Below are 144,179 nucleotides of genomic sequence, written 5' to 3'. Positions count from 1 at the left end.
ACTATGCCTAGCTATTTTATAGCAGACTACATGAAACTGCTGTACATGATCTGACATGTAAGATTTTTACAGGAGCCACCTTTACACTTACCTGTAAAGTGTTACATAATAGAAGCATTGATTTACTCTGGATTTACAATGACACTGATATGGCATTTTATGCTGAACCTGGCAGAGTTATAATTGGAAAAACAAGGTATTCAATTACTTTATTTCGACTCGTTCTACAATTAAAACTTTTTTTATTCTAAAATGCAGGACTATAAGTAGTTGTACTGCTTACTTTTGAAGTTGTTAAAATCTTCAGAGGGGCCAGGGACTATTCCTATATGGGATGTTACTGTTATCATCACTTGAATAAAGAGGTCTTTCCCAATGTTAGATTATATTTTTGTATTATTTATTTAATAGAAGGGATTTTTTGCAGTGTTGAGTTTTAAATATTTATGAGTAATTAAAAAGCAGACATCTGGACATATTGGATCAAAAGAGACTAACGACTTAAAGGGAACCTGTCGCCACATTTGCACATATACAGCCAGTGACAGTTTCCTATAGAGCTCTAATAATTAACTGACATCCTTCTTTCAGCTAAAAATTGTTTAGCTTACATCCAAATAAATCACCTTTTATCTTATATTACCTGGCATGAGAGGGGGCGTGTCCTGTTCGGCTGGCCCCTCCCATCTAATCCTCCTCATGCCTTATGTCTCCTTACTGGTCAAAGTTCATGTCATTTGACCAGAGTGACATCATCTCAGGTTCTTTATAATAGTCTTAATAATAGCAAAATGTACCCCATCCATGTATCTGACGACATGAAGTCACAGCAGCCTCCATGGACTTCTACTCCTCTCCATCCTCCATCGAGGCTGCTGTGATTTCATGTAATCACATACATGGTGTACAGTTTGCTATTCTTAGAAGGCTGAGAGACCTGCGATGATGTCACTGGTCACATATATTATATTTCCCATCTGTACATAGAGCTTTATATGTCTGTAGTTGAATATTATCAGACAGTCCCAAAGTATAAGGAGGCACAGCAGTGATTTGAAAAGACACAGAGCTGTCAGTAAGAATAATGGGGCATGGTTCACTGCCAGCCTGAGAGAGAGAGAAGAGTCAGAGCCAGGAAACAGAGTCAGAAATGCTAATTTGCATATCGGAAAAATGTCTGTAATTGAAGTACAGTGCCCCACTGGCTGCTAATTTTAGGTGTTATGGGGAGGACTGTAAGCAGGCATTGTTAGTCAGTGGGGTCAAAATCTGGTGACAGGTTTAAGAACGTTGGTTGAAGGGTTGGGATAATTTAAAAAGGACACTTTACTGTAAAGGCTCATTGTGGGTAAAAATGTACTGTGTGTTATTAAATTATGGAACTGGAAACAGGGAGAGGCATTTTATTTTCTTGGCCATCACTGCTGCCCATTTATAATTTAAATTGTATTAGTTCACAAAAAAATATCTACCCATTCTTTCAGTAATGTACATTATTTCCATGTTATCATTCTTAATATATACATTTATAGGAAAGTAATGTAATATTTTGTGTTTTCTTAGCCAAACATTTACAAAAGATGGTATGGAATACCTCAAAACCCTAACCTTTACAAAAGTTATGGAAGAGGACTACAACAGACAATTTTACTGTTACATCTGGCATGTTTCAAATCATATGTTTTATGCTACACTAAAAAAGCCAGGTATGTATTGAGTTTTAATTCTGGTTTGGAAAATGTATTGTTAGACAATGTTATCTCAGTTTAACACCTTAAAGGGGTTAAGGGCTTTTCCCACGAACACAAGTTAGACCCAATCCACGGGATAGGCGTCAGCTCCATAGAGTTTAATGGAGCAGAACAGTCATGCGCGGCCGTCTGCTCAATTAGTCTGACCGAGCCACAAGGGGTCCGACGGAGGTACGCGGGTCCCCATTAAACCCCTCATTTTCATGATCTGTGGGGGGCTCAGCGCTGAGACCTACACTGATCAGCAAGTTAGGCCCTATCCAATGGATAGGGCCTAACTTTTGCTTGAGGGAAAACCCCTTTAAAGGAAATCTATCACTTAGTAATGCAGTGTCTGAACAAAACATACCTGCTGTTTTGCCAGATCATATCTTTTTTAGACATAAAAGCACCTAGTTTCTACAGAAAATGTCTTTATACAATATGCAGATTAGGTTTGGGTGCTGCTGCCTGGTGCTCTGTTCAACTACTAATAATCCCCGTGTGTATCATATTACAGCCACCCGCTTGAGCAGTTGAGCAGAGTGCCGAGCACCCTGTGTGAGAGCTGGGCCAGAGCGCCCATACCTAATCTGCATAGTGATAGATTTCCTTTAAGGATATATATGGTATATACGAGTACTAGTTTACATACAGTACCCACCTAATTTTAAGTTGTGGGTGAGTAGAGGCAACAGGGGCATTATTAGTTTAAGCCATCATAGAATGTAACAGCCTTGCAGCACTAGTATCAGTGATGCTCAGTAATTTGGTAATGGTTTAATTGTGTAAAGGGTGATAATAAGTCAATACCAATTAATATAGTCAATCATTGTTGTGCATTTAAAGACATTTTTCATTTCTAATTGCTCCTGTGTTCTCTATTGTGTTTAAGATCCTAATTTCCAGGGATTCCTAATCGCATTCTTCATGTCAATATTATTGGTTATTATTATAGCTATTGTTACCATAAGAATATATAAAGTTGACATTGTCCTTTGGTATAGAAGTTCCTGGTTTGGAAATACAGATAAAGGTATGTTTTATCAGTTAATATATGAAACAAATCGCTTTTCAGCCTTTTGGCTAAGATCAAGTGTAGTATCTGTTTTTAACAGTTTAATTAAAATATGAAACAAAATTGCCTGAGGAAGGCAACCCCAGTTAAATGCTTGATTAAGACATATATGCATTATTGGTATAAAGTTATAATTTAGCTACAGTGTAGATAAGACATAATGAGAAGCAAATATTTTAATTCAATGTATATTAAATGTATCTTGAGGTTGATGCTAAATATCTCAGAATTACAAGTTTGAGATTTTGTTATTTACTTATTTATATCTCACCAAAACCCACCAAAGTAGCCACAATCAAAAGAGACTAATAAAAGTAAATTCTTGGTAACTGGAAATTAATTTTGCAATCAATTCAAAGGTGTATTAAATTTTTAATATATAGTTCTTACAAAGCTGACTATAATTAACTTTGTGGAACTAACAATAGAAAATATGTGCTGCTATTAGAGGTATGTTCTTCTTTCAGCAATATATAGAATACCATCTACTCTTTTTTTCTATCAACACAGATAAAGATGGGAAAATTTATGATGCATATGTAATATACCCAAAAATATCCAAGGGAACCATCTCTTATGAAATGAACATATTTGCACTGAAGGTACTGCCACAAGTTTTAGAAAGACAATGTGCTTATCGATTATTTATTCCTGGACGAGATGATCTTCCTGGACAAGGCAAGTATATCAAACTATTTTTCTATGCCTAGAAGTAATTTAACAGGTAATGAGTTTTGAAACAACTGTGTCCCCTGTCCAGTTTGACTTTAGGTTACTACAAAGGGTGTTATCCCAAAATATGTTTTTTACCCTTTAACCCATTTGGAAGGATGTGGAATTGGCTGCAAGAGGGCCACTAACCCCTGAAATGGTCCCAGTTTAGGACTAAAAACTTGTAAACAATTTGTTTTCAGCAAGTTATTTTTACAACTTGACATGAAGAGTATTTTCAAGATTTTCTTCCAATGTGTTGACAGACAGTTGAGTAAATCAAGATACCGTCAAAGAGAGCCATGACACAGACATTTAGCAGATTTCAGAAGATGTTGCTTACAAATTCTTGAAAAGAGGAGAATAGCACATGGCCAAGGCATAACTAGATATTCATTGTGACCACCCACATGTTAAAGGGAGTCTTTTATTACTTTCCCAAATGCCAGTGAAGTTTCAACCACCTAAAAAGTCAATCCAGGAAATACCTTGACACCATACATCCTTTTGAAAAGTTGAAAAGGATAAGAAGCTGGGGGGATTCATTTTGAATGATTATTTCATTCATTCCACTTTAGGAAGAATCCCACTGGAGGAAATCTGGATGAACTCGTCCTCAGGTTTTCCCTAATATATTCAGACATGACCAGGGGCGTAACTAGCAGAGGCTGGGCCCCATAGCAGACCATTGAATGGGGCCCCATTCCCTAATATATATATATATATATATACACACACACATATATACACACACATATACAGCATATAAGCACACACACAGATATACAGCATATATACACACGCATCCAGTATATACAGCATACACACAGATATACAGCATATATACACACGCATCCAGTATATACAGGTTACACACAGATGCAGCATATATACACATGCATCCAGTATATACACAACATACACACAGATATACAGCATACACACACATCCAGTATATACAGCATACATACACACACATCCAGTATATACAGCATACACACACATATACAGCATATACACACGCATCCAGTATATACAGCATACACACAGATATAAAGTATATATACACATATATCCGGTATATAAAGTAAACACACAGATATACAGCATATATACACACATCCAGTATATACACAACATACACACAGATATACAGCATATATATACACACATCCAGTATACACAGGATACATACACATATACAGCATATATACACATGCATCCAGTATATACAGCATACACACAGATATACAGCATACATACATTAACACATCCAGTCTATACTCAACATACACACACATACACACAGATATACACATATACACACACACATGCAGTAATTTTACTTACCCACCTTCAGCTCAGCTCGGATGTCACTCGGTGGGTTTCAGGGGTGTACCTAGACTGTCTGCTGACTAAGGCGAGCCATAGAGAGACGCCCCCCCCCCCCGCCCATGCATACAGCGTCCTGCCATGTAATATAAAATGCATACAGTGTATCGCCATGTAGTATAACATGCATACAGTTTACCGCCATGTAATTTAAAATGCATTTAGCATACCGCCATGTAGTATAACATGCATACAGCGTATCGCCATGTAGTATAAAATGCATACAGCGTATCGCCATGTAGTATAACATGCATACAGCGTATCGCCATGTAGTATAAAATGCATACAGCGTATCGCCATGTAGTATAAAATGCATACAGCGTATCGCCATGTAGTATAAAATGCATACAGCGTATCGCCATGTAGCGTAAAATGCATACAGCGTACCACCATGTAGTGTAAAATGCATACAGCGTACCGCCATGTGGTATAAAATGCATACAGTGTACCGCCATGTGGTATAAAATGCATACAGTGTACCGCCATGTGGTATAAAATGCATACAGTGTACCGCCATGTGGTATAAAATGCATAGAGAGACGCCCCCTCGCATACAGCGTCCTGCCATGTAATATAAAATGCATACAGTGTATCGCCATGTAGTATAACATGCATACAATTTACCGCCATGTAATTTAAAATGCATATAGCGTAACGTCAGGTAGTATAACATGCATACAGCGTAACGTCAGGTAGTATAACATGCATACAGCGTAACGTCAGGTATTATAAAATGCATACAGCATAGCACCATGTAGTATAAAATGCATACAGAATACCGCCATGAGGTACAAAATAGAAGCCCTGATAAATATCACAAATGTTGCATATACATACAGCATAAACACACACACATATACATATATACATATATAATAATAATTATTATTTATTTATATAGCGCAAAGCATGTAAAAAATTGGTCCAGATACACACACACATATATATATATATGAAGATAAAGTAACCTTACCTCTCTCTCGGCGCCTTGTCCTGCAGCGGTGGGGGAGCCGGGAGCGGGAAGACTTGATAGCCGGTGAGGGGGGGATATGGAGCCTGGAGCTTGAGCGGGGGCGGTTGGGGCCGGGAGCCGAGGGGGAAGGGGGACACAGGAGCGGAGCAGGATTGAAATGGGAGCAGAGCGGAGTTGACATGGGAGGGAGCCGGGAGCGGAAAGACTTGATACCGGTAGCCGGTGAGGGGGGGGGATATGGAGCTTGAGCGGGGGCGGTCGGGGCCGGGAGCCGAGGGGGAAGGGGGAGACAGGAGCGGAGCAGGATTGAAATGGGAGGAGAGCGGGGTTGACACGGGAGCGCAAGGAGAACCGGGAGCGGAAATATGCGGGGAGTGGAGGGCGGGAGCACATTGACGGGCGGGAGCACAGTGCCCGGCTGGAAAGTGGTGCTGGCCGGTCGGCATGCGGGAGTTTGATGCAGGCCGGCAGGGGAGCCAAAGCTCAGTGCCGCCTGCGGGGGACGGACGCAAGGTGCCGGCAGCACGTGAGGCGAGCGCGCGGGCCAGCAGGAATTATACCTTGCTAATGATGTGCCCGCCTGGGCCCGTCCCACTACCTCTCCGCCCACCTGGTATGAGGCCTGGAGTCAGGGGAAGTAGTGGGACGGACCCGGAGACATATCATTAGCAAAGTATAATTCTGCCGGCTGTCAATACCAGCGCTCTGGCTTCCTGGAAAGTTTACTTTCCCCGTCCTTCGCGGGCCCCCCTGCGCCCGGGCCCCGTAGCACTCGCTACGGCTGCTACGGTGGTTGTTACGCCACTGGACATGACTTGAGTTTTAGGCAGAGAAACCCTTCAGCAAAGAGGAGTTATTCCATTAGATGAGCACTTTCTGGCAGTCATACACAAAATCTGATAACAGAGCATCAGTAGAAATGTGAATGGCCCCTACTTTCAGTGAATCTACAGTAGTAGGGGCTACTGTGATGACTGTTGGGCTTGTACCACAGCATGTTTTTGCACTTTTTTGGGGGCAAAAAAGGACAGTGCAAACTTACTTTGACATAGACCCTGCTTCAAATTCATTATTTGCATAGACTGATTGTTGATGCAACCCCCACCCTAGTCTATGTTGCAACTTTTGTTGGGATTCTTTGCAACTTTTCATGCGACTGTCACAAACTAACCACACAGCGAAAAACACTGCCTGCAGTTTTATCAAGGGCCAAAGCCACTTTAATGAATCTGACTGCAGCAGAACTCCAAAGACAGACATAGAACTGTCATCAGAGCCACTCTAATGAAAAATGACTCCCATTTAGTCTAATTTACATTAAAATTGAGGTAGCCTGGTTTATCTGTCTTGTTAAAATAATGGATTTAGACGGGTCATATTTTTTATTTTCCTTTTTTTGTTTTCTGTAAAATATGTCAATGTTAAAAAATTATTGTTATAAATGTAAATTATCTTAATGTTTTTTCAGCTCTCATGGACCTCGTAGATGAGACCATTTCACAAAGCAGAAGGGTGATTATTGTCCTAGGAAACATGTTCTGTGAAACACATGAGGATGAGTATGAGTTTGAACAGAAAAAAGCCATGTATGATGTCCTGATTCAGAATAAAATCAAAGTAATTTTGATTGAAATAGAGAAGATAACAGACTATACAAACGTACCTGAATCCATAAAGTACATCAAACAGAAGCAAGGGGTTGTGCGATGGAAAGGAGAATTTACAGAAGATGCCCTTTCACCTAACACAAGATTCTGGAAAAATATCCGATATCAGATGCCTTCAGCCAAGCATCAGTCTAACAATGAACTGAGATATATATGTTCAGAAGACTGACATGCATAAATAAATATTGGATACTTTACTTTCCTTTGCCTTTAACAAACCATGTGAGACTAGGACCTTGGTTATAGCTGTTCAAATGGACAAAAAGCCAAGTACACCATGCTGTTATTCTCCATACCAAATTGCGTTTGTGAACACCCTGACCATTCCTTTGGTAGCTTTGTCTAGTTTGTCTTCCGCGTTGAAAACTTGGGTCTTTCTAGTTGTCAACAAGAGACATCAGCCCTTAAGACCTTAAGACACTTACAGTGTATGTACAGACTTTTCTTTTGATATCATATACAATTAATTGACTTTTCTGTACATGGTTGACTCAATTGTTTACTGTATTTACTGTGTTAACATAATTGGGGCTTTACTATACATTTTAGATACATTACAGGAGATGTGTGTCTATACCTACAATTAGAACCCCAAAGGGTATTTCTGACTCAAACTTCTTGGCAGGGTTTCAGGAAAATAGACTTTTATTTAGTCAGACATTTTTTTTAGTATTGTCAGGGTTTCACATAAATAGACATTTTTTTCAGTCAAGAAAAATAAGTATGCAGAGATATGAGTATCAGAGCACAGGCATGGAATAGGGGTACAAACTCTGAACAGGATGCAGGTTTTGAAACAGGTTTCCGAGTACAGGTTTGGGATTCCTGATCAGGTCAGGATACAGGCATCCAGGATACACAGGTTTAGATACAGGTTACAGTTCACACTGGGATTTAGGGTACCATCTCAGGGTGGATAAAGGCTCAGATACAGTCTCCAGTTCAGACTGTGATTTAGGGTACTGTGTCAGGCTCGATATAGGCTTGGATACAATTCTGCTGGCAGGATACAGGTTTCCAGTGCTGCTTATAGGAGTACCACAGGTCCCATAACCAGACCAGGCCGAGGCCCACAGAGTCTGGTCCTAGGAGATACAGATTTGCACTTTATCTAGTTGCTGGATGCCACATCCAGCTGCTGATTGGCTGGCCTTTGCATCACTCAACCCAGGTGGAGAACCTCTACCCCTGATGAAGCCAGATAAGTCTGGCTAAACATGTCGGGACGGTTAAGTACAGTATCTAACATTTTAGCAGCACTTCGTCAGAATATTGTGGGACTGCAGACCTATTATTAGTTTCAGTGTGTCAGCAAGCCAGCATGCTGAAGAAGCATAGTGTGTGAATATAGCTTTACTTTCAGCCTAACTAGAAATTGAAGCAAGTGTAAAGAATATGTGAACAATGAGTGAATGAGATATTTAGGAAAGGCAGACTGAAGTTAAGTCACACTCAGTGCAATAAATTACCAACAAATAGACTACAAATAAGCAATTATGAGATAGGAAATTGAAAAAGTCTCCTGATCACTGAAACGAAGTACTCTGAGTAGTGTTTTTAACAATAAAGAAATAACAATCCAAGGCAAAATTGTCATTTTTTATTATCTTATAAATTCAAGTTTTAATCAGAACTGTGAAACTTAAAGCTGTCTTTGGCTTGCGATTTACATCATGGGTAAGCGAGGCCCGTGGCTAAAAAAAAGAGGAGGAGGAGGAAGGCTGGGTGGATGAGGAGGTGATAGTTGATGGATTAGATTAGAATGGATTAGTGGACTTTTGAATTAGAATTAGGAAAGGTGAAGTTTGATTTCACAAAAGAAAAAACCTATTTCAGTTCACGATAAGCCCGGACAAATGTGCGGGTGGCCTCACTCGGTCTGGAGAGATGCATGCAACAGAGAAAAAAATTGTGCCGTTTCGCACCAAGAGTAGGCTAAAATCTTCTGTTTTTGTTTACTAGTTCAATTCCATAAAATAACAGTTACACATCTTGACAAAAGGTGAAAAAGCCCCCTACACATTTCAGGAGTATGTTTACTGTACAGTACAAACAATCCCTAATACATCTCTGTAAATGGAAAATGTAAAAAGTTACAGCTTTTGAAAAGAGAGGACCAAACAATGGAAATCCAAAAACAGATAAGGGGTTAAGGACTTGGGACCCAACTTTTAACTTTGCCCACAAATTTCTCTAAATGCAGTTCAGGCTGTCATAAGAGTACTGCAACAGAGCATTCTAAATAAACTTATAATGTCTTGGTTGAATGACTTCTCATCAGATATTATGATAATACTTTTTTGCCCGCTAAGCATTCTTTTATAAGTTCACATCTCTGTTAGGTATTCAGACAAGCAGGAGTGGTCAAACACACAGAACAGGTACAGGTCTTTCCAGTGACTATTAAGAGATATTGGGGCACATTAAATCACCCGTCCCGTTGCGATCCCCGAGGTGCCTTGTCCGATGAGGATTTGGAGCTTCCTGCGATTCACTAAGATCGTGCGTCCAATTTTCTGCATGTGTCGCTTCCCCACTGAGGTCTGCGGGAGTTCACCTTCTTATTCCTGGTGCATGTAAGTGCATGGCTTGCGACACAATTTTGAATGTTAAATCCCGCACGTTGTCCTAATCCGTCAGAAGGTCCGACGGCCCGCCCCCAGATTTGTGTTGCGTAAAAGCCGGCGCCGTTGCGGCAAAATCCGATTACGTGCAACAAAAAGCCTTTATAAATGTGGCGCACATTCGTCCGACGATAGTGCGGTCCACGGATCCTTAGTAAATGAGCCCCAATGTATGATGGAAAAACTTGCACCTGCTCTGTGTGTTCTACCTCACCTAGTTTTGGATCAAAATAACTGAAGAAAATAAGAAGACCTAACAGAGATGTGAACTATCTCTAAGCTGTACAGCTACCGTTCTGAAGTTCTGTTGGATCATCCATTTGTCAAATGTGATGTTGCTTTATACATATAACCATACCATACACTATATATTTGTAAGCTCTATACATGATTTGAAACTAACAGTACATTTGCTGTCTAAATGATTCTTTAAGTTGTCAAATAACCAACATTGCACATGGGCATACAGGAACTCCATAGCTATGAATAACAGTACTAATTATTGTCTGCTTGGGAGATGATCAGAGATAAGCTAGTATACTCGTCCGAGTATACTGCTCGGTCGACTATTAGCATACTCGGACCGGTTCGTTACTCGGACGAGTATTTCCCCTGCTCGCGATCGAGCATTAAATTAAGTGAAGAACAGTGAAGAACAGTGTTTTTATTGTTTAATAAAATATTACAGATGTTTCCTGATGTTTTGCTTGTAAGAACACATTGAAATAACACTATTCTTCACATTGCAGGTGTTCACGCGTGTCTCCCGCTAGGTTCGGAGATGTTCGGAACATCTGGAATGTGAAGAATATTATTCTTTCCATGTGTTCTGCACTTGAATGATCCTGTATTCACTGTTTTTAATGTTTTAATTCTATTCTTCACTTTGCAGATGTGCGCGCGTATCTCCGAACCTATCGGAAGACGCGAGCGAACACCTGCAATGTACATTGACTTCAATGGGGCTCGTTATTCGAGACGAGCACTCGAGCATCTGGAAAAGTTCGTCTCGAATAACGAGCACCCAAGCATTTTAGTGCTCGCACATCTCTAGAGATGATTATAAGTTTTAATTTACTCTCCAAATTTTTTCAGTTCAGTTTCAAACAACAAAATGTTAACTTAACATTTTTGTGTCCTTCCTTTAAATTAAATCATATGACAAAAAGCATGTAGACATCTTTCACAAGTCAAGTTACTAATTCCTCTTTTTACTAACTTGAGTGCTGTCAGTTACTGTCCTGTGAGACATTGAAGAATCACTTCTGAATGTTTACTGCACTCAACTGATTCTCCTCCAACACACAGCAGTGAGTTTTCATGTATTTTAGTGTACCATTTACATGTTCATTTTTAATTATAACTATCACATTATTGTTACTTTTTATTTTTACATTTGTGTTCTGCCTTAAAGTAGGCAAAATAAGAAGAAGTATTCTTGAGGATCAGTATAGGCATATATTTGAAGAATGAAGCCATGCATTTCCATTTCCATTATACTGTTACAATAACATTACAAAAATGTTTGTTGATATCTTGTTTGTAATGAATATATAATTATAGTGCTCCTTATTATTATGTATTTTAATATTTATTTATGTATGTATATATATGTATATACATATATATATGTATATATTGTGGGGAATTGCTCTGGTAGTTGACAGGTAGCAGTGCAGGAAGCAGTGACACACGCAGGTTTAAAAGTCCAACTTAAGTGTTTATTCACACTTGCAAAACAGAACACAAATTCAGCCTTGGCTTAGGCACATGCAAAAACATTATAAAAGTAATTCCTGCCCGGCTAGGCGCTGTCTAATACATTTTGAGGACCCTAGCTATCCGGGTACCAGGCTGCCTGGCACACGCTCTTGGCCAGCAGCAAGACAGGAGACCCCCAGTTACCTTTGCTGTGAGAATGCAATCTCGCTTTCAGCTCTCCAGGTAGGGCCTCCCCTCTGCTTCCGCTTCCCAGACTCAGCACGTGACCCGCACCTGTGGGCTATACAAAAGCCCAGGACCGAAGCCCGGGTGGAGTAGGAGTCCCACTACCAGCCTACCCCTACTCCATAATAAGCAGGCCCAGTACGGACATTACAAATGTGTCTGTGTTAGCTAGGCCAACACAGACAAAACAGACTATTCCTGCTTATCATGTCTGCATTAACCCTTGGGTTACTGCAGACAAACCCAGGGCTTTTACCACCAGCATTTCATCTGCCTGTAAGACAGATAGCGGTTTTCCTACACAACACCTCTCACTTTCTCACAATATATTATAATATATCATATATTATTATAGTGCTTATCAGTACAGTATAGTGCTTATCAGTACAGTAATACTCTACAAAAGTCGTGTCAAACTCATTTACATATAATATATATTATAATATATTATACATTATTATAGTGCTTATGAGTGCAGTAATACTCTACTAATTTACACCGGGAGCCAGCCTTGTGGTTGCCTAAAGGAACAAATGTAATTTGCAATGCAGCAAAATGGCTGCTATTGAACATTAAAGATATTAATTACAAGTTAAAAGATATAAAGTACAAGTTATATTTATTCTTTCAGCTCCTCACTATTCTTCCAAGGACATACGGATGTCATATCACAATGGAAAGCTTACAAAACTCTCTTTAATATGATCCCGACTGTCTCCTTTCACAGTTTCACCTGCTCCTAGACCAGTGGTGGCGAACCTATGGCAAGGGTGCCAGAGGTGGCACTCAGAGCCATTTCTGTGGGCACTCAGGCCATCACAGGACAGAGGTCACCAGACAGGAACAAATCCACCTAATCTTCCTGCAGTTCCAGGCAACTTAAGAGATGCTGCTTTTAGTGCTATTTTAAAGCGACACTTCATTGGCTGTTTGGAATGGTGGGAAAAGTGAGAAGGTGTGGACAAGGCTGCATTATCTTTGAAAGTCATCCTGCTGGACCCACCATTCTTCTTCTAGAGACCATGGAGAGAAGCTGCAATGATAATCAGAATTTGCCCTCCTTCTTTCAACTGTATTGGTGGCCTCAGGGGCTGATACAATTGAAAGATATGGAAGAACATGTAGCAATAAGTTACCGCTTAAAATACTATGTTGGCACTTCGTGAAATATAAGTGGGTTTTTTTGTATTGGTTTGGGCACTCGGTCTGTAAAAGGTTCGCCATCACTGTCCTAGACTAATCGTGGGAGCAGGAGTTGCGATCATCAGACACAACGAGAGACCATAGGGAAAAGCCATTGTTCACTGCATAGCGCCGAAGAAGTATTCTTCAGTGAATGCAGGAGCCGGTGGTGCTGCTGTCTCTATAAACCTGATGGGCAATTGCAAGGTCTCCAGGTGTTAATCAGAGCTGCAGTGTCAGCTATTATGAGATATCATCCCTAATAGGGTGTTGTTTCCTTCTGTAACTTATAATGACCTAGTTACCAGTAACACTAGCAAAGTAAAAAAGTAAAGATACACACAAAATATTATTAAATATTTAGTAATAAACATTAATATTTCCCAATAAAATAAAAAAAAGTTACACTATAATAAACTTTAAAAAACATTAATTTCAGAAAACTGAAAAAATATATTCTATACATTACAAAAAAATCTTTTTCTCCAGTTTGCGAAACTTTAACCCCCAAAAATCTAAAAATGAAAAAAAAGGTCCTCTAACATTTTTTATATTTTTAACTATCTCTATGTGTCATGAAAAAATACTTCTAAAATGGCTACATTAATCAGCAAGATTCTATTTTAATTGGTTTGTCTTTCATGGGCCTTTTTATAACCATTATTTTAATAAAATTATTTTAAAAAATTAATAAATCAGCCAGGCAGCAAAGATCTAATTTGAAAACCTGTCGATCTGGAAACCCTGCTCACAATTGATCAAAAGAACAAATCAGAACATTTTCTTTAATTCTTTCAATAATCATGAAAATATAAGCTAATTACAGATTCTTTTTTATATTTTATAGGGCAGAGAAATGAAACTGATACTTTTAATGAGCATTTTATGTGACATTCTTTTAAATTTAACAGAGACAGGTAAATCTGTTTTTACACTTTTACAGTATAAATGTGTTTTAATTTGCTGTATATTGGGTCAATTGTGCACAATGATTTTGAATAATGTATGACATTTTGTGTATAAAAGAATTGTATAGTGGGGAAAATAAGTATGTGAAACAATGCGATTGTGCAAGTTTTCCCACCTACAAAGAATGGAGAGGTCTGTAATTTTTATCCTAGGTTCACTACAACTCTGGGAGACAGAAAAATCATTAAGTCAAATGGAACTATTTTTAAATACTTAATTAACATTTTATTGCATAAATATTGCACAAATAAATAGTTGATATAATAGAAAACCAGAATGTAATATTTGATACAGAATTACCATAAACACTTGAATATAAGCCTAGCTTTTCAGCACAAAAAATGTGCTGAAAACCCAAACTCGGCTTATACTCAAGTTAAAAAAATATATCAAAACTCACCTTTCCGGCTTTCCCCGCTGCTGGCTATATACCGGGGCAGGTGGCTGGCTATATACTGGGGGATATGGGTTGGCAGGCTATATACTGGGGGGCAGGTGCTGGCTATATACTATGGGGCAGGGTCCAGCATGCTATATAAATGAGGAAGCTGTGACCAATGCATTTCCCACCCTCGGCTTATACTTGAGTCAATAGATTTTCCCAGGTTTTTGTGGTAAAATTAGGGGGCTCGGCTTATACTTGGGTCGGCTTATACTCGAGTATATATGGTAATTGTTTGCAACAATGAAGGTTAGACACTTCCTGTAGTTCTTGACCAGATTTTAACACACCACAGCAGGGATTTTGGCCCAGTCCTCCATACAGATCTTCTCTAGATCTTTAATACAGGTAATGAGTGCAAGAAAAGAGTTACTTGAAAAAAAAACTAACAGCACTAAGAGAGACAGAATTCTTGCCAGGTGATAAAATACTTACTTCTTGCAATAAAATGTAAATTAATTATTTAAAAATAATACAATGTGCTTTTCTAGATTTTTTGGTTTAGATTTTTCATCACACAGTTGAATTCTGTCTACAATAAATATTATAGACCTCTCCATTCTTTGTAGATTAAAAAACATTCAAAATAGTCAGTGTTATGAATACTGATTTCTCCCACTGTATGCATTAATATGTATTTATCCTACTTTATACCTTTTATTTTTGGCCTTATTTTCACCAAACACAGAACTCTTTTGTCCTGGTTCTTAGACAAGTCTTTGGTATTGGCGATGGTTTAGATACATTCATTACATGTAACTTTTTTTTATAGCCACAAATATTGAAAGTGTATGCAATATGAATAATGCAGTGAAATAGAACATTGTCAAGCAAATAGTACAGCAAGATGTATTTCACTAGCATCAGACTTATGAAGAGAAAGAAGTAAAAGAGTTTCAACTGAGTATACACACTGATTTTAACCCTATTATTAACTCTTTGTATTGTATTTGCAAACTTCCGGTATCCAGTAGACTATGTTAAACAAGAATTTTTTCTAAATAAAATAGTACAAGAGGGCTGTGTGGGGGTAGGGTTTTTTTTTTTTTTTTAATCCTATATTTTTTAACTATTTACCTCTACCGCACATCTTTTTTTGACCGTTTTATTCAAAATAAAAACATGTGATACAAGTGTAGGCTGGGAATGGACTTTATGTTAAAAATATGGAAAAAATCATGTGAGGTCCCCTTATGTTATTATAATCAGCCAAAGCACAAACTGCAGGAATGGACCATCAAACTCTTATTGACACATCCCTCTTATTTTATTCAAATTAATCTGATGAGATCTGTCAGATCTAATTAAACTACACAGAGTTATAATCTGGAGAGATCAAACATAAATCAAAGGATTAGCAGGTCTAACATCAGTTTGTATACTCATCGAAATAGGCCTTCTTTATTCTGCTTCTGAATGTGGTTTATGAGGGTTTTCTCTATCTTTTGTGTCAACAGATTTCTAAAAATTATACCAATATTCATGTCCAACTTTATGTATATTTGTTGAATTTTCAGAATGTAAAGAAAAGAAAGACAGTTATTAGACATAAATGAGCTAAATTCACCAAACCACTGGTGCCATTTTCAATAATTTTATACCGATTTTTAGTGTAGATTACTGGACATTAAGCTTTGCCACTGTTTTTATAATAAATGTGGTGCATGATATGTTAGGCACTCTTAGGAAATCTTAGGCTATGTTATTCAGAAAAAATAAAACATTAAATAAGCACAGTATGTTATTAAAGGTGAGTTTAAAAAATACATTTATCTAAAATATTATTTTTTGTATTCTCTTGTTTTTATTATCTGTTGTTTGGTTTACTTTTGTTTTATCCTTACGTTTCTAGCCAGCAAAAACATTGCTCCTAGGATCACAGAACCACTTAACAATTATAACATACAAGTGAAAGCAGGTATGATCATTATTTAGTTTCATTTATGACCAAATAATGGGTAAAATAACATTACAAGTAGCCAGTACTAAGCTGCTAGATCTGGGAATAGACTAGAAGGGTAGACAAAGACAGTGGGCCCTGACAATAGACCCACTAATTGCATTGCAAACACTAGCAGTAAGGGACAACTAGAAGATATTGCCATCTTCCCACCTGCTTGACAATATACTGGTAGTTGGTTATTAGGTCAATTGCTGATGACACGTTCGCTTTAAAGGGGTATTCCCACAAAGACACAATTGTTAAATTTACTCAGGATAACAATATAACACATACTCTAATTCACTGTTATTAACAAAAAATACATCATTTGACAGATATAATTCCAACCTGTCTCTATCAGTCCTGGTGTATACAATTTTGGTTTCCTCAGGATCCAACCATTATTCTTCTGACTATGGTTGGCCACGGCGGATTCTTCTCCTGTCTGCACACTGCAGTGAACAATGCATTCTGCCCCTTTCCCTTCCATTACTCTACAAGCTACAGATCAGATAAGGTCTTTATCCAGGGGAGAGAGGCACTCTCTGTGTGTTATAGCTGAGATGTAGCAGAGCTGACAGTGTGTAATTTTTGTGTTATATCCATCTTATGGATCTCATCATTTCTCATCACTCTGATCTATCATCTCTCTATTTTAGCGTGGCAGATACTAGTAGAGTGTTCAAAAGCTAAATAAAAATGTAGATAAACCCTGGACCCTGACAATCTAAGTACTTTGTCAGCACACATCTCACATCACTAGAGGGATCATGAAGAGAGATGGGCAAATTTGTCAAAATTCGATTTGAAGAAGGTTCGCCAAATTTTTCGAAAAAATTTGATTCGACCCGTATCAAATCATGACGAATCACATTAAAAAACAGATATTTCCTGGCTGCAAAGAGCTTGTAGGGTGTTGTAGAACGTTGTGTCATTCTTAAATATGAATAGGTAGCGTGGTTTGGTCTTCCAACAATGCTATGTTTTAGTACATGACAGCCGCCGCTGTCACGTATAAGCGCTTCACTCTTCAATTCTATGGGCACTTACAGGGGCCAACTTGACCAAATAAGTGAAGCGGGCACGCAGCCTGGCAAGGTAATGTCTGTGCCAGCTTGAAAGGACTGAGCTGAGGGCCAAGATCCCACAATAACATCAAAGAGTGCACTTTTTTTACACTGACATCAGATGATTCCATAGATTACGACAGAACCTGTTCTGTTAAACGCTGATACGCATCTCCACTGTATACTGCATGGTGCTTCAGGGTTATCTGACTTATCTTCTACCTCCTCCGGATGCTCCTGCTCCTCCTCTCCTGTCACCTGAGTAGAAAAACCACTAATTTCACCAGACTCTGCTTGTGCTCCAATGTCCTCCTCCTCCTCCAGTTCAGCCCCCAGCGGACTCATGTGGCCATGAGATGTAGTCACCACTTCTCCATTGCACTGACCAGACAGATTTTGCAGCATCAGTTCCAGGACATGAAGCAGTGGAATGATGTTATTCATCCTGCAGTCTTGGCGACTGACAAATAACGTGGCCTCTTCAAAGGGCCTGAACAAATGGCAGGTGTCACACATGAGCTGCCAGTGGCTGACATCAAAGTTACACAGGGGAGTACTCTTGTCCGCTTGTATCAACAAAAAATCATTAATGGCTTTTCTCTGTTCATACAGGCGGTCTAACATATGGAGGCTGGAATTCCAACGGGTGGAAACATCGCATATAAGACTATGCTGGGGGAGGCCGTTCTGCTGCTGCAACTCGAGGAGGGTGTGCTTGGCTTGTTAAGAATGGCTGAAAGTGCATGCACATTTTTTCTGGCCATTTTTAGGATGTCTTGCAGATGGGTGAAAGACTTCAGGAACCTGTTGACAACAAGATTTAACTTGTGCACCATGCAGGGTGCATGGACCATCCCTCCTCGGTGCAGCGCGGACACCATGTTCCTCCCATTGTCTGTCACCATGGTTCCACCTTGCAGTTGTCGCAGAGAAAGCCACAGATTGATTTCTGTTTGCATGACACAGAGAAGTTCCTCCCCTGTGTGACTTTGTTTGCCCAGGCAAACCAGGTGTAGAACTGCCTCACACGGCTGTGCCCTGCAAGTGTGGTATGCTGGAACAGCACTTGTGGAGGCTGAGGTGGTGGTGGAGAAGGAGGCGGACATTGGCGCAGGAGCAGCAGTTTGACAACGTGGAGGAAAAAGCGGCGTCTCCTGTTCAAGTTGATGGTGTGGCTGGGCGGGAAGCACATTCGCCCAGTGGGCCGTAAAGGTCATGCACTGGCCCTGACCGTAGTTACAGCTCCACGCGTCCACGCTGCCATGCACCTTGGAAGAAACCGATAAGCTCAAGGATTGGCCCACCTACTGTCAGTCAGGAGGGACTGCAGTACCAACAACTTGGACAGGAGCACGGTCAAAGACAAACAGCTCCCTTTGGCAGAGGTGCTGGAGCCCTGACTGACTGAAATGGCATGCTGCTGCTGTTGCTGCGACAGCAGGATGGACCACCACACCGGAGCCACGTTTCTCCCAGGCCATTGGATGGTGATGCTGTATGTGTTGACACAAGCCGTGGTGCCAACGTTAGCTCCCTGGCCACACACATGCTCGGCTACTCTGGTGTCTTAACAGAAAACTGCCACACCGCTGAGTTGGTGATTTTACCGCCAAACACTCTGCACTGATTGACTACTAATGCTGCTGCCTCTCTGAGCCCCTGTGCCACTGCTTACTTGGACCTGCCAAGTGGGTTCTGTACCCCGCAGCCGTTTGGTTCCCGTCCTTGCACTGCTGCCACCCTGCTGACTCACAGTAGTGACTTGCTGCCTGCTTCGCTGCTGTGCGCAAGCTGACACCCTCTTCTCCCAACAATGGTGATGAATCCCTTGCTTCACCCAGCTCCCAAGTGCGATTGGCTACATCATCATCATGCTATTCTCCTCAACGGTCTCAGTATGCACAGCCTGACTACTTGCAAGTGCAACATAACCTCCCGTGCCACTCTCCACATCTCTACTTTCCCGCCTACTGCAGGAAGCAGCTGATGTCTGCCCCACCTCTTCACTGCCAAGCAGCTGCTGACTATCCTCAGAGACTTCGTCCTCGCTTTTTAGTGGTCCTGAGCCCAGGCCACCTAGTAGATCTCTGGCTAAGGGAAATAAACAGGACAGAGGCTGGTTGAGGACAGATGAGGGCCGCTGAACTGCTCCTGGGTCATGCCAACTAATTGTTGTATCTGACGAAACCATGGACTCCAGGCTGGGGTTGTCAGATGTTATTTGGAAGGAAGTGGATGACCTAGTCAACCAATCGTCAACCTTTGGGTTGTGGATCAACACACTGCCGCTAGATGACAACCGCAGTTCTGGCCTCACAGAGTGACCCCTGCTGCGACGTCCCCTTATTGTCCTGCTACCTCTGCCTGCTCCACTTGCCACCTTTCTATCTGACATAGTGGTTAATCAACTATGTGGATTTGACACGTATTTCTTGCTCTCAACTTAAGCAACAAGAAACTATTGAAATTTGCGTTATACAGATACCCCAAAATGGACACCCTGGAATTGGAGCAAAAATCACTGCAGCAACTACATGGATTTGACACAGCATTCTTGTTAGTAACTTCAGAAACAAAGAAGAACTGAAATTTGGGGTATACAGATTCCCTGAAACGAACACTTTGGGATTGGAGCAGAAATCGCGACAGCACAGTAGAGTACAAACAGCTAGACACTACAGATTGCACATGGAGTGTGAAATGCCGACATTGGAAATTGCCTGTTTTTATAGGGGTGGGACATCACATACGCCTGATGGTCGCTGATTGGCTTACAGGTCTGCAAATGTCATCGAGGGTGTTCTTTTCTCCTTCCCAGAGTTCTCTGCCTCATGTAACATATTGTGCTCACGCCCATTTTGCTATTAATGGGGAAAAAAGCTTTGTTCCAATGAATTACCATAAATATGTAAAATTGGTATCAGAAAATGGTAAGACTAAGAATTTATTTTGTACAAAAGGTTTTTATTTTCTTTTTAGTATTAAAAAATAACAAACCTATACAAATGTATAGGAAAAGCTCAGGAAAAAATGTATCAACAAAGGCCGTAGGAAAATGGTACAACTTTTTTTTTTTTAATTTTTTTAAATTCTACCACATTTGGAATTTTTTTTTTCAGCTTCCCTGTTCAATTAACAAAATAGAAAATTGTGCCACTAGTAAGCACAATTAGTCCCACAAATAGCAAGCCCTCTTATGTCTCTGGAAAACGGAAAAATTATATGGTTTGTGGAAAGAGGGGCATAAAAAATGGAAACACAAAATGGAAAAGGGTACGGAACGGGTTAAATTGTAATACTATTATTGTTATTATCACTATTATTATATGCTTGTTTGTAGGTTCAACAATTGATCTAAGCTGCTCTGCACTCATTGAATCTGAAAGTTTTTTAAATGCTACAATGATTTATTGGCTGATTAATGGAACATTCTCTGAATTCTACCATAATGTTAAGGAAGGTCATCAAAGGTAATGGTTTGTAAAACACATGGACCCACCTGCATGGATACAGGCACATATACACAGCCATCTCTTTACTTTGAGTGGTCACATGGTAGGGATTTAGGGAACACTATCACCAAGCTAGGTGCAAGTAAGTGAAAAACTATGCAATTTCTGATCTATTTTTTCTGTGTTTTCACATGCATATAATGTAAAAGTGCATGTCTGACAAACCCATCGAACACAATGGTTTAGTGTTTAATGCAAGTGAAAAAATGCTTAAGAGAAAGGGGAACTGTCTTGAAACAGAGAACAGTCAGCACTAATGTGGATTAGTCAGCTAAAATGTGGCACATAAGTAGATGGTATTTTCAGTGTAAACCTGCTAGAGTTTAGATCTGGGTGCTGGAAAACTCTATAATTCATGGATTTACCTATATAGCCTTATAGGCTATTGGGACTGGAGAATCTGAATGTAGAACAAATTGTTAAGTAATATTGTTGTTCCATTATATGTCTTCATACAGGTTATCTAAGAAAGGAAACCAATATTATAGTAACATTGTCCTTTATATTGATGGTGTTGCCCAAGAACTGTACAATATTCCTATCACCTGCATAGCAAGCAGCCCATGGGGAGGTGACAATGCAACACTTTATCTGAGAGCCTACAAAACAGGTCTGTATATGTTAAATGTATATTGAAGATATGGAAATATTATGGAAGTCATGTCTAGTAATATATAGACCATGTCACACGATATGGATATAGGTTAGGGATGACTAAATCTTGTCATAGGTGCACGGATTTTTTACGACATCTTTTCTGTTTCGTTTCAATCAAATCTTGTAAAATACGGCTGTCAAGAGCTTTTATATCCTGCATTTTGAACTCTGTTATTAACTTCTATTGCTTAAAATAATAACTGAAGTTTGACGGATCTGTTAAAATGTCCATTGAATTCAATTAAAGGAAATCTACCTTAAAAATCCATCATGATAAACCAGGGACACTTACTCATAGATGCAGACACTAAGACTGTAGTAATCCTCTTATAACTTTGAAATTTATGCTAATAACTTTAGGGGGAGCACTTAGCCCACCCACCGTGTCCTGAAACTTTCTCTGCTGCAGTGAAATTTCATCAGGCAGTGGGATGGGGAAAGTGCTGAGGAAGCAAGGGGGAGAGTGAGACAGTATAAAAGCTTGTTAAGCTGCAACACGGATGGGCTTTGCTAACACCCCTAGAGCCCCCCACGCTCATTAGTATAATTATAAGTGTTGATTTTAGATGTAAGAAGGCCATAGATTACCACAGTCAAGGTGCCTGAATCTACAATAGGCTGCTGGAGTGTGGAGTAGCCTTAGCTCCCGGTGCCCGGCCAGGCTAGTACACATCCCAGTAGACTCTGCAGTTAATTAACATATTAATGAAATAAAGTTTTTTACAAGTTAGGTTAGGTTCTAGGATTATTAAATTACAAATTAGGGCAGAGGCGGGCAGGAGGAAACTGCAATCAGATATACTCATGATGGTAGATTCCTCATGATAGGTTTCCTTTAAATTGCTATTCAGGGAATATGAATGTCTGAAACAAAAAAAACCCTGATGCTATAAATAAATGAAAATAACAAAATTCAATGTCATTTGTCATAAAGTGGAGCTTAAAAAGTTTGATTTTATGATTCACAAAATTTTATGGCCTCTCTAAAGTATGCAGAGTTATCACCAAGATGGCTGCCATATACAACTACAAGTTCCATGATCCTTTAGTTTTCAGTCACTCCTCCTCCCTGTCATGCTCCCTGCTCCCAGTGATGATGTTATAGACTGTCCTACTCTGTTACCATAGTAATGATGTGTAACTGCCATCACAGCACATTGCCTCACTGAGGTGACATCTCACCACAACACTGGCCATACTGGATGCACTGCAACCAGCCCACTACAGCCAAACATAGTGGTGATCACATGACCTGCCCAGGCATGTGCAGAACATGTGATGTGGACATGTGACCAGCGGCCATCTTTTGTCCTGAGTCTGCTCCGCACAGAAGAAATCAACGGACTGATTAAAGGGTCTGTAGTATTTAATTATTCATTACATTGTATGTGCACAGCATTTTTCTGCTAAGGGGAGCAAATATTATTTTTTATATTTATTTATTTTTTAAATTATTTTAAATAGAATCTAATTACAAATTAGCTTATATTTTATGGACCCATTTCTATATGAATTATGCTGATTCCTGGAATACCACTTTAACTATTTTTGACTCTTTCCCACTTACATTGTTTGTACATACATTGTTAGTCTGGGAGAAAATTACCAATAGTCCTTAGTCCAAAGTGCTTAAAAAGGTAACCCAGGTCAAGAAAAGATAGAGGCCTGGGATATAGAAAGATACCAAAGAATCCCATTAAACAAAAAAAAAATACCCAAGGCATGACGGTAATGAATCTAGACCAACTGTATGTTCATTCTGTAAATTTCATAAAACTGTGAGCTAAAATAAAATGTCCTCTATATCAGTAGTATAATTGGAGCAGATCTTTTTTTATTATACAAAGTTAAAGGGGTTTTCCCTTGAAACAAGTTAAGCCCTATCCAAAGGAGGTACAGAGGTTCTCCACCCGTTCTCATGATCTGTGGGGATCTCTTTGGATAGGGCCTAACTTGTCTTTTGGAAAACCTGTTTAAGCAAAGTTAGACATTTGATATTTTCATTTTTATATACAAATATGCCCTCAATGAGTGATGATATTTATTCAAAAATTCTTTTTTTTTTCAGGGAACTACATGTGGGCAGTTACCATTCCCCTGTGTATTGTTATTTTGGTTTTGCTGGTGGCATGCGCATATCATTTTATTTAATGAACAATGACTTGTGTAACACGTTGATCAGACACACCATAAATTGAGTGGGAATCCATTTATCCATTTATGTATCCCACTTAGCTTCAAAATCTGGAGAATGATCTTTAGAAATTTCAACAATAGTACCAAGGAGTACTGGCTTGAGTCAATTAACCAACATTTACTGTAAAGGTAAAAAATGCGTTGATGGACATGTAAGCAAATTTTGGGGTATGTGAAATCATATCATGTAGCCCTCCAGATGCATAAAGGCTGCAATGGCATTCAAGGGACAATTTCAATGGATTTTAAACTTTCAAAAGATTTGCTTGACAAAAAAATTAAACTACAGTTCATATATTTTTTGTTAAATGATAACTTACTATTCATCGAAATCAAACTTCCAGATACTGCGAGGAGTTGTATTATACACAGCTCTTACTAGTGCCACAGAAATCTCAAATGCCTACTTGGAGACTTTTTCTTTTCACTTGAGACTTTTTTGTCTCAACTGAGACACACATGTCTCAATTGAGATGAAAAAGTCTCAAAATATAGTAGAACAAATCAAAGTGGTGATAAATCCCCCCAATTGTCATGGTGGAGGGGGAGAGATAAACACCCACCTCATCATAACACATGAGTGGGAAGTAGCAGGAGGTTTATGTGTCACATAGTTGAGTTAGTTGAGAATGCTGTTAACAGTGTCCATCTCAGTGTTTAAAAAAATCTATAGTACAGGTAGATACAAATAAAAATTTGAATATATTTCTTTATATTGCTTCTTTTCCACTTATTTTGCTCCATTCATATTTCATTCCATCCTGTTATAATGGATTCCTATGAATTCTGCTAACTTTAATTTTGTTAACCGTCAAAGGCTCACTGAAATGAGTCAGATAACAAGTTTAATGAGAAAAGAGTAGGCATGTAGTTAGGTCTCTAGCCACCACCTCAGAGGTAACTTCAGATAGACCGCAAGCAGAACCACCAGAAAATGCTGAAAATTAGTCACATAAGCCAGAAACAATGTTATACCCTATTTACTAACCTTGGACTACTGAGTCATCCCAAGTTGCCTGTACAGCAAGTTGCCATCACTAATGGGTGAATAAAGGAATAAAGTTGGCATTCATTCATGTATATGGTAAGTGCTCATTATTAACGGTGAAAGCAGAGAAAGTGCTTGTTGCGCAAATCGGCACATGCTCTCCCCTGCTTGTTTGACACCCATTTAATAAGGATACAATCGACTTCATCGGTGAGTGCTGTTTTCTATGTTTGAATTAAAACAGAGTCCACAAGTAAATGAATAAGTCAATAGAGAAGGTTTGGATTTCTGAAGGTGGAAATTGTACATTGGAAAAAAATTAAATGAAAAAGAGCTGATGTGTCAAATAATCAATTCTAACTGTAATACTTGATACACTGTAATAATTGATCATGTCTTTATATGGGTCAGTCATTCTCTGCACAGAATAGTTTTATTGAATGGGGCAGATTCATCTAGAGGCAATTAACTGTGCTGTGATCCTTCCGCTGAAGAAGAGGAAGCAACAGTTTCAGTTTCAGATAAGTGATATTTATTATTTTATTACCAGACGGTTATGGGGGGACTTTAATAACCTTATTTTTAACATTTACATATGTTTATACAATCACACACTATAAAAGCACATTTATATACACACCTACTTACATAATTACACACATACATGTACACTCATATTCACATACACTCATATTCACTTATACACATTCTTGTTTTCATATATACATTTATGCAATCATACATACTGTATTTACACATACTTACATATGGTATATACAGTACACATCCATAGACTTATTCACATACATATAGTACATACGCATTGTATACACCCACACACACATACAGTATATACACATCTTACAAGCATCATATAAACACAGATACAGCATATCCACAGCATATACACAAACATACAGTATATAAACCCGGCATATACACAAACATACATAGAAAATAAACCAAGGTTGGACAAACTAAGGTTGCTTTGGGGATTTCCAGTTCTGGCTCTGGGGGTTCCCCTCATTTGCTGCCTGATCTGAGGGGTTATCCAGCATTTTTTTTATCTGGGGGTCTCCTGCATAAGCTATTTGCTTTGGGAATCTCTGGTACTAGCCAAATTCTCTGGGTGTCTCCAGTTTTTGCTGTCTCCTGTGGGGTTCTCCAGTATTTGCCATCTCCCCTGGGGTCTCCAGTATTATAAGTCTGATGTGAGGTCTCCAGTACTAGCCATCTGCTCTGGGCGTCTCTAGTATTATTTGTCTGATGTGGGATCAACAAGTATTATTATTCGCCTGCTCTGGTGTCTCTTTTTATCTTGTGTGTATTATTATTTATTGCCTGGTCTGGGGTCTGTGTTATTGATTGTTGCCTGTTCAGGGGTTTTTATTAGTCATTTATTGCTGTACTGGGGTATTTGTCAATTCTGAGTTGACGTTTTGTGCTGTAATGTAGTTGTTGTTGCACCTTTGGTACTGGTGAAGCTGAGCAGTATAACACCGAGCCCTTGGACCAATAAGAGTTGTGCATTCCTGGTATACTTACACCACATACACAGCATACAAACACAATGGGGCAGATTTATAAAAAGTGTCCGAAGGTTAGACAGTTCAGAGATAGACTATACAGTCTTATTCTGCATCAGATTTATAAAAGTGCTAAATGATGAATCTGTCCTAGTATAAGACTGTCTAGTCTACTCTACACCTCCTATTAGTTGGCTTACTTTTCAGTTTTTTAGTGAAAAATACAACAGAATTCTGTCGTCGACAGATTAATAAATCTCTCCCAATAGATATACACATACAATATATACACAGCATTTACGCCAAATGCACATCATACATACACACATACATCATACATATAATATACAATGCATCCCATACACACACATACTGTATACCATATACACATATATACTGTATATACACACCATATACAACATACTGTATATAGAACATATAAAAATTATATATACACATTAACAGTATATACACAGCATATACATATAGCATATATACATCACATATACACACAGGCCCGGCGCCACCACCCAGCTAACCTGGGCAAGTGCCGGGGCCCCCGGGGTACTGGAGGGGCCCACTCGGGCCCTCGGGTCAGCAGGACATCCTCCGGACACAGATCATGATGAGAGCATTTGCAGTCACTGCTTTCCCCGGAGGCTGAAGGCTGAAGGACCTTTGATGACGTCATGGTCACATGACCTGCCGGGGAAAGCAGTGACCACACAGAGAGAGCTGCATCAGGTAAGGGGGAGAACATGGGGGGCTGTGTGTATACAGGAGGTGGTGGGGCAGTGTGTATACAGGAGGTGGAGGGGGGGCAGTGTGTATACAGGAGGTGGAGGGGGGGGCAGTGTGTATACAGGAAATGGAGGGGGGGCTGTGTGTATACAGGAGGGGGGCAGTGTGTATACAGGAGGGGGGGGCAGTGTGTATACAGGAGGGGGGGCAGTGTGTATACAAGGGGGGCAGTGTGTATACAGGAGGGGGTGGGCAGTGTGTATAAAGGGGGCAGTGTGTATACAGGTGTCGGGGGCAGTGTGTATACAGGGGTAGGGGGTGGCAGTGTGTCCACGTGGGGGAGGGGGGGGCAGTGTAACTACTGGAGGGCGGCCCATAAAGGGGCCCACTAGGGCTCTGTCGACAGGGGCCCACTAAAACCTGGAGCCGGCCCTGTATACACACATATGGCATATGCACACCATGTACACATCATACATACACACATACAGTATATACACACATCTACACACGTATGCAACATCATATGTACAGACATACAGAACATATATACACACATACAGCATGTACACATCATATACATACAGCGCATACACAGGTTTGAATGCCTGCAATCTGGTGTACAAGTGTTGAAATAGTTCTTATTACTGGCCCAGCCCCCTTTTGCAACTCCACATCCATTTGCTTGGGAATGGGATTGGGCAGCTGGGAGTAGTGTAGGCATAAGCTATAGCCTACGCCCATTCAGCAGCAGTGCTGCCACCCAGTGAATTTATTTTTTTGGACTTTTCTTTGTGCCGTAACAGAAAGGATCTTTCATAAAAAGTGCAGACAGATTTCAAAGTATATACCGTATATTCCGGCGTATAAGACGACTTTTGAAGACAGAAAAATCTTCTGTCTTCTCTGGGGTCGTCTTATACGCCGGTAATCCCGACCGCCCGCCGTGTATTCACGGCGGCGGTCGGGTCGCGCTGCATGGAGAGGGCTCATGGGCTGAGCCCTCTCCATAGCCGGTAAGTCTTTGCTGCATATTGCAGCAAAGGCTTACCGGTAACAACCGCGATCGGTGCTAGCTGGGTGTTGGCTGCCGGCAGCCTCAAACAGTGGCGTACCGATCGCGGTACCGAGGCCCGCACCTGACCCCTGTGCTGCGCTGATAACTCGGCGCAGCACAGCGGGCAGATGTTTTAAATTGTGAGAGCCGCGGGCCTTTCCCTTACAGCGCATGGGCTGTTCTGCATCTGGTCCGTGCGCTGGATCAGGAGGGCCTGGAGCTGTCACAATTGAAAATCCGCCCACCTTCCCACCCACCTCATCCATCGACGCCGGCACAGGCTTAATGACGCGCCTGCCTGCGCCGGGTCTGCTGAGGTCTATGACCCGGCACCTGACCTGGCAGACGCGTCATCAGCCGTCGCCTGCGCCGATCTTTAGAAGAGAGAGCGGAATACCTAGGTAAGAGTTTTATTTTTCATTTTGTTAAATCTATGGGGCCCTGTTTCTATTTGGGGGTGGAGGCATAGGGGAAAGTTAGGAAATGGCTATTTGGGGGGGATATTACCTATGGGGGACATTAATCACGGCTACTGCTGGAGGGACATTGATTATGGCTAATGGTGGGGGGGACATTAATCATGGCTACTGCTAGGGGGGACATTAATCACGGCTACTGCTGGGGGTGGGGACATTCATTATAGCTACTGCTGGGGGTGGGGACATTAATCATGGCTACTGCTGGGGTGGACATTGATTATGGCTACTGCTGGGGTGGACATTGATTATGGCTACTGGTGAGGGGGGGGCATTAATCATGGCTACTGTTGAGCGGGGGACATTAATCATGGCTACTGGTGGGGGGGACATTAATTATGGCTACTGGTGAGGGGGGGACATTAATTATGGCTACTGGTGAGGGGGGGACATTAATTATGGCTACTGGTGGGTGGGGGCATTAATTATGGCTACTGGTAGATGGGGGACATTAATTATGGCTACTGGTGAAGAGGGACATTAATTATAGCTACTGGTGGATGGTGTTCAATGTTTTTATGCATACCGGCGGGGGAGCCCTGTCGGGAATTTTGCCCTGGGGCCCAGAGGACTCTAGTTACGCCACTGCTCAAAAAGATCTTACCTGGGATCGCCGCTCCCCGTTCACCAAAGTATAAAGAAGTTGGCAAAATCAAAAAAAAATTTTTTGTACAGGAGGTTTTCATTTTTGTATATGTATGATAACATTCAAAAACCTATACAAATTTGGTATCCCCTTAATCGTACCGACCCAAAGAATAAAGTAGACATTTCATTTGGGGCGCTCAGTGAAAGACGTAATATCCAAGCCCACAAGAAAATGGCGCAAATGTGTTTTTTCCGCTTCTGAGTACATGGCATGGAATATTTAATAAAATAAAAATTTAAGGTACTGTATGGTAACATTTACAGTAAAATGGACGATGGTAATGTTGTTGTTGTATGCCTTATGTTTATGAGCGACAGTTTTCCTGCTATATACCTGCATGTCATAAGAATTTAAATTAAAAAAAGGACCATGTTAAATTCAAATCTGTTTTTTTTTAAATTTTTACCGGTGTTTTGTATGTGTTGGAAAAGGGGTAGTCTTATACGGCGAATATATCTTAAATAGAGATGAGCGAACATGCTCGTCCGAGCTTGATGCTCGGTCGAGCATTAGGGTACTCGAAACTGCTCGTTACTCGGACGAATACTTCGCCCGCTCGAGAAAATGGCAGCTCCCGCCGTTTTGCTTTTTGGCGGCCAGAAACAGAGCCAATCACAAGCCAGGAGACTCTGCACTCCACCCAGCATGACGTGGTACCCTTACACGTCGATAGCAGTGGTTGGCTGGCCAGATCAGGTGACCCTGGGATAGACTAGCCGCTGGCCGCGCTGCTCGGATCATTCTGTCTCTGGATGCCGCTAGGGAGAGAGGTGCTGCTGGTCAGGGAAAGCGTTAGGGTGTTCTATTAGCTTACTGTTAGGCAGGAGTGATTCTCAAAGAACCCAACAGCCCTTCTTAGGGCTACAATAACGTTCTACTTTTTTTATTTTAATTTGCATCTTTTACCATTTTGTGAGGAATTAGCAGGGGGACTTGCTACCGTTGTGTTTAGCTCTTAGTGGCACACATATCCATAGCAAAGACCGAAGTGGGAAAATTCAGTAGGGGTTGGATTTCTATTAGGCAATAACTCAGTGTCATCTCATCTGGCATAGTACTGTGCTTCCTTTGATACTTGGCTAGAAAATAGCCATAGGAGAATACAAACAGCTTCTTGAAGCCTACAGTAGCGTTCTATATATTTGATTTCTGGTTGATCTGCTGGTGGCTGTAGTTTCTGCAGTGCATGTACTTGCCAATTCTGAGCAATATGTAGTGAGACTTGCGACCGCTGTGTTCTGCGCTTAGTGGCGCACATATCCATAGCAAAGGCCGAAGTGGCAAAATTCAGTAGGGGTTGGATTTCTATTAGGCAATAACTCAGTGTCATCTCATCTGGCATAGTAGTGTGCTTCCTTTGATACTTGGCTAGAAAATAGCCATAGGAGAATACAAACAGCTTCTTGAAGCCTACAGTAGCGTTCTATATATTTGATTTCTGGTTGATCTGCTGGTGGCTGTAGTTTCTGCAGTGCATGTACTTGCCAATTCTGAGCAATTTGTAGTGAGACTTGCGACCGCTGTGTTCTGCGCTTAGTGGCGCACATATCCATAGCAAAGGCCGAAGTGGCAAAATTCAGTAGGGGTTGGATTTCTATTAGGCAATAACTCAGTGTCATCTCATCTGGCATAGTAGTGTGCTTCCTTTGATACTTGGCTAGAAAATAGCCAGAGGAGAATACAAACAGCTTCTTGAAGCCTACAGTAGCGTTCTATATATTTGATTTCTGGTTGATCTGCTGGTGGCTGTAGTTTCTGCAGTGCATGTACTTGCCAATTCTGAGCAATTTGTAGTGAGACTTGCGACCGCTGTGTTCTGCGCTTAGTGGCGCACATATCCATAGCAAAGGCCGAAGTGGCAAAATTCAGTAGGGGTTGGATTTCTATTAGGCAATAACTCAGTGTCATCTCATCTGGCATAGTAGTGTGCTTCCTTTGATACTTGGCTAGAAAATAGCCAGAGGAGAATACAAACAGCTTCTTGAAGCCTACAGTAGCATTCTATATATTTGATTTCTGGTTGATCTGCTGGTGGCTGTAGTTTCTGCAGTGCATGTACTTGCCAATTCTGAGCAATTTGTAGTGAGACTTGCGACCGCTGTGTTCTGCGCTTAGTGGCGCACATATCCATAGCAAAGGCCGAAGTGGCAAAATTCAGTAGGGGTTGGATTTCTATTAGGCAATAACTCAGTGTCATCTCATCTGGCATAGTAGTGTGCTTCCTTTGATACTTGGCTAGAAAATAGCCATAGCAATAGGATAGGATTGCTTGGTTTTAAAAACTCAAAAAAAAACAAAAAACACAAAAAAAAAAAAAAAACACAAAAAAACACCAAAAAAAACAAAAAGAAGTAAAAAAAAAAAAAAAGTTATAACTCTCATTTTAAAAATGTTTAACCCGAGGGCTAGGGGTAGAGGACGAGGGCGGGGACGTGGGCGTCCAACTACTGCAGGGGTCAGAGGCCGTGGTCCTGGGCGGGGTGAGACACCACCTGCTGATGAGGGAGCAGGGGAACGCCGCAGAGCTACACTCCCTAGGTTCATGTCTGAAGTTACTGGGACTCGTGGTAGAGCACTGTTGAGGCCAGAACAGTGCGAACAGGTGATGTCGTGGATTGCTGACAATGCTTCGAGCAATTTGTCCACCACCAGTCAGTCTTCCACGCAGTCCACCCATGTCACCGAAATCCCCACTCCTCCAGCTCCTGCACCTCAGCCTCCTCCCCCCCAGTCTGCCCCCTCCCAGGAAAATTTGGCATTTGAACCGGCATACTCTGAGGAACTGTTTTCTGGACCCTTCCCACAGTCACAAACCACTTGTCCGGTTGCTGCTGAGCAATTTTCCGATGCCCAGGTTTTCCACCAGTCACAGTCTGTGGGTGATGATGACCTTCTTGACGTAGTGGAAGTGTGTAAAGAGGTGTCCGACGATGAGGAGACACGGTTGTCAGACAGTGGGGAAGTTGTTGTCAGGGCAGGAAGTCCGAGGGGGGAGCAGACTGAGGGATCGGAGGATGATGAGGTGACAGACCCAAGCTGGGTTGAGAGGCCGGGTGAACACAGTGCTTCTGAGACGGAGGAGAGTCCTCGACCTGAACAGGTTGGAAGAGGCAGTGGTGGGGCCAGACGGAGAGGCAGGGCCAGAGCTGGTGCATCAGCGCCACTGTCAACTAGTGAAGCTCCCGTGGTGAGGGCTCTTGCGGCGAGGGCTAGATCTTCAGAAGTGTGGAGGTTCTTTAAGGAAACACCGGATGACCGACGGACTGTGGTGTGCAACATTTGCCAAACCAGGCTCAGCAGGGGTTCCACCACTACTAGCTTAACTACCACCAGTATGCGCAGGCATATGAATGCTAAGCACCCCACTCAGTGGCAACAAGCCCGTTCACCTCCGGCCGTGCACACCACTGCTCCTTCCCCTGTGTCAGCTGCTAGTCAGCCCCCTGCCCAGGACCCTGGCACAAAAACCCCATCGTCGCCTCCACGATCCTCCACAGCATCCACCAGCGTTCAGCTCTCCATACCCCAGACGCTGGAGCGGAAACGCAAATATAGTGCAACCCACCCGCACGCCCAAGCCCTTAATGTGCACATCTCCAGATTGCTTAGCCTGGAGATGCTGCCCTATAGGCTAGTAGAGACCGAGGCCTTTCGCAACCTCTTGGCGGCGGCCGCCCCTCGGTATTCGGTCCCCAGCCGCCACTACTTTTCCCGATGTGCCGTCCCAGCCCTGCACCAGCACGTGTCAGACAACATCATCCGTGCCCTGACCAACGCCGTTTCTGACAAGGTCCACCTGACCACGGACACGTGGACGAGTGCTGCCGGGCAGGGCCACTATATATCGCTGACGGCACATTGGGTTAACTTGGTGGAGGCTGGGACCGAGTCTGACCCTGGGGCTGCTCATATACTGCCGACGCCGAGGATTGCGGGGCCTACCTCGGTCCAGGTGTTTCAGGCCTACTATGCCTCCTCCTCCTCCCACCCCTCCTCCACCTCCTCCTCCGAACTACCATCCGTGGGCACGGCGCCATCAGTCGGTAGCTCTAGGCACAGCAGCAGTGCCGTCGCTAAGCGACAGCAGGCGGTGCTCAAACTGCTGAGCCTAGGCGACAAAAGGCACACCGCCCAAGAGCTATTACAGGGCATCACGGCGCAGACTGATCTGTGGCTGGCACCGCTGAACCTCAAGCCGGGAATGGTTGTGTGTGACAACGGCCGTAACCTGGTGGCGGCTCTGCAACTCGGCAGACTGACACATGTGCCATGCCTGGCCCATGTGTTAAATCTGATAGTGCAGCGTTTCCTCAAGACATACCCCAATCTGTCTGATTTGCTCACGAAGGTGCGCCGCATCTGTGCGCATTTCAGGAAGTCCAGCCCAGATGCTGCCACTCTCAGGGCAGCGCAGCGCCGCCTCCAACTGCCCGCTCACCGACTGTTGTGCGACGTGCCCACGAGGTGGAATTCAACACTGACCATGTTATCCAGAGTTTACCAGCAGCGCAGAGCGATTGTAGACTGCCAGATGTCAACTTCCACCAGAACTGGTAGTCAGGTCAGTCAGCTTCCTCAAGTCTACAATGAGGAGTGGACGTGGATGTCTGATATCTGTCAGGTGCTGAGTAACTTTGAGGAGTCAACACAGATGGTCAGTGGCGATGCCGCCATCATCAGCCTCACCATCCCGCTGCTTGGCCTGTTGAAAAACTCTCTGGTCAGCATGAAGTCGGAAGCTTTGCGCTCGTCACAAGAGACGGGGGAAGAATATTCCCTTGTTGATAGCCAAAGCACCCTGAGGTCTGTTTCTCAGCGCATATCGGAGGAGGTGGAGGTGGAGGAGGATGAGGAGGAAGAGGAGGAGAATGTTGGCGAGACACAAGAGGGGACCATTGTTGAGTCCTTCACTGTTCAGCGTGTATGGGCAGAAGAAGAGGAGTTGGAGGAGTTGGAGGAGGAGGAAATGGACAGTCAGGCCAGTGAGGGGAGTGAATTCTTACGCGTTGGTACTCTGGCGCATATGGCAGATTTCATGCTAGGCTGCCTATCCCGTGACCCTCGCGTTCAAAGAATTTATTCCAGCACCGATTACTGGGTGTTCACTCTCCTGGACCCACGGTACAAGCAAAATCTTCCCACTCTCATCCCTGGAGAGGAAAGGAGTGTGAGAATGCATGAATACCAGCAGGCCCTGGTGCACAAGCTGAAACAGTATTTCCCTTCTGACAGCGCTAGCGGCAGAGTGCGTAGTTCTGCGGGACAAGTAGCGAGGGAGAGTAGGCGAGCAGGCAGCTTGTCCAGCACTGGCAAGGGTACGCTTTACAAGGCTTTTGCCAGCTTTATGTCACCCCAGCAAGACACTGTCACCTGTCCCCAGTCTCGGCAGAGTAGGGCTGATCTTTACAGAAAGATGGTGAGGGAGTACGTAGCTGACCATACCATCGTCCTAAATGATCACACAGCTCCCTACAACTACTGGGTTTCAAAGCTGGACATGTGGCACGAACTGGCGCTGTACGCCTTGGAGGTTCTTGCCTGCCCTGCCGCTAGCGTCTTGTCCGAGCGGGTTTTCAGTGCAGCTGGTGGCATCATCACCGATAAGCGTACACGCCTGTCGACTGACAGCGCTGACAGGCTGACGCTTATTAAAATGAATAAAGGCTGGATTTCTCAGAATTTCCAATCTCCACCAGGTGAAGGAAGCTCAACCTGAATAATTGATCCACTCCTCCTCCTCCTCCTCATTTTCCTCCTTCTCCTCCTCTTTGTACAGTAAAGCAGAGGAAAATGGCTATTTTTTGACAGGGCCCACTGGCTCTTGCTATAGTACTTCATGCATTTAATTTTTCTGGAGGGCCACCTACCCGGTCCTCTGTTTGAAACAATTTTTGTGAGTGCCACATACAGGCACTCAATCTATTCCATTTTTCTGGAGGGCCACCTACCCGGTCCTCTGTTTTAAAAAATTTTTGGGACTGCCACATACAGGCACTCAATCTATTCCATTTTACTGCAGGGCCACCTACCTGCTCCTCTGGTTTGAACAATTTTTGGGACTGCCACATACAGGCACTCAATCTATTCCATTTTACTGGAGGGCCACCTACCTGCTCCTCTGGTTTGAAACATTTTTGGGACTGCCACATACAGGCACTCAATCTATTCCATTTTACTGCAGGGCCACCTACCTGCTCCTCTGGTTTGAACAATTTTTGGGACTGCCACATACAGGCACTCAATCTATTCCATTTTACTGCAGGGCCACCTACCTGCTCCTCTGGTTTGAAACATTTTTGGGACTGCCACATACAGGCACTCAATCTATTCCATTTTACTGCAGGGCCACCTACCTGCTCCTCTGGTTTGAACAATTTTTGGGACTGCCACATACAGGCACTCAATCTATTCCATTTTACTGCAGGGCCACCTACCTGCTCCTCTGGTTTGAACAATTTTTGGGACTGCCACATACAGGCACTCAATCTATTCCATTTTACTGGAGGGCCACCTACCTGCTCCTCTGGTTTGAAACATTTTTGGGACTGCCACATACAGGCACTCAATCTATCCCATTTTACTGGAGGGCCACCTACCTGCTCCTCTGGTTTGAAAAATGTTTGGGACTGCCACATACAGGCACTATCCAAATTAAATTGTCTCCATAGCAGCCTCCACACGGTGTCTCCATTGCTACCTCCAAAAGTCGTCCATATAGCTGCCTCCATACATCGTCCCTTTATCAAACGAGGTGTGTCAGGCAGAAATTTGGGTTGTTTTCATGGATTCCACATCAAAGTTGTTAACTTTGTCGCCACCCTGCTGTGTTATCCACAAAATATACTGGCAAACTTTTACCATTTAGGGATATTATTTCAGCGCTTCTTGCGCATCTGTTTACATTCCCCTCACCCGGCATATCCTAAACTTATAAGAACGCTACTACACTTGATCTTATACAAAAGGTTCTTAGAAGTGCTGTTTGGGGAGTAGCCTAGAGACAGGGGCTTGGATTGGCGAAAGCTCGCCTGGCAGCGGAACGCCAGCTCCATGCGCATCATGCGCTTCTTGCGCATCTGTTTACATTCCCCTCACCCGCCATATCCCAAACTTATAAGAACGCTACTACACTTAACTTGGTGCAGGCTGGGACCGAGTCTGACCCTGGGGCTGGTCATATACTGCCGACGCAGAGAATTGCGGGGCCTACCTCGGTCCAGGTCTCAAAGGCCTACTATACCTCCTCCCACCCCTCCTCCACCTCCTCCTCCTCCGAATTACCATCCGTGGGCATGGCGCCATCAGTCGGTAGCTCTAGGCACAGCAGCAGTGCCGTCGCTAAGCGACAGCAGGCGGTGCTGAAACTGCTGATCCTAGGCGATAAAAGGCACACCGCCCAAGAGCTATTACAGGGCATTCCACATCAAAGTTGTTAACTTTGTCGCCACCCTGCTGTGTAATCCCCAAAATATACTTGCAAACTTTTACCATTTAGGGATATTATTTCAGCGCTTCTTGCGCATCTGTTTACATTCCCCTCACCCGCCATATCCTAAACTTATAAGAACGCTACTACACTTGATCTTATACAAAAGGTTCTTAGAAGTGCTGTTTGGGGAGTAGCCTATAGACAGGGGCTTGGATTGGCGAAAGCTCGCCTGGCAGCGGAGCGCCAGCTCCATGCCAAGATCCAACTAACATAGTTTTAACTGCAGCACCTTTAATCTACTACTAGTTCACTGCCTCCATACATGGTCCCCTTATCAAACGAGCTGTGTCAGGCAGAATTTTGGGTTGTTTTCATGGCTTCCATGTTAACTTTGTCGCCACCCTGCTGTGTAATCCACAAAATATACTGGCAAACTTTTATCATGTACCGATATTATTTGAGCGCTTCTTGCTCACCTCCTTTGGTTCCTCTCTGCCACCCATTGGTTTGAAGCCTGAGTCCATTTAGGGTATGTCGCCATGACACTCTCTAGCCTGCTGCCGCTGCCTCTGCATGCCGTCCCCTATAGTGTCAGGGTCAATTATTGGATGTTTTAGATGCTATCTAGCTTCATTCTGTCACTCTGTCATGGCCATGCTGTTGCCCATAATTTTGGCATAATGGTGCGATTATGCAGCCTCAGAGGCATCCATGCATGCTGCCCCTGCTGTTTCCTGTCCATTTCCGTGGTGTTTCCATCCTTTTCTGAGGTTCCCAGGTGTTTGGCCAAGCTTCCCTGTGCAGAGCCTTGGTCCCCTTGAAAAATGCTCGAGTCTCCCATTGACTTCAATGGGGTTCGTTATTCGAGACGAGCACTCGAGCATCGGGAAAAGTTCGTCTCGAATAACGAGTACCCGAGCATTTTAGTGTTCGCTCATCTCTAATCTTAAACTCTATATTTTAAACAGGAAAGTAGGGGGGTCGTCTTATACACCAGGTCGTCTTATACGCCGGAATATACGGTAATTGTCTGAAGCATTATGATTTCCCCTATCTGCAACTTAGGGTAATAGGTTTGTGATTCTAAACCTTAGTATAACTGTACAACTCTACCTGGTATCCATTTTGTGACTGAGTTTCTGTGGTTTCTAAAAGTTTCTACTTTTCATAAATACATCCTAAGATGACTGTGGAATATCAAAGAAAGAAATTGAAGGACAACATTTCACAAATTTACTTGCTGAAGAAACCTAGTCTAACTCTGCACTGTCCTGCGCTATGACACTTTTTCAGAAATCTGTCCCACAATTTCCTCCTGAGTTTTGAATCTAATCAACATTACAAGGCGTTTGTGTTTTTGGCAATGAATGTACTGAATATCTTAAAGGGAACCTACCACCACATGGCCCGTGCCTGCGTGGTCACTGCTCCGAACCTGGAGCTGCACGGGCGCGGGCCTGCTGTTCTGCGCATGCGCAGACAGCAGGATCGTCGGATGAGGGCGCGCAGCTTCCTTGTAGCTGCGCGCCGAAGATTGTAAAAAAAATTTACATGTGCGGAATAAAAGTTTCCAAAAAAGTGCGAGGACGTGAGGATTAGTCCTTAAAAGGGCTATCCTCACGTCCTATTGATCCACCTACCACCCGATCTACCTTTATAGGTAGATTTGTGGTGGTAGGTTCCCTTTAACTAAAATTGTGCTCATTCTAAACAGAAACATTGGGGCAGATTTATCAAGCAGTCTGAAAGTCAGAATATTTCCAGTTGCCCATGGCAACCAATCACAGCTCAGCTTTCATTTGACCAGTGCTCATGAATATTTTAAAGGGGAGCTGTGATTGGTTGCCATGGGCAATTGGAAATATTCTGACTTTCAGACATTTGATAAATCTGCCCCATTGTTTCAGACTAGTTCTATAATAAGACTGTTTGTTAATTCTAATACGTAGGAATAACTAGATCAGGTTTGGAAATAAACTAGTGAAAAACAAGGCAAAAGGTTTGTTTTTTATTCATTTAACAATTTATTTTATGTAGAAATATCTTCTTATTACAACAACTGTACAATACACTACTTTTATTTAATTGTACATACAATTATATTCATATAAACCACAACATTGTAAATTGACAAAATATAGAAATAAAAAGTGCATGTTTATATCTTTAATCCTTTTTTCCCACGAAACAGGCAACACAAATCATTTGCAGAAAGTTTCAAATATAATATTATCTCATAATATAATTATATGTCAGACTATCTGGGATCATTTACATCAAGCATATTCAAAGTAAGTAAAAAAAAATGGGAATGAATTTTAGGATCTCTATGTAAAATGCACTTTTGAGGAGAGATTTTAGAGAATCATAGGTGTAGATATGTAGGTTCTTATTAACCCAGAAATTAGTTTATGGTTTTCCTACTGTAGCCTTACAAAAAAGAAGCTGGAGGAAAACATGGAGACTAGAGCTTTTAAAGGGGTTGTCCAAGTGTTGAGAAAAATCTCAGAGCCGAGCTGGGGAGGTCTTTTTTAAAAAAAAAAAAACCTGGCCTTGGGCACTCTATGGTCACGGTCTTTGGTATGGGGACTGGAGAACAGGTCTACAGGTCTCCAGCAGGTTGTGTGTGCAAGAAAAGTGGAGGGAGACGGATCACATGGAGGCACCTTGTGCAAATCAACTCACGGTTCTTTATTTGAACTAGAACAACAGGCAATGGCCTAACATCAGCAGCAGGTCTGGCAGGCTGGAAAACTGGTAGGAGATAGCTGGTCCATAGGAAGGTAGCTTCAGGCTGGGCTGGGTAAGGCCTGTTCCACACTTGCGAGTGTGATGCGATGAACTCGCATCACACTTGCAACGCATGCTGCCGGGAACACATGGCCCGAACGCTGCACACCGGGAGTGAACTGACATGCTAAGTTCACTCTCGCGGTGCAGCGTTCGGGCCGTGCGTTCCTGGCAGCATGCTTTGTGAGTATGAGGCGAGTTCATCGCATCACATTCGCAAGTGTGGAACGGGCCTAAGATGGAGCAGAGTCCAGTGGACCTCTGCTCTAGCCTAATCTCCTGACTGGCTACAGGTGTGACACTTGCTTCCGCAGCATGGACAGGTGCTGCACTCTCCTCTGAATACTCAAACCGAAGCCCATGTGCTCCCGCCAACAAGGGGTTTTCATACTCCCCTAGTGTGGTGGCAGCACTTTCCAATCAGCTTCCAGGTTGCTTTTCAATAAGAACACAGCATATCATTGGTTATAGACAATGGATATGTCAAGTCTTGCCCTCCCAGGCAGTGGATCCAGCTGCAATTACAAAGTTCCCTACTTTTGGAGACCTCCTCGTGAGGTGATCAGTCTCCCTAGGCAGATCCTAACAGGGAGAGGGCGCTATGCGCAACAACTACTCACCCTATGCATCAGCAAAGGTGTAACACATTCATGTCATTTGAACATGAAACACAGTTGTTTTTCACATCTTTTTTGTCTCACATTTTCTTCCTTTTTTTGGATCCATCTGCCTGTTTTTAATAGATAAGTTGTTTAAAATTTTTTTAACTCCCGCATCTATCAGAAGGCTTTGGACATGGCACACGCTATATTGCATAGGCCTAATAACAGGCTACAGCGCAATTCTATGCCAGATAGGACTGACAGAATTGTCCTGCAGCACAGTTGGACCTCTTCCTGCCCATTTGGTATGGAGCTGGCATAAGGAATAGCGACTATATTAAGGGCTTGTACGCCAAAAAAAATGGCAACTAAATGAACGGAGCAGCTGATCGCACATGCAGCCGTTGCTCTTATTACAGACAGTCCCCGGGTTATGTACAAGATAGGTTCCGTAGGTTTGTTCTTAAGTTGAATTTGTATGTAGGTTGGCACTGTATATTTTATCATTGTAGATAAAGATAAAACTTTTTTTTTTCCCTGTGACAATTGGAGTATCAACTTTTTTTGCTGTAATGGGACCAAGGATTATCAATAAAACTTGCCGTATTTTGCGCCTTATAAGCCGCACCGGACTATAAGGCGCATTAGTCCGATGCGCCTTATATATGTAATAATTACATATATAAGGCGCATCGGACTATAAGGCGCGGGGTCCGGGGGCGTGGCGGAGGTCTGGGGTCGTGGCGGAGACCCGACGGGACGCGACGGGACGCGACGCCGAGACGCGACGGGGAACGCGACGGGGAACGCGGGGAAGGTGAGGGGGAGGTGGAGGAGGGCAGCGGACCATACTTACATAGGTCCCCGCTACCGGAGACAGCAGATCTCCAGCGGGAACTGCAGACCACGCGGCAGAAGTTGTTCATGCCGCGTGGTCTGCAGTTCCCGCTGGAGATCTCCGGTCTCCGGTAGCGGGGACCTATGTAAGTATGGTCCGCTGCCCTGTGCCCTGTGCCATAGATAGGGCGCACCGGACTATAAGGCGCACTTTGGATTTCCACGGAAATCCAAGGCTTTTAAGTGCGCCTTATAGTCCGGAAAATACGGTAATTACAGACACTTTACTATCATCCTAGACTGCAATGATCAGCTGTAAAGCATCCAGAGAGCTTTACCAGAGGTCACAGTGGGCAGAGGGGACCGTCTGTAACTAGGGGCCGTCTGTAAGTTGGGTGTCCTTAAGTAGGAGACCAGCTGTATCTCAGTGGCATTTCTACAGTGCCAGAGACAGTGAAAGCTGTGGCAGCGCACATATACAATCTGGTGCCCCACTAATTTGTGGTATATGTCCCCACCACTGGGAACCCACTGATCAGCAAGTTATCCCCTATTAAATGGATATATTCATGAATATTTTCTTGCTGCTGATACAAAGATTACAGAGGAAGCCATCTTGTGGTGAAATTTTTTTTGTGTATTCTTTATCTTTTTTCCTGTGTCCACTGCCTACCTTAAAGAGTTACCAATGGATAATGAAAAGACAAATGCAATTTTATGTGTGAAGACAAATTTATATGATTTTGAGATATTAAATAAACGAGAAAGTGCTTTGTTAAGTGCTTAATTGTTTGCTTTCTACTAGCATTTGCAATTGTTTACAATGATTTAAAACCATTGATACATACATATTGTATTGACAGATTGTACCACCAGATGGAGCCATAGTAACAGCACAAAACCTTCTAGTAACATGACACTTTTAACAGTGACTTTTGATTGGTTTACTGTGCCTGTTATTATTAATGACCGATCCACACAACACTCATCAGATGCATCAAACTACTGAAGGAGTTGGAAGAGATGAAAGCATTATTTCTGTAGTTTAGCAGATGTTGCTACAGGTTCAGCCCTCATAAAATGGATGAGAGCATGACCTGTAGTGTGCAGGGATTGAGGTTACACTGCAGAAGGAGCTATGTTCTTTTAACCTTTCTCCACGGTGTAAACCACACATCACCAATTAATGAGCTTCCCTGTGTAGGTCTTTCATAGTTGCAGGACCTGAAATTCCCTTGAACTGAATGTTCTGTTGCAGGTACAGGCAGTCCCCGGGTTACATACAAGATAGGGTCTGTAGGTTTGTTCTTAAGTTGAATTTGTATGTAAGTCGGAACTGTATATTTTATCATTGTAATCCCAGCCAGAACTTTTTGGTCTTTGTGACAATTGGATTTTAAAAATGTTGGGTTGTCATAAGAACCAGGATTAACACTAAAGCTTCATTACAGACACCTTTGATAACTGTTACAGCTGATTATTGTAGCCTAGGACTAAAGTACAATAAATTACCAATATCCAGAGGTCCGTTTGTAACTAGGGGTCGTATGTAAGTCGAGTGTTCTTAAGTAGGGGACCGCCTGTATAGTAAACTGAGGTTATTATAACGTGTTTGCGTGGGTTTCCTCCGGGTCTTCCGGTTTCCTCCCACACTCCAAAATATACAGTTAAGTTGTCTAGATTGTGAGCCCCCATGGGGACAGGGACATAAAGAATTATTATTATTATTATTATTACAAACTTTGGTATGGACAAGAGCCATAGAAGGAGTCCCAGATGTTTTGGCTGCTGAGGACCCAGTAAAAGAAGACTCTTCTGAACTATTATAATTGTGTTATTAGTAATAAAATGAGAACGAGGAAGTGGTCAATGCAAAAAGTTAAAGAATCAAAAGCCACTAAATTGCAATGTATTTCTACTTTGTACCAGTTTCAAAAATTATTCTCTGTAGTTTTATAATTCATAAATACAAATACTTTGCTACGTATTTATCCAAAGGTCCACATGTGTATCAATATTTTCATGCCCACTTTGTAACATTCACCAGAGATTTCACCTTTTCATAACTGAAAACCCTAGTGAAAATTTGTACAGGAAATTGACAGGCTGAAGATTTTAAAATATGCTTGTGCAGGCAATTGCATGAAGATTATCAGAACTATAAAGCAAGGAGTAGTGGACATGATAATTTGGCTACCCCAGAGCCCAGGTTTTAACATTGTGGAGTCTGTATGGAGGGACTGAGCAAGCCTTCATCCAAAGAAGATTTCTGTTTTTTTTTTCTGCTGAGTTTCTTCAAACTTAAAGGAAATCACCCATTTAAAAAAACAAAAAAAACCCCTACAAATACTCACCTCGTCACCTCCCAAGAGGGAGGGAGGTGTGGAGCATACATAATTAGCAGAAGGAGTGCCGGACATTTTGTCTAGGTGATCCGGCGGTGTTCTTCACTAGTCTTAACATGCTAGGATCACCTAAAAAAGAAACGTATACTTAGCAGCAGGGACAAAATGTCCATCAAGAGGAACGTGGGTGAGTATTTGTTGGATTTTTGAAATGGTTGCTTTCCGTTCAAAAACAGTTAAGTGTAAATTATTGAAGGTAAACATGATATATGGTAGTGTTTTATGGCAGATCCTTCTTTTTTTAAAGTAAACAGCAACACACAGATCAGTGGTCAATGCAGCAAGTGCTAGAGGGGAAAAATCAGGGGACCAAGGGTACAAAATTTTAATATTAACCCCTTACCGACATGTGACGTAGCATTACATCACATGCCGGGTGCGGGTGCATGGAGAGGGCTCACGGGTTGAGCCCTCTTCATAGCCGGTAAGTCTTTGCTGCATATTGCAGGAAAGGTTTACCGGTAACACCTGCGATCAGTGCCAGTTATAGATCTTTGAAGGTGGGAGGTGAAAAATGAAAATGCAAAAATGAAAAGGGGCTGCGGCGTTAAGGGGTTAACAAAGGGCAGAATGTGAGACTGTAGCTTGTAAAGTTGGGGCAGCTGGATTTGGTCATACAGGCATTGCGGACTGTACATGTTTTAGCTCTTCACATTTGAAATTTGACACAGAGAAAATCTATATTTTCAGGAGAATGCTTGTTGCTGAATGTAGTCCATATACAGCAAAGTAAAGGCCCAGAACTATTTTTCACAGCCCTTGAAAAATAATATGTAGCATATACTACTGGATTGTCAAGCTGCTGCTGATGATTGGGTTTGCTATAGATCAGCGATGGCGAACCTTTTAGAGACCGAGTGCCCAAACTACAACCAAGATCCACTTATTTATCGCAAAGCACCAACACAGAAATTTAATTCGTGATTTATACTCCCTGCTCTGTAACAGTTTTTTCTTTCATACTAGCATCCTGAGGACACCAATAAAGCAGAAAATAGAAGAAATTTGGATGATCATTGTAGTTTCTCTCCAAGGTCCAATAAACAGGAAGAATTGCCAGGGCCAGTGCAGGAGCTACAATGATAATCCAGATCTGTCCACACCTTCCCACTCCTCCAGTAGTCCCCGGTAGAGCTGTCACTTTAAAATAGCTCTGTGCGAAGCAAGTCATGGGGTATCTGGGACTGCAGGAAGATAACTGGAGTCATCTCTGGTCATGGCCTGGGTGCCCACAGAAAGGGCTCCGAGGGCCACCTCTGGCACCCGTGCCATAGGTTCGCCACCACTGCTATAGATTATGTCTCAGACAGACTATTAGTTCTCCTTGGTGCGATCTGCTGCCGAAATTCCAAAGAGGAGCCTTGCTGCTGGGAGTAGGTAGGCAGAATCAAAGCATCGGCTTGCTCTTTGAGTAAAGTGCTTGTTGCTGCTACCTGGTGAAAGTAATAAAAGTGAAGAGAATATTTTATATATATGTAGCTTCTTTGATACCCTTGGGTACTAAAATAAAAATTGTACATGTAAAATGAACTTTAAAAATATCAATCTTATGAGAAAAGATTATCTATGAATCCATAGTAAAGATTGCTAGATATTATGTGAATACAAAGGCTCAAAGATTCCACTTCGATTTCCACCTAAGAATAACCTGTTGCCTTGACAACTCATGTATCATCTTCAGCTTTGGTTATTTCCTAGTTCTCAATAACTCTTGCAAATAAATTTGAGAGGTTGGACTAATTTCTGTTCGAGATCACCTAGAACATTCAGATTTAGAAACGACAGGTGTTCTCCTATGTATTTAACCCACATTTTTTGCAGGTTATAGAAAGGAACCTGTAAACAATGCAGATTAGTTCTAAAGGGTATTACATGTGGCATAACTGATGGGCCCCAGTGCAAAGGCTGTGCCAGGCCCTCAACTATAATGTATGGTTTATAGTAGTAGTCTGCTGATATGCAAAAGTGACACCTTATGGCTCCCTAAGTCTCTTGGGCCGGTTGCGACCTCACCCTTGCAGCGCCTCAAATCACATCCCCGGATATTAACGATGCAATAATAAATCACTATTAAAAATAATTCTATACTACGCTGACACATACTTGGACAAAATGCTGTTGTTTCTGCTGAACTTGCATAGGCTGGATATTGTATTGTTGGGTAGAGTGTGGTGTTGTAAAGCCAGGATGTAAGATTGCTTGACTCATGAGCACAATTGGGCCACTGCTGACAGAAGTCTGCACTTCCACACTTTGAAATATTTGTGGGCTTTGGGGATATCTGCTGAATGAAAGAAAAAATGTCAGATTTCTATAAAATGCTTATACATTATTTCCCTACAGAGTACACAATGAACAGACGTTCTCTAACTAGAAATCACTGATGACCTAGCCATAGGATAGACGCGCAACACCTGTAATTGCTGTTCCGGCTGCACAGGCCAGTTATTTCATATCCATTGTCTACAGCTGATATTATAGACTTATATTAAGGTTATGTCATCAATATCTTAGGCCCCAAAAATTCCTTTTAAGTTCATTATAACTCAAAAATTCCTGGCGTATGATTTCTTTCAACTATCTAAATCGTAACTTACCAAACCCACAATAGCTTTGAAACCTACGATAAATATTAGCTGGAAAACTAATAATTAGTAACTTGATTTACTTTACTTTACTTTTCTAAAATAATGTTATACTAGGACACTTACATAATCTAAATGCACAGAAACACCAAATACATTTCATGAGAGAGAAAGGCTACATATAGGTTTATAATGACCTGTTTTCAAAACTAAACAATTTAGACATTTTATTTAATTGTAATAATGTCTGCAGTTAAGTAAAAAAAAAAAAAAAAAGCGCTCACAAGTTCAAATGACGAAAACAACAGTTTATTCCATTTTTGACATTTTCGAAACCTTGCAAGTTGTAGAATAAACTGTCCATTTCTTCCCTCAGCTAAACTCAGGAGCACAGCCTATTTTTTGTGAAATGAGTAGAAATTTAAATGCCTAAAAGTCAAATTAAAGAAAACCTTTTCTAACAAAATTACAGTATATATAAATACACCCAACCTCTCCATATCTATAATATGCAGTATGCAGATTAGACACCAGGTTTACCATGACAGGTTCCCTTTTTTTATTTTCCATACAATGAACTACTGTTTGTCACATACTTTGACTGATGTCCACTTTGTGAAGGTCTTCTTGTGGCACATGAGCTTGGCATCATTGGTTGGATAGGTTGACTGAGGAGTAGCCTGAATATAAGAAAACAATTAACTTCAACTTATTTTTCAATTTACAGGCAGTCCCCGGGTTACGTGCAGGATAGGTTCCGTAAGTTTGTTCTTAAGTCGAATTTGTATGTAAGTCGAAACTGTATATTTTATTACAACTGCATTTTTCAGTCTGGGACTATAGTAAAGCATTCAAAGAGCTTCACCTGAGGTCACAGTGGGAAGATGGGTCCGTCTTTAACTATGGGTCATCTGTAAGTCGGGTGTCCTTAAGTAGGGGACTGCCTGTACTTACTTCAAGCTCCTGTCCTCCCACAGTGCTCCCAGGATTTATTAGGAGTTGGGAGGCACATGGCCACTACAGTCAACCAGCAATTAGCAATGACTTTCCAAGCACACTGGCATAAGGGCCAGTGTCTATAGGACATGAACAAAATAAGGTGAGTATCAGGGGCTTAAAGGCACAAAGACAGGATTCATAAATGTACTCGGGATAACAAAACAACACATTCTCTAGGTCAATGTTATTAACAAGAATACAGCATTTCACAGATTTAAGTCCAACCTGTCTCTAGCAGTCCTTTTATGCACAATTTCGGTTGCTCCAGGATCAGACCCGGAGAAACCGAAATTTAGCTGCTGTCTGCATTCCTTCCCCCACCCTTATGTTCCAAGACAAGCTCACACACACACACAGACTTTCTGCCGGCAAGGAACAGCGTGAGAAAACTTACTCTACAAGCTATAGACAGATATGGTCTTTATCCAGGGGAGAGAGGCACATCAGCTCTAACAGTGTATGTTGTGGCTGAGATGTAGCAAAGCTTAGAATGTAATTGTGTGTTCTATGCATCTTATGGATCTCATCTGTTATTTCTAATCTCTCTTTTTCTATTTGTCAGATACTAGTAGAGTGTTCAGAAGCTAAATGAAAGAGTATACGTGGAGTCATACACTAGAGGGATCATGAAGTGTGTTGCCCACACTCTGGAATTTTACACTGACCATCACTGAGTGATAGGAGCTAAAACAGCAATAAAAGCGAGTAAAATTGTAAAGTAAGTGTTGAGAAATTATCCTTATTGTGTAAACATTACTAAGGGAATGTAATTTGAGAATTTTCTTTCATGGGCACACCCCTTTAACTAGGAGAGGCAGGGCTTCATAGAAGACTTCTAAATGGGTCCCCCTTAACTCTCATATATACTCACATATTTATACACACACATATATATATATATATATATATATAATACAGTTCTTCGTACACACACATTTATGCACTCTTACACACACGCACACAAATAGAGCATATATACATCACACATACATACATTTTTACAAACATATAGAACATATAACTATGACATACAGTGCCATATACAGACGTACACCATACATGCCATGCACCATATAGCATATACACATCACAGATAAACACATATACAGCAGATAAACATAACATATATGTTATATAAAAATTATGTTGTACAATGTAATGGTGCACATTCTCCATTCTTTAATGTCAGGTCAGATGACAAGGCCCCCTGAAACTGTGGGCCCCATAGTGGCTGCTATGGTGGCTACCGCCGTAGTTACACCCCTAAGGGTATTTTTATTTTAATTGTTGCTTCCACTAAGCATTGCCACCTACTCGTGTGGTATAGCTAGTTACCCTGTTTACCAAAATGACTTTCCCTTAACAGTCTTTATTAAATAACACTGGACATAGGAAAATAGCACATACCCATTGTGAAAAGCACTGATGCATAGGTCTGCTCAAATGTCAATGTTGGGACCAGTGTTGTGACTATAGTGAAACTAGCTGAACCACATAAATAGCTAGGATTTTTCAGTAAAAGACCATTTTATAGTTGGGCCTATTACAATATATTAACAATTTCTAGTATACTTGCAAAAATTAGAATAAAATGGCAAATGTCTTCAATCTAGGTAAAGCTCTACAATAAAAATATCAAATATACCATAAAAGAAGCAGATGAAGCTTTTCTTGCCCTGTACACACAGAAATGTTTACTGTATATACTCGAGTATAAGCCGACCCGTGTATACCCGTGTATCTAATTTTACTACAAAAACTGGGAACTTATTGACTCAAGTAGGGAAAATAATTGGTCACAACCTCCACCCAGTATATTGCTATTCATCCCCCTGTTCACCATTATATAGCAGGCAGCCCCCTCAGTATATAGCTAGCCAGCCCCTGTCCCCCAGTATATAGCTAGCCAGACCCCTGCCTCCCATTATAGTGCCAGCCAGTCCCCAGTATGTAGCAGGCTCCTGCACAGTATAAAGCCAGCCAGCCCCTACTATAAAGCCAGCTGCTGCAGTATATATCCAGTCCCTGAGAGTATACAGCCAGCACCTGCCCCAGTATATATCTTGCCCTTTCCAGTTTATAGCCAGCCCCCATTATAAAGCCAGCAAGCTCCCAGTATAAAGCCAGCCAGCCTCCAGTATGTAGCCAGTTGCCAGTATATAGCCAGCCAGCCCATGCCTCTAGTATATAGCTAGCCCCAAGTATATAGCCAGCCCTTGCCCTCAGTGTATAGCCACCAACCCCATGCACCAGTATATAACCAGTGCCCAGTATATAGCCAGCCATATATAGAATGTTCAGAAGCTAAATGAAAGTGTATATAAACCTGGACTCACACACTAGTGGGATCATGAAGTGTGTTGCTCACACTCTGGAATTTTACACTGACCATCACTGAGAGATAGGAGCTAAAACAGCAATAAAACCAAGTAAAATTGAAAAAAGCCAGTATAAAGCCAGCCAGCCTCCAGTATGTAGCCAGTTCCCAGTATATAGCCAGCCAGCCCATGCCTCCAGTATATAGCTAGCCCCCAGTATATAGTCAGTCCTTGCCCTCAGTGTATAGCCATCCACTCCATGCACCAGTATATAACCAGTGCCCAGTATATAGCCAGCCAGCCCATGCCCCCAGTATATAGCCAGCCCATGCCCCCAGTATATTGCCAATCAGCCCATAGTATATAGCCAGCCAACCCCTGCCCAGTAAAGAACCAGCCCCCTGCCCAGTAGTATATAGCCAGACAGGCCTTGCCCCCCTGGGAGATATAGCCAGCCAGCACCTTCCCCCAGTATATAGCTGGCTAGCCCACCCCAGTTTATAGCCAAGCAGCCCCTAGTATGTAGCCATCCAGCCCCCAGTATAGCCAACCAGTCCCCAGTATATAACCAAACAGCTCCCAGTATATAGGCAACCAGCAAACCCCCAGTATATAGCCAGTGCCTGCCCCAGTATATAAAAAATACTCAATACTCACCTTTCGATGCCTCCTGCAGGTCCACTTCTTGATTCCAGTCCCCTGGCAGTGGCAGGTCCGTGCAAGCGGCGCTTAAACTATGACTATGATGCCAGCAGCGTCTGATATAATAGTGTGTGCACTGCCAGCACACACAGACCTGTCACTGCCGGAAGAAAGCAGAGGAACTGCGATGGCAACGGAAAGGTGAGTACTGGGTCTTTTTTTTACTAGAATATAATCCAAGTAAGCCATCAGTGTGATCCAGGGATTCACCCGCATCCAATGATATCAGAACCCTTACCATATGATTTCCCCTTGAGAAGCTATGACCAGGCAGTTGGGGCCAATGAGCTCTTCTGGAGGTGTGCAGGGATGTGTCTGCATCTAATATAATTAGAGCATCCCACACATATAAACTAACATACGAATTTCTTTTTTTTTTATAATTGTATTTTTATTGTAGTTTTTCAAATAAAATAACAATAATTAAACATACGAATTTCTGACTTGTAGTTTTACCTGTGTATTTCGTACTCTGTTAACTGTATATATATCTATTGTGTGTACTGTTTGTCTAATGTGCCCTTAAGGCAATTAAATTTAAAATTAAAATTTAACCTGAGTTGCTCTTTCATCTTGCTCCATAAATCCCCATGTCTGTGTCTCAGATAAATACATGCTACCGGGTTGTAATTCCGGTAATACATGCACCCTATATAATCCTGTTACAGATCAGGCTTATATTAAAGGAGAACTGGCGGTAGCTTATTGGGTTGATAAGGCTCTGTTTTACTGAGGCTAGTGAAAGGGGTCTTTCAGCCATTCCGGGTTGAGATTTATTGTTGTACCATAACCAGAGGTTGTTTGGGCAACTGTAAATCACTTCCTGTGCCTTCCAGAACCCGTGCGTTCTGGCGGGTCTATAAAAAGACAATTATTTGACCTTGTGTACCCTTCAGGGGTCCGAAACGTCATGTTTCCCTTTACACTATTTCTCTGTAAAAATAAAAAAAAATCATAACTATAGATTCAATAGACTTTTGGCAGCCCCAATGTTTGTTTAGATAAATAACCTTTATATAATGAACCAGGGAAAGTATCCCAGAATGAAATATTACAAATAACAATATATTGGTGTAAATAAATACTCTTACCTGAGGTGTCTGTCATTACTAAAATCTGGAGCCAGGTGATGCTGCCTGTTATCCTGCTGCACAGCGGCGGATGGTCCTGCATTTATATCCTGTGACAATGCTGTGGGAGGGTTGTGTTGAGAGGTAGGGATTACACTGCCTGAGTAGCTATTGCTTAATATTTCTGGAAGGGTCCTCAATGCTTTCTGAACCTAGAATGACATTCCAATACTGTCAAATCATAACGACAGATTACAAACAATCCGACAATGTGTGTCTTATTATTTATAAAATGTAAGCCAGTACCTCTGTCAGGAGGATCATCCGGCCATTAAAGGGGTATTTCTATTTCAGCAAATTAATGTTATTGTTTGTATTATACAAAGTTGTACAACTTTCCAATATACATTCTGTATCAATTCCTTAGAGTTATCTAGATCATTCTATAGAAAGCTTCTAAGTTACTTCAAGTGGATAGAAATCTGACCGTGATCACACAGGTGCGCAGCTCGTTAGTATCAGAGTGAGTAATCAGAGCTGTGTGATATAACGAGCCTTGCACCTGTGTGACCATGGTCAGATTTCTGTTCACTGGAAGTAAACATAAAAGCTTTCCATAGAATGACAGCAAGCAGAGATCCAGAAAACTGTGAATAATTGATACAAAGAGTATATTGAAAAGTTGTACAACTTTTTATAATACAAACAATAACATGAATCTGCTGAAATGGCAAAACCTTTTAAAGTGATTAGCTGTTATCTATTGGGGAAATTACACATTGAGCAATTCCATTGCAGTCCAATCAAAATAGAAATACAACCTTATTTATAAAGTATCAATATTTAACATCATGTAGAATTGTCTAGATTTGGCAAAATCCTGTGAAAGCAAAACAAAAAGCTATTGATCAGGTTCCTTGAAATGCCTAATAAATATGATAGACATGACATGCTACCTTGCAAGGTATGGCACTTCCATTCCTGGTAACTGAAGTAGGTGGTATCAGGTGCTGGTTTACAAGATGATAGGTTGACATTTGCCCTGAAGCTGAAGAAGTAGACATCATTTGTTGCTGAGGTATCAGACATCCAGACATCAGGGGCAGCTGTTGTTTTTGGGGATCAATCTGTGGTACATTGTTAATGTTCACCGATACAATGTTAGGCTGGGAAAACATCTAGAATTAGAAGTTCAAAGAATATATTTAATGAACAGATTACTTAGATCACTTGATCATAATTTATACTTCACCAGGCCAGTTTCACACAGATGGGTATAGCAGCTGTCATGAAGCTATTTCCACAGCATAATGGGTTACAAACAAGATCAGTCCACGTGCTGCGTAAAAACATTTCCGCTTATTCTTCTGCATGATTTATGCTGCAGACTTCACAAAGCAATCCACAGCATAATGATTATTACTGCATAATCTCCTTCAGTTTAAATCTATAAAGAGGAAACGCCAATCTGAAAATTGTTGGCTGGCAAAAGTGGCAAAAAAGTTATTTGGATCAGTACAAAGCCAAAATGAAAAATGAACAGATGATGTACAAAACTTTTTATAAGGCCATTTGAACACTCCAGTATTCTGGTCAGTATTTATAAACCAAATATCATAAATTAATCCTACAGAAAGTATAATAATGGAAGTACCTGTACACCTCTGTGTATCTAACTTTGGCTATGAAATTCTGATACAAATACTGACTGCACAAAGTGCACTTAGGGTACTAGCACTTGGGGTCAATTACCTGCAGATTTGCAGTGCGATAAAAACTTATATTGGTCACATAAGAAATGTCACAGTTTCATACACCAATTTAAAAAAAAAGTTGAGTGCCTTGGGTATTAAACATAGTAAAAAAAATACAATTTTTATATAATCAGGAATGGTGCATTTTTGTCAATTCTACTGAATATAATTTTTTTAGATGGTAGAGCGCTGTCATGGGTGGCAGATTAAGGGTGTAGTCACATGCTGTGCTTGCACAGCACCAGCGCTATGTTTCCAAGCGCAGGGGGTTGTGTCTCTGCTCGACCTCATTAGTGTTTCCAGCAAAACATGTGACATTGTTTATTGATAGTATGCGTTTAACTGAGGCATGCCCCCATTGCACTAGCGCTGCGCTTGTAAACGCAGCGCTAGTGCAGCATTTGAACGCACCCTAACAGCTGTCAAACCTGCCAAACTTGACCAGGCAAGAATACAATCAGAAAGATCAATTGCATCTGTGTCTGTAAGACACAGATGCTATTGATAGAGAAGCTCAGATCTGTGTGTCTGTGCCGTTCTGTACACACTGGAGGACACAGGTGGCATGTGATGTGACAGGTGACATTTGATGGTGTGGGATAATTGCACAGGAAGAGAGCGGTAGTCAAAATGTTTTTACTGGCCAACAGGTTTAATAAAAATTTAAAGAAAGAGGCTGTAAATAATCAAACTGTATATCTGTTGGTTTCTTAATAAACTATGAGGAGGGAAGGCAATGTATATACTTAAACAACAGAGGACTGTATTTAATAAAACTATGGGGGGTTCTACATTCTAGTGGAGACTGTAAATATAGTACTAAAACTAAGGGGGCTGTATATACTAAAACTTTGGGGTGCTGTATTTACTTAAACTATGGGGGGCTGGATTTTAATTTAACTGCAGGATCTATATATGGGGAATACATTTTAATTAAGGGTGGGTTATATGGGGTACTGTTTGTAAATAATATGGGAGCTATAAATAATTTAGTTGGTAGGTTCAAACTACCATGGGGGATCAATACTGAGAGCTTTAAAGGGCACCTACCACCCGATTCTACCTATGAAGGTAGAAGGGGTGGTAGGTGGATGGATGGGACGTGAGGATAGCCTTTTTTTGGGCTAATCCTCATGTCCTGGGTGTCTTTTACAAAACTTTATTACATGTATATGCTAATTTTTTTATGCGGCTACTGGGGCGTGGAGTAGCCGGACATGAGGCTACGCGGAGTAACGCGGCTACTGGGGCGTGGAGTAGCCGCGTTGCTCCGCCTACCAGGTAATCTTCGGCGCGCAGCTCCTGGTAGCTGCGCCACTCGTCCGGGTCCCCTGGCTACTGCGAATGCGCAGAAGTTCCAGCCCCCGGAGCCGCGGCCGCGCAGCAGATGGCCTGCGTTCTGTGCATGGTAGGCGAAGATTACCTGGTAGGCGGAGTAACGCGGCTACTGGGGCGTGGAGGAGCCGCGACTAGAAGCCTCATGTCCGGCTACTCCACGCCCCAGTAGCCGCATAAAAAAATTAGCATATACATGTAATAAAGTTTTGTAAAAGACACCCGGGACGTGAGGATTAGCCCAAAAATATATATATAATAATAATTAGAAGTGTATATACATGTAAATGTATACATTCCAATGTAAGGATATTAGAAAGATGGTTGCCAAAAAAGGTAAGTAGCGTGGAAAATTATAATACACTATGTTGCAATACACGAGGCATAATGCAATACGTGGTCTACGTAAAATGTATATGTTTTAAATAACACCTCATGTGGAAATTCCCTCCAGACCTAAGAGCGAAACCTCACCTCTATCTTTATAATCTTATCATTCCAAATGGTGAGGCTATTAATTTCTCAGCAGTGCAGTAAAACACTCCTGCATCTAATAAAGCTGAATAGGGTAGTGGTCGGTAATCGCAGCAGAGCATATACCAGCTCCTCTCCAACTATTTACCAGCAACCCCTGTTTCTGAATTATGGAAATACTAGACTGCAAAATGGGGTTGAAAAGGCAAAGTTGCAGGGAGAGGGGAGCATCTGGCATTTTATAGAGACAAGACTTGTGAGTTATGAACATTGATTATTGTTCTTGTTTACTAATGAACTTTTTCTCTAACATGAAATCAAACATTTTAAATTCAATGTAAAAAAAAAAATTTATACTAGGATATTATTTGATAAAATAAGAAAATGTTCATTACTTAGTAAAGAAAATGAAGTGATGAGACTCACTTGTAAGTTAGGTTCCTGAACCATACTGAGCTGCTCCTGGATCTTTTTTAGTTCTTCCTGTTGATAACGGATGTTGGCCTGGATATTTAGTCTCCTCTGTTCTAGTTGGTTTTTGATTGTTTGAAACATGCCATTTGCAGAAAACTAATAACATAAAACAAATTACCATTGGCAATTAGGACAAAGAAGGAAAAAAAGCTGCAGCTTTGTCAATTTGGAAACACCTGGAATAAGACTGGACTACTGCGTGCACCCTCAAAGTACTCATGAGCTGTTGATTTTAGTGCTACGGGCTAAAGCAATGCAGATCAAGAAAACAGAGATTACTGAGTTATGACAGTGATGCGTTCACCTTTTGATTTGCAACAACAGCAGCGACACAAAGGTCTTAAGAAATTCAAACCTGATGAATTGTTGCAGTTATGACAACTTTAAGTTTTAACATTACTGTATCCACTTACTTATGAAAAAGACAACTGCAATCTTTGGATGACTAACCAAATTCACTGTGTAACACAAGCCCTTTAATACCAAAGCTGTAGACTGTTTTTACATTGAAGTTTTTTTTGTGTGTGTGTGTGTGTGGGAGGGGGTAAAATTAGACTTAACTGCTCAACACAGGCCACAGCTATTTTTATTTGTCTTTCCATAGTGGGAGATTTATCAGTGTTTTTGCACCTACAGAAATTTTTGGTATACAGAATTTCTGTTGGAAAACCATGCTCCTCTTTCACAAGATCCTGACCCCTTTTCGCACTAGTCGGTAAAAGTTCTTAAAATGGTCTGAAACCCTAAATAAATGTGGGGCAAAGCATTTCAGACATTTTTCGGGCCCATATTACTCCACAACTTTGGTGCAGAAAGCTTGATAAATCTCACATTAAGTCTTTTTTTCATACAAACTGTAAGAACCTCTAAAAAAGTGTATAAAATTTAGAAAATGTGGCACAAATAGTTTATTTTGCTCTTCAGAGATTAAAAGTAATCCCAGATGCTGATATAATCTAGTACTTAGGCCACTTGCATGTCCGTATGCTATCTGTGATTTTCAAGGCTAGCATATTTAGTCATTGGTGGAGATCTATTAAAAGTGTCTGAAAGCAGAATTGTTCTACTTGCTCATGGCAATCAATCAGAGCTCTTTTTTTTTGCCAAAACAATTTATAAAATAATATTTCATCACCTTAACACCCATGATCGGAGCTGGCACCAGTCACTGTTGTTAACCCAGCGACATGCTCAGAAACATATATACTGCTATACTGTAGTATGTAAGTAAATGGTAGGATCGATCAGACCTGTCATATATATGTCATATATAATATATATATGTCATATATAATGAAAAGTAAGCATGATACAATTGAAAATCAATTTGATCACCTACCTGGGAAATAGGGGCTGGTTCAGTTTGTAGTGTATTTTCCAAAACCAACTGTTGGACATCACTCTGCTGAACTGAGGCCTGTAACATTTTAAATTGTTATAAACTTCATGTTTAGAAATAAAACATAATTCTTCCAGTCAGTTGCCTTTTATCGAAGTTCCAACATTACAGTGATTATTTTTTTACATTGCTTGATAAAATAATTTAAAATGTAATAGTGACAGTGTAAAAATCATCGAAACACACAGCGTTGGAAGGTTACACTAATTTTAGAGTTTGTACATGATGTCATTACAAGTCCTAGAGACCCATCCTGATCCTGAAGGTGAAATAACCCTTTTAATTTTTAAACTTTGTGTTTTATAAAAACACTTTAAATCAGTGATGGTTAAAGATCATAAACTTCATCTAGCTGATCTCAAAGCTATTTGAGTAATAAGAAAATATATTTAACTCATTTTTCCTGATAGTAAAACTCCTTATAAATATGAAAAAATGTCTATTAGGCGCCCGATTCATTCAGTTGTATGCTACCCGCACCGTACTGTTTCTGTATAGGTAGCTTAAAGCCTTATGCATTTCAACGGGCAATATGAATGGACAGAGCTTAGTCTATCTTTCCCTATACATACGGCCATACTGAACACCTCCCAATAGAGAGAGGAGGGTTGAGCAGCTACTTTATATTGTATTAAAGGGGTATTCCGGGAATATGAACTTCTCATACAAAAACCCATGATGCTATAAATAAATGAATATAACAAAACTCAATATCATTAGTTACAAAGTGGAGCTTAAATAGTTTGATTTTATGATTCACAAAATTTTATGGCCTCTCTAAAGAAGGTGAAGTTATAACCATGATGGCCACCACTGGAAACTACAAGACCCTTGATCCTTTAGTTCTCAGTAACTCCTCCTCTGTATTATTTTCTGCTCCCAGTGATGATCTAACCGGTTTTCTTGTTCTGTTACCATAGTAATGATGTGTAACTGCCATCATGGCACATCACCACAACACTGGCCATACTGGATGCACTGCAACCAACCAACTACAGCCAAAATAAAGTGCTGATCACATGACCTACTCAGGCAGGTACAGGCCTTGTGATGTGGACATGTGACCAGTGGCCATCTTCTGTCCTGTGTCTTCTCCGTGTGGAGGAAATTAACGGACTGATTAAAGGGCCAGTAACATTTTAATTCTTCATTACAGTGTATGCCCACTGCATTTTTCTGCTAAGGGAAGCAAAATTTTAGCTTATAGCTTATATTGTACTGACTCATTTGTATATGAATAATGCTGATTCCTGGAGTACCCCTATAATAAATTTCCTGTTAAAATATGTTTTTGGCAATTGGCTCTGTCTTATACAGTAAAATGTGTTAACTGTGTTTTCTAACTTCTTACATAAAGTTCAACTGGCTATGCCCACAATTACATTCTGCATCGTGATAGCAGCTAATAAACTGTCTAATCACAAATTCACTATATTTCCACAGTTACCAGTTTTGGCAGAAATAACCTGATTCATTTCTATACTACTGCTACTGTACTTGAAACAGGAAGACATAAAAATCAATTTCATTCTATAAAAAACCTTACTGATTCACACCTGCATCGGGGTAGAGAGATTCAGTAATTGAAGTTGAACATCATGCTGCATACTAGAGACTCCGTCAAATGACTTAACTTCTGAGGTCTGCTTAGAACTTGTAGCTGTTAAAAGGTAAATATAAAGGTAATAATTTATATACACATATTATTGACTGGCACATTATTATTAATTTTATTTCATGCCAGATTACGTTGAATTAGGCAATTAATTTAAGAATAAAATGGGGTTAGTTTTCAATAAAAGATAAGACATGTGTGACCTTTAGTTCGCAGTGCCCTATATTATGCAAAACAGATCTCTTATCCTTTCTTAATACTACATGGAAATAGTGAAGGGGTGAACCTTTAAACTGCATGAAGACCAGATTTTAGGCTAATGTGGAAAAACAGTTGTTAACCCCTTAAGGACCACATCATTTTTGTATTTTTTTGCGTTTTCATTATTAAATCCCCGTCTTTAAAAATCGATAACTCAAAAAAATAGAATATTATATAAGCCCAACTAAAATTTTTGAACACAGAAATGTTGGAACAGTATATACACTAAATGCATGCAGTACTTGAATGGGGCCCCTTCTGCATGAATGATTGCATAAATGTGGCGTTGGCATGGAAATCAGCTGATGGCGATGCAGAGGTGTTACGGAAGCCCAGGTTGTGTGATGGTTTGGGAGCCATGTCATCTGATGGTGTAGGTCCACTGTCTTTTATCAAGACCAAAGTCAGCACATGCATCTACCAGGAAATTTTAGAGCATTTCATGCTTCCCTCTGCTAAAAACCTTTTTGAGGATGGAATTTTAATATTCCAGTAGGACTTGCCACCTATCCAAACTGCAAAAGTACCAACACCTGGTTTAATTACCACAGTATAGCTGTGCTTGATTGGCCAGCAAACTCGCCTGACCTTAACCCCATAGAGAATCTTTGAGGTATCGTCCAGAGTAAGATGAGAGACTCCAGATCCAACAATGCAGTCAAGTCCCATCCAGGTCAACATCCGCAAAGTGTTTGTATGTTCTCTCCGTGTTTACGTGGATTTCCTCCAGGTCCTCTGGTTTCCTCCCACACTCCAAAAACATACTGGTAGGTTGATTAGATTGTGAGCCCCATGGAGACAGGGACTGAACTGGCAAACTCTGTGCAGCACTGCGTAATCTGTGAGCACTATACTAATAACAGAATTATTATTATTATTATTATTATTTATGGGTTTTCAAAACATCTCATGCCACACCACATTGATGAAGTCATTCATGTAAAAGGAGCCCAGACTAAGTATTGAGAGTTTTGCGATACATACTTTTCATTTAGCCAACATTTCTGTGTTCAAACATTTTTTTACAGTTGGTCTTATATAATGTAAAAATTGTATGACATGACTTTTGGTTTTTCCTTGGCTGTAAGCCAAAATCATCAGAATCACATACATAAACACTTGAAAACTTTCACTCTGTCTATAATGATTCTCTAAGTTTAACTTTCTGAACTAAATTACTGAAAAAATAAATCACTTTTTGTTGATATTCTGATTTATTGAGATGCACCTGTACCTAACTATATGAGTTATTTTGTTACGGTGGTGGTTAATTTATTAAAGACGACCGGTCACCCATAACAAAAGAACTAGTAGCTGCTTAGTAAAGTAAGCAGCTCCTAGTGCTATCTCCGATGCAGCAGAATTACCTTGCTAACGTTATCGGAACCCTCCGTTAATGCTAACAAACAGTGCTGCGAAGTACAATCGAAATGCCGAACTGCGCTCAAAGCATGAAGCTAGGCAGTCACCGCCGGCCTATGGAGTGGGCGGAGTGGTCCGGGGAATAAGCACCTCGGACCGCCCCCTCATGAATATGCCGGACCGCTTTGAGCGTGGTCCAGCGTTTCCATTGTACTTCGTAGCAGTGTTTGTTAGCCTTATCAGAGGGTTTGGATAACGCCAGCAGGGTAACACTGCTGCATCGAAGATAGCGCTAGGAGCTGCTTACTTTAGTAAGCAGCTCCTACTGCTTTTGTTATGGGTGACAGGTCCTCTTTAAATCAGAGCTATTCAGAATTTTTAACTAGATAACACTTCTTTACTCACATGAAGGTTTCGTAGTTTTAGACGATTTGTGGGAGCTTCTTGTGGAAACAGAGGAAGAACAACTGCGACTGAGTTGTGAGGCACTAACATCAAGAATTGTAAGATGCTTTTCATTTTCTGTATGTAACTCATTTTCCTAAAAAGTTTTATACAAAAAGAGAATAACTTTTTTGTTACCACTGAACGAAGAGCATATGTTTACTTAATTGGATCTATTAATGTCTTAATAGTTGTGAAAAAGGTATGCAAAACATGAGATGGATCGAAAATATTACACATAATACCCACCATTATGATGCAATATTTTGTTTATATGGATTGCAAGTTGACATACTATGCTTTAACAATGAGTAGTATAGGCTATAGGAAGAGGTTCTGACCAGTGCAATATATACCATAAATTGATTTGATCTGTTGCAGAAGTTAAGCTGTGGACTGTAGGTTGTAGTGGGTGCACACACTGTCAATGCTTAGCCTCTGTATACAATCAAAGGCCAGCAATGGTGGGAGATTTTTTACCATGTAGAGCATGTATGGGGTTGAAATAAATAGGAGTTAATTTATCAATCTATCCATCAAACTATCCATCAATCTATCAATCTTCTATCTCTCTTCTACTGTATCTATCTCTCGTATCTATCTTCTAATATTTATCTAGATATCTATACAAAATCGACTTTATATTTCTGCATCTATAAATCTATCTTTAATCTATCATCTTTATTTTCTATTACCAATCTACCTATTACAGGCGGTCCCCTACTTAAGGACATCCGACAGACATCTTACAGACGACCCCTAGTTACAGACGGACCTCTCTGACCTCTGGTGAGGCTTTCTGGATGCTTTAGTATAGTTCCAGACTGCAATGATCAGCTGTAAGGTGTCTGTAATGAAGCTTTATTGATAATCCTTGATCCAATAACAGCAAACATTTTTAAAACTCCAATTGTCACTGGGGCAAAATTTTTTTTGTCTGGATCTACCATTATAAAATATACAGTTTCGACTTACATACAAATTCAACTTAAGAACAAACCTACGGAACCTATCTTGTATGTAACTCGGGGACTGCCTGTATTTGTCTATCACCTATAAAAGTACAAAGTGTTATTATTGTGCAGGGCTAAAAGGAGCCTCTTACGGAATGTGACTGTTCATAAAATTGTTTTAGTTTGGGGCCCCACTTTTAGTTTTGCCCAGGGCACCACTTTGTCTTAAACCGGCCCTGCATGGGTGCTACACTAAACTATCTGCTTCTTGCTCCACACACGGTATAGTGTCCAACTCAGCAGTAATCCTAAACAGCTGATCATGTATGGGCTGGGTGTAGGCCTCACCAATCAGATATTGAAAAAATAACTAAAATATAAAATAAGAGTTGGTACCTTTAATTTGGATGTGACAATTGCATCTAATGTGGTATTATCCTTATCCATTTTTTGCCTCTTCTCCACTTGAACATCTGCATAACTGCTTTGCAAAAACATGATGCTTAAAACAGAGCATGCAATACTATCTAAAATTTACAATATTCATTAATTACATTAATTATATAACTTGCTTTATTAATACACATCAATACACACAGATATATAATAGTATTTATTGTTTAAATAACAGCATGTAACATCATGCAAACAACTATGTAAAGCTTCTGAAAGATAGTCTTCTTCTTTCTGTCCAATATTGTTTGGAAAATAATTTTATACTTAAAGGAAACCTACCACTTCTGAAGGTAGGTATGAGATGCAAACACCGGGCACCAGCTCAGGGTGAGCTGGTGCCGGTGCTTAGTCTCGTTAGTGTTAAAACCGCGGTATCGCGGTTTTAACACTTTTTAAACTTTATAGTAGAAACTGCTTCGGCGTTGCGCGCGACTGTGCGCGCGCAACGCCTGCGGCATTTCCAATGTAGGCGCGCGCACGATCGTGCGCACGCAGAGCCGAAGCAGTTTCTGCTAGAAAGTTTAAAAAGTGTTAAAACCGTGATACCGCGGTTTTAACACTAACGAAACTAAGCACCGGCACCAGCTCACCCTGAGCTGGTGCCCGGTGTTTGCATCTCATACCTACCTTCAGAAGTGGTAGGTTTCCTTTAAACAATAACTCATAAGCAATCATCCTATAGGAACCAACCTGCAAGTGTCTTTCTTTAGTTTTCTTTTAAGTTGGCATTGTCCTGTAAGCAGTACCCTTCCATGTTATATTCACATACAGTCACATAAAATAAATAGATATAAAATTGCAACTCTTTACTGAATAAACATTTTTATATGACTATGTTATTATGTCCCCCATGGTTGCTGCAGAAATGATGGTTGTATACATTAAATATAAATATTTAAATATATTATTATTACTTATAATTAATAATAATAAACTATTGGTGCTAGTACATGATGCAAACTACCAATTTCCCCTTGAAGAGATATCCCTTGTGTTTCATGATAGCTCACAATGAATCTGTAGGTTCTATGCAATAATATCAGGTTTATTCTTGTCTTTATATGCAATGAAACAGTTCCCTAGACAATAAAGCACCCTGTCAAAATCATCGACAATAAACAAGATGAGATGAATATACTGGCAGTCCCCTACTGAGGAACACCCAACTTACAGACGACCCCTAGTTACAAACGGACTTCTGGATGTTGGTAATTTACTGTACTTTAGCCTAAGGCTACAATAAACAGCTGTAACAGTTATTAAAGGTGTCTGTAATTAAGCTTTATTGCTAATCCTCGTTCTTATGACAACCCAAAAGTTTTAAAATCCAATTGGCACAGAGACCAAAAAAAACTATTGTCTGGGGTTACAATTATAAAATTTACAGTCCCAATTTACATACAAATTCAACTTAAGAAGAAACCTACAGAAGCTATTCTGTATGTAACGCAGGGACTGCCTGTATATTATAAATAATAATAAAGAATAAATCCTCATATAGAAATAAAATATATCTGTTGGAGACACACATAATTTTTTTTCTTAAGAAAGTGTTAAATACAGCTGTACCTTACAACAGAATGTGTGCATACAATAAACTCAGGCTTGGAATTCCACTGATGATAAGTAATATAGTAACGAGTCTGAAGCCAGATCCACTGTTGACCTTTGGTAAGAAACCGATAGCAGCAAGACTTTCCTTTTCCAAACTGCATTACTGTTGAGAAAAGCAAATACATTTATTAACAAAGGAATATGATTCTTCTTTGAACTACTTCATTATAATAGTATTATTTAAAGGAAATCTACCATCAAGCATGATAAACCAGGGCCACTTACTGATACATCCAGGCACTGTGACTGTGGTAATCTTCTTATATTTGTTATCCGTGGTCACCTTCCTTCTAAAACTTTTAAAATTATGCTAATGAGTCTGAAGGGCTTCTGGGAAGGTTCCTATAGTCCCTTCTGCACTGCAGATTCATAGGCTGTTACATGAGCAAGGAGCACTTCCCCTTCCCACTGTGTGCCGGGAACTTCCTGTGCTGCAGTAAGATTAAATCAGGCAGAGGGAGGCAGTGCTGGGAAGGAGCAGAGGGACAGGTTGAGAAAGTCTAACAGCCTGTGAATCTGCAGCACAGAGGGGCTCTGGAACCACCCTTGTAGCCTTCAAGCTCATTACTTTTGAAAGTTGATTTTAGAAGAAAGGAGGCCATAGATAACAAATAAGAAGATTACCACAGTTGTGCCCTTGGTTTATCCATGCTTGATTTTGTTGGCAGATCTTCTTTGTTTTATGTTATGTAAGTCTATTTTTAAAGAACACATTCAACCTGTAATATTTTAACAACGCTATTGTAAATGAGAAATAGAAAAAATAGGATATTCAGTGGTGTTCTATTAGAATGAAATTATATTTAAAACGCCTCATATGCATCTAAGCATAGTCATGCCCCACTGATTCATTCCTAATGTTTCTCAGTGCCCTGCTGTACTTCTGAAGATGCTTCCAAACTGGATACTCTTCTATGCTACCAATCACCTGTAAGTTGTAAGTGGTGACTATATGGAAACCCTTCTTTTCATTGTTTTCTACATTTAATGTAGACCCAAAATGTGTAATATGATACATTGCAATAGACATGTTGAATAATGGTGTCCAAATTTATTTAGAGAATGACATTTCTAAAAATTAAGGGATAAAAGGAATAGAGAGATTCAAGATACCTCTTTAATACTTCTAAACCATGGGATATAAAAGTAAAGAAACAAATAAAGTATTTATTTTCTTCATTAAAACCACTTACAGTGTTCATGACACTTGGCTAAAATATCGAGGTCATCAACATGATAGTAATCATATCCTGATGTACCAAGAACTTCAAAAGGTAAATATCCTATGATTGGTGGAGCCCTGTATAGAATAATAATAAAAAAAAATATTCAATTGGGTATATATGTATACTGTGCCTATAAACTTGTCTCAACCAGAACTTCTGGACATTATTCTTCAGTGTTGCACAGTGTTGGTGTCTACTATTATATGACCTTGATTGATATTGATTCTAGCACTATATCATTGACACTAACACTAAACTCATTACATTAGCACTATTGTAGTTTGCAGGTTCAATTGGAGATAGTCATTGGTTTAGTATACTTGGACAAACAATTTACTCACCTGTGATCAAGAGACAAAAATTTCCATTCAAGACTATGTCTTGAAGTAAATTCTTCAAATGATTCCTCAAAAGTACAAAGTTCCTATAATTAAAGATATATTCATTTAGTAAGTTTCAAATTATTTACGGATGGTTTATTTACTTGCAGGAAATATCAATCCTATATCTTTCTTCAGTAGAAGACACACAGAGGTTCTGTTGTTTTTTTGCTATGTTTGTGGGGAGTGGGAAGTATAAAACAATAGGGAACATTTAATAAGCAAAAAAAAGAAAAACGTTTTTTCAGCTTACCCACTGTGTACAGCCACGTGTTCATTGCCGGTGGGCGGACAAACTCGGATCAGTGCATAATTGGACAAGAGTAGCAATGAATCCAGCAGCCAAGCAGGTATAAGGACATAAATGTAATGATAAAAACTGAAGTTTATTTCATTCTTTTAAAAAAAAAGTTTAAAAAAGGTACCATGATGGAATAACTGATGTGTTTCAAACTAAATGTAGCTCTTAGTCATAGTCTGATCATCACAATATTCAAATTAGTTGTATGTGAAAACAAACGGAAGTGGGCGGCTCACAAGTCACTGATTACATCACAAGGTGAAAGACAAGTGGAATAAATAGATAAAGAATACTTAATATATATACATTAAATCATATCTTGAGTTTAAGCCATGAGGGGCTCTACTATTCATAGTCATGATCCAAAAAGCCTAACAATGAGCTGTGAGGTTTTACCCTCGTGAGTATCCCTGCAATGCTTAGATACAGAAGATTTCTTCTGTATCTAAGCTTTGCAGGGATACACACAAGGGTGAAACCTCACAGCTCATCATTGTACCTATTGAACGAGTTGCCCGCCCCAAAGAGGCGGGGACTGGGTGAAAGCCCTCCGTAACAGAGAGGCTTTTTGGATCATGACTATGAATACTAGAGCCCCTCATGGCTTAAACTCAAGATATGATTTAATGTATATATATATATTAAGTATTCTTTATTCCACCCTGTCTAATGCCATATATCCTTGTACTTGTCTTTCACCTTGTGATGTAATCACATACAACTAATTTGAATATTGTGATGATCAGACTATGACTAAGAACTACATTTAGTTCTAAACGCGTCAGTTAATCCATCATGGTACCTTTTTTAAACTTTTTTTTTAAAAAGAATGAAATAAACTTCAGTTTTAAAAGTTCATTGTATCATTACAGTTTTGTCCTTATACCTGCCTGGCTGCTGGATGCATCGCTACTCTTGTTCACATTTACTAAGGGTTTTGCGCCCGTTTTCTGATGGACTTTGCACGTTCTTTTAGGTGTAAACTGCTTGCACAGGGATTTAAGAAGTATCTGAGCCACTATTGTGTGGCACGTGACCCTATTTTTGTATTGAACATTACCCCTTCAAGACCAGATTTTCCAAGTTTTCTGCTATGTTTTTTACCCCTCTCCTTCCACGAGCCATATTTTTTTTTATTTACAAAGATGTTTAAGGGCTTATTATATGCTGGACAAAGTGTACTGTCAGAATAGGTGGTAGTGGATCCTCTATAGCACCGCAGACGATGACGTAAGCCGACACCTGGGACCGGAGTCTAAGTGGTACCCGATTTTCACCAGAGCCCGCAGCAAAGCAGGTTGGACTTGTTGTGCCTGGTACCGCCAGGTCGGTCCACAGGCGCGACTTTGTCTGCGGTGGCGGCCAAGGCGTAGTACAGAATCGTCAGGCAAACTCGTGGTCAGGGACAGGCAGGAGGTTGAGACAGGCAGCACGGGATTCAAGTCAGGAACGTAGCAATAAGTCAGGACAGGCAGCACGGGATTGGAGTCAGGAACAGAATCCAGTTCACAACGGTAAATCCGGATAAGCGCAGAGGGCTGGGAATACGGATTTCTCTCAGGCATGGAAGCACAAAGATCCGGCAGGGGACATAGGAAGGTGCTGGAATTTATAATGGCAAGCAGCTGGCCAGCGCCAATTAGCGGTTTGCTGGACCTTTAAATTTTACAGAGCTAGCACGCACGCGCCCTAGGACACGGGAGTGTGCATGCCGCAGCGCAGACATCGCAGGGATCGCCACTGGAGCCGGGAGAGGTGAGAGGCACACGGAGGCACACGGGTGCGCCTGCGAGACGGGATATGGGTTGCAGGGGCACCTGTGACATGTACTTTCTAATGGTACCATTTAATATTCTGTATAGTACAGGTTACACATCCCTTTTTGTTCTTTGGGTCCATATGATGATGGAAATACCATGACATTTCATTAAAGGGGGGACTCTGCTGCGGACATTACATTGAAGGGGGGGATCTGTTGTGGTCATTCCATTAAAAGGGGGCTCTGCAGGGGACATGACATTGACCATTCTCGGGGAGTGATGGGAGGGGGGCGTCTTTCTATAATTCACCTGAGGCTGAGAGGCTGAGCTGAGGTATGTATGATAATGTTGTGCTGCAGCTGAGGTGTGCATTATGAAGCTCTACAACAGCTAAGGTGAGTATTCCGAGTTGCTGCCGCAGCTGAGATGGGTATTTGGAGGTTCTACAAAACTGAGGTGTGTATTATGAGGTTCTGTAGTTGTTATGGTTATTCAGTGGCAGTTTACTGAAAATACTATTATCTGGGATCTCTGCAGAAGCATTATTATTTCTGGGGAGCAACATTGTGTACTGTACTGCAACTTCAACAGTGTACTGTATGAAGAAAAATGTGTACGAAAGGCCCCACCAGTTTCCACCCTGGGGCCTCCGCCACCCTTAGGCTACATTCACACGAACGTGTGGGTGAGCTGTTAGCTCATCCCCTGCTCCTCTCTCCGCGCTGCTGATGTATGCCCACCGTACTTTGGTACGGCGGGCATACATCGTGTGAATGTAGCCTTAGGGTGCAAAGATACAGTCCAAAGATACAGCCAAATATACAGCCAATAATAGAGCACTCCGGCCCTGTATATATGCATGCTGTGTACTGGGTGCATGAATTATTCAGACATATATATATATATATACTTGGGATCATTTTAAATTTTCAACAACTGTTAAAAATGGTATTTTATTAATGATTTAAAAAATAAAGAGAATTTTTATTTAAAAAAAAGGTAATTTGTAAGTTCCCCTACTTCTTTAGGGTGTTGTAAGTTTGATTGGGGGGAAACTACCCGTACTCCTCCATAGGACATAAATGATTTGGTTATATTATATATATATACTGGTATGACTGAAATCCTCTTAACAAATGATGTTTAGACCGTAATGCAATATAATAATAATAATAGTAATAAAGCTATACAAAGCCATTAATATATATTATCACTTACCTTTTTTTTTTTTTTTTTTTTTTTTTTTATTGAAAAAATTCTAATAAACATGTACAATACCATTCCTCAAAATACATATGTACAAATAAATAAATACCATATAAGTTACACAGTATTGCACATAATACTAAATTGCGATCTAAACTTATGAGACCCATACCACCCCCCTGCCCTCCCACCCACTCCCCCTCCCGCTCCCACCCTACAAGGAGGATGATGGGGAGACTCGAGACCGACCATCTAAACCGAGGCTAAACAAGAGAGAAAGAAGAAACAAAAAACAACAAAAAAAAAGAAAAAAAAAAAGAAAAATAACTAAAAAGAATAAAACATAAAAATAAGATAAAATAATAATAATAATAGTAACAAGAAGTCCTGTCTTATGTACCCACACACCAGATCTTCTTTCATTTATTTATAGATCCGCCTCTTTCTGCAGTGAGTTTCTCGTAGCTTTTACATTTTTGTACCTCTGACATAAATTCTCCGCAGGACGGGGTTTCTGCGCTACCCCATTTCCTAGCAATGATCAGTCTAGCCAGAAAAAGAAGTTTATGAACTATCTGCCTTTTCCTACACTCATCTCTCCCCAAGTCTATGAGACCGAGGAGCAGAACCCGGGCTGAAAAAGTAAGTCTCAAATTATAAGTACCATTTATATAGTCCAGTATCCCACTCCAGTAGTCCCTCAACTTCTGGCAACCGAATGCTACATGAAGAAAGTCCGCATTCTCCAGGGGGCACCTCCGACATCTAGAATCGGCCCTAAGTTTCATTTTGAATAAACCCCTGGGAGTATAATATAACTGGTGAATAAAGTTAAATTGTACTATCTTGTGATTCCAAGACTGAGAGGACAATCCGATACCCTTATAGCACAATTTCCAGTGTTCTTCCGATATCTCCCCAACTTGCATGTGCCATTTATTCCTCGAAGGATGAACCACCCCTTTCACAAACCCGTGCATGATATATTTATACATCTGTGAAGTCACCTTCTTCCTAAGGCTCGTGCTAATCAAAAATTCTATTCCTACATCTGTGCATAACATAAATCTATCTTTACACAGCACCGCATTGAATGCATGATGCAGCTGCATAAATCGAAAAAGACTCTAATCCATCCCTGTGAAACGATTCCCAAACACTGTATAATCGCATAATTGAGACCTATCCAGAATCTGTGAAAAAAATCGAACCCCCTTCTTAAACCAGTGCTCACTATCCGGAATAGATTTAAATTCTTCAAAGTGAAAGTTCTCCCATATTGGGGTAAACCACAAAATACCCTTTATACCCTTTAACTTTTTATATGTTCCCCAACATCTATCCAATAACTTCGCCATGTGAATATTCTTATAATTATTAAATCTAAATTCCCCACTTTCTAACAAAGAGAAAATGGAATCCCTACTTCCCACACTAAGCTCTATTAACCTACCATAGGCACTGCAGTTCTTTCTTATAACTAAAAAAGCAAGTTGGGAAGCCAAAAAATAACCAAAGAAATAGGGGACCCTCAGCCCCCCCATCCTCCAGAGAAAAATAAAGAGAGGACAACCCGATCCGGGCCCGCCTTTTCCCCCAAATCAAGTCTCTGACCAGACCTTCAAGAATTCTAAACAGTTTCCCGGAGAGCCAAATAGGGGATACCGCTAGGGGGTAGAGGAGCTGTGGGAGGAGGATCATTTTAACAATAGCTACCCTATCAGCACTAGAAAAGGGCATTTTTATCCATCCCAAGATATTCCTTCTTAGCTTATTAATGAGCGGGGTTATATTTAATTCCACATACCTCCCAAAGTCCCCGGAAACCCATATTCCTAAGTATTTAAAGGAAGCACCCCTTTCTAACCGGGAAATAGGGAGGTCTTCCTCTCTTCTCGCACCATCTAACGGTAGAAGGACTGATTTGCCCCAATTGATCTTTAATCCTGAAAAAAATCCGAACCCATCCACCAATTTAATGGCCTCCTGTATAGAGTCGTCTGAACTCTGGATAGTCAACAAAATATCATCCGCGTAGAGCGAAATCTTGTCCCTCTCTCCCCCACACCCCCAGCCCTTGATGTAATCGGAATCCCGGATCAAAATAGCCAACGGCTCAATAAATAGGGCAAAGAGGAGGAGGGAGAGCGGACATCCCTGCCTAGTCCCTCTGTACAATTGGAAGGGTTCAGAAAGCAAACCATTAACACACATCCTCGCTATGGGGGAGTGATACATGATCTTAACCCACCTAGCGAAGACCCCACCTAACCCGAATCTATCCATCACCTTCCATCAAGCTTTGACAGCGTCTAATGACAGGATGGAGCGGTCCCCCTTGCTTCCCAATTGCATATCTGAGAACCGCCTACGAAGGTTCTGTCCCGTGCTCCTTGACGGGATACACCCGTTTTGATCCGGGTGAACAATGACGGAGATTACCTTTTTCAGCCTGGAGGAAAGAATTTTTGCTAAGATTTTTATATCGGAATTCAATAAAGAAATCGGTCTATAAGAACCCATCTCAGCTCCATCTTTATCCTTTTTAAGGATCAATACTATGGCGGCCTCCGTCATTGATCCCCGTATCGCCCCCTCTGCAAATGCTGCTGCAAACACCGATTCTAGTATTGGAGACAGGACATTTTGATACTTTCTATAGAGGGCAAAGGGTAAACCATCTAATCCGGGTGCTGAGTCTGATGTTGAAGTCCTAATAGCCTCCAAAATCTCCTCTACCCCTATAGGGTCATTCAATGGGAGCCTCTCTTCTTCTGACAGACTAGGGATAGGGATTGATTCCAGAAAGCTATTTAACTGACCATCTGTATAACTTACTTCGAAAGCATAGAGCGCCTCATAAAAGAGCCTGAAGCTCTCCAGTATTGCTCTTTGATCTTGGACCAGTTTTCCAGTGTGGTCCAAAATAGCATGAACCCCTTGGTTACTCTCTTTTTTTCTGAGAAAGTTAGCCAAAAGTTTGCCCGGTTTGCCCCCCTCCGCATAATTTCTATATCCCCTAAAAAAAGCTCTGTGTTGGGATTTCTCTGTCATGAAGGTGGTATAAGCCAATTGGGACTCCAGAAACTTATCTCTATCTGCTTTCGTAGAGGTAGCAGCCCAGGTTTTCTGGCTAAGATCTAATTTGTTTTTTAAATTTGAGCTCCCTCTGCCTGAATTCCTTTTTCTTCCAGTTAATCTCTGAAAAAAAGATACCACGCAGATAAGCTTTCAATGAATCCCACACCCTCCATGGTTCCCCACTCCCCAAGTTACAAGACCAAAATTCCCGAATCAGTCTATTGATCTTCTCCTCATTATTCAGGATTGCAAGCCAGTGAGGGTTAAGTCTAAAAAAGCTTCCTCTTTCCAAACATGTTCCCTTCTGCATCCTCAATAAGAGGGATATCCCGCCATGGTCGGAGACCGCTATAGACTCACACTTCATTCTCGCTATAAAACCAAGAAAGGCGTCATTAGCCAAGCATAAGTCAATCCTGGAGAGAGATGAATGAGTCCGACTAAAACAGGAGAACGCGGGTTTATCCAAGTATTTAGTACGCCAGACATCCTTAAATGACCAACTCTCAAAAAAAGTTCTTAAGCCCGAGGACCCCCTATCCCTATGCCCGGCAGAACTGCTCAGACTACGTCTGTCCAGATCTCCATCGAAGACTGTATTAAAATCCCCTAGGACCAGAACCGGATTGTCCTCTCTGTCTCTAGTAAACTGGGTTAACTCATTTAGAACTTCCATTGAAAAGGGAGGCGGGATATATATAAAGGCCAGGACACACAGGATTTTATATAATGAACAGAATAAGAAGATAAACCTCCCCTTTTTATCTGTCTTAACCGCTAGAATTTTTATATCCACCCTATTATGAATAAGAACGGATACTCCCCTGGAGAATGCGGACCCACAAGAATGGAAAACAAAAGATGCCCACCTTCTATCTAACCAGGCCGTAGTATCGGGTGTAAGATGTGTCTCTATTAAACAAACGATACCAGGCAAATGTCGGGCCACTATGTCATTTACCATACATCGCTTACGGCGATCATTCAGGCCCCTGACATTCCACACAAAAACCTGAGTAGACATAGATTAAAGGAAAAAAAAGAAAAAAAAAAAAGAGAAAAAAAAGAAAAATGGAAACTCCCCCAGCCGGCTCGATATGTCTCTCTATCCCCCCATCCCTCCTATCCCGCCCACTCTCACCCCCCCCCCTACCCCACCTTCTGACCTGTCACTAAGTGCAGGACTCAAAAAACCTCCTAACTTCCATTCCGACCCCCGGTCCTGAGAACACAAAATTTTAGCTAGGATGACCCTAGGGGGGGCGCCTGGTATCGGGGGTTTACCGGGGACCCGGTGGGCCCTCTCAATCATAAATAGAGAAGAGAGCTCGTCGGGGCCCATTATTTCTTTGAGCCACACTTGAACCCATTCCGTTAGGGAATTTTCTCCAACTTCCTCGGGGAGTCTGTATTTTCCCCATACCCCCGACTTCCTTCTTCAGACTTTTAGTTTCCCCCTCTAGGGTCCTAACTTGACTCGACACATTAGAGACCTTGTCCCGGATCTTAACCACTTCCCCCTTCACTAGACCTATTTCGGTTGATAGGGCCGAGACCTGTTTGTCCAACCCCTCCACCGTTATCCCTATCTTCTGTACAGTTGTTAAGATTTCCACCCAGATTGGATTAGTAGCATCTTCTGTAGCCTCTATTACACCCTCCGGGGTAGGTTTAGCAGGACCTTCACCCTGGAGGGGGGGAGAGGGGGTAGTACCACTCTTTGCATTTTGACGAGTTTTTGTGATTGGAGAGTTCCATATTTTTTCTAGTTTTCCAGACGAATCTGATTTCCCACCACTCCGGTCCTTCCCCTCCTTCGGGGACCCTCCACTCCCTCCCCCAGATTTTCTCCCTGTAGATTTTGGGGGCATTTTTTTTTTTTTCTTTCCCTTTTCCCTTCCCCCCTCCTCCCTTTTTATCCCCTTTCTTGCTCTCTGTTCCCGACCCTCTAAGTTAAACCAAGTTGTATATACACACTTATCAACAAAATTAACTTACAGCACTTCAGTTCAATTACAGAAAAAAGCAAAACAGAGAGAACAATTTTATAAACTGCCGTGGGGGGGGGGGGGGGATGATACCCAAAAACGCCACTTGGGGGGCCTGTAGGAACCCCGCGGATGGAATAGCCGGGGATGGGATAGATGGGATAGCCTGGGAAAGCAACCAGCAAGATGTTATCAGAGTCCACTCCAATAAACAGTAAAATAGTCCAGAGAGGGGACAGAGTCAAATGGCGCCCGAGGCTGAGCTGAGGTATGTATGATAATGTTGTGCTGCAGCTGAGGTGTGCATTATGAAGCTCTACAACAGCTAAGGTGAGTATTCCGAGTTGCTGCCGCAGCTGAGATGGGTATTTGGAGGTTCTACAAAACTGAGGTGTGTATTATGAGGTTCTGTAGTTGTTATGGTTATTCAGTGGCAGTTTACTGAAAATACTATTATCTGGGATCTCTGCAGAAGCATTATTATTTCTGGGGAGCAACATTGTGTACTGTACTGCAACTTCAACAGTGTACTGTATGAAGAAAAATGTGTACGAAAGGCCCCACCAGTTTCCACCCTGGGGTCTCCGCCACCCTTAGGCTACATTTACACGAACGTATACGGCATTTATACGTCCCCCATACACTTCTATGGGCACACGTGCGGCACCGTACCGCTCTGTAGCCCATAGAAAGATAGGACACGTCCTATCTTTCCACGTAATATGGCGCCGTGCGCTATATATTCCTATGGAGAAGGGTGTGGGTGAGCTGTGAGCTCATCCCCTGCTCCTCTCTCCGCGCTGCTGATGTATGCCCACCGTACTATGGTACGGCGGGCATACATCGTGTGAATGTAGCCTTAGGGTGCAAAGATACAGTCCAAAGATACAGCCAAATATACAGCCAATAATAGAGCACTCCGGCCCTGTATATATGCATGCTGTGTACTGGGTGCATGAATTATTCAGACATATATATATACTGGTATGACTGAAATCCTCTTAACAAATGATGTTTAGACCGTAATGCAATATAATAATAATAATAGTAATAAAGCTATACAAAGCCATTAATATATATTATCACTTACCTTTAAAAACTGTGGTGTTGCAAGTCGGACAGTAGCAATGAAACATATCTGTTTAACAAACTGTGCTCTGTATGTTTTTGAAACAGCCCCTTCAAAGCCATTGCATGTAGATAGTGGCACTAAAATCAAATAAATACAAGCATGAAAAAAACTAAATTATCTTGGTAACATGCATCCACATGGTATACACATACTGATGCATCACTTAGGAGTTTTCCTGCAGTAACAATAACAATACTGTGCAAATATTTGTATTTGTACTTGTAATATCTCACACTGAATTGAAGCTTCATTTAATCATTTTGATATATGAATTAGCAACACCGGGGTCTGGCCTTTTCTTGGGGCCTGGAGGCAGCCGGGGCCCAGAATACCAGAGTGGCTGGCTAGTGCAGCCTTGGGCACGCTGATGTCACGGTGCTTGGTATGGGGACCGGAGGGCTGACCTACAGCATGGTAGGTCTCCAGCAGGTGGTGTGTGCACAAAATATGCAGGGAGAGGCTGATGTACTTGTTCTCCCTGGGGCAACCCATTAATGTCTGTTCTTACAGGCATTAATGGGTCATGGATGGGGAGCCCGTATCCAGGGATCAGACTGAGGCAATGTTGCGCAAATTAACTCATGGTTCTTTATTGAACAGGTAGAAGGCAACGGGCCTAAACTTTCTCACAGCAGATTTGAACTACTGTATTGAACGTGAAGAGGGTCCTCAGGAATAGTACACCAGCCTGGTAGTAGATGCAGGCTGGGATGGAGCTGTATCCAAACAGTGGAAGCTGCAGCTCTGAGTCTCATGACTCTGGTCCTGGGATTAGATTAAGTGTCAGTACTGAAGGTGTACTAACACGGTCTCTCTCTTCACTCCATGTGCTTAGGCAGCTAGGCCAGGAATCAGACCCTGTGCTCCTCCTGTCCAGGGGTTTTATTCTCCTGGTCAGGTGGTAGCACCTCTCCAATCACACTCCAGTTTACATGGCAGAAACATCATTGACCAATAACTTATATCCACTTAACTATTGCTGGCTATATACTAGGGGGCAGGGTCTTACTGGCTATATACAGCATTTCCCACCCTAGGTTTATTCTTTAATCAATAGGTTTTCCCAGTTTTTTGTGTTAAAATTAGGTGCCTCGACTTATACTTGGGTGGCTCATATTCTAGTATATACGGTAATTTGTGTTAAATTCATTACCACAAAATCCCAGGACACAAATATGCAATCCTGCAGTGTTTGTTTAGTAAAATTCTTTGGGCCTTAAAGTTGAAATGAGGGCAATGAATATTACTGCCTGAGAGGGATATGAAGGAAATGATGTGTGGTTTCTGGAAGGCACACTGGGGAATTTATAGAGGATGACCTATTTGGAAAGGCACCAGTAACATTACAATTGTGTGTGGAATAAGAAGTAAAGGGATTATGATCAGATTGCTCACTACTATTTGTTGAATTGTCTGTGTTGTATATAAGGGCAGGTCTACCATACTGCAACAGAGAATTCTTTTGGTAGTTCTTCTATGCATAACTTTTTCTTTTTCATACATTTGACCAGAAAATATCGACAGCAAATGATTTTATGCATTAATATTTACAGTATGTATGTATGACTGCTAAAGGCAACCTAATTTCTCACAATTATGCAACCCAGGCCTGGTGTACTCAACCCGGTCTATGGAACTGGTCTAGGTTGGGACCGGTAAAGCCTGCACTCCCATTGAGATAGTTTGTTGGAATAAATTCGCTAAACTTCATTTAGCACTTTTTAGTCTCTTTTATTTTCACTAATTCAGTGTCACTAATAGTTTCACATAGTTTGTGATGAGAGATTCTTAGAGTACTTTATCCATCTGTACTTCACAATGTTAGCTTCAATTTGTACATTTTTTAGCACTGATAAATGATTTTATATATAATTTTTCAAGTGTCATATATACATGTAAATATACTGCCATCTGTGGAAAAGTTTAATGATAGTGAAGATTTATCTCCACACTGTTGAGTCTCTTGTAGATTTTAATTATTTAAGGAATATCAGGACATATATTTTATAACTACATGTGTACTGTCTGTCAGGCTTCAGGGGTAGTGGATCCACTGGACCACTGCGGATGATGACACAAGCCGAAACCTGGAACCGGAGTCTAAGTGGCACACGGTCTTCACCAGAGCGCGCTGCAATGCAGGTTGGATTTGCTGTGGCGTGGTGCCACCAGGTCGTTCCACAGTTGCGAATTTGTCCGCGGTGGCAGCCAAGGCGAGGTACAGAGTTGGAAGGCAATCTCGTGGGCGGGAACAGGCAGGAGGTCAAGACAGGTGGCAGAGGTTCAAGGTCAGAGGCAGAACAAAAGGTCTGGTATGGCAGCCGAGGAGCATAAATGGGAACAGGTCTGGGGTCACAATAAGGAATCAAATCACAGGCACAAGGCAAAGAAGCAAGTCTGATGGAGTTCCCCAAATGTGCATTGTCCGACGAGAATGCACTTTGCCGCAATTCACTAATATGCACCCAATATCATGCATGTATGAATGCAGACCCCTGTTAAATACCTGTCACAGCGGTGCAAAACCCGTAAACATCAGAAAGTCAGACGAAAGTGTGACTCAGCGACCCGTAGTAAATAGGCCCCACTGTGTGCTGAGCTTCTGTATGTAAGAGGCTCTTTGGCATTATCTGCCAAGCTGCTCTATCTAAATCTCATCTACTTGTCTGTCATGGAATAAATAAATTCCAGTGTATGTGTGCGGAGGACTTTGTTGATGAGTATGATTATTATTTATTAAAATTGTTAATAATAATAATCTTTATTACTATAGCACCATCAAATTCCATAAAAGAACTAATGACAGGCCAGATCCTGCATCAGGGTGCAAAGTGGATTTAGTTATTCATACCTTATAAAGCAGTATCACTAAGACAGTAGATTACCTTTAAAGGGAACCTGTCACCAGGAACCTTTATGAGCCTTCTCATATCCCCACGGACAATAAAAAAAGACAATAAATAGCTTATCCCCAAACTGTGTCCCTGGGGAGTGATCAGCACCAGAGCAAAGTTTCACACCCTCCTCAAATATCATCTGTAAGTTTGAAAAAAGCTCTCCTCCTCCCAGTCACTCCTTGCTCCTACTCATGCTTCCTCTTGCAACACTGGACACTGCTGGGAAGAGGTGACTGGGAGAAGGTTTTTTTTTCAAACTCAGATACAGATTTTTTTTTTTTCCAGATGAACATTTGAGGAGGGAGGAGAACTTTTCTCTGTCCTGAACACTCCCCAGGGACACAGAACACAAGCTGGCAGGGAGACAGGAAGCTTAAATATCAGTTATTGTTTTAACCATAATGCCAGAAGTTTTATAATAACATTTTGGGGACAAGTTAAATCTGTTTTCCAGTGATGTCACGATCCTTATATGAAAAGTAATATTAGAAGAGAGACATCCAGAACACAGGAAGCAGAAAATCATTACTTAATGCTATGCTAACTCCACTTCCTACTGCCAAAGGGGCGTTGTATCCTACTTTATACTTTATATAGCTTTCTATTTTACGTATAGGCCAGGAAACCTCATGTTTGCTTATAATACCTATACGATAAATATATTGTAAAAAACGCCTTAATTGATACGGTGAACACTGGTGAAATAAAATACACTATTCCAAGAGTGCTGCTTTATCGTACTTTCATTTTTATAATTGGTCCAGAATATCATACTGGTTGGAATACAACAAGCAGAAAAACCTTATACTTACTTCGTTCCTCATTCCCTCGCTGCCTGCATGTTGCTGCAAGTGAAACCAGAGTAGCACAGTCCGGCTTCACTGCCCAAGCACCATAGATACAGTTGACACTCCCAGCTTCACTTGCTGGATCACAAGAGCAGGTGCCGGCACAGACCTCATCAGACTCACATCAAAGTAAGTATAAAACTTTCTTTTTTAAATATTACTTAACCTACAGCCATCAAACAGGTCGATTTGGGACTCTAAACCACAGGATAATAAGGACCTGTAGTTGGTTTTTTGTCCCAAATCGACCTGACTGGATTTGGGACAAAATGGATGCTAAACTGCAATTACTCCATTCAGCCTTTTACCGTTTGAACATAGCTGTCTGTTTTCCATTGTTTATTGCTTACAAGTACAGTTAATCATTGGGGGTGCTGGGTGTTTCTACTCACCATTATGGCTAATGAGCACCTATTCTTAATGTGAAACTGCCGCCAGGAATGGCATTTTTAGGTTCTAATGGGCTATGCTGTCCTCCCCTGGGACTCACCACAGATTGCTGTCAGGGAGCCAGTGAATTATGAATTAAAGTGAATTAAACTTAAATAAACTACTGAAATGATTCAGAATGCTGTCAAAGGTATTTTTTAAATCAGCATAGCATAGGTTATTGAAACCTGTCACCAGCTAAAATTATATTCCTTGTGTCAGGTTCTCTTTAAGATAGATCCTATTCTTAGGCCGCATTCACACAACCGTAGGTGGACGTATGTATGGCCGCAAGCCTGCAGGCATATGTCAGTGTAAATGCAGCCTTAATTGAAGAAATTAATTTTGATTTATAATTCATAGTTTAGTATAATAGTTTATAGGGTTGAAAAAAAGACACTTGTCCATCAAGTTCAACCAAGGAAGGGAAGGGATTGCATGAGCAAGGGATTTAGGGGAAAGAATTCTATATAACATAACCATCAATGTTATTTAGGTGTAAAAAGCCATCTAGACCCTTCTTGAAGCTCTCTGCTGTCCCTGCTGTGACCAGCGCCTGAGGCAGGCTATTCTACAGATTGACAGTTCTCATAGTAAAAAAAACCTTGTCGCCTCTGGTGATTAAACCTTGATTTCTCCAGACGGAGACAGCGCCCCCTCGTCTTTTGATTTGATTTAGTCTGAAACAACTTCCCACCATATTTTTTGTATGGACCATTCATATATTTATATAAATTATAAATTCTACCTTGCAATTGGATTTTTCTGTTTTGCTTTGTCTGGGTTTTAATTAGTTAAGGAAATCTGATCAAAACATTAGGATTAAATGATTTTTAACTATTAGCAAGGGTATCATACAGTAATTATCAGCCAAGCTAAATAACCACCTTCGCTGCTGTCAGTATACAGATGATAACATCATGCCCATCATGCACACCCACTGAAGTATATTACTATAGGCAAGTAAAAGGTTGCAGCAAGTGCACACTTTTCACATGACACAAATGCTGCCGCCTCTTTATACCAACAAAGACCAGCAGTGGCAGGAGGAGCTTTGACAGATGAGAGCCCCTGATAATAATTCATAAAATCAAATTAATAAAATACAACATAATAAAATGTATATTTTTCAAATTACTCTGATGGTCATGATATTTGAAGAACATTTTTGGAAATAGTGTGGAGTAACATAAATAAAGAATAGTCTGAAAGAAAAGAGTCCTCACCATTGCTACAGGAGCGAAAGTTTCCTATGAACTTTATATATTCATATGTTGGGTATTCTTTGGAATTTACAGTTCCTCTCAAAAGATGACAGCAAAATTCCAAGTCATTGTCAGCTTGAGAACAAAAATGAGAAAAGATGCAAAAATAATTAATAAAAAAATACATTACCAATGGTGCAGAATCCCTAGTGCATTCACCTAGGTGTATGGGATGACACTGCTATTGTAATGACCCAAAAATACAAGTGATGTTAAGGGCAGCTGTAAGCATATTGATGGCTGTGCTCAACGTTATTTCTCTGTTTTTTATATTGATCAAAAACTACATTAAAAAACATACAAAAATAAAGATACTAATTTATTGTTAATTATTTTTACAGTACGGTAGTTTTTATAATTATTATTATTATTTTAATATACTGTAACATGGCAATTGAAACTTATTCTTCAAGTATGAAAATTCAGATAATAATAGAAAATAATTTCTGCACAAAAACAGAATTTGTGCTACTCAGCAATAATCCATAAAATCCATAAAAAGGTGATATCACCACTTCACCGCTATCCCATATTTATAAAATGAGACCTAAGAGAGGTCTTTAGGAAAACAACTGGCCAATAATCAGATTATTTGCAGAATGTAAAATTAACTCACCATTTAAATAGGTAAGAGTTGTAGAATCTGTTACAAGCATATGTGAAGACAGGATTTTATAGATGTCAGAATGTTCTTGTTCTGGTAAAAAATTCAGCAAATTTTGATCCAAGATGTCTGACTGTCGAAGGGAAAGGGGTATAAGCAGTAATACAGTAAGACTTGATACTGCATATAATAAGAAAAGATGATTGTGGCATTAAAAAGTAACCCCCTTTTAATGTACATGTGGTCCCCTACTATAGGACACTCGACTTACAGACAACCCCTAGTTACAGACGAACCGCTCTGCCTACTGTGACCTCTGGTGAAGCTCTCTGGATGCTTTACTTTAGTCTCAGGCTGCAATGATCAGCTGTAATGTGTCTGTAATTAAGTTTTATTGATAATCCTTGTTCCCATTACAGCAAAAATTTTTAAAGAGCCTATCTTGTATGTAACCCTGGGACTGCCTGTACACAAGATTTCAGATGTAGTTTTAACAGTCACCAGGAATGTGATTTTGAGCTGGTGGCTCCAATTACCTATTTTATGCTGATTTTAGAAACGCCTTTGTCAGAAATGTGAATAATTTCAGTAGTTTTTAATACGGTAGTTTATTTTACATTACCTGGCTCCCTACCAGCAGCATGTGGTGAGGCCCAAGAGCAGGAGGAGGTGGGTCAGCTGCAGCCTGTGTGCTTGTGTCAGGCTCCTCTCCTCCATGCTCATCCAGCCCTCAGGATGGTGTGGAGGAGAGGAATAATACATGATATGACACAGGCACAGACAGGCTGTGTGCTCCCTGGGGCTCACCACATGCTGCTGGCAGGGAGCCAGGTAATGTGAATTACATTTATATAAGCTACTGAAAAGATTCAGAATACTGAAAAAGGGAGTTTTAAAATCTGCACAGCACATGCTATTAGAACCTGTCACCAGCTAAAAATGAAATTCCTAGTGACAAGTGCACTATACATAAAACACAAAATTGAAAGATAAATCAATATTTAACAATGCAATATCAGGTATTTTCCAAAAATTTAAGTCGAGAAAGCTCTTTTTCTCCACTTATCTGCACTTATTGGTTGAAGAATCAGGCAAAATATAATATACATGTAGCCCAAGAAAATAAATCTGTGACATCCAATATCTAGTCAATTTGAGCTCACTAGAGTAAGAACTCCTCCATGCAGCAGCCAAATGCTCTAGATCAGAGATGGCAAAACTTTTAGAGACTGAGTGCCCAAACTGCAACCAAAACCCACAAAACCCCAACACAGCAATTTGTTACTCACTGCTCTGTCAAAGTTTTCAATTGTATTGGTGTTCATTGGATACAATACCGATACAATAGAAAGGAAGATTGTAGCTTCCCTCAAGGAAGCTTCCCTCGGAGGCCTGGAGCAGGAGCTCCAATGATATTCCAACTCTGTCCACCTCTACTTCACTTACAGGCAGCCATGGATGGGTTGCTCCTTCTTCAGCTCCAGGCAGACAAGCCTGGGCTGCCTGGGACTGTAGAAGGAGGCCTTGAGTCCTTACTGTGCTGGGATGACGGCACGGTTGCCCACAGAGAGGGCTCTGAGTGCTACCTCTGTGCCAGTGTTTCGCCATCACTGCTCTAGATATTGGGGCAGATTTATCAAGCTGTCTAAAAGTCAGAATATTCTTAGTTACCCATGGCAACCAATTACAGCTCAGCTTTCATTTTACCAGTGCTCATGAATATTTTAAAGGGGAGCTGTGATTGGTTGCCATGGGCAACTAAGAATATTCTGGCTTTTAGACAGCTTTATAAATCTGCCCCAATATATCAGCTTTATAGATTATGATAGACAAAGAAGTAGCAACAGGGCTACATTCCAGGAATATAAAACAAATAATGTAGTTAAAAACACTAAATGGCCTTATGTTCAGTTCAAGTTTAGTTTTTTGCAGATTTGTTTTGTTCATTTATTTAATTCAAATACCATATTGGTGCAGCTAAATTATGAAGATCAATCTGAATTTTGAGTGCTCTTGAAGTCTATTTTAATATAAGTATGTCAAAAGTGGAGAATATGTGTAAAAATCACTTACTGGTAAATGCCCCAGTAAAGGAGTGACACTATCTGAGACATAGATGATACTTCCATCTGTTGTAACCACTATAATGAAACCATCAAGTGCCTACAGAAACAAGCAACAGACAACTTGTTAACATCTTGGAGTGAATATTACATAGAATAACTTATATTGTCTACAGCTTTTTTATGCTTAACCACATACCTCATGTTTTTGTAATGTGTGTGTAAGTGTGGGGGGATGCAGGATATTTGGTAATTTACCAATTTACATCTATTAAAAGTTCATAGGTAAAATGCCTTTTACCTCATAAGCCAGACATTCTTGACCATAAAATGGCCGCACATGGAGGGTCATGTGATCTGTATCTTGACAGTAGAGATCCAAGCACACACAAGTCTTGTCAACTTCTTTTTTTTTCCTTTATGTCATGAAACAGCAGAAAGTAGGACAAGTTTTGACCCGTCCACAAGCATTTTTTGTTAGTTTGCTTGTGGACTGGCCGAAAAGCGGCCTACTTTCTCACCGGGTGGTAAGTACTTAGTTTTATGTGTTGGGGCAGGTGCTGGATATCTATATTCTGTGGGGTGTATGGAGGATATAGTGTGCTGGCTACCTATATACTGGGGGGATGGTGGCTGCAGTGTGCTGGCCACTTATATACTGTGAGGGCAGAGGGATGCAGTGTGCTGGGTACCTATATACTGGTAAGAGGGGGGATTCAGGGTGCTGACTTTCTATATACTGGGGAGAGGGTGGCTGTAGTGTGCTGGCTACTTATATACTGTAAGGGCAGGGGGCTGCAGTGTGCTGCCAACCTACATATTGGGGGAGGGGTGTTTCAGTGTGCTGGCTACCTATAAACTGGTGGGAGGGGGGTTTCAGTGTGCTGGCTACCTATTTAGTGAGGGGTATCATGTTTTCAAGTTTCCATTCTGAATAGCGCTCCCGTCCAAACATAAAGATATAAAATTGTAATTTTTTTTGGTGAAGTAGAATGACACAATGGTGAAGTAGAATGAAATTTATTGGAAATTTTAAACTTTTGTACAATAAAATAATAAACTGAAAAGTGGGGCGTGCAATATTATTCGGTCCTTTTACTTTCAGTGCAGCAAACTAACTCCAGAAGTTTAGTGAGGATGTCTAAATGATCCAATGTTGTCCTAAATGACTGATGATGATGAATATAATCAAGTCTCCGAATAAATACACCTGCTCTGTGATGGTCTCAGGGTTCTGTTTAAAGCGCAGAGAGTATCATGAAGACCAAGGAACACACCAGACAGGTGCGTGATACTTTTGTGGAGAAGTTTAAATTTAGATTTAGGTACAAAAAGATTTCAGAAACTTAAACATCCCAAGGAGCACTGTGCAAACGATCATATTGAACTGGAAGGAGTATCAGACCACTGCAAATCTACCAAGAATTCTTGGAAGATTTAAGAATTCGTGGATTGGAAAAGTCATGTTAATGGGGAAGATTTATCAAAACTGTTCTAGTTGCTTATTGCAACCAATCGGTGCTCAACTTTCTTTTTCTCACAACAGCTGAAATAAATATGAAAACAGAGCTTTAATTGCAAGAACAGTTTTGATACATAATGCAATGATACATAATGCAATAGTCACATTCAGGTTATTTGCGACTTCTCAATGCTAAAAAGTCGCACAAGGCTATTTCCACCAGTTCAATAGTGGAAACATAAAACTGCTGCTAGTGCAATGCCAGATTCATGCCTTGCGAGTTTTGCAAAAAGTCACATAAAAAGTTCCTGCAGCCCCCTGCTGGCGTATGCACTAGAACTTTTTATGCATTTTGACTTTTTTGTGAGTTTATGAAGAATAATTCTCAGACAGCAAGTACAGCATAAGAACATTTATTAAAGGGCATCATCATAGATTAGGCCCAATGGTTTTGTGTAGATTAGGCCCAATGGTTTTGTGGACTATAAAATTGCATCTTGTTTGTGATTTGTGATATTGTAATAATTTACACCTATTACCTCCAGCATCAGTTGGGTGAATTCTTCGTTACTGAGGAATGATGGTTTCCAATCTGGTTGTTTATGATTGCCATCAATCTCAGCTGTAATTTCTGCAAGAGAAAATGATATATAAAATGTCTTGTGCAATCCAATTCAGAGCAAGCACTTAATCTAAAATTACAATCTGCAACCCCACTTTAAAGAAGTATTGTGATTTTGGTAGCTTTTGGACAATGGCAGCACAGTGGCTTAGTGGTTAGAACTACAGCCTTGCAGCGCTGGGGACCTGGGTTCAAGTCCCTGGGTCAACATCTGCAAAGAGTTTGTATGTTCTTTCCGTGTTTTCGTGGATTTCCTCTGGGTCCACGGGTTTCCTCCCACGCTCCAAAACATATTAGTAGGTTGATTACATTGTGAGCCCCATGGGAACAGGGACCGATTTGGCAATCTCTGTGCAGTGCTGCATAATTTGTGTGCGCTATATAAATAAAGGAATTATTATTATTATAACTTCAGGTGGGATTATTTTAATGTATTCTTCTGGTACCGTTACATTACATACTATGGTTGTATCTGAAAAAAATGAAAGTACAGAAGAGTGCAAATGCTGTTAATATTTTTTACACCCCGTTAATGTGACATTTTTTCAATTCAATTCCTTGTTGTAAGTTTATAGTATGCATATGCATAAAAAGGGGTGATGATTTAATAAACAGTCAAGAAAATGAGAACGGAGTGTAGTTTATCAGTAGGGGTCAAGGGATAGCAAAGGATCAAGGTTTAGCATGCTGCCCATTTATTTATTTTAAGCAAATGGGTCGGTATCCAACTTCATTTTTATATAGGCCCAAGGGGTGTAAATATAGCAAAGTACCTATTCTTACCTCCTTCCAGCGCTCCAGTCCAGCACAACACTTACTGTGCCCGTCGTCCTCTGTATATAGAGGCCAAGAAATTGCATAATTGTGGGGCGGGGCAAAGAGTTGGCTAGGGTTACCATAGCTTTTTACAGTTTTTTTTTTTCAATATTCCCATTAAAACCATTGAAATCAAACATGGTTTACCTTCTTTTACTCATGACTGAACCCTCTGTTACTGATCTCATCCACAGAGGTCAATAGCAATTATGGATACACGTGTCTGATTTAAGAAATGGGGCTTTGTCATGAAGCCAAAACTGTCTGCAGCAGCAAGGACCCATGCATACAGACATAGTGGGGCCCATTTACTAAGGGTCCCGGGGCCGCACTATCATCGGAATACCTGATGACTTCTGATTTGCGCTGCATTTAGAAAGGGTTTTTGGCGCACACGTCCGGATTTTGGCGCATCGGCGCCGGCTTTCACGCAACACAAATCGGGGGGCGAGCGGTCGGACGGACGATCTGATGGATTCGGACAACGCTCGGGATTTAACAAAGCAAATTGTGTCGCAAGACACGCACTTATAAGCACCGGGAAAAAGAAAGTGAACTCCGGCGCACAAGCTATGTGAAACGCGCCCGGACTTCATCTTTGTCAAACCGACAAGATCGGGGATCGTGACAGGACCGGGTAAGTAAATTTGCCCCATCATGTCCTTAGTTTGAACATGTGTGGGCAGTAAAAAATGGACTACAAGCATCACAGCATTTTTTGTTTATTCATTCAAAATTTTTAAAAATCTTTTATATATTTAATTGATATAGCGGGTTGTGTGCCTTAACTTAATGAATAAACTTAACTTTCTGAGGCTATTTTTAATTTTAGTGCAGTTCACTAAGTAACTACAGGGATAGCAGCCATAGCGGGTTGGAATCTATCATTTCTGCTTCTTGCCATCTCCTACCGCCATGTGGTGAGCAGCTACTGGGTTGCATAAAGTCATATCTGTGGCCTCTATCACCCTCATGGGATAAGAAGACTGCCTTATAGTGAGTAAATACATACGTGTGTATGAGTCTATGAATGTATTGATGTGTATACGCTGCATGTCCATATATTATACCATAAGTCTGTGTGTATATACTGTATGTTTGTGTATTTGAGATGTGTATATGCTGTATATGTGTATATGCTGTATGTATGTGTATATGGTTTAAAGTGTGTATTTAATGTATGTGCATGTGTGTGTATATATGCTGTATATCTGTATGGTTCTGAATGTGTGTGTATGAGCAGATTGTGTACATGGTGGGCTAATAGTAGGTAGGATGGTATAAGGATGAGCATGATGAGTGTGCTGTAGATGGTATAGGATAATTTCTAGTGCATGCGCTGTAATATCCCCATTGTGCTATATCCACTACTGTGCATGTACAAGAATTGTTGACATCAATGGTTCTCTGGCTGGGGAGGAAAAGTAGGAGGTGGGATTGAACATAAATGGAGGTGTGCATAATTATAACATGGCGGAGGGGCTCTGGTGGTGCCCCACCTGAGCCCCCCGACCTCATCTGCATATTATTTAAACTACTTTTTAAAGCAAACCAGGCCACAAAATGACATTGCAAAAATCAAACAAACACATCAAGTTTCAAAATGACATTTTCTGGACAGATTTACATGTAAGTGAGACTGGTTTACCAGTGGTGATTCTGCTGGTAGATTTCATCTTTAAGGAAAGATGAGAGTTTACCGTTGTGTTTTTGTAGAAAGCCAATAACTTTTTCCAGCACAGTGGTCTTGTCCATCTTGCGCATATTCCCAGGAAACATGGAGCTGAGCTCTTTGATAAGTACATTGAACTGGTCACGTCTCTTTTTTTCAGACCTGTTACGTAAAGCCCTTGAAAAATATTGAAGTAAAGCAGAAAAGTAGATGACATTATGGAAGCAATAATAGAGCAAATGATAGTGAGAAATTAAAACTAAGTTTTGTCTAGTTTACTGTACCTATATCTGTGAAGCCTTCTTAACTTTGTTCATACCTCTTTGCTCGGTCTTTCTCATCTCCATCCATTAGCTTTTCCAGGCAGCTACTCCTGCAGATAGAGAAGAGAGTTGCTGCTTACATAAAAAAGAGGCACATGTAATATAAATCTAGGATTGTGCACCTGAATTTATTTTAAGCGTTTCTATTGATACATTCTTGCAACCATATGTAAAAAATACACCTTCATATCTTAATGATACTACACAAGTGATTAAATTGATGGAGGAATTAGAGTGGGGGAACCATTGGATATTGGGCTCTCTAGATATAAGTTCATTATACATGAATATTAGACATACTCAGGGACTACCAGCAGTAAGATATTTTTTAGTAAAAAGAACAGAAACTCCATCAACAACAAATAGAATTTATCATTTCAGGTATTGAGTATATATTAACTCATAATTATTTCTTTTTTGGGAGAAATTTTACCTTCAGAAGATGGACACCTCCGTGGGCACCAGATTCGTGCCAAGTTATGCCAACCTCTTTATGGCATATTGGGAACAAATATACATCAATGTCCACCTTTGTGCGGATCTGGTGCTCTGGCAGCGGTACATCGATGATATTGTATTGGTTTGGAGAGGGTCAGAAAAAGGCCTGGAAGAATTTTTGTGTACATTTAATGATAATTCATTCAATCTTATATTTACCCCAAACATTAGTAAAGAAAAGATAGAATTTTTAGCTCTAGAAATTAAGGTAGTAAATGAACATCTAGAGTGCAGTACATTCTATAACCCTACCTCTAAGAACAGTTATCTATCGAACACGAGTTGCCATCTACCTAGGTGGCTGCTAAATACACCTTTCAGCCAATATAGAAGGTTGTGGAGAAACCGCACAAGATCAATTTGAAATAGAGGCTGAGGATCTGACAAAAAAGTTAAAAGAAAAATGCTATCCAGAACACATTTTAAGATCTTCTTGGGAGAGGGCTAGAAATCAAGAATGAAACAGTTTCTTCGTTGACCGAAATACTGCTGAAGGTACCACACTTAAGGAAACAGACATGCCACTGACAGCGAAAATTGTATTACCCTATAATATAAAATTAAAAAAAAATAGAAAAAATAATAACTGCCATTTCTTGAAAGAAGATAAAGTTATAGGGGAGGAAATACCCTCTACTCCCCCAAAAGTATACTCAAGAGCACCGAATCTCAACATGAAAATAGACCCAACATGTACATAGAAATCACAGAATACTTTTACCGTGGCACCTTGGATGGCGATGCCTGGCTTCCACAAATGTGGTAGGTGTGGAGCCTGCAAGAAAACCAATTTTTCCAAAAAAACTACTACCATTCAACTACTACCACACTGACACGTGACTTCGTTGGAGTAATATACGTTATTGAATGTCCATGTAACAAACAATATATAGAACAGACTTGTAGACCATTAAAAACCAGGTTAATGGAACATAGAAGAAACATAGAAAATTGTGATTGGGGGTGGGGAATTTAATCTCAAAAATGTTGAGAGAAGAATCAAGAGCTATCTATGATTTTAAAACTTTAGTTCCAAAAGGTCTGAATATAGAATTGAAATTTTTGGTTTTATGTAAATGTTTTACTTTTGTATGATTTTATTTTTGTGTGATAAATCTCTGTATGGAATATTGCGATCAGGTACGGATGTCTGTATATATATAGATTTCTGATGATTTGACCATATATGTAAGAACATTATGATGCCCATATGTATTGATACCATAGAAACCAGGCAACTCTATTTCAGAGTTTCCATATGTCCGACGAGCTATGGTTTACAGCGCACTAACTAGGAGTATATAAAGGAAGGAACAAGAAGTTCCGAAACGCGTTCAGTCATATGTCCAGTGCTTTTAATATTTTCTCCAAATTTTGTCCCACATGGAAAGAGAAAGGGAAATAACAATAAGCTAAAGAAATTCCCTCCAAATGAAAGAAGATTACTTACTATTGACCGTCTACGATACAAACCAGCAATATCTGCCTATTTACCGCCTATTCACAGCCTGCGATTAAATCAGGCTATCTGCATCGCAAGGAAGGAAAACCAAATCAAACTACAGGTCTCAGCACACCAAGGAATCTGCACAGTGCAGGTGTGAACAATTTCTGAATCTTCAAAAACTTCCTCCCGAGACACGAGCGGCAAAGTATAAACTGAGGTATACTGAGATGCTTGCTACAAAGACTGGGTATTGTATGATATACATTGCTACATATTTTTCTGATTAACCCCTACGGGACTCAGCCTATTTTTGCCTTTAGGACGCAGTCCCAATTTTCAAATCTGCCCTATGTCGCTATAAGTGCTTATAGCTTTGGAACGATATAAGGGGATTTTGAGATTGTTTTCTCGTGACACATTCTACTTCAAATTAGTTTAAAAATTTGGATGATATATTTTGTGTTTAGTTATGAAAAAAAACTAAGTTTGGCAAAAATTTGGAAAAATTCTTTATTTTCAAAGTTCTAAATTCTCTACTTTTGATGCAGATAGTCATAGCACCCAAATAAATTTATAACTTACATTTCCCAAATGTCTGCTTTATGTTGGCATGGTTTTTTAAGATTCCACATATTTTACTAGAATGTTATGAGGCTCAGAATTTGGGTGTCATTTTTAAAATTTTTGGGAAAATCACCAAAACTCATATTTGGATAGACCTGTTCAACTTTTAATTGACTGTGAGAGGCCTAAATAATAGCTAGACTCGTAAATTACCCCATTGTGAAAACTACACCCCTCAACATATGAAGAAGCACTTTTAAGAAGTTTGTTAACCCTTTAGGTGTTTTAACCCATATCTGGTTGTATCCTGCTGTATGGTTGAACGGCCGGGCATAGAATGGAAGGCGGCGCCATCCAGAGCAGATTTGCATTGTCACATTGTACAGGCTAACATTTTTTTTGTTTTTTTTATTGTGGACCTATAGGGCCTTATTTTTTGCATGAGATGCACTTTTCTTTTTTTCTTTTTTCTGGTACATAATTTTGGGGCATCTATAGCTAATTGTAAATTTATTTTCTTTGTTGGTGGAGGAAATGAAAATCATCAATTTATAGGAACATTTTTTGGGGGGGTTTTTTTTGGCCGTTTACCATACCATAAAAATAGTATATTATTTTTATTCTATGGGTCTCAACGGTTACAAAAAGACCTCATTTATACAGTTTTTAAATTTTTTTCCCCATTTTTACTGAATAAAAAGGAATTTGGCTAAAATGTTAATTTTAGCATCACGACTTTCAAATGCATAACTTTTTTATTTTTTGGCTGACAAATCTGGTTAAGGGCTTATTTTTTGCGAGAAAGATCGTTCTTTTTAGTGGGCTTATTTGAGAGTGCGTAACATTTTTTAAATCACTTTTTAGAGCCTTTTTAAAGGGTAATAATTAATAATTATGTTTTTTTCAGAGCTTTTTTGAGGTTGTTTTTTACAGGGTTCACTTTGCGGGTCCAATAACGATGTTTTATTATGCAGATTGTCACGGTCGTAACGATACCAAATATGTGGGGTTTTTGTGTATTTTATTCATTTTTACTGAATAAAAACTAATTTGGAGAAAAATCTTGTTCATTTTAGCATCACCATCTTTTCATATGCAGAACTTTTTTATTTTTCGGCTGACACATCTGGTTAGGAGCTTATTTTTTGAGGGAAGAGTTGTTCTTTTTAGTGGTCTCATTTTAGAGTGCCTAACATTTTTTTAAATCACTTTTTAGAGCATTATTTTTAAAGGTATTAATTAAAAATTATCTGTTTTCGGAACGTTTTTTGCATTTTTTTTCCCCAGCGTTTACCATGAAGGTCCAGTAATGATTCTGTTTTATTATCGAATTGTTACGGATGCACCAATACCAAATTTGTGGTGGTTTTTGTGTGTTTGTGTTTTTTATACTTTATTAAGTGTTTTTATGGGAAAGTGACATTTTAGGGGCTTATATTTTTATGTATTTATATTTTATTTACTCTAATGTGTACACTTTTGTGTTTTTAACTGGTTCAAGTCCAATACACTGCTCTACAATACTAATTCTTTGTAGAGCAGTGTAAACTGTCTGAGCATGCAGATGCATGCACAGACAGTTTACAGTCACACCTGCTGCGAACATCGGGCGGCCCCGGGGCAATTGGCAGACCTTGGGGCTGCCCAGAAGTGGATCGGATCCCCCGGTAAGCGGCACGGGGATCCGATCCATAGGAAGACCCTTACATGCCGCAGTCAAGCAAGTCCGCGGCGTGTAAGGGTCTTATTAACACTCGGGATCGGAGCCGGCTCTGATCGCGGGTGTTAGAGCTCGGTGTCAGCTGTACTAGACAGCTGACAGCCGCTGCTTCTGGTGTCAGCTCCGTTCTTGAGCCGTCGCCAGAAGTGGGACGTTATAGCATGTCCCGGTGCGGGAAGTATCTACCCGCAGGGACGTACTATAATGTCCAGGTGCGCGTAGGGGTTAAGAGAAGATTACATCTGTTTTTTGGAATCTAAATAAGACTCTCATTCTTTCAGCTTTAACACTAATCTGGGACATTTTATCCTTCATTTTTTATTTTGATGGAGAAGTTTACCATGATACATACAGTGAATGTATGAACCGAACAAAGGTTTAGAGATACAATCTCATTGGTGACAATTTATTGTGCAATCATTTTTTCGCTCCTGTTTACAATTTATTGTTCATACTTTTTTGTCTTTTAGCTTTATATCATGAGCGCCCCACAAACTTTCATTGTTTATGTTTTAAAACTTTCATGCTCTAATAAATAACCCCCCAAAAATGGTATTGCCTGAAGAATTTTTGGTGTAGCAAGACATTTGTTGTGTTTATTCAGATTTTGCATATTGCCTATGATACCAAGGCCAGTCTTTTGCACCCAACTATTTCCCTATATTTGAAATAGTGAGTATTTTCATATCCTTTTTTCAATCATGTATTCATATATACATCATATACTTACATACAATATATACTCACCATGTATACATGTATACAACATAAACACACTATATACACACATACTGCATATTCATACAAACAGACACACACATACAGCATATAAACAGTATATACATGTATACACACACATATAGAATATACATATACACATACAGCATATACACACATACAGCATATACATATACACACACAGCATATACATATTTGTATATACACACACACACATCTAAAGATACATGTCAAGGTAATTTTGCATTTTTGGTATACAGGCAGCCACAGACGGACCAGTGGGCGACAGACAGGTGACCCACAGACCGGGCAGATCACAAGCAAGATGGACGGGCGGGAGGGACACAGGTGAGAGGGCCGGGCGGCATGAACACAGGCGAGGCAGGCGGTCAGAATACAGGTGAGATGGGTAGGACACAGGTGAAATGGGCGGGCGGGACACAGGCAAAATGGGTGGGCGGTCACAGGCAGAACACAGGTGAAACGGGCGAGCAGGACTCAGGCAAGACGGGCGGGCGGGCAGGACACAGGCAAGACGGGCGGGCGGGACACAGGCAAAATGGGCAGGCAGGGCACAGGTGAAACAGGTGAAAGAGGTGAGCAGGACACAGGCGAGACAGGCGGGTAGGACACAGGTGGAACACAGGCGAGACGGACGGGAACAACACACGCGAGACGGGGAGGCATGATGCACGCGAGACGGTGTGCAGGCGGGCGGAGATTGGAGATGAGGTGGGGGCCATATTATTGCCGTGCTGGGCGCCACTGTAAGCATGGAGGGAAGGGCCCAGGAGAAGAGCAATAATAAACTTCCATTTCGCTGTCATCCCGGGCCCTTGGGCAGTGCGGACTCTATAGCAGCTGCTATGGCTGCTATGCCTGTTTTTATGCCACCGGTCCTGCTGCTGGGCTGTGGCCCTCCTACAACACCCTTCACATCTCCTTGTATCTGCTCCATGCACTGGACATTGTGTTGACAGACAAAGCTAACCTCTTATCACAGCTGACATTGATGTGCCTTCCTGGTTTAACTGCACTACCAGAGCAATTTCTGTTTGTTGTAGACACTACCTCATACTACCTCTAGTGGTGAGAGCAATGACAAAATGTAAGAGTGACGAAAAAAAAAGAAGGATGTGGACAGCACCTACAAAAACACTCCTTTCATTTACTTCTTGCAATTCTTCTTTTGCTACCCCAGCTGGAAAAAAATGCTACCATATTTCAGCATTTTCATTCATCTGCATGTCACCTTATAGGATATTTCCCATTTTCATTTATCAGAAATATTTCTCCAGTGCCCATCCTCCTTTAGCCATGCAAAACTGGATTAGCCTGCTCTCTGCAAACACTAAATGTAGGTCAGTTTAAGAACATTATTATTCAGTGACAAAGTGATTGCTGAAGTCTGCTTCCAATCATATTTTATAAGAGCTGACAAGTCAGACTGTAGATGTAATGACTGATAACATTCTGTGCATTAGATTAATCTGTAAGAAAAGGATTTTCTACACCTCAGACCAGAAACCCTACTGCTTATCAAAGGATTTGGAGCTCTACCCCACAGTTTGCCTATATATTACAAAAACAAGTATTAAAACAGGATTTAACCCCTTAAGGATGCAGCCATAAAGGCTCAGCCCCATATTTTGTAATCTGATGTTTCGCTTTATGAACACTTTAACTTACCAGATGGCAGACAAGGGAAGACCAGATAGCGCTCATAGAGTAGTATTGTTGTAACTTGTGGTGGTAGTTAGAAGGATTCAAAAGAGCACAACCAAATCTGGTAAGCCTAAGTTAGGCACAACTCTATGAAGGGCATGTTGGAACTGGTGTCGATGCCTCCATGTGCTGCCTCTGGACAAGGGTGGTTAAAACATGGTTGCCACACCAGTCTGGATTCGAATTTGGTAGATAGAGAGGGGTATTTGTCACGGTTGGCGCACACAGGCAATTCATGTAGACAATAAATATATTGTGAAAGAATGTTTTATTTGGTATCTCTGGAACACAACGCGTTTTGGGGTCTAAAATGACTCCTTTATCAAGTGGAAAGAGACTTAGGGGACATAAAAAATACATGAGGGGGAGAGTAAACACATGTATGAAGTATTAAATAATGGGTACTGAGTATAGAAAATAGATAATGATGAGTATCTGGTAATTAGATAATAATAAATAAATAATAAATACAATTCTAAATGAAATGATATTTAGACAATTAGTAGTTATAGTACACAATTAAAATTCATAGTTATAGTACACAACTAAAATTAATTAATTACATTAAGATCATATAGAGAATAGATTGGAGATTTGATGGAAGTATACATATTGACGAGTGTACTGTTGTTAAAAAAAACATGAATACCATTAAATATTGTTAATTAAAATGATAAAAAAAACATGGAATAATCATATAAATAGTGTGAGACACTGAAGGGGTTAACTGTGGATGGGCTACCCCTAGGTTTCCCCTAGGTTTTGCTATTATGCAAGGCCTTAGTGCTGAGGTTGGGTGTCCAGCACCTTGGACACAGGTGGTGGGAACAGCCAATTAGCCTCATAAAGCCGCTCAGCAGAGTTGAGAGTGTTGTCTCTCTGGAAGGAGGCTGGAGAGCACGCAGCCTTGACCTCTGCGCCTGGAACAGCAAAAAGTGTTTTGTTAGTGGTGAGTCAGAGAACCATTGTTTAGTTAGCACCCTGACGGGTAGGATATTATTTTGTTTTGATGCCTGAATGTGAAGGCTGTTTTATTTTGTTCCTGCTGAAATAAACACAGGCTAGACCTGTTTTGGACTGTACTTTGGTGTCACTGTCGTGAACTGCATCACAGCACCCCGCTACCACGGTCTCTACTGGGCCAAATCTCCCACATATGGTGGAGGATGCGGGCTGTTCAAAGACACACACCTGAAAGACTCGTTACATCCTGCAACATTGCATGGCCTGGGTGAAAGCAGCAGGCAAATTGCAGGATACAGCCAAGATGGAGGACTTTATTAAATACCTGCAAGAGGAGGCCAGAGCTAATCGGCAGCAGCAGCAGGCCATGCTCCAGCAGCAGGAGAAGAGGTCCCGACAGCAGCAGGAGGAGGCCAGAGCTAATCGGCAGCAGCAGGAAGAGTCCCAGGCTAATCGGCAGCTGCAGCAAGCCATGCTCCAGCAGCAGGAGGAGAGGTCCCGCCAGCAGCAGGCCATGCTCCAGCAGCAGGAGGAGAGGTCCCGCCAGCAGCAAGCCATGTTCCAGCTGCAGGAGGAGAGGTCCAGCCAGCAGCAGGAAGAGTCCCGAGCCATGTTCCAGCTGATGATGGAAAAGTTTTCTGGCATTATGGCAGCACCGCAAGCGACGACTACTGAGGGGTCCCATACTGGTTTGCAAGGGTACCCGGTTGTCCAGCGTTCCGCACGGGCTGCAGTACAAAAGGCTTTACAAAAAATGACGGCGACCGACGACGTGGAGGCGTATCTCACTGTGTTCGAGCGAGTAGCTGAGCGAGAGGAGTTACCAGCTGAGCAGTGGGCAGATGTCCTGGCACCGTTCCTGACCGGCGAGTCGCAGAAGGCTTACTTCGACCTGAGTGAAACAGAGGCCCGTGAGTACCCCCAGCTAAAGGCGGAGATTCTGGCTCGTCTTGGGGTCACCGTTCAAGTTCGTTCCAGCCGGGTCCACCAGTGGGCTTACTCAGAAAGACTACCCCCACGCTCCCAAATGCATGACCTGATCCATCTCGTCCGGAAGTGGCTACAACCAGAGGACTGCACCCCAGCACAGATGGTAGAGAGAGTGGTTCTTGACAAGTTCACCCGTTCTCTGCCCTCTCGGCTCCAGTGATGGGTTGGACAGGCCGGTCCCACAAGTGCTGAGGAACTCGTGTCCCTAGTAGAGAGATATCGGGCTACGGAGGATCTTCTACTTACCTCTCCCACACGAAGCAGTGCCAGTGACAAGGTCACCAAAACATCTGGCAAGACTGCTACTGCGGAAAAAGGGAGACAGGTCAGGTTGGGAGGGGGTTCATTGGGGGGCGTGGATACCCAGAAACCCAGTGAGGCTCGTGACAGAGGTCATAGCCGTATCCAGTGCTGGCGATGCCGTGAAATGGGCCATATTGCTGCCAACTGTCCACTGTCAGTGGAGCCAATGGACTGCAACCAGACCCGGCGAGTGTCACTGTTTGCCCGGCCGGTTCTGGCAGCCGAGTCAGTCATGAATACAGAACCCCAAGTGTGCATGGTCACAATCGGTGGTCACACAGTGGAGGCCTTGCTAGACTCAGGGAGTCTGGTCACCCTGGTGCGGGGAACTTTGGTTGATCCTGGACTATACAGTGGGCGGAGAGTGTTGTGTATACATGGGGACACTCGCGAATATCCCACTGCTGTCATCAACCTGCATACCCCTTGTGGTACTATTGCCCATGAAGTGGGGGTGGTGGGGACACTGTTTCATGAGGCTATTATCGGCAGAGACTTACCGGTGTTTTGGGACCTCTGGAGACGAAGACCCACCTCAGGTGCGGCTGCAGATAATGGACATCAGGTATGTCCGGCCTTGGCCCCTGAACCCTTTGAGGCCGATGTACCCACACCAGCAGTAGGGGTGACCCCATGTGATGAATTTTCTCCCCTAGAGGTCCTAGCTGGTGAGGTCGAGGGCCACAAGGAGGTGGCCGACATGCCGGACCTTGAGGTTTCCCGTGAAAATTTTGGGGCTGCACAGCTACAGGACCCTACCTTGTTTAAAGCACGGGAGAATGTTAAGGTGATAAATGGGGTACTCCAAATACCAGGGGCTGACAAAATATACCCCCGAATGGTGATTATTGGGGAACTGTTGTACAGGGTTGACCAGGTACGGGATGAGGAGGTTGAGCAACTTGTAGTACCCCAATCTCACCGTAGGCTGGTGCTAGATTTGGCACATAAACATGTGCTGGGAGGGCACTTAGGTGCTGAGAAGACTCGAGAGAGGATCCTACAGAGATTTTTCTGGCCCGGGGTGTGGGAGGAGGTAACCCGGTATTGTAGCTCCTGCCCTGAGTGCCAACTTACTGCCCCGGTGTCCCACTTCAGGAGTCCTCTGGTACCGTTACCAATCATAGAGGTACCGTTTGAACGGATTGCAATGGATTTGGTTGGCCCCATAGTCAAGTCCACAAGGGGGCACCAGTACATTCTGGTTATCCTGGACTATGCTACGTGGTATCCGGAGGCAATCCCTTTAAGGAACACCTCCTCCAAAAACATTGCTAGGAAGCTGTTCCAGGTATTCTCCCGTACAGGCCTCCCCAAGGAAATCTTGACTGACCAGGGAACCCCATTCATGTCTAGAGTAATGAAGGAGATGTGTAAATTACTCCAGGTTAAACAGCTCCGCACCTCTGTGTATCATCCTCAGACAGATGGCCTGGTCGAGAGGTTTAACAAGACCTTGAAGGGGATGCTAAAGCGGGTGGTCAGCAAAGATGGGAAGGACTGGGATTGTTTGTTGCCCTATTTGATGTTTGCCATACGTGAAGTTCCCCAGTCCTCCATGGGTTTCTCACCCTTTGAGCTATTATATGGCCGTTCCCCACGTGGGCTTTTGGATGTAGCTAAGGAGACCTGGGAACAGGAGAGGACCCCCCACCGTAGTGTGATTGAACACGTCTCCCTTATGCAGGACCGCATAGCGGCGGTAATGCCCCTTGTAAAGGAGCACATGACAAGGGCACAAGAGGCCCAGTCTAGGGTCTACAATAGGTCAGCCAGACTCAGGACCTTTAACCCAGGCGACAGAGTGCTAGTTCTGGTGCCCACCGTTGAGAGTAAGTTCTTGGCGAAATGGCAAGGTCCATATGAGGTCATGGAGAAAGTGGGGGAGGTAACCTACAAGGTATCTCAGCCGGGGAGGAGGAAACCCAAACAGATATACCACGTGAACCTCCTAAAGCCATGGAGGGAAAGGGAGTCCCTGATGGCCGTAGGAGTAGAAAAAGCGTCTGTCCCCAAGAAGGTGACACTGGAGGTAGGTGTACCCGATGCCAAGGTGCCTGAAGTACGGATCTCGGAGTCCCTCTCCAGGGCCCAGATTCAGGAAGCGAAGGAGTTTGTGCTCCGAAACGTGGATGTGTTCTCTAAGTTACCGGGACGTACTTCAGTCATCAAGCATGACATCATAACCGAACCCCACATCCGGGTACACCAAAAACCCTACCGGGTCCCTGAAGCACGCCGGCTTGCCATATCCGAAGAAGTCAGGCAGATGTTAGACCTGGGGGTTATCGAGGAGTCTAGAAGTGACTGGTCGAGTCCTATTGTGTTGATTCCCAAACCTGATGGTTCCCTACGGTTCTGCAATGACTTTAGGAAGTTGAACGAGGTGTCCAAATTTGATTCTTATCCCATGCCCAGGGTTGACGAGTTGATGAGAGGGAGTGCTTGGCGATAAAATGGGCTCTGGAATCCCTGAGGTATTACTTGGTAGGGCGACAGTTTACACTAGTGACTGATCACTCTCCCCTCACCTGGATGAGTCAGGCTAAAGAGAGGAACGCCAGGGTCACAAGGTGATTCCTAATGTTGCAGAATTTTAAATTCACGGTAGAACATCGAGCGGGAAAGCTGCATGGGAATGCCGATGCCCTGTCTCGTACCCACTGTCTGATGGCCAAAAGTGTTCGCCCCCACAGGGTCAAACAGAGGGGGAGGGTATGTGAGACACTGAAGGGGTTAACTGTGGATGGGCGGTATGTTTCCCCTAGGTTTTGCTATTATGCAAGGCCTTAGTGCTGAGGTTGGGTGTCCAGCACCTTGGACACAGGTGGTGGGAACAGCCCAATTAGCCTCATAAGGCCGCCCAGCAGAGCTGAAAGTGTTGTCTCTCTGGAAGGAGGCTGGAGAGCACGCAGCCTTGACCTCTGTGCCTGGAACAGCAAAAAGTGTTTTGTTAGTGGTGAGTCAGAGAACCATTGTTTAGTTAGCACCCTGACGGGTAGGATATTATTTTGTTTTGATGCCTGAATGTGAAGGCTGTTTTATTTTGTTCCTGCTGAAATAAACACAGGCTAGACCTGTTTTGGACTGTACTTTGGTGTCACTGTCGTGAACTGCATCACAGCACCCTGCTACCACGGTCTCTACTGGGCCAAATCTCCCACAATAGATAGATGGATAAATAAATATATGAATCAATAAATAATTAAATACATATAAGTATAAATGAATAAACCACAGGATAAATTAATGATTGACTAAGAAATAAGGAGTTAAGCTAAAGCTAAGACATATAGATCCTGCCTAAGGCAGTCATATGCGAAGGACATACCTGAGGACCTTCATTTGGCCCTGGTCTGTTCCCCTGAGTAGACACACCCAGCAATTGCTTTACAGGTTTCCAGTAGGGTTACCTCCTCAGGGAAACTCTCTTAGATGCTGCAATGTCTATGACCACAGCATCTATAGAGTTAACTGCCGCCAGCTGCCTCCTACATGGCTCAGTGCTTGTTACTGGCATAATACTAGCAGTGGGTAGAGAATTGGGTAGGCGCATATTAGAACTCACAGGCAAAACCATTTCTAAAAGTTTTGTGATTATTGTGTTATTATAAAACAATTGTGTTAGAGTCATTTGTTGGTCTTGGTGTTTCAAGAGTAGTTTTGCCATTTTAATAATTCTTGACAGTGTCACAGCAAATCATTTCTACAGCCAACAAAGTAACTTTCCTTGGATTTCCACCACACTTTGTACACTGCCTTAGGTTTCTTGGTAAATGTCATTAGAAGAAAATGAACAAGACAGCAAATTACCTCAGCACGAAACTTCTACAGTAAAATAGAAAGTTGTATGTAGATATTTTATACTCGGCTTTATAAGACCTCTAAGTTTATGGCACACGTTTAGATGTTCAGATTGGTTGATACCCTGCATAAACAAATTCAGGCTCACAATGATTTGTGTCTTCAGGACCAGAAAAAAAATTGGTTCATCTTTTGCACATTTTCTTTTAATGACCCAATTTTTTTACTTTTTTAATGATTTATGCTGAATTGTTTTGAGAGAATTCTTAGTACATTTTTTTAATATTCAGAATGTCTACTTTTAAAAGAACTAAGTTGTCTGGTTGTAATATCATGTTAACCTAATGGCTTATTCACACATTAGTTTTTTTTACTAAGTATGCTATCTGTGATTTTCAAGGACAAAAAATACAAAATCAGGATTTTTTTGGTAACAATAGGAGTCATTTTTAATCCAATTCTCAAAAAAACAAAAACTAAAAACATCAAGGATATACCAAAGGCACATAGATAGAGATAAAACATTTAATTCTCATATAATGACACAGATGAATATTTTAAAGTGGTAGTTCAATGTGACTCATTTTCTTCATACGACCATAAACAGGCTTGATAGGAAAACAAAAGCTTTGGCAAAGTTTGCCAAATTCTAAATTGCAACGCACTGGTCTAATTCTTTTTAGCACCATGAGTTTGCCTTACGATTCTGAACTATGCCTTGGCCACCACCGCGGACAAAGTTGCACCAGTGGAACAACCTGGTGGTACCACGCCGCAACAAGTCCGACCTACATTGCGGCAGGCTCTGGTGAAAACCAGGTACTATTTAGACTCCAGTTTCAGGTGTCGGCTTACGTCATCGTCCACGGTGGTACAGAGAATCCACTACCTGCAATCACATAAAGTGACGCCTTAGACAATCTGTCAGAATGGTAAAAATGTCTTTGGCCTTAAGGAGTTAAGGGTTTACCATTGTCAAGCTTTCTAGAATCAGCTCTTTTCTTTAAAGGTAATAGCCAATATTAATCAAAATAGTGCAAATTGCCAATTTGCCTGTTTTACAGTGTGCGCCACATTCATGAAAAGTGGTGCACGTTCTTAATGAATGTGGGGCACACTGCATTGCTCTGGCAGAGCGTGCCAACTTTTTTTTGGATGCACTTTCAACATAGGGTGTGTGGCACAGTTCTGTTGAGTCACAGTAACAAATGCGGTTCAATTGTGAAAAACTGCAAAGTCAGACAAAAAAAACGGTGCAGGGACTTTAATGAATGTGGGCCAATATGTCAGTCAAGCTTCCACCATCTCAGACTACCCTCTCAGCTGTGATTGATGTCAAACACTAGACATTAGGAGAGCCCAATACTTATGTTTCTCCATACATGTTCCCTTTACAAATAAGTCAACACAACTGCTAGTCATTCTTCCCCCAGCTAGAATGCCCAGGTCATACCTCTCTCTCTCCTAGCTACTCCTCTGCCATTCTTTTCACTGTCTGACCGGTGAATCCAGTTGAGAATGCTTACCAGCTATGCTCACAGCACTAGTGAAGATTTATCTACCTGTTTATGACAGAATTCTGTTGAAATATGCGCCAAACGCTGTCTAAAACCCTTGATGAATGTGGTAAATAATTTTAGACACATCTGTAACTGGTAACTCGTGGTAAAAGAGGTGTGGCCTATATTGTACCACAATCCAGTATATTTTCCTAGAATACGCTTGACCAGCTAAGGAGGTACAAAGATAGAGTAGACAGTTATAAAGGGACCAGTTACTCCTAGATCCAGGCACCGTTACTGTGTTAATCTTCTTATATTTGTTATCCATGGCCTCCTTTTTAAAATAAAATTTTAAAATTACAGTAATGAGCCAGAATGGCTCTGGTAGGTGTTTCCAGAACCCCTAAATGATGTCTTTTCATTCACTGTTACAATGAACAGTATAGGTTTCCCCTCCCCCTGCAGAGGGAGAAGGGAGAGAAGAGAGGTAGCTAGACAGGACACCTGGTCCAAGCTAATCGTGATCCGACTAGCGCTATTACGCACTCTAAGCCAGCCCCTCAAGTACTAGAGTGATACAGCTGCCCCCACACCTCAGGTGGGAGGGCATTACAGTTGCAACAAATAAAAAAACAAAGCAAAAAAAAAAAAATCCTTGTCTGTCCACACCTATACAGGAGACAACCCTCACTAACCTATGGAGGGCTTCTCCGTGCCAGCTTTCAAATCCCTTCCAGCAACCTTCTGTCACTTGTGGCTCTCACACAGTCCAACTTCTGTCTGAGAGCCACAAGTATGGAGTATGGTCATTAAAGGGGTATCCCACAAAGACATGATTAGAAGGTAAATGAAAGTGTATATAAACCTGTGCCCTGATAATCTAACCACATTCTCAGCTCACAGAACTAGATGGATCATAATATGTCTGTTATTCGAGAGTCCCCGCCCACACCCTGAAATTTTACACTGACCATCATTGAGTGATAGGAGCTAAAACAGCAATAAAACTGAATAAAATTGTAAAAAATTAAAGGGTTAAAATTATCTATATTGTGTTAACTTCACCAGGGGATTAAAATTTGAGAATTTTCTTTCATGGGAAAACCGCTTTAAGCAGAAAACAAGCATTGGTGATTAGTTGTTAAGTGAGTGTTGTTAATATATGGTGTTCTGACTCCAAGTAGATACAATTTTGCACAGCCACCTCCTGTAACTTAGAATTTTTCTCCTCACGCTTTCCAAAATACACTTATTAACCTTATAACAAACTATTGGAGCCACTGTATGTTGGTTGTTTAGGCAATTGGCCTGGATATTCATCAGGTTGCATATATCAATCAATCACAGCTTCCTAGTTTAGCTTATGTGTGAGTTAATATGAATTTTATTGGGATGCTTAGCCAATGTTAGCCAATGTCTTATATCTGCTATTTGATAATCACAGCTCTGGATGATAACTGGAGTATCAATCTACTGTTATAGAACTCTGATACACCAGTCGAATGCAGAGCTTCTTTCCCATAATCCCTTGCTCCAATTGATAAGAAGAGGACAGTGACTATTTATTCCAAGCTTGGTAATTCATGAATAGAATAACAGAACTACAGTGAGGACTGACACAGTTGTGCATGCAGTCCCACAGCAGTGGGAGAGAGGCAGCTATCAGCACCTATGGGTGTGAGACACAGAGATGGTACCCCTATGAACAGGGATGTGTTCAGTAACACCCTTCCCCTCCTCCGGACAGAGGACATGATCCTGGAATAACTCTGGAGGGGACGGCTCACATGTGGACACATGGCGGAATATACATCATGACACTGCATTGGCATCTTCCAATGACCCCAATTGCTATAGAACCCTTGCCGGGAAAAACAGCATAGTTACATGACCAGGTAGTGGAAGGTAGTGTCAACATGGGTAAATACAGGAGCAGAGCAAGAGGGAGACTGGAGGAAAGAAATATATGTGCTGTTATGCTATTAAATATATACATAGGTAAAGTATAGGTATATATAGGTTTATATTATATAATAATATATAGGTATAATATAAGTACCTCACATTACTTGGGCAATCTTTTAGTTAATCTGTGTTGCATATCTTTGGTGTTGAATATATGATGTGAAATTTACTGTACTTTTAGAATTTTCTGGATAAAATTCCTGTCTTTGGTTATTGAACTTTATGTGCAAAATACTTTTTTGTTTACCCATTATATTTTGTTAAAGGAAAACTACCACTCAAATAGCAAAAATACTAACTACAGATACATGTGCTCCTTTTCATCCTGATCCCAGCAATGCTCTTCTTTAAATGCCGGGATCACCTGGAGAAAAGACTTATAATTAGCTGGAGTGCAGGGGACAAGATGTCCGGCGCTCTTGGCTTCTAATTATTCATGCATCCTGCATAATGTTACCTCCCTCTCCCATGTATTTATTATGCAGGAGGTGTGAATTCCCACTTCTAAGATGACATCACCTCTCTCTCCCAACATGGGAGAGAGAGGCACAGGAGGAGTAAATAATTAGCAGCTTAGAGTGTCGGACATCTCGTCCCCTCGCTCCGGCCTGCTAATTATAAGTCTTTTTTTCAAGTGATCTTGGAGAGTGAACATTATTGAGGCTTCCTGCGTAATGTCACCTCACTCTCCAACATAGGAGAGGGAGGTATCTATCATGCAGGAGGTGTGAATTCACTACTCTCACAAACATCACCTCCCTCTCCCAGCATGGGAGAGGAAGTGCGAAAGGCTTGAATAATTAGCAGCCTGGAGTGCCGGACAACTCGTCACCATGCTCCGGGGTGCTAATTATAAGTCTTTTTTCCAAGCAATCCTGGTATGTTAACATTTATTAAAACACTGCCGGGGTCGGGATGAAGAGGAACGCAGGGGAGTATGTGTAGTTTGTTTTTTGTTATTAAGAGTGGTATTTTTTCCTTTTAAGGTAAGAGCATTTTTTGCTATCCTGGGTAATGGCAGGTGCATTTAAAGAATTAATATGCATATATTAAAGACATAGATATAGAGAAATCTAAGTGAACCCTGACAATTTTTAAGAGGATTTTTTCATATTTATTTTTATTTTGGGTAAACGTTAAAAAACAGTTAATATGCCTCTTGTCACTAAATAAAGGTTTGATGTTATGTAAACAGGAGAAAATGGAGCAATCATTAACCACTTCTGTCCTTATGAGCATTTGGCATCTCAGACATGCAGACTAAATATAATTACCCAAAGTAATGTAAATATGGCCTAAAAGGAGCTGTAGATTAGCATTTAGAAGCCAGGGCACGTATGAAAAAAAATCAAAGTATGAATATGGAAAAATAAGGGCTACACCTCATTAGACATAGACAACATATTAGTGATTAGTGCTCATGGATACCCCTGCCATCTTGGGGCTGAAAATAGTAGGATTTGGTGTTCCCTCATCATGGCTGCCACTGCTTTGCCTTCACTTGTTTCAAAGCAGTAGGGTCAGCTACACCCGCAGCACTCCAGTCACCATCAATAGTGCAAGTCCAGTGAAATGGGGCCGAACCAGGAGCGGGAATGCAAAGTATATTCAGAGTTTTTCAGCTTTTGTAAACCCCTTCCAACAGGACATTCCCATACATCTTGGGCTGTGGTGATTTAAGACAATGGGGTCATTTACTAAGGGCCCGAATCGCGTTTTTCCGTCGGGTTTCCTGAATATTACCAATTTTCGCCGTTTTTCCCTGAATTTCCCTGGGTTTTTGGCGCACACGATCTGATTGTGACGCATCGGCGCTGGCATGCATGTGATGGAAATCGGGGGCGTGGCCGTAGGAAAACCCGACGGATTCAGAAAAAAACGATAGGACAGTGAACTTCCGTGAACTCCAGCGGACTTCAGCGCAGCAGCGACACCTGGTGGACATCGGGCGCACTACCTTAGTGAATCCCGGCCAGACCCGAATTGGAGAACCCGCCGCTGGATCACGACTGGACCGGGTAAGTAAATGTGCCCCAATGAGACTTATGGGAATATCCTGTCCTGACACCCTAACACAGGTTGAAAGGATCACAAGGATGGCCGTTTCTGAATGCTGAGGCTCTCAGCAACATCTCAGGGGAAGAATTACAGTTCACTTCACTGACGATTTATGTGCTTGGTCAGTTACTGCAGACTGGGACTATTATGTGTGTTTTCTGTTGTTTAGGTCCCTTTAATGGGTTTGCCCATGAAAGAAAGTTCTCAAATTTTAATCCCCTAGTGATATTTAGAGATAAGGATATACAGGCAATCCCCGGGTTACATACAGGATAGGTTCTGTAGGTTTGTTCTTAAGTTGAATTTGTATGTAAGTCGGAACTGTATATTTTATCATTGTAATCCCAGCCAGAACTTTTTTGGTCTCTGTGACAATTGGATTTAAAAAATGTTGGGTTGTCATAAGAATCAAGATTAACAATAAAGCTTCATTACAGACACCTCTGATATCTGTTATAGCTGTTAATGGTAGCCTAGGACTAAAGTACAATAAATTACCAACATCCAGTGGTCCGTTTGTAACTAGGGGTCGTATGTAAGTCGAGTGTTCTTAAGTAGGGGACCACCTGTAAAGATAAGTTTTAACCCCTTACTTTGCAATTTTACTCAGTTTTATTGCTGTTTTAGCTCCTATAACTTCTATAGTGATGGTCAGGGTAAAGTTCTGTGGGCGGGCTCTTGGTGAGCAGACACTTCATGATTCATCTGTGCTATGAGATGCTGTGTGAGAATGTGTGTGCATAGATTATCATGGTACTGGTTTCATCTACATTTTCATTTAGCTTCTGTACATTCTATTAGTATCTGTCAGAGATGTCGAAAAAGAGAGATGAGACAGATCAGATTCCTCAAATGGATATAAGACACAATGACACACTCTGCTACCTCACCTAATAACAATTATACCGATTCCTGTATTTAATACAAATCCAGAACACCGGCTCAAGGGAAGTACGCTCAACTCCAGTGGTAGTAGTAAAAACTTTTGAATACTTTATTGAAATCTTCTGATATGTCATACAAAAGATAAAAACAAGGACACGGATGGCGATAAGTCAAAAAGTACAAGCCTTGTACTTGGCTTGTACTTTTTGACTTATCGCCATCCGTGTCCTTGTTTTTATCTTTTGTATGACATATCAGAAGATTTCAATAAAGTATTCAAAAGTTTTTACTACTACCACTGGAGTTGAGCGTACTTCCCTTGAGCCGGTGTTCTGGATTTGTATTGATTGCTCCACGGAAGCTGGAGATAGCCGAGCTCGGGATTGCTTTCCTCGTGTCGACCAGGTCCCAGGTGAGCTGACCATACCTTGTGTACATTGTTTGGATTCCTGTATTTATATGGCGCATACAGATTACCCAGCGCTGCACAGAGCTTGCCAAATCGGTATAAAACACACAGTCAGCAATGTTATGTCACTCCCTTCCTGCTATGTCACTTCCAGAGCTTATCTTGTTTGAAGAGCGGCAGCTGTGTCTTCTACATGCTGCTGCTGGATAGTAAGTGCCTCTGTCTGTAGTGTGCTCTCTGCCTCTTGCCCCTCCCCACTGCTCCTGCAATAGGACAGAAGCTAGTGGAATCTGCCGACCATAATCAGGAGTTTATGGTTGGATCAAGGGACAACTAAATTGTAAACACCAGGACAGAAACAGGTTGTAATTATATATTATATATATTTTTGTTAATAGCAGTGAATTAGAGAATGTGTTATTTTGTTATCCTGAGTATATTTAAGAATGTTGTTTTCATGGGCATACCCCTTTAAAATCACTTGAGAATGGAAATGACCCATAAAATATAAATTTGGAAATTTTCCTCAAAATGTGAAAATTTGCTTCTACACTTAAAAGCCTTCTCTCTTCTATTGATGAAAATATTTTTTACAAAATGGTGCCAACACAAAGGAGACATATGGTGAATGTAATGTATTAAGTCCTTTGTGTGGTATGACTATTTGTTCAAAAAATCTAAAAAAACCAATGTGAATATAAACATGATATGTTAAAGTGTTCTAAAGTTATTTCCAATTAAATTGACACAGATTTTAAAAATGGGGTTGTGTCCTTAAAGTATATCTACCATTTGTTTTTATGCATTGTGAACCAAGCATACCTTACGAATGCTGTAGCTACACTGATGCAGAAACATATCTTGTTTAATCCCAATCTGAGTGGTTTTGCTCAAAATACAAATAAAATTCAGGACCTTGGTACAGCTGGGTACATACTAGCTGCTGTGTTTCACTGAGCTTCCTGAACTGTCCAAACAGGACTAATCAACCTGAGCTGGATGACTCATACACAACAGCTGGGGGATGGTGCAGCCATGGTTCTGCCTGTGAATACAGCTTTCTCTGAAGCAGTGCATAATTATGATAAGAGAAGAAGAGCTGGAACAGCCACAGGAGCGACAGAGCCTCTTTATCATAATTTTACATTGTTTTTTCAGCAAAATCACTCAGTTCAGGGTGTAAACAAAATATGTTTCTGTATCAGTGTAGCTACATCATTCTCAAGATATGTTTGGTTCACAATGCATAAAAACAAAATGTAGATTTCCTTTAAGCCTATTATAGGCCATGTCCTTAAGGGGGTTAAAGCATTCAAAATTTAGTGTACCAAATAGTACGTCTTGCCATCATTAAAGGAAACCTACCTTTTGATTTGATGAATAATGAACCAAACATACCTGGAGAATGCTGTAGCTACACTGATGCAGAAACATATCTTGGTTAATGGTTTTGAGTGGTTTTGCTGATAAATAATTATGCAACATCCCCAACCAGGGCCTAGCCTTTTCTTGGGGCCTGGAGACAGCCAGGGCCCGGAATACCGGAGTGGCTGGCGGTTGCGGCCTAGGGTACGCTGTTGTCACGGTGCTGGGTATGGGGACCGTAGGTCTGTCCTACAGCTTGGCAGGTCTCCAGCCGGTGGTGTTGGCAAGAAATGAAATAGAGGGAGAGGCTGATGTACTAGTTCTCCCTGGGGCAGCCCTTAGAGTCTGTAGTGTGTGTCCCTGGTAGATGGATGGGGCGCCCTTGATAGTGATACAGCCGTAGCAGGGACCAGACGTAGGCAATGTTGTGCATAAAAGTAACTTGCAGTTCTTTATTCAACCAATTGTAACAACAAGCCAAACGATTCTACAGGGGCAGGCTTGGATGTAGCTGTGTCCAATCCTGGAAGCTGCAGCTTTGTCCTGTTTGGTGTTCAGTATGACTCTGTGTCAGGTCGTGGAGCTAAGGCCTAGTAGCTTCTCCTGTGGTGAGAGCTGGGCCTGAGAGATCTGCTCTCTCTCAAGTTTCTGGAACTCTGAGCTCTGACTGACTTAACTCCTCCCCTGACTAAGGGTTTAGTTACTCCCTAGTCAGGTGGTCTCCTCCTCCAATCACACTCCAGTTACAAACAGTGGAACATCATTGGATGATAACATAACATTGTTGTAACCCTTGCCTATCCAGGCAGAATCTACCGCTGCACAATTACCTGAGGATATGTTTAGTGTCGTGCAGGGGAGCTGATCAGACTCACTAACAGGGGAACACACATATAAAGGGGTTAATTCACAACAACTCTTCTGCCTTGCATTGGCAGGGATGTTGCAATTATAAAATTATGATAATGACGCTGTTTCACTTCTGTGGCTGCTCCAGCACTTCTCCTAGCACATTAGTTATTCACTGCTTCACACTATGATGTAATCCCTGGGCTGTGCCTGAATGCAGAATAATCAATAGCTGTACAGATTAAAAAAGTACTGCAATACAGTAGTATACAGTAGTATATTGGATCAGTGATCAGACCCCTTAAAGTAGAAGGGCAAGTTATCAGACATGGCAGATATCCACAGGGTAAGGGATGGAACACATTTTTCTTAGTGATAACATCAAATATATGTCACATAGAAGTTTCCTCTACCCAGTCAGACCAATTCCTCTTACCTGGCTGGTTCGTGTTGCTCTGTGCCCTGTGCAGTTTTAGCGGTAAACTTTGGCCGGTGCTCCTGGGTGACTGTGCTGCTGTCCGCAGAAGCGAGCTGAGGGAGAGGCGAGCAGTAGCGGCTTCCTTCTCCCCCAGGGGGGTCAGGGTCCGGGGATATAGACTTGTTGGTCCTGGAGCCAGGGGTCCTCTGGGTTTTACTGTATTTGCCTCCAGTGCCAATGTATCTCATGTTGCGAGGGGGGTCCTGCATACAATGCGCATTAGTGCCAGCTTCAGACTTATGCAACACACAGGCGGTGAAAGCGATATCCAGGATCCTGGATGCCCCAAAATGATGTCTTTGTCTACTCTAGTAATGGGATGAAGACTGCATACAGACGGCATTACCATAAAGTTACTTGCCTTGTGCCAAGCTGGAGCATGATAGTGTTAACCTCATCCTGTCAGATGCACACAGCGTTACTTTTCTGCTGTTATAGAAGTACAAGTGAGAAGGCAGAGTGGGTGGGTGTTGCATTGGATCAGGAATAATAGAAAACTAACTATGGGTTTAATGTAATAAAGGGAGCCTGGTGTAGGTGGTGTCAGCTGGGCTCCAGCTCTCCAGCACAAGTGCAGGAAATGTTCCACTGACCTACATATTTCTCCAAACATACGTGACTTTTTTTCTGCTGTGTGGGAGGAGGAAGAGACAGGCAAGGATTCAAGGCGAGTAGGAGGCAGGGAGGAGAAGTGCAGCAAATGGCAGCACACATCCACTGTGTTCTGGATGAGCCTGGCTATGTCACTGGCTGTACAATACACCCTAAGGAAAGAAAATCAGCTGTAAATAAGGTTGAATTGTTGAAATTAGAGACAGAGTGTTAGCCTTTGCGTTGTGTGTGAGTCACTTTACATTACTGATATAGAATTCCCACAGAAAGCAGAGTCACTTGAAAAATAAAACAAAATTTTATTGGCGTAAAATAAAAACAGGGGAGATGTGTCAATATGTCATATTAAAAAAAAACGTAGCACACCCATATACATCCATTGATTGTGGGATAAGGATTCTTGCTGAAAAATAGAAACACGTCCTCTAAGCAATGCACCATCATTCCCCCAAGCGTACTATTCTTATTAGTCAGCAGGGGGAACAGTAGTATTGTCTACATCTCGACTAAGAAATAGTTACTAAATCACTTGTTGTCCCTGCTCATTACACTAAGAAGTTGTTTTCTACATCATCTATTATACACTATTCCTTGTAACATGATACTTGTGGGATCATAAGGAGAGTTCAATTCATTCATAGTAGAATATAACAAACAATGGCAGTCTCCTGATTGTGGGTACCAGCAGCCAAGTAATACCCGCGAGTCGGGTATTACCTGGCTGCGGGTACCTGCAAAAAAAACTGTGAACTAATTTGGAAAAATTTACCACATTTATTAAAACTGGGAAACATTTCCAATACAAAAGAAATCTTGCAGACTTCAAAGCAAATAGAGCGTGTGATTCATACACTCTAGAAACAGAAATTTCCACTTTGTATACAATACAAAAAAGAAACAAAACAGATGACAAAGGAAAGAGGGGGCACCAGAAGGGGAAAAGATCAACATGAGGACCCCGATTTTTTTTATTGCAAGACCCCCCAATCACCCAATACAGCCAATAAAGAGACTTAATTGTCGCAAAAAAAATGCAACACAAACCAGGATGGGGACTGGAATTAATTTTGGGCCAACGGAAATTTGTGCCAAATTGCAAATTGTGAATTCAGTCGTATTGTGAAAACTAGGCTATGCAAATAATGAATTTGGGACAAGCAGGGTGTCAGGCTAGCGGGTTGTGGATCCACTGGACCACTGCAGATGATGACTCAAGCCACTACTTGGGACCGGAGTCTAAGTGGTAACCGGTTTTCACCAGAGCCCGCCGCAAAGCGGGTTAGACAAGCTGCGGCGTGGTACCACCAGGTCGTTCCTCAGGCGTGACTTGTCTGCAGTGGCGGCCAAGGTTGAGGTACAAGAACGGCAATCAATCTCGTGGTCAAAGTCCAGGCACAGGGTCAGGGCAAGCGGCAGAGATACATGTCAGAGTTCAATCTGGGGTCAGCAACAGAAGGTCCAAGCAGAGGGGTACAGCAGCACAGAGGATCACTGGTACACAGAAACACGGAGAAGCTCAGGTAACATAGGAACACGGAGGAACGCAGGAGACACAGGAACGCAGGAGACACAGGAGCGCAGGCTAATCGCAGTAAAGCTTTCTCTCAGGCTGTGAGGCACAAAGATCCGGCAGGGCTTGCAGGAAGAGGCAGGCTTATATAGAATTGGGCAATATGGCCAGCGCCAATTAATGGCGCGCTGGCCCTTTAAATTTGAAGAAGGAGCCTGCTAGGGCACGCGTGGACCTCGGAGGGGAGAGAGCCGGGAGCCGGGCCAGGTGAGACGCACTGGCGGCGCGCTGGCAGGGGCAGGGGCAGGGCAGCACGGGTGAGCCCGCGGGACCACCCGTGACAGTACCCCTCCCCCTTCGGCCTCCCCCTCCTCCTGGGCTGGAGCAATCTCTGCAGGAGATCACGATCGAATATATTGTCCTCAGGCTCCCACGACCTCTCTTCTGGCCCGAATCCCTTCCAGTCAACCAAGAAGAACCACTTCCCCCTTACCATCTTCATGTCCAGGATCTCTTTTACCTCATAGGTATTGGTGGAGTCCGCCACTGGAGTGGGGGGAGGAACGTGCCAGGAGAAGCGATTCAGAATGACAGGTTTCAGCAAGGAGACATGGAAAGAATTTGGGATGCGCATAGTAGGAGGAAGGAGGAGTTTATACGCCACTGGATTAATGCGCTGTAACACCTCGTACGGTCCCAGAAAACGTGGGCCCAGCTTGTAACTGGGAACCTTCAAGCGGACATACTTGGATGACAGCCACACTTTGTCACCTGGAGAGAATATGGGAGGAGACCTGCGTTTCTTGTCCGCTTGAGTTTTTGAGCGGACGGACGCCTGAAGTAAAGACTGACGAGTCTGTTCCCAGATAGATTTGAGGTCTTCTACCAACTCTTCCACAGCAGGAACATCAGCAGACACGGAGAGAGGAAGAGGTGGTCGTGGATGTCTCCCATAGACAATGAATAAAGGAGTGGCACCGGCAGAATCAGAGTCCAGGGAGTTGTAGGAAAACTCACCCCATGGGAGCAGAGTGGACCAGTTGTCCTGTCGGGCAGAGACAAAATGGCGGAGATAACAGCCTAAGGTCTGATTAATACAAAAAGTCCTCCAGCTCACCTGGATCATGTGGCAACTTAGTCCGCTAGCACGGACAACGCGTTTCTAGCACATACAAGTGCTCTTAATGATTAAGAGCACTTGTATGTGCTAGAAAGGCGTTGACGATTATACCATGCCACCTGTATTTTATCTGATGGATGCCCTGAAAATCGAATAAAGGCGATTTTAATCTGCACCTAGCTGGATCCGGAAATTTCTTTTTTAAGGTCTGATTAACCCTCTCTACATGTCCATTAGACTGAGGGTGATACGCTGAGGAAAAGTCCAATTTCACCTGGAGTTGGCTGTGCAGAGAACGCCAGAACCGGGAAACAAACTGAACGGTAGACCTGGCAGCGGAACAAAATGAGACATTTTGGAGAACCGATCAGTTACCACACAGATGACAGTATTCCCAGAGGAACAGGGAAGGTCCGTGACAAAGTCCATGGCCACGTGAGTCCACGGGCAACTGGGTATCGGCAACGGCATCAGGAGACCGGCAGGTTTGAGGTGTGATGGTTTATTACGAGCCCAAGAGATGCAGGAGGCCACAAAATCCCGTATGTCTTGGACCAGATTCGGCCACCAATAATAATGAGAAATGAGGGCTAAGGAGCGCTGCACCCCAGGATGCCCGGCCACACGAGAACAATGTCCCCAAGTCAAAATCTTCTTCTGAAGAGCAGGTCGGACATAAGTCTTGCCAGGAGGGAGCTGCCGGAGGTCTACTGGAGCAGCCACAACCAGCCGTTCTGGAGGGATGATATGCCGAGGAGCCGGTTCTTCCCCAATAACATCAGAGGCACGTGAGAGGGCATCTGCCTTGATATTCTTCTTAGCTGGACGAAAATGGATCAAAAAATTAAAACGTGAAAAGAAAAGGGACCAGCGGGCTTGTCTTGGATTGAGACGTTGAGCAGTCTGGAGGTACAGGAGATTCTTCTAGAATATACACTGACCGGGTGATGAGCTCCTTCCAGAAGATAGCGCCACTCTTCCAAGGCAAGTTTAATAGCCAGGAGTTCCCGATCTCCTATGGAGTAGTTCCTCTCAGCCGCAGAGAAGGTTCTGGAAAAGAAACCACAGGTAAGTGTTCGGCCTTTGGGCCCTTTCTGAGAGAGCACAGCTCCAGCACCCACCGAGGAGGCGTCAACCTCAAGTTGGAAGGGTTTCTCTAAATCTGGCCGCGTCAGAACAGGGGCGGAGGCGAAGGCAGACTTCAGTCTTGAGAATGCTTCCTCCGCAACTGGAGACCAGTGTCTGGGATCTGCACCTTTTTTAGTTATGGCCACAATGGGAGATACGAGGGAAGAGTAGTGAGGAATGAATTGCCGGTAATAATTTGCAAAACCAAGGAATCTCTGTATGGCATGAAGTCCCACTGGGCAAGGCCACTGCAGTACCGCAGACAACTTGGTTGGATCCATCTGTAGGCCTTTATCAGAGATTATGTATCCTAGAAAAGGAAGGCAGTTTAGCACAGAGACGATTGGCTCTTAGGCGCCTAAGAACTTGCCGTACATGCACTTGACTCCAGATCAGGAGAAAAGACCAAGATGTCATCTAAGTAGACAACAACACAGGTGTATAGCAGGTCTCTGAAAATGTTGTTCACGAATTCCTGAAACACTGCAGGCGCATTACGCAGTCCAAAGGGCATGACCAGGTACTCAAAGTACCCGTCTCGGGTGTTAAAGGCGGTCTTCCATTCATCGCCCTCCCGGATGCGGATAAGATTATAAGCCCCTCTAAGGTCCAATTTAGAGAAGACTTTAGCTCCACGGAGGCGGTCAAAGAGTTCCGTGATTAAAGGCAATGGATACCGGTTCTTTATAGTCACCTTATTGAGGCCCCGATAGTCAATGCAGGGACGAAGAGAACCATCTTTCTTGGCCACAAAGAAGAAGCTGGCACCAGCAGGAGAAGAGGATTTGCGGATGAACCCCTTCTGTAGATTCTCCTTGATGTAGGCCGACATGGCCACAGTTTCAGGCACGGACAGCGGGTAAACTCGACCACGTGGCGGGGACGTTCCTGGCAGCAGTTCAATAGGGCAATCGTATGAACGATGCAGTGGCAAAGTCTCCGCTTGCTTTTCAGAGAAGACATCAGCGTAGTCCAGGTAAGCAGTGGGAAGACCCTTCAGAGACTTGAGAGACAAGGAGGAAGGTATAGTAGAGGCTGGACGGAGAGCCCTGAGACAGCGGGACTGGCATCCAGGACCCCAGCGAAGAAACTCCCCACTCTGCCAGTTAAGAACAGGTGCATGTTGCTGCAGGCACGGAAGTCCCAATCGGACGGAGGAAGTGGAGCGGGGAAGTACGTAGAAAGACAGTCTCTCATATGCAGGGCACCAACTTGCAGACACAGTGGTTCAGTGCTATACTGGACTGGATCAGAGAGAATCTGACCACTGACCGAAGAGATGACCAGGGGCTTGTCGAGGCGGATCACTGGAATGTGGTGCTGCGAGACCAGTGCAGCATCCACAAAATTTCCTGCGGACCTGGAGTCCAAGAAGGCACACACTTGGAACTGGCAGCTCGTACCAACGCTGAGGAGCACGGGAATGGTCAAACATGGAGAAGCTTTGCACACACCTAGGGACGCTTCTCCCAAGAACCCTAGGTGGTGGCATTTCCCGAACGTTGGGGACGGACAGGACACGTCCTGATGTAGTGTTCAGGACTCGCACAATAGAGGCAGAGGTCTCCCTGTCGTCTTCTGTTGCGTTCCTGGGAAGAGAGTCTGGCTCTGTCCACCTCCATAGGCTCTTCGGAAGAAGGTACAACCAGAGACTGGAGCGGCCTCTGGAAGACAGGAGCCAGGCGAGGAAGACGTCTTGGACGAGCTTGAGGCTGCTCGAGGAGAGACTCTTCAGCACGATCTCTAAATCGCACATCTATCGGGTGGCCAGAGAGATTAGACCCCTCAGAGTGGACGGAAGATCACGAGCGGCCAGAGCATCTTTAACATGGGAGGAGAGTCCCTTTTTGAAAGCTGCGGACAGGGCCGCGTCATTCCAAGAGAGCTCCGAGGTCAGGGTACGGAACTGCATGGCATACTCTGAAGCAGATTCAACAACGCAGTCTCAGCAGAGGAGGCCTGTGCTAGTTCTTCGAAAACAGACCGGAATTCTGTCAGAAATGCCGAGAGTGTAGCAGTGGCCGGGTCGTCTCTGTCCCAAAGCGGAGTAGCCCAGGCCAGGGCTTTCCCAGAGAGGAGGCTGAGGATAAATGCCACCTTGGAATGCTCCCTGACGAATTTGGATGGCATGAGCTCTATGTGTAAAGAACACTGGGTGATGAAGCCCCTGCATAGCTTGGGATCCCCGTCATACTTGCCGGGCATAGAAAGACGTAGCCTGGGTTCGGTAGCAGGAAGGACAGCCGGAATAGCAGGAGTTGCAGGAACAGCTTCAGGGACCTGTTGCTGATGCTGGGTAGTTAGCAACTGTTGCAGCATGGCGGTGACTTGCTCCAACTGTTCGCGCTGTGCGGCAATCTGCCAGGATTGATGCATCACAATCGTAGCAAGATCGGGCCGACTGGGAGATGAAACCTCAGCGGGATCCATGGCCGGATCTTACTGTCAGGCTAGCGGGTTGTGGATCCACTGGACCACTGCAGATGATGACTCAAGCCACTACCTGGGACCGGAGTCTAAGTGGTACCCGGTTTTCACCAGAGCCCGCCGCAAAGCAGGTTAGACAAGCTGCGGCGTGGTACCCCCAGGTCGTTCCTCAGGCGTGACTTGTCTGCAGTGGCGGCCAAGGTTGAGGTACAAGAAAGGCAATCAATCTCGTGATCAAAGTCCAGGCACAGGGTCAGGGCAGGCGGCAGAGATGCAACGTCAGAGTTCAATCCAGGGTCAGCAACAGGAGGTCCAAGCAGAGGGGTACGGGAACACAGCACAGGACAGCAGCACGGAGGATCACTGGTACACGGAAACGCGGAGGAGTTAAGGTAACACAGGAACACGCAGGAGACACAGGAACGCAGGATACACAGGAACGCAGGCTAATTGCAGTAAAGCTTTCTCTCAGGCTGCGAGGCACAAAGATCCGGCAGGGCTTGCAGGAAGAGGCAGGCTTATATAGAATTGGGCAATATGGCCAGCGCCAATTAATGGCGCGCTGGCCCTTAAGTTTGGAGAAGGAGCCGCGCGCGCCCTAGCAGTCGGGGACACGCGATATGGGTTGCGGGACCACCCGTGACACAGTGTCTATTTTAAAAGAGACTTTGCACTGTCCTATGTTCATTTGGCGTGATGGAAAGTCACAAAAAAGCATTTGTACCACAACTGCGCCAAAACAATGCCAAACATAGACAAAAAACCCAACGATAGATTATAGAAATCTAAAACATATCTAAATAAAATCCCTGTGCAAATGATCAATATACAATGCACCATTAATTTTATCCATAAAGTGCTCCACTTCCAAAAATATATTATTTTATATAACAAGCTTCCACCAATCACATTATAACAAACAATCTGCCAATTACTTCAGAATATAGAATATTCAGAATTCATCAGAATTCATTGTATTCATGAAAGGTGTACATAATATAATTCATAGGAAGCTTTGGTATTGTCAGGATCAGTGGATCCTCTGGACCACCGCGGGAGATGGAACTAGCCAACACCCTGGACCGGAGCCTAGCGGCACCTGGTATTCACCAGAGCCCGCCGCAAAGCGGGTTGGACTTGCTGCGGCAGGATACCACTAGGTCGTTCCCAGGTGTGACTAGCCCACGGTGGCAGCCGAGGTCGAGGTACCTTAGCGGATGACAATCTCGTAGTCAGGTCCAGACACAGGGTCAGGGCAGGCGGCAGAGATGCAACGTCAAGTCCAAGTCCGGGGTCAGCAACAGGAGGTCCAGGCAGGTGGGAACGGGAACACAGGCACACGAACACAGCAACACGGAGAAACTCGGGTAACACGGCAACACAGGAATCAGGAGCGGGAACACACGGGAACACACAGGAACGCAGGAATACAGGAATACACAGGAATGCAGGAATACTCGCTTGGAAGCTTTCTCTAAGGCTATGAGGCACAAAGATCCAGCAGGGAATGATGGGAGACATAGGGTTAAATACAAGACAGGAAATGATCAGCGCCAATCACCTGCGGGCTGGCCCTTTAAATCTTGAGACAGTGCGGAGACCTAGTCCGGACGGGAACGGGCGGCAGTAGGGGTGAGTGCACAGGAGCGGGACCGGGGCAGCGGAGAGAGGCACGGGTGCACCCGCGATCCGCGGTATGGATCGCGGGGGTGCTCGTGACAGAGGCGCGTGGGCCAAGGAACCGGGGCCCAAGTTTATAGCTGGGTATCTTAAGCCGGACGTATCTGGAGGATAGCCATACTTTGTCACCAGGAGAGAAGACAGGAGGAGCTCGACGTCTTTTATCAGCCTGGGTCTTGGTACGGTCAGTAGCTCGTAGAAGGGACTGGCGGGTCTGGTCCCAAACAGCCTTGAGATCCTGCACCAGATCCTCCACCGCAGGAACAACAGAGGGAGTAGACAGCGGGAGAGGTGGGCGGGAATACGTCCATAGACCACAAAGAACGGAGCCGAACCAGTAGATCCCGAGTCCAGTGAATTGTAATAGAACTCAGCCCAAGGTAGAAGGTCAGTCCAATTGTCTTGACGGGCTGAGACGGAGGCGCAAGTAGCAGCCCAAAGTCTGGTTCACCCTCTCTACTTGACCATTCGACTGAGGGTGGTAAGCAGAAGAAAAGTCAAGGATGACCTGCAGCTGGTTACATAAAGAACGCCAGAATTTTGACACAAACTGGACTCCTCGATCGGACACAATGTGAAGTGGAAGGCCATGCAGCCGGAAGATATGTTTGAAGAACAAACTGGCAAGCTGTGGTGAAGACAGAAGACCTGGAAGGGGAACAAAATGGGACATTTTGGAAAACTGGTCCGTCACCACCCAGATGACAGTATTGCCCGAGGAGACAGGCAGATCGGTAACAAAGTCCATTGCCACGTAAGACCACGGGCGACTGGGTATTGGCAACGGGAGTAACACTCCAGCCGGTTTGAGACGAGAGGCTGCGGGCACAGGAGGAGCAGGATCCCACAAACTCCCGAACATCTTTGACCAGGTCTGGCCACCAGTAGTAGCGGGAGATGAGGGCCACGGAGCGTTGCACCCCAGGGTGCCCAGCCAGACGAGAAGAATGTCCCCAAAACATAATCCTCTTCCTGAGAGCAGGTCTAACATACGTCTTGCCAGGAGGTAGCTGCCGACGGTCCACCGGAGCTACAACAACAAGCTGACAAGGAGAAATTATGTGCCGAGGAACTGGTTCTTCTCCAACAACATCTGAAGAACGGGACAGAGCATCAGTCTTGATATTCCTGTCTGCCGGACGAAAATGAATCAGCAGGTCAAAGCGGGAGAATAACAAAGACCACCGGGCTTGCCTGGGATTCAGGCGCAGGGCTGTCTGGAGGTACAGAAGATTCTTGTGGTCAGTGTACACACAAACGGGATGGAGCGCTCCCTCCAGAAGATACTGCCATTCTTCAAGAGCAAGTTTGATGGCTAACAGTTCTCTGTTTCCAATAGAATAATTTCTCTCAGCTGCTAAATAGTCTTGGAAAAGAAACCGCAAGTCAAAGTTCGGCCCTTGGGCCCTTTCTGAGTGAGCACCGCTCCAGCTCCTATGGAGGATGCGTCCACCTCCAGAAGAAAGGGTTTGTCCGTATCTGGCCTAGAGAGCACGGGAGCCGAGGAAAAAGCAGACTTTAACTTGGAGAAGGCCATTTCAGCAGCTGGAGACCAGGCACATGGATTGGCACCCTTTTTGGTGAGCGCCACGATGGGAGTCACCAGAGTGGAGAAACGGGGAATAAACTGCCCGTAATAGTTTGCAAACCCCAGGAATCTCTGTATGGCTCGGAGGCCCTCTGGACGTGGCCACTGAAGAACTGCAGACAGCTTCGCAGGGTCCATCTGGAGGCCTCTTTCGGAAATTATGTAACCGAGGAAAGGAAGGCAGTGCTGGTGAAACAGGCATTTTTCTAACTTGGCATAGAGGTGATTGGCACTAAGTCGACCTAGAACTTGTCGTACGTGTGCCTGGTGGGACTCAAGGTCTGGAGAGTACACCAAGATGTCATCTAGGTAGACCACGACACATGTATAAAGAAGGTCCCGAAAAATGTCGTTCACAAACTCCTGAAAAACAGCAAGGGCATTACACAGTCCAAAGGGCATTACTAGATACTCAAAGTGCCCGTCACGGGAGTTAAACACCGTCTTCCACTCATCACTTTTGCGGATCCGGATGAGATTGTAAGCACCACGGAGGTCCAGCTTGGAGAACACCTTGGAACCATGCAGGCGATCAAAGAGTTCGGTAATCAACGGCAGGGGGTAACGTTTTTTACCGTGATCTTATTCAGCCCATGATAGTCTATACAGGGACGTAGGGAGCCGTCCTTCTTGGTAACGAAGAAGAAACCTGCGCCAGCTGGAGAGGAGGACTTGCGTATGAAACCCCTCTGCAGATTCTCCTTGATGTAGTCGGACATGGCTATAAAAAGGTACAGAAAGAGGATAGACACGACCTCTGGGAGGAGTGGCGCCAGGAAGAAGATCCACAGGGCAATCATTGGGACGATGTGGTGGCAGAATCTCCGCCTGCTTCTTGGAGAAAACGTCCGAAAAGTCCCGATAACAAGCTGGCAGACCCTCCAGAGACTTGGGAGCCAGAGTCGAAGTCCTCATAGGTAGCGGACGGGGAATCTGCATACAACGTGAAGCACAGTTCGGTCCCCAATGGAGAATTTGCCCGGAGGACCAGTCCAGTACAGGGGCATGAAGCTGCAACCAGGGGAGACCCAGCAGTAGAGCAGATGTGCTTTGGGGCAGCACAAAAAAAGAAAGTCTCTCTTGATGTAGGGCACCAACTTGCAGAAGCAGGGGTTCAGTGCAAAACCAGATGGGCACGGAGAGAATCTGACCATTGACCGAGGCAATGGACAATGGCTTCTTGAGACGAACCACCGGGAAGTGATGCTGAGAGACCAAGGCTGCATCCACAAAGTTCGCTGTAGTGCCCGAATCCAGGAAGGCAGAAACCTGGATCTGGGTACCGGTGCCAACGCTGAGGAGCACGGGAAGAGTCAGACGTGGAGAAGCTGTACTTACACCTAGGGACGCTTCTCCCAAGAAGCCTAGGTGCTGGCGTTTCCCGGACGTTGAGGACGGACAGGACAGGAACCGATGAAGTGCTTTGGGCTGGCACAGTACAGACAGAGGTTCTCCTGTCGGCGTCTTGAACGCTCCTGCAGGGAAAGACGAATTCTGTCCACCTGCATGGGTTCCTCAGCAGACAATTCAGGCGAAGGCTGGAGAGGTCTTTGAAAGGCAGGAGCCAGGCGAAGAAAACGTCTTACCCGGGCTTGAGGGTGCTCGGTGCGGAATTCCTCGGCATGTTCCTTGAACCGAACATCAATCCGAGTGGCCAGTGTGATAAGACCACTCAGAGTTGACGGCAGATCCTGAGCAGCCAGAGCGTCCTTAACCTGCGCAGAGAGTCCCTTCTTAAAGGTAGCGATGAGGGCTGCATCGTTCCAGGCAAGTTCAGAGGCCAGGGTGCGGAACTGAACCGCATACTCTCCCACAGACGAGCTGCCTTGGCGCAGGTTCAGTAAAGCAGTCTCGGCAGAAGAGGCCCGTGCAGGTTCCTCAAATACAGCCCAGAACTCTGCCAGAAAAGCTGTGAGTGTAGTTCTGACTGGGTTGCCTCTATCCCAAAAAGGGGTAGCCCAGGTCAGGGCTTTCCCGGAGAGGAGACTGACGAAGAATGCCACCTTAGACCGCTCCGAGACAAATTGTGAAGGCATGAGCTCTATTTGCAGAGAGCACTGAGTTATAAAGCCCCGGCAGTCCTTGGGGTCTCCGTCAAACTTGCGGGGCATAGACAGCCGTAGTCGGGGTTCAGCGGCAGGAGGACAGACCGGACCGGCTGGAGTCGTGGGAGCGGACACAGGAGCCTGTTGCTGTTGCTGGGCGGCTAGCAGCTGTTGCAGCATGGTGGTGACTTGATCCAGCTGTTCACGCTGAGCGGCAATCTCCCGGGATTGCTGGACCACAATGGCGGCAAAGTTGGGACGAGTAGGAAGCGGAACCTCGGCGGGATCCATGGCCGGATCTTACTGTCAGGATCAGTGGATCCTCTGGACCACCGCGGGAGATGGAACTAGCCAACACCCTGGACCGGAGCCTAGCGGCACCTGGTATTCACCAGAGCCCGCCGCAAAGCGGGTTGGACTTGCTGTGGCAGGATACCACTAGGTCGTTCCCAGGTGTGACTAGCCCACGGTGGCAGCAGAGGTCGAGGTACCTTAGCGGATGACAATCTCGTAGTCAGGTCCAGGCACAGGGTCAGGGCAGGCGGCAGAGATGCAACGTCAAGTCCAAGTCCGGGGTCAGCAACAGGAGGTCCAGGCAGGTGGGAACGGGAACACAGGCACACGGAACACAGCAACACGGAGGAACTCGGGTAACACGGCAACACAGGACTCAGGAGCGGGAACACACAGGAATACACAGGAATGCAGGAATACTCGCTTGGAAGCTTTCTCTAAGGCTATGAGGCACAAAGATCCGGCAGGGAATGATGGGAGACATAGGGTTAAATACAAGACAGGAAATGATCAGCGCCAATCACCTGCGCGCTGGCCCTTTAAATCTTGAGACAGTGCCGCGCGCGCGCCCTAGGGAGTGGGGCCGCGCGCGAGACCTAGTCCGGATGGGAGCAGGAGCCAGGAGGGGTGAGTGCACAGGAGCGGGACCAGGGCAGCGGAGAGAGGCACGGGTGGTATGGATCGCGGGGGTGCCCGTGACAGGTATGTAATAATGTTGGCCACAATAATAAACTTTACCAGGGTAAGTACAAGACCCTAATTTGGTCACCCATATGGTACTTATCACATTTCCATGCAGGAGCACCAGAATAAGGGGTCCACTAGTAGCAGAACTTGTGGGTCAGGGGGCAGTGCAGTCATATTTGGATACTTAATGGATGTTCTTGACACGTCCCGCCAACCACTGATATGGGAGGTTATAACGGAAAGGGTTAAATACATTAATGACGGCATAGCTCCGCTCCATCCTCTCGAATACAAGACTTTGGATGTTCTAAGTTCTGCTAATGGTGGGTCACATGAGAGCTATCTGGTTAAAGGAAATCTACCATTTGATTTGATGCATTATGTACCAAACTTTGAGAATGCTGTAGCTACACTGATGCAGAAACATATCTTTTTTAATTCCTGAGCTGAGTGGTTTTGCTGAAAAAATTATTATAACATTATGATAATGAGGCTCTGTCGCTCCTGTGGATGTCCCTGCACTCCCTTCACCCTTAATCTGCACTGCTTCAGCCTTGTACGACCAAGCATAAGACGAGAATACGTCATCACTGTGTTGTCCATGACAGGCAAAAGTAGTCAATCGCCTAGCTGCTGTGTATGAGTGATCTAGCACCGTGTAATGTGTTTATGTAGGCAGCCTGCATGCAAATTAGCTTACCCAAGGGCGAAATAGTTTTTTGAGCAAAAAATCAGTGTAGCTACAGCATTCTCAAGTTATATTTGGTTCACAAGACATGAAAACAAATGGTAGATTTCCTTTTTAAAAAATTATTGGCCACAGAAATTGCAAAATGGCAAATAATTTTTGTACAAAAGATTTACATTTTATTTAACTCTATTAAAACCTAATAAACCCTATATAAATGTGGTATTCCTGTGATCGTATCAACCCAAAGAATGAAGAGGATGTGTCATTTGGAGCACAGAATGAAAGCTGTAAAACGGAAAACGAAGCCTACAAGAAAACGCATCAAACGTGGGTTTTTTTGTCAATTTCACCACACTTGGATTTTTTTCAACTTTCCAGTACATTGCATGGAATATTAAATGGCTCTACTTAAATGTAAGATTTGCCTCACAGATAACAAGCCCTCACATAACTCTGTAAATGTAAAAATAAAAAAGTTATCGCTTCTGGAATGAGAGGAGTAAACAACTGAAAAGCCAATATGAAAAAGGGCAGCGCCCCCCTCAAACTGTGCAGCCCCCCCCCCTCCCCAAAGCAGTGCAAATTAACCCTGTCTGTCTAATTCCATTAGAAAGAGACAGGACAGGCAGTGCTCAATTCATCAATGAAAATGCCCCCAATAAATAAAAAAGCAGTGTACCTTTAAATTAGTTTTAAGGACATTTGCGTCCTGAGAAGTGGCTCCATTAAGCCCCACCCCAAAAAAAACAATGCACATCACAGCCCAGTCCAGCAGAGCTCAACTCACCAATTATTATTAGGTCCTACGTAGTGGCTCTGCGCTTGTAGGAAAGCAATAAATTAACTTACTTACAAGCTCCCACGACGCCTCGGGCCTCCCTTATTCCTCTTCAGGCCGCTTCAGCTCCACGTAGGCGCAGCACAGGTCCTGACTCTGCAAGCCGGGGCTGCTCTGTCTCCACACTTCATTGTTCAGGCTGTGCAATGATGTCATTGCGCGGCCTCCGCAGAGCAGCGTAGGAACACAGGGGCAGCAGCTGCAATCTCTCTCACTGAGACGCAGCTGCTCGCTGCAGACTGCATCACCGTGGGTCACTGTGGCAACTATCATGTTGCTTGCCAGTTGGCCTGACCGGCCACAGGCAACGGCGACCGGCCCCAAACAGCCCCGAACGGTTCGGGCCAACGGGAACCGTCCCGTGGGTTAAATGGCCAGTCTGCCCCTGGGTGTATCCATCTTAAAAACTCTGGAAGATCTTTGGAATCAGGGGCAGAGATAAACAGGCTCAGACCCGTTTACTGACCTTTTATTCATGCTTCCTGTGTTTGAGATAAATACTACTTTTGAGGAGTAAGTGGTGGGGGAACTATAGAGACAAACCACCACGGGCGATGCACAAAACAACTTAAGTAGATACCAAATCCGGGCCCTCCTGTCATTGGAGAAACACAGGACACAGTATTCTACAGTATAAGGTGCTAGATACTGACCCCACACAGACCTTTGCCATAAAACTGAATGAAAGGCATTGAGTGATGGTTTTATAGGAACAAAGGTCCTGATTCCCAAATATACCACTGTTACTATATACTACTGCCTTTCAAAAGTGCATAAAGGATGTATATTTCTAAAAGGTCACCTTATTGTGGCAGTTATCAACAGCCAGTTAACATCATCACCTATGTACTGTATATATAACTTTGAGACCCTTTGTTATTTTTTTAGAGCTTTACAATCCTCAGAATAATTGTAGGATGTCATGGTGTTCCCAGGTTCCTTTCTAGCAAGCCTGGATGTGGATGCTCTATACAATATCGTTGGACCCATACACGCTGCACAGAAGCCTGATGCCGGATGCAGTGCAGTACGGAGCTACTGGTTGTCCTCCCTGGGAGGCATGATGTGAGGTGTCCCCCTCTCATGTCCCCTTAACACCCTATTACTAACATTCGGCCGCTATTAACTGTCATTAACTGCCACTAATTGTCATCTGTTCTCTGAAAGATCTGCATTCAGTTGGGTCTAACCCCCTTCCTCCCTTTTTCGCCTCTGCGTAAAAATCTTATTGCTACAGTTTATTCTTGTTAGGATGATATTAACCTTTCCTTACAGAAGGTGAAGTTCTACAACTATTTTGTTTAATATCATCGTGGAGGTCTCATAATATTTTCACTGGAAAAATCCAAGAGACATTTGTATGACTCTCAAGTATATTGGAATTATCTGTTGCTCTCCCCTTTCACCCTTTGAGCATATTGTTTCGCTTTTTGCGGGAATGTTTGTGGGCGATTACGTTTATTTAACAGATAATTGCTGTATTGGTACTGTGCACCCTTTTTCCATACTAGTCTTTTTTTTACTTACCTGGCCGTCCCTACCCTGTGATACCTTTTTTTGTGATCCCCTGTAGGAGGATGCCACCGAAAAATGCTAATCAAAAATCGGGGGGAGGGGGAAGGAATCCGAACAAAGGGAAGGAGCGAGGTGGAAGTAAAAATGCCCCCCCAGATAAATTGGATAAGTTGTGGAATTCACCAATAACTAAAACTCGGCAAACTAACAAATCGTGTCCCCCCTTACTGCTGCCCCTCCAGAGCCCACAGATATAAAGGCATACAGGAGAGAGAGGGAAGAGGAGGCTTCCAACCCAATCTAGGTGGAGATCCTGGCAACGGTTCAGAAAACTGGTGTGACAGTTGAGGGGCTGGATAAACAGGTTGCCTCTCTCTCCTGTGATATAGGAAGATCTATCCAAAATTAAGGACAAGGTTTCTAACGTTGTATCCCAGGGAAGGGCCCTGGAGGGGGAGAATAAGAGCTCAACGAAGGAAATGGGGGGACTGTCTAAGGCACAGGCACTTATCAGGGATACACTGATCGGTTTGGAAGATCGCTTAAGGTGGCTCCAATACTCGGATCATCTGCCTGCTGGAGGAGCTTGGGAATAACCCACTTGAAGCATGGATACAATCTTGGCTCCTGGAACTTGTGGGGGCAGATGGTCTTTCCCCTCTATTTATGGTAGAGAGGGATCATTGACTCCCCACCAAGCTCCCCGTCTCAAAGTTATAAGATTCTCCCGCTCCAGACAAGATATCACCTATAATGGGGTTAAGATTTTCATATTTCCAGATTATTCCGTGGCTCCGCAGCAAAAGCGAGTAAAATTTAAAGATGTAAAACAACGTATGAGGGAAGCTGGCATGAAGTACTCACTATACGTGTTCCAATATTGGTAAAAGTGTTTGCTGTCACATTCTCCGCAGGGGCCGTATATGACGGAGGCAGCTATAGTGATGATTTTAAAAAAGGAGAAAAAAGAAACTGAGATGGGTTCATATAAACCCATCTCTGTTAAATACTGATATAAAAATCTTAGCTAAAATTCTCTCGGCACAGCTGGAAAAGGTGATCTCCGTCATAATGCACTCAGACCAAAATGGTTTTATTCCTGCTAGGGGGACGAGTTTCAATATCCGCAGGATATTCTCGGATATCCAGCTTGGGAAGAGAGTGGGCCGCTCCATCCTGTCTTCAGATGCAGCTAAATCATTTAACAGGGTGGAGTGGTGATATCTCTGGATTGTTCTGAGGCGATTTGGGCTGGATAATGTGTTTATCAGATGTATAGCTCCCCCATAGCTCGGATGTACGTAAATGGTCTATGCTCAGAGCCCTTCGTTCTGCAGAGAGGTACTCGGAAAGGATGTCCCCTCTCCCCCCTCCTCTTTGCCCTGTTTCTTGAGCCTTTAGCAATATTCATTCAGGAGTCGGAAAGGATAAGGGGTTGGGGGAGTGGGGGGAAACAAAAAAACATGACAACGGTTCAATGGATTTACTAATGTTCATTCTTGAGCATAACTTGCATCAATGATATATTGATATTCTGGACAGATAACAGTTTGTTAGGACCTTGAACAATAACACAATCAGACAGCAGCAACAGGGGATTCCTAAGATTTTCTTAGAATCAGGAAAAATTGAGTGGTAAAAGATCCAGGGCACGGGCCCCAATGCACTTTATGTAATGCCCACTTCTGTACATAACCCCATCACATTTGGTTGTGCCAATAACAACTTTACTGAGGCTGTATACAGCTACAGAAACACAGGAGAAATCCATTTAAGAGTAGTTGCAGTTGCAGTTGATGCGTCATTTATCTTCTCCATTAGGTATTGCCACATCTTGTGTTCCTCATTGTCCCTATATCGTGGTTCCCTGACAGTGTTATCCTGCTGCTGTCCCTAACAATTTCCCCCAAATACTGTATAGCTGCTTTCACATGTTTGTCTTGCATTTAAACAAAACCAGGTGCTTGTTACCTAAAACATATGATTTCAAACTGAGGCCTGTCCTAGTGCCATGTGTGAACACGCCCCAAGAAATGTGCACCACACAGTTACCCATAATAATGTTCCCCACACAGTTACCCCCAGTAATGTTCCACACACAGCTACACCCAGTAATTTTTACCACACAGTTACCCCCAGTAGTGTCCCCCACACAGTTACCCCAGTAATGTCCAACACACAGCCCCCCAGTAAGTAATGTGCCCACACCACCCCCTTCCCATGTTCTCCCTTTTCCCTTAGCTGCTATTATGTTTCCTCTTCACCTCACAGATGCAGCTCTGTGCATTACTTTTCCCGTACCGGTCATGTGATCCTGACATCATCACAGGTCCTTCCCCAGAGGCTAGGACCTGCAAGGGAAAGGAATACACATGGTCACAACCTTTGTCCTGCAGACACGGATCTTGATGAGACAGGGGGAGAATGCCCGGGCAGCAGGACAAACATCCTTTCTGACCCGGGGAGATCCGTGGCACAAGCCCTGGATCTTTTGACCTAGCGATGCCCCTGCCAGAGACACAAACAGAGAGGCCCTCCTAGTGGCATACTGACCCAGGATGCTCAGCTGCTTGGGGAGGTTAGAGAAAAGATAACTTGGCACTCCTTATAGGTGAAAAATTGAGGAGAATTTATTTAATCCAGAATAAACAATATAGCAATCTAACAAAAATTATTATTTTGCAACATTTCAGCAGAGGTGCTCAAAGGGTTTGGCTATTCTATTACATAATTTACCAATGTGCCTTTAATGCCTTAATAATAATCCATGAATGTTTAATTAATTCAGTATTCCTACTAATTACATTTGTGCTGTCTGTAGACTCTGTGATGATTCAATTTGTTGTATTTGTTGTACATGTGTGAGCACTGATGAATAGGAGGGGCTGCAGCAGGAGAGTTAGAACCCCCCCCCCCCCCCCCCCAGTGAGGGAGAGAAAGATTTGTATATGTGCATAAGGGAAGCATGGTGAGAACAGGGAAAGGCTAAAGCTCTTATTGGAGGTAAAGGTACAGGTACATATACATGCAGAGACATGTCTAATGGAATTAATTTATTGAAAAGTGGCCAACCCCTTTAACAGCAACTGGGAGATAATTAATGGATGCCATATTGAGCCATAGTATTTTTGCTAGTATATTCCATGTAACACTCTAGCTCAACTAGCTCACTCTAACTAGGCTAACTTCAAGGCACATCGGCACATATATAGTGTATATATACAGTATATATATATACACACACACACATATATATATACATATACATATATACATATATATATATATATATATATATATATATACATATATATGTGTGTATTATATGCTGTTTAAATATACATAATTATAAAAGAATATTAAATTACAAAAAAAGAAGTGCGCAAACAAGAAAGATGGTGTAACTACTGAACACAAATACTACAAAATGACAGTGGGGTACATGGCTGAGGTTGATCAAGAATAACAGATTGCTAAAATATTTTTAAAATATATACAGAAGCAATTCCTCACCCTTTACCAGGTTCAGCCACAGAGGCAGAGGTGTGTATATTTTTTTGAAAACTGACAGCTCTGTCTACCTCAGGGCCGGCGCTATGGGTAGGCAAAGGGAGAAAGGGGAGAATCTCTTCTTTCAAATGAATCTTGAATTTTGTTTCTAGGTGCAATGGATCCAGAGATATTCAGGTTTAAAGTGAGAATATCAGGTGCCATTTTTATATATAAATATCACTTCCGACGGCAGTTTAACAGTTAATATCTCAGTTTTTCTGCATTTTAGAAACACAAATTTAAATTCATATAAAAGAGGAGACTCTCTTCTTTCATAGGAAAAAAGAAGTGAGGTTCTATGAGTCACAGAACCAGAGATACAGCCCCCTGAATTGTCTCCCCCATCTCCAGATTCTTAGCCATCAGGCTGCAGGGAGTATTAGCTGCACACAGGAGCTGCTGCACCTCACAGATAATGGAAATATTCACTTTATATGTTACTACATTTTGAGAAGGGATAATATCAACTAATATTCATGTTTTTAACCCTTCTCTATGCAAATCTAAGAACACACTTTGGGCCACATGTATCAATGGTTTTTTTCTGTTGTTTTTGCGCCTTTTCATTCAGGCGCACCATTTTTTGTGCCATTTTTGCAACTAAATGTGACTAAATGCTAGCTGCGCAGCAAAAAAAAACAGCTTTCCCTCATTTATCCTAGCAATCCAGATGTTTTGATGCGCCTAATGATATTCATCACTTGTGACTTTTCATTTAGGCGCAAAAACGGGCACAAAAACACTCCAGCTCGAAGGTGGCGTTAACTGAGAAGAAAGCACTGAGCCCCTTTGCAGAACAGCTCATTTCTAGTAGAAAAGCTCATCCAGACACTGCAGACACTAGAACAGATCATACAGACATGAGATACTCTGCAGACACTAGTACAGATAATACAGACATGAGATGCTCTGCAGACTCTATTTACACTTCATCACCTTCTATTTACAAAACATTCTGCAGAATCCTGAGCTCAAAGCAAGAGAGAAGAGAACGTTACAGAATGTTGCACATAGTACTGACAAGTGTCCCCCATGTCATTCTGCACAGTATCACCAATGTTTCTGAGGGGGATACTGTGCAGAATTACAGGGGTGCAGCAGGAGACCAGCACTGGGGGATCCCCTCCAGGAGAAGCCCCTGCTGAGGAGGTCACTGGGTGCTGGGTGTCACACACCTGGGTGCTGCTGTGAGTGTTATCTTCATTCTGGGCTGTGGGAGAAGCAGAGAGGAGCTTGTAGCAGGATCACATGTAAGTGCCTGAATCTAACATTACGCCTAAACTGTGTTAAAGTAAAGTGATTAATAAGAGGCAGGAAATTAACTTATCACAGATGGTTGTGCTAATTCTGTAAAAGCTTGTGATAATTCTGGAAAACAGTGCACCAGAATTTAGGCACAACTACTACACCTATGCGCACAAAAGTGATAAATGTGGCCCATTCTCTCTTATTCCCTTTTATTTTGTGATAGTTATTTTTTGTTGGGAAAATTGACTGATACGATGAACATTCAATCCTCTTCGCCTAATGTGACTACACCGCGACCAGAACATGTCCATAAAGTTATATGTAACACCAAAAACACACACATGTCCTGGTATAAAGTTTTTATTTCCCATCATCCTCCATTATTCACCCATGTTATGACATTCTCACTTTCATTCTTATGAAGCGGGGAGGGTTCTGTTATTGTGATAATACAATGGCGCACATCTAAACGTGACTTTTATTATCTCATTAGAGGGGTTTATGGATATATAGTTATTTATTTGGGTGACTATTGTGTAAGGAGCAGACAATGATACATCTGTGTGAATTTTCTGCAGTTCCCTTTGCTGCATGTTTTGGTGAATACAGGCGGTCCCCTACTTAAGAACACTCGACTTACATACGACCCCTAGTTACAAACGGACCTCTGGATATTGGTAATTTATTGTACTTTAGTCCTAGGCTCCAATAAACAGCTATAACAGTTATCACCGGCGTCTGTAATGAAGCTTTAGTGTTAATATTGATTCTTATGACAGCCCAACATTTTTAAAAATCCAATTGTCACAGAGACCAAAAAAGTTCTGGCTGGGATTACAATTAGAGATGAGCGAACACTAAAATGCTCGGGTACTCGTTATTCGAGACGAACTTTTCCCGATGCTCGAGTGCTCGTCTCGAATAACGAACCCCATTGAAGTCAATGGGAGACTCGAGCATTTTTCAAGGGGACCAAGGCTCTGCACAGGGAAGCTTGGCCAAACACCTGGGAACCTCAGAAAAGGATGGAAACACCACGGAAATGGACAGGAAACAGCAGGGGCAGCATGCATGGATGCCTCTGAGGCTGCTTAATCGCACCATTATGCCGAAATTATGGGCAACAGCATGGCCATGACAGAGTGACAGAATGAAGCTAGATAGCATGTAAAACATCCAATAATTGACCCTGACACTATAGGGGACGGCATGCAGAGGCAGAGGCAGCGGCAGCAGGCTAGAGAGTGGCATGGCGACATACCCTAATTGGACTCAGGCTTCAAACCAATGGGTGTCAGAGAGGAACCAAAGGAGGTGAGCAAGAAGCGCTCAAATAATATCGGTACATGATAAAAGTTTGCCAGTATATTTTGTGGATTACACAGCAGGGTGGCGACAAAGTTAACATGGAAGCCATGAAAACAACCCAAAATTCTGCCTGACACAGCTCGTTTGATAAGGGGACCATGTATGCTTACAGTTCATGCCAGTCGCTGCACTGGCTGCCAGTCTCCTTTCGAATACAGTTTAAAATAATAATAACCCTCATCCATAAAGCTCTGTATAATGCTGCACCCCCCTACCTCTCCTCTCTTATCTCAGTCTATCGCCCAACCCGTGCTCTTAGATCCGCCAGTGATCTTAGATTAACCTCTACCCTAGTGCGGACCTCCCACTCGCGTCTCCAAGACTTCTCTAGAGCTGCACCAATTCTATGGAATGCTCTGCCCTGGACTATCAGACTAATACCTAACCTCCAAAGTTTCAAACGTGCTCTTAAAACCCATTTCTTTAGGCAAGCCTATAACACTCATTAACTGCATGAAGTTTTAACTCTTCTACTAACCCGTCCTGTGTCGTCCTCCCATCTGTTATCCAGCAACCAACAGGCACCAGACTTCTCTGCAGTCCCATTCACCCTGGACCTGGTATATAAGATGACGGCTGAGTGGTTCAAGCGACAGCAATTCCATTTATTATATTTTGTTCTATTCCCTAAGAAGAATGGCTTGACCGTTAAATATTCTTTTACCTCGTGTTACCCCATCATCTTCATAAACCGTAAGCTCTGGCGAGCAGGGACCTCACTCCTGTTGTTCCATACAAATGTTGTGCTCTGTTACAATACATTTGTATTTGTTTCCTATGATTTGTAAAGCGCTACGGAATATGATGGCGCTATATAAATAAAGATTATTATTATTATTATTATGGAGGCAGTGAACTAGTAGTAGATTAAAGGTGCTGCAACTATGTTAGTTGGATCTTGGGATGGAGCTGGCGCTCTGCAGCCAGGCGAGCTTTTGCCAATCCAAGCCCCTGTCTCTAGGCTACTCCCCAAACAGCACTTCTAAGAACCTTTTGTATAAGATCAAGTGTAGTAGCGTTCTTATAAGTTTAGGATATGGCGGGTGAGGGGAATGTAAACAGATGCGCAAGAAGCGCTGAAATAATATCCCTAAATGGTAAAAGTTTGCAAGTATATTTTGTGGATTACACAGCAGGGTGGCGACAAAGTTAACAACTTTGATGTGGAATGCCCTGTAATAGCTCTTGGGCGGTGTGCCTTTTATCGCCTAGGCTCAGCAGTTTCAGCACCGCCTGCTGTCGCTTAGCGACGGCACTGCTGCTGTGCCTAGAGCTACCGACTGATGGCGCCATGCCCACGGATGGTAATTCGGAGGAGGAGGAGGTGGAGGAGGGGTGGGAGGAGGTATAGTAGGCCTTTGAGACCTGGACCGAGGTAGGCCCCGCAATTCTCTGCGTCGGCAGTATATGACCAGCCCCAGGGTCAGACTCGGTCCCAGCCTGCACCAAGTTAAGTGTAGTAGCGTTCTTATAAGTTTGGGATATGGCGGGTGAGGGGAATGTAAACAGATGCGCAAGAAGCGCATGATGCGCATGGAGCTGGCGCTCCGCTGCCAGGCGAGCTTTCGCCAATTCAAGCCCCTGTCTCTAGGCTACTCCCCAAACAGCACTTCTAAGAACCTTTTGTATAAGATCAAGTGTAGTAGCGTTCTTATAAGTTTAGGATATGCCGGGTGAGGGGAATGTAAACAGATGCGCAAGAAGCGCATGATGCGCATGGAGCTGGCGCTCCGCTGCCAGGCGAGCTTTCGCCAATTCAAGCCCCTGTCTCTAGGCTACTCCCCAAACAGCACTTCTAAGAACCTTTTGTATAAGATCAAGTGTAGTAGCGTTCTTATAAGTTTAGGATATGCCGGGTGAGGGGAATGTAAACAGATGCGCAAGAAGCGCATGATGCGCATGGAGCTGGCGCTCCGCTGCCAGGCGAGCTTTCGCCAATTCAAGCCCCTGTCTCTAGGCTACTCCCCAAACAGCACTTCTAAGAACCTTTTGTATAAGATCAAGTGTAGTAGCGTTCTTATAAGTTTAGGATATGCCGGGTGAGGGGAATGTAAACAGATGCGCAAGAAGCGCATGATGCGCATGGAGCTGGCGCTCCGCTGCCAGGCGAGCTTTCGCCAATTCAAGCCCCTGTCTCTAGGCTACTCCCCAAACAGCACTTCTAAGAACCTTTTGTATAAGATCAAGTGTAGTAGCGTTCTTATAAGTTTAGGATATGCCGGGTGAGGGGAATGTAAACAGATGCGCAAGAAGCGCATGATGCGCATGGAGCTGGCGCTCCGCTGCCAGGCGAGCTTTCGCCAATTCAAGCCCCTGTCTCTAGGCTACTCCCCAAACAGCACTTCTAAGAACCTTTTGTATAAGATCAAGTGTAGTAGCGTTCTTATAAGTTTAGGATATGCCGGGTGAGGGGAATGTAAACAGATGCGCAAGAAGCGCATGATGCGCATGGAGCTGGCGCTCCGCTGCCAGGCGAGCTTTCGCCAATTCAAGCCCCTGTCTCTAGGCTACTCCCCAAACAGCACTTCTAAGAACCTTTTGTATAAGATCAAGTGTAGTAGCGTTCTTATAAGTTTAGGATATGCCGGGTGAGGGGAATGTAAACAGATGCGCAAGAAGCGCATGATGCGCATGGAGCTGGCGCTCCGCTGCCAGGCGAGCTTTCGCCAATTCAAGCCCCTGTCTCTAGGCTACTCCCCAAACAGCACTTCTAAGAACCTTTTGTATAAGATCAAGTGTAGTAGCGTTCTTATAAGTTTAGGATATGCCGGGTGAGGGGAATGTAAACAGATGCGCAAGAAGCGCATGATGCGCATGGAGCTGGCGCTCCGCTGCCAGGCGAGCTTTCGCCAATTCAAGCCCCTGTCTCTAGGCTACTCCCCAAACAGCACTTCTAAGAACCTTTTGTATAAGATCAAGTGTAGTAGCGTTCTTATAAGTTTAGGATATGCCGGGTGAGGGGAATGTAAACAGATGCGCAAGAAGCGCATGATGCGCATGGAGCTGGCGCTCCGCTGCCAGGCGAGCTTTCGCCAATTCAAGCCCCTGTCTCTAGGCTACTCCCCAAACAGCACTTCTAAGAACCTTTTGTATAAGATCAAGTGTAGTAGCGTTCTTATAAGTTTAGGATATGCCGGGTGAGGGGAATGTAAACAGATGCGCAAGAAGCGCATGATGCGCATGGAGCTGGCGCTCCGCTGCCAGGCGAGCTTTCGCCAATTCAAGCCCCTGTCTCTAGGCTACTCCCCAAACAGCACTTCTAAGAACCTTTTGTATAAGATCAAGTGTAGTAGCGTTCTTATAAGTTTAGGATATGCCGGGTGAGGGGAATGTAAACAGATGCGCAAGAAGCGCTGAAATAATATCCCTAAATGGTAAAAGTTTGCCAGTATATTTTGTGGATAACACAGCAGGGTGGCGACAAAGTTAACAACTTTGATGTGGAATCCATGAAAACAACCCAAATTTCTGCCTGACACACCTCGTTTGATAAAGGGACGATGTATGGAGGCAGCTATATGGACGACTTTTGGAGGTAGCAATGGAGACAACGTGTGGAGGCTGCTATGGAGACAATTTAATTTGGATAGTGCCTGTATGTGGCAGTCCCAAACATTTTTCAAACCAGAGGAGCAGGTAGGTGGCCCTCCAGTAAAATGGAATAGATTGAGTGCCTGTATGTGGCAGTCCCAAAAATGTTTCAAACCAGAGGAGCAGGTAGGTGGCCCTGCAGTAAAATGGAATAGATTGAGTGCCTGTATGTGGCAGTCCCAAAAATTTTTCAAACCAGAGGAGCAGGTAGGTGGCCCTCCAGTAAAATGGAATAGATTGAGTGCCTGTATGTGGCAGTCCCAAAAATGTTTCAAACCAGAGGAGCAGGTAGGTGGCCCTGCAGTAAAATGGAATAGATTGAGTGCCTGTATGTGGCACTCACAAAAATTGTTTCAAACAGAGGACCGGGTAGGTGGCCCTCCAGAAAAATTAAATGCATGAAGTACTATAGCAAGAGCCAGTGGGCCCTGTCAAAAAATAGCCATTTTCCTCTGCTTTACTGTACAAAGAGGAGGAGAAGGAGGAAAATGAGGAGGAGGAGGAGTGGATCAATTATTCAGGTTGAGCTTCCTTCACCTGGTGGAGATTGGAAATTCTGAGAAATCCAGCCTTTATTCATTTTAATAAGCGTCAGCCTGTCAGCGCTGTCAGTCGACAGGCGTGTACGCTTATCGGTGATGATGCCACCAGCTGCACTGAAAACCCGCTCGGACAAGACGCTAGCGGCAGGGCAGGCAAGAACCTCCAAGGCGTACAGCGCCAGTTCGTGCCACATGTCCAGCTTTGAAACCCAGTAGTTGTAGGGAGCTGTGTGATCATTTAGGACGATGGTATGGTCAGCTACGTACTCCCTCACCATCTTTCTGTAAAGATCAGCCCTACTCTGCCGAGACTGGGGACAGGTGACAGTGTCTTGCTGGGGTGACATAAAGCTGGCAAAAGCCTTGTAAAGCGTACCCTTGCCAGTGCTGGACAAGCTGCCTGCTCGCCTACTCTCCCTCGCTACTTGTCCCGCAGAACTACGCACTCTGCCGCTAGCGCTGTCAGAAGGGAAATACTGTTTCAGCTTGTGCACCAGGGCCTGCTGGTATTCATGCATTCTCACACTCCTTTCCTCTGCAGGGATGAGAGTGGAAAGATTTTGCTTGTACCGTGGGTCCAGGAGAGTGAACACCCAGTAATCGGTGCTGGAATAAATTCTTTGAACGCGAGGGTCACGGGATAGGCAGCCTAGCATGAAATCTGCCATATGCGCCAGAGTACCAACGCGTAAGAATTCACTCCCCTCACTGGCCTGACTGTCCATTTCCTCCTCCTCCAACTCCTCCAACTCCTCTTCTTCTGCCCATACACGCTGAACAGTAAAGGACTCAACAATGGTCCCCTCTTGTGTCTCACCAACATTCTCCTCCTCTTCCTCCTCATCCTCCTCCACCTCCACCTCCTCCGATATGCGTTGAGAAACAGACCTGAGGGTGCTTTGGCTATCAACAAGGGAATATTCTTCCCCTGTCTCTTGTGACGAGCGCAAAGCTTCCGACTTCATGCTGACCAGAGAGTTTTTCAACAGGCCAAGCAGCGGGATGGTGAGGCTGATGATGGCGGCATCGCCACTGACCATCTGTGTTGACTCCTCAAAGTTACTCAGCACCTGACAGATATCAGACATCCACGTCCACTCCTCATTGTAGACTTGAGGAAGCTGACTGACCTGACTACCAGTTCTGGTGGAAGTTGACATCTGGCAGTCTACAATCGCTCTGCGCTGCTGGTAAACTCTGGATAACATGGTCAGTGTTGAATTCCACCTCGTGGGCACGTCGCACAACAGTCGGTGAGCGGGCAGTTGGAGGCGGCGCTGCGCTGCCCTGAGAGTGGCAGCATCTGGGCTGGACTTCCTGAAATGCGCACAGATGCGGCGCACCTTCGTGAGCAAATCAGACAGATTGGGGTATGTCTTGAGGAAACGCTGAACTATCAGATTTAACACATGGGCCAGGCATGGCACATGTGTCAGTCTGCCGAGTTGCAGAGCCGCCACCAGGTTACGGCCGTTGTCACACACAACCATTCCCGGCTTGAGGTTCAGCGGTGCCAGCCACAGATCAGTCTGCGCCGTGATGCCCTGTAATAGCTCTTGGGCGGTGTGCCTTTTGTCGCCTAGGCTCAGCAGTTTGAGCACCGCCTGCTGTCGCTTAGCGACGGCACTGCTGCTGTGCCTAGAGCTACCGACTGATGGCGCCGTGCCCACGGATGGTAGTTCGGAGGAGGAGGTGGAGGAGGGGTGGGAGGAGGAGGAGGCATAGTAGGCCTGAAACACCTGGACCGAGGTAGGCCCCGCAATCCTCGGCGTCGGCAGTATATGAGCAGCCCCAGTGTCAGACTCGGTCCCAGCCTCCACCAAGTTAACCCAATGTGCCGTCAGCGATATATAGTGGCCCTGCCCGGCAGCACTCGTCCACGTGTCCGTGGTCAGGTGGACCTTGTCAGAAACGGCGTTGGTCAGGGCACGGATGATGTTGTCTGACACGTGCTGGTGCAGGGCTGGGACGGCACATCGGGAAAAGTAGTGGCGGCTGGGGACCGAATACCGAGGGGCGGCCGCCGCCATGAGGTTGCGAAAGGCCTCGGTCTCTACTAGCCTATAGGGCAGCATCTCCAGGCTAAGCAATCTGGAGATGTGCACATTAAGGGCTTGGGCGTGCGGGTGGGTTGCACTATATTTGCGTTTCCGCTCCAGCGTCTGGGGTATGGAGAGCTGAACGCTGGTGGATGCTGTGGAGGATCGTGGAGGCGACGATGGGGTTTTTGTGGCAGGGTCCTGGGCAGGGGGCTGACTAGCAGCTGACACAGGGGAAGGAGCAGTGGTGTGCACGGCCGGAGGTGAACGGGCTTGTTGCCACTGAGTGGGGTGTTTAGCATTCATATGCCTGCGCATACTGGTGGTAGTTAAGCTAGTAGTGGTGGAACCCCTGCTGAGCCTGGTTTGGCAAATGTTGCACACCACAGTCCGTCGGTCATCCGGTGTTTCCTTAAAGAACCTCCAGACTTCTGAAGATCTAGCCCTCGCCGCAGGAGCCCTCGCCACGGGAGCTTCACTAGTTGACACATTTGGCGCTGATGCACCAGCTCTGGCCCTGCCTCTCCGTCTGGCCCCACCACTGCCTCTTCCAACCTGTTCTGGTCGAGGACTCTCCTCCGTCTCAGAAGCACTGTGTTCACCCGGCCTCTCAACCCAGCTTGGGTCTGTCACCTCATCATCCTCCGATCCCTCAGTCTGCTCCCCCCTCGGACTTCCTGCCCTGACAACAACTTCCCCACTGTCTGACAACCGTGTCTCCTCATCGTCGGACACCTCTTTACACACTTCCACTACGTCAAGAAGGTCATCATCACCCACAGACTGTGACTGTTGGAAAACCTGGGCATCGGAAAATTGCTCAGCAGCAACCGGACAAGTGGTTTGTGACTGTGGGAAGGGTCCAGAAAACAGTTCCTCAGAGTATGCCGGTTCAAATGCCAAATTTTCCTGGGAGGGGGCAGACTGGGGGGGAGGAGGCTGAGGTGCAGGAGCTGGAGGAGTGGCGATTTCGGTGACATGGGTGGACTGCGTGGAAGACTGACTGGTGGTGGACAAATTGCTCGAAGCATTGTCAGCAATCCACGACATCACCTGTTCGCACTGTTCTGGCCTCAACAGTGCTCTACCACGAGTCCCAGTAACTTCAGACATGAACCTAGGGAGTGTAGCTCTGCGGCGTTCCCCTGCTCCCTCATCAGCAGGTGGTGTCTCACCCCGCCCAGGACCACGGCCTCTGACCCCTGCAGTAGTTGGACGCCCACGTCCCCGCCCTCGTCCTCTACCCCTAGCCCTCGGGTTAAACATTTTTAAAATGAGAGTTATAACTTTATTTTTTTTTTTACTTTTTTTTGTTTTTTTTTGTGTTTTTTTTTTTTTTTGTGTTTTTTGTTTTTTTTTGAGTTTTTAAAACCAAACAATGCTATCCTATTGCTATGGCTATTTTCTAGCCAAGTATCAAAGCACACTACTATGCCAGATGAGATGACACTGAGTTAGTGCCTAATTGAAATCCAACCCCTACTAAATTTTCCCACTTCGGTCTTTGCTATGGATATGTGCGTCACTAAGCGCAGAACACAGCGGTCGCAAGTCTCACTACAAATTGCTCAGAATTGGCTAGTACATGCACTGCAGAAAGTACAGCCACCAGCAGATCAACCAGAAATCAAATATATAGAACGCTACTGTATGCGTAAGTAAGCTCTTTGTATTCTCCTATGGCTATTTTCTAGCCAAGTATCAAAGCACACTACTATGCCAGATGAGATGACACTGAGTTAGTGCCTAATTGAAATCCAACCCCTACTAAATTTTCCCACTTCGGTCTTTGCTATGGATATGTGCGTCACTAAGCGCAGAACACAGCGGTCGCAAGTCTCACTACAAATTGCTCAGAATTGGCTAGTACATGCACTGCAGAAAGTACAGCCACCAGCAGATCAACCAGAAATCAAATATATAGAACGCTACTGTATGCGTAAGTAAGCTCTTTGTATTCTCCTATGGCTATTTTCTAGCCAAGTATCAAAGCACACTACTATGCCAGATGAGATGACACTGAGTTAGTGCCTAATTGAAATCCAACCCCTACTAAATTTTCCCACTTCGGTCTTTGCTATGGATATGTGCGTCACTAAGCGCAGAACACAGCGGTCGCAAGTCTCACTACAAATTGCTCAGAATTGGCTAGTACATGCACTGCAGAAAGTACAGCCACCAGCAGATCAACCAGAAATCAAATATATAGAACGCTACTGTATGCGTAAGTAAGCTCTTTGTATTCTCCTATGGCTATTTTCTAGCCAAGTATCAAAGCACACTACTATGCCAGATGAGATGACACTGAGTTAGTGCCTAATTGAAATCCAACCCCTACTAAATTTTCCCACTTCGGTCTTTGCTATGGATATGTGCGTCACTAAGCGCAGAACACAGCGGTCGCAAGTCTCACTACAAATTGCTCAGAATTGGCTAGTACATGCACTGCAGAAAGTACAGCCACCAGCAGATCAACCAGAAATCAAATATATAGAACGCTACTGTATGCGTAAGTAAGCTCTTTGTATTCTCCTATGGCTATTTTCTAGCCAAGTATCAAAGCACACTACTATGCCAGATGAGATGACACTGAGTTAGTGCCTAATTGAAATCCAACCCCTACTAAATTTTCCCACTTCGGTCTTTGCTATGGATATGTGCGTCACTAAGCGCAGAACACAGCGGTCGCAAGTCTCACTACAAATTGCTCAGAATTGGCTAGTACATGCACTGCAGAAAGTACAGCCACCAGCAGATCAACCAGAAATCAAATATATAGAACGCTACTGTATGCGTAAGTAAGCTCTTTGTATTCTCCTATGGCTATTTTCTAGCCAAGTATCAAAGCACACTACTATGCCAGATGAGATGACACTGAGTTAGTGCCTAATTGAAATCCAACCCCTACTAAATTTTCCCACTTCGGTCTTTGCTATGGATATGTGTGCCGCTAAGAGCTAAACACAACGGTAGCAAGTCCCCCTGCTAATTCCTCACAAAATGGTACTAGATGCAAATTAAAATAAAAAAAGTAGAACGTTATTATAGCCCTAAGAAGGGCTGTTGGGTTCTTTGAGAATCACTCCTGCCTAACAGTAAGCTAATAGAACACCCTAACGCTTTCCCTGACCAGCAGCAGCTCTCTCCCTAGCGGCATCCAGACACAGAATGATCCGAGCAGCGCGGGCAGCGGCTAGTCTATCCCAGGGTCACCTGATCTGGCCAGCCAACCACTGCTATCGACGTGTAAGGGTACCACGTCATGCTGGGTGGAGTGCAGAGTCTCCTGGCTTGTGATTGGCTCTGTTTCTGGCCGCCAAAAAGCAAAACGGCGGGAGCTGCCATTTTCTCGAGCGGGCGAAGTATTCGTCCGAGCAACGAGCAGTTTCGAGTACCCTAATGCTCGACCGAGCATCAAGCTCGGACGAGCATGTTCGCTCATCTCTAAACTTAAGAACAAACCTACAGACCCTATCTTGTATGTAACCCGGGGACTGCCTGTATACACATGTGGGGTCTGTATGATCTCCTCACATCTTACTGTTTTAGGAAAGTATGTTTTCTGTATGTAAGATAAGTATCTGGATTTGTACATATTTTAGAGGAAATTTTGAATGTTAATTGCCAAATGCATCGCCTGGTTGTCTGCTTTCAAAATTCTATAGGTTTTATGGCGCCTTTACTTTTTATTCTGTTTTATTGATATATTTTGCAGGTTGTGACTGTCTAAAAATGTCTAGCTGAAAAGCAGATATCTAGTTATTACAGTTTTAGTGATATTATGTGGATTTATTCATGTGAACATATCAATAGGGCACATTTGTGAACTCTACAAATGTCCATGTATTACATTTAGGAGATGTGAAGGTAAATATTTTCTGTTTGGATCAAATTTTTTGCCATCAAAGTCAAATTTTAAGTATTTTTAATAATATGTTTCAATTTGAATCAAAATTGCATGAAGGCGCTTGTGTCTATAAACTCTTTGATGCAATTTTGAAAATGGGGCAAGTGTCTTTCAGAAAATATCGGTCCCCCACCCCAAATTTTTTGGAGTGTGGGAGGAAACCGGAGGACCAGGAGGAAACCCACGCAGACACAGAGAGAACATGCAAAATCTTTGCAGATGTTGACCAGCGCTGCAAGGCTGTAGTGCTAATCACGGAGCCACCATGCTGCCCATAAATCTCCCTATCATCTATCTATGTCCTATAAAATTCTCCCATATTACAGTTTGTTTTACCATACTAAAGGAGCCTCTTGCTGACTGTGACTGGTCATAAAATAGTTTTATTTTGGGGCCCCACTTTTAGTTTTGCCCAGGGCCCCACTTTGTCTAGAACCGGCCCTGGTCTACCTGCAAGTAGTCTTAATTCCTTCCTTCTAAAACCAATTTTTAAAATTATGCGTATAAGCCTCAAAGGCTACTTGGATGGTTCCCAGAGCACCTCCGTGCTGCAGATTCACAGAATGTTGGACTGTCTCAGCCCCATCTCTGCTCATCTCATAGCCCCAGCTGCCTCATTTTATGTACCAACTTTTTATGCAGCTCTGTATCAAATTCCTTGGTATCCAAAATCTAGATACAAAACATCCACAGCCTCCCCAGGTCCAGCCTAGAGTTTACTTCTCATAGAAGCTGATAAGATTAGTCTGACAGCAGTGGACGGAAATCTGACCATGGTCACACAGGTGTGCGGCTCATTAGTATCAGAGAGTAATCAGAGCTGTGTTTTACAACGAGCCGTGCACCTGTGTGACCATGGTCAGATTTCTGTCCACTGAAAATAAACAATGAAGCTTCCTATAGAATGACAGCAAGCAAAGATTTAGAAAACAGTGAGGATCTGATAAAGAAAGTATATTGGTAAATTGTATAACTTTTTCATTATACAGTATAAACAATAACATTTATTTGCTGAAATGGGAGGAATTTTAAACTAGTACCCCTCAAAATTAATTACGGTATTCATTTATTATGAGGAGGTCTTATTTTTATAAATATTTGTAATGGGGCAAAGTATAGTTCAGAAAGATATTATAATTTATTAGGGGGCACTATTTAGGTACAGTATCCACATAGTACCCTTATACTAAATGATAGTATATACTGTCCTTATGATGAATAATAATAGAAATGGGTTCCATCGTAAGAAATTATATATAATATTGTAATTTTTCTGAAAGACCTTATTTAAATAATAATTTATATTGGGGGAAATATATAAATATATGTATTATAATTTTATGTATATGTAGGTTATAAATATATATATATATATATATGTTTATAAATAAAGGAATTATTAGTATTATATATGTATATTATAATATATATTATATCTAGATAGTGCCCTAGATAGGATAATAAATTATAATATATAACATTGTATTTAAGGCCTAAGGTATTTGAGGTCAAAGCCACTTGATATATCTGGCAGGACCAACGAGTGAGGGGAACAGCATGTGCCAGCACTTGATAGGTCTCCCCCACAGCCAAGGGGTGAGTGGGACAACGTGCATCAGCGCTTTATAGATCTTCTGTGCAGTGTTCCATAATAAGTTATAACCTATATTACCCTTATATTGTATTTTGCTACAAATCAGACTCCTCATTATTAATAATTAATTAATATTTTTCTGGACTAAACATTTAAATGGCCCTCAGCAGCCAGGGTGCTTTACCACTTAAACAGGCAACAAAAGAGATCGGATGCATGCATTTGTCAAGCTATTTTTTCAGTTGAAAGAGCACACTGGGGTGCCATTTAGACTGACTCAGATGCTAATGGATTCTGTTGATGTATCATATGTGGTAAGTTTATGCTCATATCCTCCAGAGGATCCTGTAACATGCTATCTGTAAACCCTTATTTGGTTCAAATAACAGTTATTTTGTGCTGCATGAACGTCTACATGAGTCAGAATTGTATTAATGAGCTCTACGTTTACAAGCAGTACT

At 42.8% G+C, this 144,179-nt stretch overlaps 2 protein-coding genes and 1 pseudogene across 7 annotated transcripts in view; 2 read left to right on the top strand and 1 right to left on the bottom strand.

Annotated features, from left to right (window-relative positions):
* LOC140118224 (interleukin-1 receptor type 1-like) overlaps window positions 1–8,259 on the top strand; it is a 26,745-nt gene extending 18,486 nt beyond the window's left edge. For both annotated transcript variants that reach the window (XM_072135855.1, XM_072135856.1), the window contains exons 7-11: window positions 73–196; window positions 1,564–1,706; window positions 2,626–2,766; window positions 3,319–3,486; window positions 7,353–8,259. In XM_072135855.1, coding sequence (XP_071991956.1) covers window positions 73–196; window positions 1,564–1,706; window positions 2,626–2,766; window positions 3,319–3,486; window positions 7,353–7,720 — 944 coding nt within the window. In that variant the 3' untranslated portion in view covers window positions 7,721–8,259. The remainder of the gene's footprint in view (window positions 1–72; window positions 197–1,563; window positions 1,707–2,625; window positions 2,767–3,318; window positions 3,487–7,352) is intronic.
* Window positions 2,797–2,940, top strand: LOC140120133 (U2 spliceosomal RNA; annotated as a pseudogene).
* Window positions 8,260–41,345: 33,086 nt separating the features above from the next.
* Window positions 41,346–110,340, bottom strand: NPAS2 (neuronal PAS domain protein 2). 5 transcript variants are annotated; one of them, XM_072135853.1, is made up of 22 exons: window positions 109,701–109,773; window positions 87,913–88,083; window positions 87,476–87,529; window positions 87,185–87,333; window positions 84,586–84,677; window positions 82,595–82,684; window positions 80,534–80,654; window positions 79,879–79,992; window positions 74,437–74,555; window positions 64,972–65,054; window positions 64,598–64,704; window positions 63,360–63,507; window positions 61,731–61,815; window positions 60,343–60,478; window positions 58,256–58,359; window positions 56,640–56,717; window positions 55,253–55,396; window positions 52,220–52,441; window positions 51,285–51,475; window positions 46,771–46,854; window positions 45,693–45,873; window positions 41,346–45,022 (listed from the first exon to the last, which is right to left on the bottom strand). In XM_072135853.1, the coding sequence occupies exons 3-22, from the start codon at window positions 87,505–87,507 to the stop codon at window positions 44,885–44,887; spliced, it is 2,418 nt and encodes an 805-aa protein (XP_071991954.1). In that variant the 5' UTR covers window positions 87,508–87,529; window positions 87,913–88,083; window positions 109,701–109,773; the 3' UTR covers window positions 41,346–44,884. The 5 variants fall into 5 exon arrangements, with proteins under 5 accessions (XP_071991954.1, XP_071991955.1, XP_071991951.1 ...); XM_072135854.1 differs by lacking the exon at window positions 87,913–88,083 and having other exon boundaries at window positions 87,441–87,529; window positions 109,701–110,340; XM_072135850.1 differs by lacking the exon at window positions 87,913–88,083 and having other exon boundaries at window positions 109,701–110,340.
* Between the last annotated feature and the right edge of the window lie 33,839 nt (window positions 110,341–144,179).

This window comes from Engystomops pustulosus, chromosome 2 (genome assembly GCF_040894005.1).
Source record: "Engystomops pustulosus chromosome 2, aEngPut4.maternal, whole genome shotgun sequence".
NCBI lineage: Eukaryota > Metazoa > Chordata > Amphibia > Anura > Leptodactylidae > Engystomops > Engystomops pustulosus.
This window is presented reverse-complemented; position numbering and strand designations above follow the sequence as displayed.

What these genes read in the sequence shown, in the direction of transcription:
- NPAS2 (XM_072135850.1), bottom strand. Translation starts at nt 109,951, where the DNA reads ATGCAGGACCCCCCTCGCAACATGAGATACATTGGCACTGGAGGCAAA. An exon ending in TTCAGGAACCTAACTTACAA is followed by an intron (nt 52,442 to 55,252) that starts GTGAGTCTCATC and finishes TTCTAATTCTAG; the next exon opens with ATGTTTTCCCAGCCTAACAT. An exon ending in GAAGTGCCATACCTTGCAAG is followed by an intron (nt 51,476 to 52,219) that starts GTAGCATGTCAT and finishes ATGTCATTCTAG; the next exon opens with GTTCAGAAAGCATTGAGGAC.